At 39.2% G+C, this 144,179-nt stretch overlaps 3 protein-coding genes across 15 annotated transcripts in view; 2 read left to right on the top strand and 1 right to left on the bottom strand.

The window, feature by feature from the left end:
• The window catches only part of LOC104602749 (leucine--tRNA ligase, cytoplasmic-like), a 14,525-nt gene extending 3,018 nt beyond the window's left edge, over positions 1-11,507 (top strand). The window contains exons 3-7 of one of the 7 annotated variants that reach the window (XM_019198672.2): positions 1,540-1,670; positions 5,214-5,918; positions 6,104-8,695; positions 10,299-10,353; positions 10,752-11,507. In XM_019198672.2, coding sequence (XP_019054217.1) covers positions 5,248-5,918; positions 6,104-8,695; positions 10,299-10,320 — 3,285 coding nt within the window. In that variant the 5' untranslated portion in view covers positions 1,540-1,670; positions 5,214-5,247 and the 3' untranslated portion in view covers positions 10,321-10,353; positions 10,752-11,507. Of the gene's footprint in view, positions 1-1,539; positions 1,671-5,213; positions 5,919-6,103; positions 8,696-10,298; positions 10,490-10,751 lie in introns of those variants that run through there. The other 6 variants (XR_016080464.1, XM_088894816.1, XM_088894817.1 and 3 more) reach the window with 6 other exon arrangements.
• A 3,677-nt stretch (positions 11,508-15,184) lies between these two features.
• LOC104602747 (Thioredoxin family protein) lies at positions 15,185-43,908 on the top strand. Of its 3 annotated transcripts, none has more exons than XM_010266538.3 (10): positions 15,189-15,576; positions 16,319-16,357; positions 16,715-16,832; positions 17,667-17,728; positions 21,103-21,170; positions 23,163-23,224; positions 25,386-25,455; positions 40,956-41,079; positions 42,910-43,026; positions 43,679-43,908. In XM_010266538.3, exons 1-10 carry the CDS (start codon positions 15,259-15,261, stop codon positions 43,772-43,774), a joined length of 1,074 nt encoding a protein of 357 aa, XP_010264840.1. In that variant the 5' UTR covers positions 15,189-15,258; the 3' UTR covers positions 43,775-43,908. The 3 variants fall into 3 exon arrangements, with proteins under 3 accessions (XP_088750941.1, XP_010264840.1, XP_010264841.1); XM_010266539.3 differs by having other exon boundaries at positions 15,191-15,576; positions 23,175-23,224; XM_088894815.1 differs by lacking the exon at positions 42,910-43,026 and having other exon boundaries at positions 15,185-15,576.
• A 16,124-nt stretch (positions 43,909-60,032) lies between these two features.
• LOC104602746 (uncharacterized) lies at positions 60,033-134,792 on the bottom strand. 5 transcript variants are annotated; one of them, XM_088894813.1, is made up of 11 exons: positions 134,456-134,621; positions 133,908-134,250; positions 122,473-122,647; positions 122,242-122,400; positions 104,664-104,760; positions 69,475-69,545; positions 67,360-67,411; positions 61,471-61,519; positions 61,202-61,339; positions 60,890-61,009; positions 60,033-60,401 (listed from the first exon to the last, which is right to left on the bottom strand). In XM_088894813.1, the coding sequence occupies exons 2-11, from the start codon at positions 133,934-133,936 to the stop codon at positions 60,242-60,244; spliced, it is 1,050 nt and encodes a 349-aa protein (XP_088750939.1). In that variant the 5' UTR covers positions 133,937-134,250; positions 134,456-134,621; the 3' UTR covers positions 60,033-60,241. The 5 variants fall into 5 exon arrangements, with proteins under 5 accessions (XP_088750939.1, XP_088750940.1, XP_010264839.1 ...); XM_088894814.1 differs by having other exon boundaries at positions 133,916-134,250; positions 134,456-134,596; XM_010266537.2 differs by having other exon boundaries at positions 60,033-60,377; positions 133,916-134,250; positions 134,456-134,596.
• Positions 134,793-144,179: the final 9,387 nt, after the last annotated feature.

Below are 144,179 nucleotides of genomic sequence, written 5' to 3'. Positions count from 1 at the left end.
CATTTACTAATTCCATCAACTTGAAATTGTTATATGATAAATTGATGCTCATTTCTTAACCTTGTCTTGTTTTAAACTGCCACATCTTATGATTCATTGCTGTAAGTGTTCATATTGTTCTTCTGTTCAGTTCATGAAAGGATGAATTTTTGGAGTTATTTATGCTTGTCAATTGAATTGGAAAGAAGCTTGACATTTTTAAGCTTGAAGAAGAAAAAGATGGAAGTGTTTATTTCTTTCTGTCTTTTATTTTATTTTATGGATGAATAAATAGATATTAGAAAGTGTAAATAAGCTATATTCGTTATTATTGGCTGAATTTGAAAGAGGTTGGTTATTCGGTTGCAAAGAAATTGAATTAAGGAAATATTTATTTTATAGTTTTTGCGTCATATTTATGGTTTAAATGGATGAATTGTGGAAGATGGTTTTACTTAACTAATTATTCTTGTAGGCTGAATTTGAAAGAAGCTAGGTTATTTGGTTATGAAGTAATGAATTTATGGAAGCGGTTATGTTTAGACCTGTTCATGGGCCGGGCTTTTGCTCTTCATTAACAAGATTTTTTCAGGCCCGAGCACGAGCCCGGCCCGACCAACGGGCCTACAACTCCCGGCCCAACCTAACAGAGGCTGAAATGCAGGGCGACTGAGTTCATTGGTGGTGCGGCTGGCGCCGGTGCTTGAGTTCGCCATCGCCGATGCTTGAGTTCACTGGTTCCTGAGAATATGCAACAATGCATGAGAATGAGAACTGTGAGAGAGACAAGAGAGAGAGGAATGGTGGAGAGAGAGAAGATTCACCGTCGGAAAGGTTGGTTGGATTTGCGCTGGTTATTGAGAGTGAGAATGAGGAGAGAAAGATAAAAGATGAAAAGAGGGAATAGGAAAGGTTAATCGGCTAGGGTTTACAATAAAATACAAAATGTCGGGTTGGGCCGGGCTTGGGCCGGGCTTTTGTGACAAATCCCGAGCCTGGCCCGTAAAATAGTTGGGCTCGGGCTTTTAGGCCCGAGGTCAAGCCTGCGGGCTAAAGGTCATGCGCAAGCCCGTCCGGGGGCCGGGTCGGTCTGTCGGGCTACCCGACCCATGAACAGGTCTAGTTATGTTGCATCTTTTTTTTCTTTTATGGTTTAAATAGATTAAATTTGAAGAAATGCTATGTGGATTTATTTAACTAAATATTTCTGCTGGCATAATGTGAAAGAATTTGGGTCATTTGGTTGGAATTGTGAAAGTGCTTATATATTATTGATAAAAAAGTGATTATATATTAATTTTTTCTTCCTTTCTCATCTTATGCATGGATTGATGTCAGACAAATATATTTTGGTTGTCTTTAGTTATTTATGCTTGTTGGCCAAATGCAAAGAAGTTGAATTGTGAAAAAGGGAATTATGGGTTGGTCCATTGGTCTTTTCTTCATGTTACAATATAGATTAGGTATCTTTTCCTTTTTGTTTTTTCATTTTTCCTTTAAGTTTTGCACAAAGACTTAATGGGTGATGGATTAATTATTGTTGAGAATTTCTTCTTTAAGGTAATTTTTGTGCGGGAATGCTATCTGGCCCTATTCATAAAGAATTCCTCACTGGCTTCTCTTATCTCCAGACAACATCTGCAATCTAGGGTCTCAAGAAATGTTCTATACAGATTAGTGTTTAAGTCAAGGTAACTGCAAAGACATTCTTTGGTTTATGGTGTTATGTTAAATATTGTGAAATTAAGGTTCCAGAACTGTTGTAGAATCTGATGCTTGTTTGTTTTTCTACCTTTTGTGGGCATGCCATGATTTATTGGGCTATGTTCAATTCTTCATTTGGATTTTAGGTCAATGGCTAGTATAGATTAAAGGTGGAAAGGTTTCTTCTTTTTGTTAATTGATTTGTATATTATCTTCAAATTTAATTTATCTTTTAGATAAGGGTGAAACTTGGAGAAAAAGGACAACTTTTTTTCTTCTAGATCCTTCTTATCTTTTTCTTGTTGAATTGATTTGAAACTTGAGGGGGAAGTAGAATCTTCACTGATTTGAAAAGTCTATGTTGACTAGAAGAAACTCTTATAAGAGAAAACTAGGATATTTTCTATTCTCAAAAAAAAAAAAACTAGGATATTTTGTGTATATGTCAGCTTTACATAATAAATTCTTTTTATGTTGTCAGCATAAAGTTATCAAGTTCTTAACTGTTATGTATTTATGTTTGTTAGATAGGATACTGGAATAGGATAAAAGCAATTTTTAGAGAACCAGAGGGCATAGAACCGGAAAAGGGAGAGGTTCACAGGTCAGAGGTTCAACCATGGTCAAACCAGAGGTTGAACTGTGATGACGTGGCATATGTGTGTGTATGGGTTCAAGTGCTGTTATCAACATTTTGAAGTTTCTATTCATGTTATGACCCGGATGGTTTCATAAAACCAGGATGGGTTCACCAGTTTTCCGGTTAAACCAGCCAGTCAGTCGGTTTTGACCAATTTTTTATGAATTACGGTTTTCAGTGTATAACCAAACCGGCCAAAGGGCCGCGTCACGGTTTAACTGGTTTGACTGGCTGGTCTGGTCCGGTTTTCTAAACAATGGACAAAAGGGAGGCTCCATGATGCTATATATATTTGTCAGATAAGATACTGAAATAGGATAATGTAAAGTAAGTTGGACAAAATAGAGGGAAAGGAGATTCAGATCAGAGAAAGGGGAAAGGAGGTGAGTTCAGGAAGAGTTTTCAGATCTAAGAATTAGAACAGCTCTTCAGAATTAAATAAATCACAACAGAAGAATTCAGATAGCAACTGGAGAAGAAAGATAATTTAAAGAGTAGAAATTAGAGGATATTTCAGAGCATAGTTGCAGCGACTAAGAGGAGTAGCAACAACATACAATAGAATAAGAAAGAGAAACACAGAGGAAAATAAAGAGAGAAGTGATTTATGTTACTCAGTTATAGCGAGGACGGATCTGGACATGGAGTTGCATATGAAATTTACACTGAAAGTTGAAGTATCTAGTACAATACGACACCCTTGTACATGTATCTGGGTATCTTGGGAAGAGATCACACCTTAAGGTTCTACAAACAAAAACTTTGCCCCTATTCCATATAGAGCCGTAAATGTAGGATCCATCTATATCCGCATCTGATCAGATTACAAAAACATCTGTATCTGAATCCTATCTGAAATTCGATATGTTGGACTCAGATCGGATTAGAATTTAATCTGCATCCGACTTATTGTGTTTAAAATAACAAAAAAAGTTTAAAAGTCTTAAAAAGTACTTATTTTTAACTTATACATGTATACAAAATGTGTGTGTATTCAGATATTGGACTTTCGGAGTCCGTCGACAGCCCCTATTTGATATTCAAAATCCTCCACCAGCTGATTACAAGTAAAACTTATTTATAGATGTAGGAAGGGGGGTCTTCCATCTCACCTTCTTGACTAAACAACAGTAGAACACTCTCAGAAGAGTAGAAACTTTAGGACGTTATTTTTTTGGTAATATATTAAGAAGTAAACTTTATTAGAAGAAGAGGAAAAATAGTACAAAGGAGGGGTGGTGACTGATGAGAAGTCACCAAAACACAGGTAGAAAATACACCAGTAAAAAACTTACATCATCATTCATCAACCCCCCAAGTCCAATTCTAAATGTTGACCAAAACCCAGAACTGAACGAATCCTTACCATCCTCTGCAAATTCTGGAAGAATTAAAACCTAAAGCAAGATTCTTTTTCCAGTAATTGAAGCAAGGTGATTGTGGCCTTTGTATTTATCTTAAAAAATTCTTTTATTTCTTTCCTTCCAAAGCTCCCGGTTTGTGGAAGCTGGGACATGATCACATAATTACTTTATGACATTATTACTTTAAAGAACTTTAGGACATAATTACTTCAGGTCCAAGACAACTCTGTGGCCCCACTAGATAGCTAACCAACAATTCCTAAAACTTTTAAAGACTCTGGGCACCTAAACAAAGAGAGTAAGACCTACTAGAAACTAGAAAGGTTAAACTTAAAAAAAAGTGACTCAAATCTGAAAGTCACTAGAAATTATGATGCTGCTCCTAGAGCCCAGACATTTGGGAGAATTCCATTTATCTTTTGCACGGGTGAAAATTTTTAGGTGCTAATTGCATCAGACCTCCATAAAGTTGCCTTAGGGGTGGCTTGGTAAGTGGGCCTTGGGGTGAAGGTCTGTGGGCTCAACAGTAAAAAATAGCCGATTTCTTCCAGGATCTGTCCCATACTACTACTACTCTCTCTCTCTCTCTCTTGTGTTTACACCCAAGTTTGAATGAGTAAATTAATGTGATGTGAATTGCAAATAGATTCCTAATGCCTACACTCCACAACCACACAACTAATACATATAAAAAATACTTTTACTGCATGAAAAATACAGGAAAAAGAAAAAAAAACAAAATAAAAACAGGAACCCCTTGTTTTGACTGTTTACATTCCCTCATTACAATGTCTATCAAATAAAAGTAATGATGGTTCTCCACCTTTTCCTGCACTTTCTTATAAGTGGGCCCTTGTCAGCCTGTGATCATCATTACTTGATCCTCCTATTGATTATAACTGAAAATTCTGAAATTTGAAGGGAAGAGTTATGCTTTATTCTTATGTTTACACTCCTCCATCTCAAGGTTTGACATTTCATGATTGGATAAATAAAGATCCTGACTGTCCTCACTGCCCATGAATCTCTATGTCCAAGAATTGGCAATTGTTGGTTTTATTGTCTTCTGCTACTTTGTCAAAATTCTATGGAAATGTTGGTATATATTTGATGAAAGGATTCATGTACCCAAATAAAATATCTTGTTCTTTAGGAACAAATTATTTGAAGTAACTAGTCTCTAATCGTTAAATCTTCTTACCCTCTTGTCCATTTGTCATCTTTGCTTGGCATTTTAACAGAGAAGCATTTTTGTCCCTGTTTTTTCTTCTTCCAAATTTCTATATAGTATTTGTTTGTTACTGAAGTTATAAAGAAGCCCTGATTTGTTTGACCATTTTCTTACAATATGGCTTCTCTATCCTGTAATTCTCTTTAAAGTCAGGTTCCAATTTGCCTGTTTCCCAGCCGACGCCATATTGTTGGGACAAGGCTTAGATGATGATGATGACCTATTTACCTGTTTCGTATTTTTGCTGTCTCAGATTAATCACTTATCTGTTTACTTAAATGGGTTATTTTTACAGTTTCTGTCAACCTAGAACAGACATAGCACTGAACATGGATGGTGGCAAGAGTTTTGCAAGGAGGGATCGGCTGCTTGAGATTGAGTCTAAGGTTCGAACATGGTGGGAGGAAAAAGATGTATTTAGAGCTGAATCCCATGAAAGAGCCCCTGAACCTGGTGAAAAATTTTTTGGAAACTTTCCATACCCATATATGAATGGGTATCTGCATCTAGGACATGCATTCTCACTGTCTAAGCTTGAGTTTTCTGCAGCCTATCATAGGCTTAGAGGTGCCAATGTGCTACTGCCTTTTGCTTTCCATTGCACTGGGATGCCCATTAAGGCCTCAGCTGATAAACTTGCCAGAGAGATCCAAAAATTTGGGGACCCACCTGCATTTCCTACTGCTATAGAGGAGCTCAGTATTAACACAGAACCAGAAGCAGAGGAGCCAAATGGAAGTGGGCAGACTTTTCCTGATAAGTTCAAGAGCAAGAAATCCAAAGCAGCTTCAAAATCAGGTGGTGACAAGTTTCAATGGGAGATCATGAGGAGCTATGGCCTCTCCGACAGTGAGATTTCCAAGTTCCAAGACCCATATCACTGGCTAACCTATTTCCCACCCTTAGCCAAGGAGGATCTCAAGGCTTTTGGGTTGGGATGTGACTGGAGACGTTCTTTTATCACAACTGATATGAACCCATTCTATGATTCTTTTGTCAGGTGAGCAAACTGCCTCCTGGTCATGATTTGATTGGGTAGGAAGAGCAAACTGCCTCCCATTTCTTCTTTCTACCCACCTCTTATTGGTTGGGCTTTCTTTGTTGCTTTACCTTTTGCACTATTTCCTGTATATTCAATCTTTTAGTGAGCTTCTTGTTACTGATAAGAAAATTTTCTTTTGGCAGGTGGCAGATGAGGAAGTTGAAGGAGATGGGAAAGATTGTCAAGGATAAGAGGTACACAATCTATTCTCCCTTAGATGGTCAGCCATGTGCAGATCATGACAGAGCATCAGGTGAAGGGGTTCAGCCACAAGACTACACTCTGATTAAAATGGAGGTGGCGCCACCTTTTCCCTCAAAGTTGAGAGCATTGGAAGGAAGGAGAGTGTTCCTAGCTGCTGCCACATTGAGACCTGAGACCATGTATGGACAAACAAACTCATGGGTGTTGCCTGATGGGAAGTATGGTGCTTATGAAATAAACGAGACCGATGTATTTATTGTTACTGAGAGAGCAGCTCTTAACCTTGCCTATCAGAATTTATCTAGGATTCCAGAGAAGCCAACATGTTTGGTCGAGCTATCTGGTCATGATTTGATTGGGTTGCCCTTGAAATCCCCTCTTTCTATTAATGAGATTATATACTCCCTTCCCATGCTGACAATTCTAACGGACAAGGGTACAGGAATTGTGACAAGTGTGCCCAGTGATTCTCCTGATGATTATATGGCTTTACATGATTTGAAGTCCAAACCAGCTCTCAGGGCCAAGTTCAATGTGAAGGATGAGTGGGTTATGCCCTTTGAGGTTATTCCTATCATCAACATCCCAGAGTTTGGGGATAAATCTGCTGAGAAGGTGTGCATTGATCTGAAGATCAAAAGCCAAAACGAGAAAGATAAGCTCGCTGAAGCAAAGAGGTTGACCTACTTGAGAGGATTCACAGAGGGAACAATGTTGGTTGGAGAATATGCTGGGATGAAAGTACAGGAAGCAAAGCCATTGATCAGGAACAAGCTTCTAGAGATTGACCAAGCGGTTATGTATAGTGAGCCTGAGAAGAAGGTTATATCAAGATCTGGAGATGAATGTGTTGTGGCTTTGACAGATCAGTGGTACATAACATATGGAGAACCGGAATGGAAGAAAAAGGCTGAGGAGTGCCTTTCTAACATGAAGCTCTACTCTGATGAGACTCGGCATGGTTTTGAGCACACCTTGAGTTGGCTGAATCAATGGGCTTGTTCCCGTTCTTTTGGGCTAGGGACTCGTCTTCCTTGGGATGATCAGTTCCTTGTTGAGTCCTTATCTGATTCCACGCTTTACATGGCATATTATACCATTGCTCATCTGTTACAGAATGGGGACATGTATGGTTCAGATACTTTGTTAGTAAAGCCAGAGCAGATGACAGATGAAGTCTGGAATTTTGTGTTCTGTGGTGGGCCATATCCGAATTCATCTGATATCCCTACTTCTCTTCTTACCAAGATGAAGCAGGAGTTTGAGTACTGGTATCCATTTGATCTTCGTGTTTCTGGCAAAGATCTCATCCAGAACCATCTTACATTTTGCATCTATAACCACACAGCTCTTTTGGCCAAAGATTTCTGGCCGTGTGGTTTCAGATGCAATGGGCACATCATGCTCAACTCTGAGAAGATGTCTAAGTCCACAGGGAATTTTAGGACCTTACGCCAAGCTATTGAGGATTTTTCTGCTGATGCCACAAGATTCTCTTTGGCTGATGCTGGGGATGGAATGGATGATGCTAACTTTGTCTTTGAGACAGCAAATGCTGCAATCCTGCGACTCACAAAAGAGATATCTTGGATGGAGGAGGTTCTGTCTGTAGAGAGTTCTTTAAGAAGAGGACCTCCATCTACTTATGCAGATCGTGTGTTTGCTAATGAAATAAACATTGCTGTCAAAATGACAGAGCAACATTACAGTGACTACATGTTCCGAGAAGCTCTCAAGACAGGCTTCTATGATCTTCAGGCTGCCAGGGATGAATACAGGTTCTCGTGTGGTGTTGGTGGCATGAACAATGAGTTGTTGTTACGATTCATGGATGTCCAGACAAGGCTTATAACTCCAATTTGTCCACACTACGCAGAATATGTCTGGAAGGAGATCTTGAAGAAGGATGGGTTTGTTGTAAATGCAGGTTGGCCCGCAGGTGATTTACCTGATCTCACGCTTAAGAGTGCCAATAAGTATCTGCAAGACTCCATAGTGTTGATGAGGAAGTTGCTCCAGAAACAAGTATCAGGATCAAAGAAAGCTAACAAAAAGGGAACTGCAGTTCCTCTTCCCACTGAAGAAAACAAGCCAACAGTAGGCCTGATCTATGTGAATGAGCAATATGATGGTTGGAAAAGGGTATGTCTGGAGATACTCCAAAGCAAGTTTGATAGGGAGACCCGCTCCTTTGCACCTGACCAAGAGATATTGGAGGCACTGCAAAGGAGTGAAATTGGGAGGGAGGCAAATTTTAAGCAGATTCAGAAACTATGTATGCCATTTTTAAGATTCAAGAAGGATGAAGTGCTCTCTGTTGGGGTTCATGCCTTGGATCTTAGGCTACCTTTTGGTGAAATCGATGTACTTGCTGAGAATTTGGACTTAATCAAGAGGCAGTTGGGCCTTGATCATGTAGAAATTTTGTCTGCTACAGACCCTGATGCTGTCAGAAAATCTGGATCGCATGTAACATTGTTAAATCAGAATCCACCTTCCCCTGGGAACCCAACAGCAGTATTTCTAAGTAGGTAGGACTTCCATTGTTAAAAACTTATTCATATTTAGTAGCATCAATATTTATCAGGTTCATCATTTTTAGCATTTGATTTATTTTGATGTTGAATAATCTCTTTCTTCCTAGTTTGTTGGATTTTTGATGTTTTGTTTTTGTTATTATTCTTCTGCTTTAGTGGATGTATGGATCTTGTTTTTGACAATGTCGCTGGCATTCATTTCTTACTACGACTGTTCTAATATGACAAGTGTTCTTTCTAACTATGTTCATTGGGTTATTGGAAACCTATCTATGCTTTAGATCAACTTGTGGAAGCCATAGGTATGAATTGGTTCTTTATGCCTTAATTTAATTGATTGATATTCTAGTAATCTTATCACCTTGGTTATTGGGATTTTTTTGTGGTTATTCTTTTGTGAGCTCTATTTTCCTTCTGAGGTCTATAGACTGGTGCATTCAATTTTTAAAAGGGAAAAAAAATCTTGGAGTTGGGTGAGGTAGCTCTTTGTGGCTTGTATTGATAAATGGGACTGAATTGTTTAGAGAAACAGAAAAAGGGTGTTGGGTTATTTTTTCTTTCTTTATTGTAATGCAGTTTGTGTATGCATAATTGTAAAGATTAAAGGGGTATAACTCTATGGGTCCATGGGTGCATCAGCATTATATTTGAGAAGCAAAATCTTTGGCTCATTGCACGGAGGCTTGGTTTTACTGGTTACAAGGATTTATGAATGCTTTGGCGGACTCTTTAGCTAGAGGGGGTGTCCAAAAACAGGACTTGTATAGGGGTCTAAAATTCAGTGCAGGTCTGTTCATCCTCATGAGATTTTTTGGATGGCCATTTCTTGGGGGTAGCATGAAAACAAAATTTCTTTCAGAGCATTATTCCTTTTGTTTTTTGCTTGATATTCCTTTTGTGGTTTTGGTCGCTGGTTTCTGGTTCTGACAGTCCAACTGTCTGTCTGATTTCTGAGTCTGATAATACTGCTATTTGTATGATGTAATCCTTTTCTTAATTGATGTTTTCCCCTATTTGCTACATCTTTCCATATTTTCTATGAAAGTAATCTCTCAATCTAGTAAAATAGAATATAATCATAAAAGATAGTTGAGTTTTCTGCTCTTCAACAATAAAGAATGGAAGAAATAAGAGGAATTGACAGTCAACATTTAGTCCTCATAAAGTTACTTATCATACATACTGATTGTGGGAAGTCAGTGGTAATGTTTTCATTTTTATCATTCTCAGGTAGGGTGCTATTTTTGTCATTCATCAAGATGTATAAATATAGAATACAGAAAGAAATCTCCAAAACTGATAGGCGGCATAAATAAGAAATGTAATTATGTAGAACATACTTTTTCTAAAGGTTCGAGGATATTTAGTAACAAATTAACAGTAGGTGGAAGGATCTTTTTACTGTTTTTTTTCCCATCATATGACTTGTGCACTTGAATTGCACAAAACTGATGCACCTCTCAGGACATAAGTGCATCTAAAAAGGTTGAATTGATTGTGTTAATTATACCACTGTAATTGTGAAATTGCTTGTTAAATTGATTGAGTTATTTTGTGAAGCTAATGTGGAAAATTGTTTCTTTTTGGTGAATTACAGGTTAAATGCTGATATGCAATGATGTTAAAATCCATTCTGCTATGTATTTTTTGAGGTACTTGTTTCACTTAATTAAGTATTCTTAAGCTTTTTATTTCAAAATTACCCATCTGGGAAACGAGTTTTGGTTCAGAAACTTTATATTTATTTTGCTTTATGGTTTTAGTGGCAAGTGCAATTTCATCTTTCAATACTCACTCAGTTTAATTCCTTGTCTTGAGAAGAAAGTGTCCAATTTCTTCACTCTCCTGTCTTGCAAAATGAATAAAATAGCAGAAAAGGCACACATGTTGCACAGACTAGGCTTTCAATGGTTTTTTCCAGTATGTGCACAAGATATTCATTGAAAAGGAGGACAAAAAACGATTGATTATTTTAGCAAGATTTATTATCAGTTTTATTTGTCTCTTAGTGATTGTTCTCATTAATTTTTCTGATTATTTACATATCAAGAGTATCTATATTAAGAGTAAAGATGGTATAAGACTAAGAAGAGGGGTCGGCTAATGTGGAGATGTGTAAGGGCTGCAGTAATTTGGACCATATGGGAAGAAAGGAACTCAAGGCTATTTTCAGATAAGGAGAGAAGCAGAGAAGCTGTCATTGAGGTTGGCTTTTAACAGAGCAGTGCACTAGTTGAAGTCAGTGGAACTTTTTTAAGATGTTCCAATGGAAGCCTTTTCAAGTAACTGGAATGAAATTGCTTCCTCAGCTCCAGTTGAGGAGGCCTGCTGGAAACCTAGGTCAATCAGGAATTGGTGGAGTTTTTAGGGATGAGGAAGGAAATACAATTGCTCTATTCTCAGGTCCAATTGGGGTGGGCAATTCCTTAAGGGCTGAGATTTTTGGTGGCTGTGGAAGGGGCAATGAGGGCAAAGAACTTGAACATTAGAAAGTTGATTATTGAGGGAGGCTCTTAAGTTAGTGGTGGACTGGTTAAAGGGAGAAGAGCATTTTTTGGAACTACAGCAATGAAAGGAAGCAACTCAAATGGCTAACAAAAGATATTAAGCCAAGGTGTCTTGAGTCAGAGGAAGTGCCAACTTCTTTGCAGATGGGCTAGCAAAGCAAGGGATGAATAGAGCCTCTGTTTTCTGGGCTCAATTTACGATGTGTCAGCTTTGCTTTTTAGAGGTTATCCTTCCTTTTCCTTATAATTGTCTTAGTTTTTCTAATAAAGCTTACTCGTTATTGATAAAAAAAAAGATGGTATGAGACTTACAGGATAAAAAGAAAAGAATGCCTCTAGTATCTTCCATTTAGTTACAAGTAGCTTCCTTGCTAACTCAATCTGCTCCCTACACCAATCTCACAGAATACTGCAGAACATCTCCTGTACTCTGTATATTGTCATTCATGGGGAGATGTTTCCAATGCATGGCTGCAATGTGCGAGGTTGGTGTGGGGAGCGCTTTGTGGGCAGAAGATTCAATTTCCTTTCTTGTTCCCTCATTGCAAACTCAAGGGACTCAAAATACAACATTAATGCGTACCCTTGATTGGCAGGTCCTAAAGACAGTTTTACATACTACTTCCCTTACATATTTATCATACTAACATTCATCTGAGTTTTCTCACTAATTATAAGTGTTCTTTTGTTTTACTTGATTTGGAACTGTGGAGATAGAAAGAGAAATCAGGGCAGATTTTACTATGGGGTTTCTTTCTGGTCTTTCCGTGTGATAATTAAATAGTCTCTAAACATGTTTTTAATAGACCGGGTCACTTACCAAACAGTCTGTCTTTAAAGTCAAGGGCCCAAACAGCACCAAAATACAAGGAGTAAAGGACCAATTAAATCGAACACAACCGGTGAATGTTCGTATTCTGGTTGGTGGGTGAAAGTAAGGTTTCCTAACAAGCCAAATTTCAATGAGTGTTGCAAATTTGGTTCCAAAGAAGTGCTAACTGCTAAGCTCAGTTTTCACGGTAAGTTTCAAGCTTTTATATTTAGCGTAGCGTATCCGCTCGCTGACGAAGTGATGATCCAGTAGTTGAAATGCTCACTCGGCATCCCAGGCTTTGCGTGGCATGAGAGGTTCTCTTGTATTTCAATTTCGATACTTGCCCCATGATTTGTCACCTAGGCTGGTGGTAGTTGCTTAATGTATCTGGTGAATCCCGATCATCTTCAGACGCTATCATACAGCTTTCAACACGATCACCAATATTAGGGCTGTAAGTCCGGCCAAGTTAGGTCGGGTTGAGGTCAATCTTAATCCAATTCTAAGTTTTAAACCCCCAACCCTAACCCTAACCCTAACCCAACCCGGCCTTCAAACCAGCCTACCCAACCTTAACAACACTAACCTTAATTAAATTCTTTCACCCCTAACCCAATTCAATTCAACTCAAAGTCAACTTCGGGTTGGGCCCAACCCAACCTTCTTCCCATTCCTTAAATTTCGTGGAACTTCTTAATTTTAGATCTTAAATCAACTTTCATTACATATATTAATCCTATGTTTTATTAGTATTTGTTTATTGGTTCTTTTAGTACAAAATTCAGAAAAAAAAAGTGTTTTAAATGACTATAGTTTATTTTGATGACTTATAATAGATCTTTTATGGGCAGCAAATATGGGTGTCCAACAACAGAGATGAGATAAAGAATAAAATATTCAGAAAACATAAAATATGTTATCAAGGTTTTAATATTTTCAATTAGAATTAAGTGAAGTGATTATTTTAAATGAAATAAATGATAGTGTGCGGTGGTGGCTATACAACTATCATGCATCTAAACAAATCAATTTTGATATAATCATATATATTTATATATGATATGTACTATAGAGTCAGGTTTGGGTTGGGTCGGGAAGGGGTCAACCCTAGCTCAACCCGAAATAAAGTCGGGTTCATAAATTTTAATCCTAACCCTAATCCGAGAATCAATCCAGCTTTACCTAATATAAACTCGGATTGGGTGCAACTTGGGTGGACTCAATCCGTGGGCCTGGGCCAAAAAATTTGGACCTAATCTAAACTCGGATTGGGCTTGGGTTGTGGCCCTGGCCCCTGGGTAAGTAGGCCTGTATCTAATTTGAGCCCGATTTGATCCAACCTGAATCTGCATTTTTGTATGTGTTATGCGTTTATAATATATATTACGTATGCTGTATGCATATTACATATTTATACTACTATATACACTAAAAAATATATTTACATTTACATCATGTATATTATTAGTTTACATTCACATGGGTGCACAAATATATACATTATGTAAATGCATACATGTTATGCATTTTATTACTATAAAAGCATTTCTTAAAAATTATGTACATTTGCATTCATTAATGACATTTGTGCGTGTTATCAATCTATTCTACCTGAAAATTGAATTAAGTGACAGATGAATTATATTAAAAGAAACCTTCAAAGATGATTAACCCAGCCTGAGTTGGGTTGAACTCGGGTTGGGCCTACTTAGATTTGTGAACTCAGACTTGACCTCGAGTTGGGCTAGGCCTGGACCTGAGGAGACCTGGGATTGGGCCTGGGTTGACCCTTAACCTGACCAATCCGCCCAAGTTGTACCTCTAATCCCCATTTAGTGTTCTGTATATGTAAAAACCACGTGGGTCAACAGAATTGTATTAAACATACTTGAGATGTGCAGGTCTAGAATCTAGATCACCTTGGAAGCTGTGTTTGTTTATAGCAGCATCTTATTGGTGGCAGATCCATACTCCTTTTTTTATACAAGTCGAGACATTTGACAACTTTCCTTGACACTTGACAATAGACCTGTTCATGGGCCGGGCTTGGGTCGGGCTTTTACTGTGTATTAACAAATTTTTTTAAGGCCCGAGCCCGAGCCCGGCCCGACCATCGGGCCTACAATTTGGGCCCGAGCCCGGCCCTCATAAAAAGCCCGAAGCCTGAGCTTGGGCCCGGGCCCGAAATTTAGCCTATATTATTATTATTATTAATGTTGAAGCAGCTGAATAAAGAGAGAGATAGATTGAAATTATAAAGAAAAGAATAAAAAAAATATATATATATTTTAATAAATATTATATTATTTATATATTTTATATAATATATAAAATACATATTATATATTTTATAAAATATATAATACTGAGTTGGGCCGGGCCGGGCTCGGGCCGGGCTTTTTTGACAAATCCCGAGCCCGGCCCGAAACACAGTCGGGCTTACTGTGTTAAGCCCGAGGTCAGTCCCGCGGGCCTAATTATATGACCAAGCCCGGCCGGGGTGTGGGCCGGGCCGTCGGGCTACCCGGCCCATTAACAGGTCTACTTGACAACTATCTTTCAACGGCTCATCTCACCTGAGATCTAAGAAGGGGCTTACATCAAATATCTTCATGCTCTTATGTTTTTAGATCATTTTACTCATTCACCATTATTTCTCCAGGCTTTTAAAGTTGAAATGGAACTTTTTGAGCACTGTCCATACTCCAAACATTTGCTTCAAATAACTACATTTCAGATGAAGATAATCTATTTGTCTATCAAAAAACAACAAAACAGAAAAGAAAAGATGAAGATCAACTTTGGTTCAATTATATTCAGTCTTGATCATCCCAATGTAGGATAAATAGCAAGTTACAGGCTCCTAAACTGGTTAAAGATGTGATTGTTAAAAACAATATGATTATTCTGGATTCTGTCGTATATAATCTTGGCTTAAAGAATTTCAAATACATTGGATTCGGGTTAGTGCTCGGGCACATTGAAAACTTAACAACTTCCCAACCTAATCCGACCCAAACTGTACCCATCTGAATCTATTATATCGATCCCAAGCTGGATTAGGGTCGGGGTTGGTGTTCAACCCGAAGTCTTCCGGATTGGGTTTTCGTTCGTTACCGTTAACTTCTGTAATTGTAATTTTGTAATATTGGCCTCTTGGGTCGGTTTGGACGGACCTCGAGATATTTGAAGCTGAGAGATGCTGTAACGTCTAGCCACAGCACAGGTTCCGAATCATGTTAGCTGTGACGTTCTGTGAACGTCCCCCTCCCTCACAACCAACTTGTAATTTCGCCGACAGCAAGAGAATTTCATTCCGAAACGCTCATGCCTCAGTGCCTAAGCACAATTTCTCGACTGGGTCTCCATTATTTTCTAGAAATGTGAGGTGGATTGCCTGCCGACGCAAATTCAATGCAAAACCGACCAACTCGGAGATTGGTACTGACCAAGCTACCCAACTCCCTCAGGAGGAAATCACAGTCTCTCGAAATGGCAACAACCCATCAACCAGTTTTTTGTCTCTTCTTTGTCCTCTGCTAAGGCTTTTCAATGTAAGTTTCTCCGCTCCTTTCTTTTTTCTCTCCTGTTATATACTTTAACAGATTCTAGCATATCTTGCTGGCTTCCCTTTCTTATTTCTCCTTCTTTATTTCATTTTGGGATTGCTGCAGTTGTTTGAACTTCATACTTTAACAGATTCTTTTTTCTCCTTCTTTATGTGCCTGTACCTGTGCATTCACATGTAGCAAAACTTATCTGAATTTAATCCGTGTTGAAAATATTCTAGTCGAGCCAGTTTGGTCACGACCATCTAGGGTACCGGTGAGAAGAAGTGATCTGTTGCAAGTTTAAGGTCTAGAAGAGCTAAGGGCAGACCAAATGGACATGGGTTTGAAGTAGTGAGAAATGATTCAAGGGCCCAGAATTTGAATATGACCCTGAACACAGCGCAATGGCAGAAGAAGATTCATATAGCCGACTCCATATAGCTGGGACAAGGCTTAGTTGAGTCGAGTATTAGAGTTGGAGTTGTTCATTGGCATCATGAAATTTTTCTTAATTTACCATCGTCATCTTTTAATACACAGTTGCATTTCAACACTTGGAGCTCATAAGCATTTAGCTTTAATCTTTTGAGTAAATGGAATAAAGAATCCAAATATGATGTGTTATTGCTAAATTTTTTCTTTTAAAAATTCTATCTTGTATATGTATTTACACAGTAAAGGAGCCAAGGGTTTGCTTGTCATCTTGCATCTGTATTCTCTTATGATTCTTATATTTTGCTCACAGGGAAGTGATCCATCTAAGAATCGCAACAATGTTTTAGAGGTAATCTCCTGGCCAAACATCTTGTAGTTCTTTTCTGTAGGAGTATGTTTTGTAAAGCTTTGTTATATATTGCTTATCCAGGCATATCATTGTAAACCTTAGGTTATATTATTGTGGACATATAAACAAAATAAACCAATAAAAGTGGTAGTAATGAGTTTCTTACTTTGAATTGTATAAAGTCCTATTAAGGGTTTTTAAAGATTTGGGGGCCCTGCTGGATAGAGGAGTGTCAGGATTTTTTTCTTTTTTGTTATCATCTGTATTTCATTCACTACTTGGAGCTTTCTATTTTCTAAAAGATATCTACTACTTTAAATTGATCCTGATATTTGCATTCCTTTTGTTCAATAATAGGTAGCAACATCTTCATTATCTACATTGGCAAGATATCCATGGGGTTCAAGATCTCTACCTAATGACCAAGAGCTTGCTAAAGAAGAACCTCCTATGTGTTTGCAACTCTTTGAATTTGGTAATGATTTTCTTTTTTTTTTTTTTTTAATTTCCACACAATTTTCACAGAGCTCTGGATATTGATAATAACAGATTACTGAGTATTAACTTACATAGATCTGGTTCCAAGATGCATATTCTTCCACTAATCATTAGCTCACCTGGATTTGCAAAACAAAGAAGGTTAGAGATATTATAAATATGATTTACTTTTTGGTGTGCAATTTATTTCTTAGATAATGTAAATATGTCATGACTCATGAGGCACTCGGGATGTCTTTTAGTTCAGGTGAAACTCTGAAGGCAAACAAACCACTGTTTTAACAGATATTATTTTGTAGCCAGCATTTTAATCTTTTTGATCAGTAACACATTAATGTGAATTTTATTAGAAAAAGGGAAAATAGAAGTAAGATATGTGCTAGGCTAGATCATCCAGCACACCCAACAAGCAATATTATCCATATGCACAACCTGTCCTACCCTCTCAGGCACAACTCCAATACAATTAATCCCTATTGGCCCTCTCTCTAGCCAACGAGTCTGTCAACATGTTCAACCTTTGAACCCACCTGAATGAGGTGTTCATCATGATGAATGCCAAACCATGGATTTCTCTATAGAGTAAAGGTACAACTATGGACTAGAGATATCTTCTTTCATCCATCTAATACCTACTAGGGAGTCTCCTATCTCCAGCCAGCATTTTAATCAATATGTGACAGTTCACTCCATCTCCTCAGACTTACTTTTTTACTACATTCACTAACTTTATTTAACTTTTTATTTGTTATATTTTTAGTTTAGGATTTTAATGATGCATAAGTTATGTGTTAATATTATTTGTCAACAGAGGCATGCCCTTTCTGCAGGAGAGTTCGAGAGGCCATGACTGAGCTGGATCTTTCTGTAGAGGTGACTTAGTGAATACTTATATAATGATTTCCAATTTACATTTTTATTTCATTTTTTCAAAGTTTCTTATGTTGTTGCTACAGTTGATTATTCTTTCTTTTTTTTTTCTTAGATTTTTATGAGGTGGTTATGGGATGGTTCTCTTGCAGTGGATGCTTTCTATGGGCATTCTCTAGGATTATTTGCTTTTTATTATCATGAGACTCAAGAAAGTGTCTGGAGCTGGGTTTGATCCTAAATAATGTTAAATGAACCTAAACCTTGACATTGTGGATTGTTCCCAACTTATTCATAAAAAAGAAATAAATAAATAAAGAAAAGCTTCCATAGTTGACTTTCCTAATGAATAAAATAGTAAAATTCCATAGTCAATCTGTAACCTACTTTTTCCGTAATCTAGCAGTCACAAAAAACATAGTTTCCTTCATCTATAAGTTGAGTTAAAATTCACTTTTACCTTCTTAGAATTGATTATAGAAAAACACTACTATGTGCTCCAGATTGGTTGCTTTATTTTTTTTCTGTCAGTGTCCACCTGTGAAAGGAAGTTCTATAAACACCTATAGAATGAGAGAAAAATGAAAGATATCAAGTAGTGAGATATTTTAACAAGTAACTCATAAGGGACACCATGAGGACAATAAACCTTTTTAGACATGATAGGTTATCCAAATGAATGAACACACTACAAATTTCCTAAGATAATTACTCAACTTTTTTTTTTTTGATAAATAAGATAATTACTCAACTTAACTTTTTATCATTTAGTTACAAAATTGTAATAAAATTGGGCAGGGACATGGAAAGCCTTCAAGCTTTCAAAAATATAACCTGAGGCATGTTGAGGGCTCCACGGACAGAAAAAGGAGGTCATTGTAATCTTATACACAAAAACAATCAAAAACTGTAATTTAATGTACAAAATCATCCAAATTGTTAACCAACAGGATGGATCCCCAATACAAATCGCCCCTTATCACTCCCTCTATGTGAGATTAACCATTATCTGTTAAACTGATATCGAAGCCTGGTGAAATGAGGGTTTTAGCCAGGACATGAAAGACCTTGCCTTTCTAAGGGACTGGCTAAACTTCCATGGACCTGAAAGAAGCATCTTTCTTTCATTCAATAATGATATCCAATCTAGGAATTCCTCTTAATAATATTCCTTCCAAAATCTAGTAAGAAAGAATCACTGATTCCGCAGGGCATGCATAAGCTAAGAGCATCTCACTTCCACTTCCTCTAGAACCTCCTAAAATTTTAGGAGGTTAGAGGAATCTCTGTCTTATCATTTAGCAATTGAATGTGTTTGTGTGTGCGTGTGTTTGACTCCAACTTAGAGATTAGGATTAAGCCAGGTGAAGGAGGTCATTTTTATGGTAGAAGAAATGCATTAAATACTATACAAGGGGTCCTCCTTGCAAAAGAATTGGGTGTGGAGCAGTTTCTGATTGAAGGGGATTCTAAGGTAGTGGTGGAGTAGTTAAATAATCTGGAGGACGTTGTGTGGGGCTACAAGAATGAGCTAAAGAAATACAAATGGTTGATAAGGAATATGTCTGTTACTGTACAGTGGGTGGGGAGATCAGCTAATGCCTTTGCTGATAGCTTGGCAAAACAAGGGACAAATAGGGAAACACTTTTTTGGGCTCAACTGTAATTTTGTATTAGTACTCATGTACTTTTTACTTTAGATTATGTGCTTTATGTGTTTTATGTGTTTTATGTGTTTTATGTGTTTCATGTTTGGAGAGGCATTATCTTGGGCTTTCCCAAGGGACTGTTCTTGTAATTTCTTTTTGTTTTAATGGAAATGTGATATCCTATCTATAAAAAAATGCATTAAATACACCATTTCGTCCCCAATCATTGAATTGTTTTTTTCTTTTTTCCAGTAATATCTTAATTTCCACATAATAAAATTGGAAAAACAAGGGAAAGGAGGTAGTGTAGAAAGAAAATAGTTATACCATGTGTTATAGAATTAAATGAAAGAGAACACTCATACATGCCCAATAATACATTAATACCATTATGCAATTTCCAGTAATGGTAAAAATTTCCAGAGTTGATAACATGGAGCAAGTGATTAAGTCATTGATGTGACAAATGACTTGAGAATAATGTTTTGAAAATTGTAGTCGTATTGTACATTGCAGAGAAAGTTGAATCGAATCAAAATCAAATTGTGAATCATATTGTAAATCATAAGATTATTTCTATTTTTTACAAACTTATCAAAAAAATTAAATATAGATATATTAAAAGGCTAAATATATATAGGAAAGTGATTTTATCCTATTTTTAATCTATATCTACCATATATGTACCTAAAACAATAAAATTTACCACTTATACAATAGAAGCCTAAGAAGATATAATCATGTTTGACTTGAAAGTCAAGCAAATCCACATACAATGGCTTTTTAACCTACATATGATGGAAAATAAACTCAATTTCTAGTCTTAAATAACGCAAATAAATCATTTTCTAGTAAGGGCTTTGGAAAAAGACTCCCTTGGCAAAACAAAATATAAACAAAAAAAAAGACAAAGTAGAGAACTAATTCTTAATTGAATTTATTTGAACCATAGTGAATTGTAGAAATAGTATAAATCGATGGAAATATTTAGGAAACTTCAGGAAATGTTAAAAGACGTAATAATTAAATTACTCAACCTAGAAAAATTAACAATTCACTGCATGCAACAAATAATAGAAGGTTAAAAATCCTAAATAGGCATCAATAGGAAAATCTAATTATTATCATGCAAAGTGAATATCCTTGAGAATCAAATATAACTTTTACATCTTAACTCCTTTACCTTGAAGTTCTTTTAAATAATCTCTATCATAAGTAATTCTTTAGTTATAACTATGATTATTATTAAAAATTAATTATTATCAAAATAATTATTCAACTTAAAATTTAAAAGGTCTTTATGTTCTGAAAGCATAATTAAATTTGTTGATTCAAATGTCTAGAATCAATAAATCCAAATACCCTTTTCAATTAATTTATGCAGAAAAGTCATTTTAGCATTTTTCTGTTCCTCTTAATTGTTTCCAATTGTCTTTGGCAAAATAGTGAAATTTCCTCAATATTTTTCTAAAATTATAATTTTTTCACATAACAAATTGAAAATTTCACACACACACAGAAACACATATTGAAATATTGCAGAAATAACAAGAGCTTTTGGAAGTTCTTTTTTATTACAGGAGGTTTAAATTTCACCCTCAGGTAAATGTATCATGAGAAATTAATTTAGGGAGGTGGAAGGGTGAAATGCTTGTATTATTTCTTATTATCTACTTTTCTTATATTACCTTGGTTCTGATTAGACATGTCACTTTGGTGATTATGCAGGTCTATCCTTGCCCAAAAGGTTCTTTAAGACATAGGGAGATGGTTAAAAGCTATGGTGGCAAGGAACAGTACGTAATATCTTATTGAAGTTTGTCTAGTGAAACATTTATGAGTTATTTTGATGTATAAATAAATCATCAGAGATTGGCCTGAGGCATATTGAATCCCATATACTTGAGCCAGCCACTGCTTTGTCATTTCTGATTCATCATCCAGGATAAAGGTGGTACCTATTATTTCAAGGCAGTTTTATCACCTTGGAAACTTCAATATTGGCCTTTAGGATGGATAGAATGTATATTTCATCTAAACCAGTGTTGCATGGAGACAGACATGGGTTGGAATGCAACATGTTTCCAAGAGTCTCATTGATGAGAAAACATGGACTTGTGGGCACCTATATGGAAAAGTATATACTATTAAAACTATTCATGTTTTTTTGTTGCTAAGTGACGTTTGATCAGTAATTTAAAAGGCACACCTACGCGTGTGCCTTTTGAAAAGTTGACGTTTTTTTTGCTTTTTTTGAACTTAGCGGCTGGGCACCGAAGCTCTGAGAACCCCCTATTTGGTAATGTTGTTCATTCATTCATCCTAATAAAATATCTTCTTCAAGAGCAATCAAAATTATAAAATCATTATTTTTTGTGTGAGAATTAAGAATTTAAGACCCTAACATGGACTTGTTTGGGCTTGCCTCGAGGGGTGTGGCACAAAGACAGCTCGTAGAATCAAGAATGTAATATGCTTTACATCACATTGGCTACTTGAAGTAATGCAATTGAAGAAGAAAAGAGATTATGGGTTTTACACGCTCGAAAATGTTTTATATGTTTGATTATATTTTTAAATTCTCATTTGAATATGCTTTACATGTTATGTGTATGTATTTTAATTTTAGATAATTGGTTTTTTTACTTTTTTAAAATATTTATTTTAAAATTTAAGTATATATTTTTTATTAATGTTATGTTTAATATTTTTTTATTTTTGATTTTTTTTTTATTTTTTAGCATTTTGTTTTAATTTTTGTGTCTTGCTTCAAAAAGGTGCGCGCCTTGGGGGCGCAAATTGACCCCTACGCCTTTTTTTGTGCCTTGCACTTTTAAAACACTACGTTTGATATAAAAAATGGATTCATCTTGTAGATTAGCTGTTCATTTGTGTCAAATAAGCTAGGAGATAATAGAAAATATCACCTTCAAAGTAGCAAATTGGGATAAAACAAGTGAGCTGTTTAAGGAGTTTCTCGTGACGGACATACTTGCGGGATGGAATGAAGTAGTAATGATTTCAACTATCAAGGCTACAACTCAGGAGGTTTGGGTCCCTCCAACATCTCAAAGAATAAAACTTAACTTTGATGGAAGCTTAATGGGCAACCTGGGACCTTTTGGTATTGGAGGAATTTTTAGAGATGGGGAAGGAAATGTAGTGGCTCTGGTTCAATAGGATGGGAACCTCACTTAGAGCAGAAATTTTGGCCCCCCTTCAAGGCTTAAGATTGGCTAAACAGTTGGGTGTCCAACATTTAGAAGTGGAAGACAACCCGAAGTTAGTGATAGGGTGGATGCAAACAAGGAATCTGGGGGCATGGACCCACAGGCAGGTTGTGATGGAGATATTTTGTCTTTCAAGGGAGAGTGATGTCAGTTTCAAATGGATTAGAAGATCAGCCAATGAGATGGTTGACAGCTTAGCTAAACAAGGAACAAGTAGGGGAAGCTCTTTTGTACTGCTTTGTAATCTGTCTTTCAGCTTTTGTAATACTTCAATTGAAAGTTACCACTTCCAATCAAAAAAAGATAGGAGATAAAAAAAGGAAATGTATGTAGAAGTGCCCTCAAGAATCTGTGGAGTGTTGGACTTGGACATGTGTCCAGCACATGTTATCCATTTAGGGGAGTCCATGCAACACTGAGCTCAACGTGCTTTCCTTGTGTTCTTATTTTATTCAAAAATGTTTTCCTTTTCATTAAAGATTCAATTTATAGATCTCCAATTTCATGTGAAGGTTGCTCTGATTTCTTATTTCTTGAATTTAGTTTGTAGCTGCTAAGAATTTTTTGCAGGTTCCCTTTCCTCATTGATCCAAATACCGGTGTTTCAATGTATGAAAGTGGTGAGCAACTAATCTATATTTCTAAAGTATAATCCTGGAATCTCATGTCTAATTATTAGGGCCTAGGTTATTGGTTTGGGTAAATTACAGGGAACTCCTGTACTTCGGGGGTTGTGACACTTAGCCCCTTGTATTATTTTTACTATACTTAGCCCTTTGTATTTTCATATTATTACAATTAACCCCTTCCATTGCCATTCCATCAAAGGAGTTGATAGTATATACCCATGTGTATATCATGTGCATAGTTAGACATTTCTAAAACCTTAAAATGCTTGTTTTACTTTATATGAAAAATTTTCTATTTACACAATCATATTTCTAACTAAAAGATATAGACCATTGAACTCATGACTAAAGATCAGTCTTGGAAATATAAGTGATATACAATGTTTTCATGTAATCAAGCCATGGAAATGGTATAGCAAATGATGTACCAAATTACTCAAATTTCCAAAAAAAAAAAAAATCCATGTAAATGATGTAACATATTAATCCAAGGATCTGGGCTATAACAGTGGTCTCTTAAGATCAGTGCATTAATCTCAACTATCCAAATGATTTACCAAGATTCAACTAATCTAGGTCATCAAAAAAATGTACCAAATCAACACAAGTCTAGCTATCAAAATCTTCTCCTAAGAGTGAAGAATTAATTTTGACCATCCAAGAAACGTACAGAATTTCAAGTAATCTTGGCCATTCAAGTAAAGCACCAAAAATCTAAAAAAATCTTACCCAAATATGTACCAAAAATCTGGACCATGAAAATGGCCTCCTAAGATCAGTCAATTAATCTTATCCATCCAAAATATTTGCAAAAATATTTCAACTTATTTAGCCCATCCAAATGAGGTACCAGATCAATAGACCTAAGCCACTAAAGTGGTTTCCTAGTCCTAAGATCACTGGATTAGTCTCAAACATCCAAGCGATACCAAGCTTTCAACTAATTAAGGCCATCCAAATAATATACGAAATCAACCCCAAAGTCAAGGTCATCAAAGTGTCTCCTAGAGCAATGGATTAATCTTGCCCATCCAAGTGATGTGCCTTGAACCAATGTTCTGGTTTGTCAAAGCGTATTCATAAATTAAACAATGGGTCTAAACCGTCTAAGTAATTTTCCATAGTTTTGATATGGTAGAATATATGACCTCTTCCATTAACCAAAATCAGATATCACCTAGTCCCGATTTTTTCTTTAAAGGCATAAAAATGATATTACATTATATGAAAGTAGAAGGAGCTAAGTTTGCAAAAAATAGTACAGGGGGCTAAGTGTAACACCCCCAAAAGGAAGAAGTGCAGGGAGTCCCTGCAATTTACCCTGTTGGTTTTAGTATTGATGTTATTGGTAATTGATATAGGAAATCAGAAAGGTGGCTAAGAATAAGATATTATGCTTAGATCCAGATCTTCACTCTAAAATGATTTACGAGGAAATGACTTAAGTAGAAGATGATGGAAGTCACATCTACCTCCTTGCACTGTTTTATTAAATGTTTTACATCCATTCTGACTTCATGGGTAATGAAATCTGGAGACAAGGATTTTGTGCGAATAATTAGAAAAGGCCTTTCTATCCTAAGTTATGAACCACCACAGCTTCCACGTAGGTTTCCTGATAAATCCTGGAGTTTCCAAATGTGCGAAGATCTTACTTTTTCATACAGATGATAATATTCAGAACCATTCCAGAGTTTGTTAGGCACTTAAACTAATTTCAAGCTTCATGCTCATACTTTATTTCCAATTTGCTACTAACCATAAACAGAAGTAGCAATGACTTTTAGAGTCAACTATTACATGTGATTGCTCTCATTGTAATACAGATCTTCGTTTTTTCATCCAAGCCAAGTCCTAACATCTGGCAGGAATAGGCTTTGGACCATTTGGATGTTAACTGGCATATGGAACAGTTAAGTCTGGTACTAAATTTTGGCATCCATCAAAAACTGGACTACCCAGTTCCCACCCCTTGAACAGATTGGCCTCCATTTGGTTTTCAAAACATTGATCTGAACATCATGTTTAATGTCTCATATTATTTACACTTTTTGAATTACTACCAATGTTCATTGTTCTATAAACTGTAATTTTTTTTGGTAAGAAGAATTCTATAAACTGTAATTCATTTTATCTTATTCTATGCATGAAGGTGACATTGTGAAATACTTATTCCAACAGTATGGTGGAGGAAGAAGTCCTTCTTTTGGGCTATTGGAAAGGTAATGCCTCCCTTAATTACCTTATTGATTGTGTGAACTACTTCTTTGATGAATTGAAAATGAAATTGTCAAGTAAAAACACTTAGATGACACAAACATTTCCAGTTATGGATTCCATCAGTTTATCACCACCTCCACCATCTTACACCATTTATTACTTTTCTTGTCTTCTAAAACAGAGAATTTGAAATATCTGATTTTGATTGCCCTAGTCATGAAAATAATTGTTTAATAAAAGCATATCTTTTGAAAATGATCATACCGATCCTTTTTTTAAAAGTCATGATCCCAGTTTGCAAATGTAGCCAATTCCTCTCTCCTTTGTATATATCCATGCATGTTTCTTATTTATTATAAGTGCAGCATTTGTGCAAGGTTTTCATATTTTTGTTATTGATAATATATATTCCCTAAAGAAAGGAAAAGATACAGAAATGCTGTCTATCTAAAAACTGAAGAGTCGGGAAATAACCACAAGTGATGCTCTAGGAGGTGCTAAAGCAAGCCAATCAAATAGAAAATAAAAGAAAAGGTATAGATCTCAAGAAGAAAAATGGTAGAAAAACAACGTATCTTTTAATTGAAGATTTTTTCCTATCATCAGTCATCATCATCATCATCCATGCCTTATCCCAACTATATGGGGTTGGCTACATAAATCCTGTTTCACCAATTCATTCTATTTAAAACCATATCCACTGTTAAAATTATTAGTGCTTAAATCATTTCTAACTACTTCTACCCATGTCCTTTTTGGTACATCCCTAGCTCTTCTAGCCCCTTCCACTTGTAACAAATCACTTCTTCTAACTGGAGCTGTTGGTGGTCTTCTATGCACGTGACCAAACCATCTTAGCTTACTCCTAGGTTTCTATGGATGGCTTCATTCCTGATCCTATCCTTTCTTGTTTTTCCACTCATCCATCTTAGCATTCACATTTCTGCCATACTCATCTTCTGAACATGTTTCTTGACTGCCTAACACTCTAAATTTTTTCTCTCTGTTTCCTTATTAAAAAGAAAAACAACCATAATACAAAGCATAGTTGCATAATTCATAAAAGTATAAATAGACTGAGGGTAATTAAAATGTTGAAGAAAATTTATAATAAGATACATTTAGGTTTGTCTTAATTTTCTTAAAAAAAAAGAATGCGCACAATTATAAGCCTGTGCAATCCAATAATTTAAAGCCTGTTTGGAACCCAATTGAGTGAGTTGGGACCATGTCTTTGAAAGGAGGCAAATGAGCCAACTAAAGCCCATTTAGGCCATTAAAGGAGTGTTAGACACCTGGCTTTCCCTCTCTTTAAGTGGAGGGCCAGGTATTGTTCACACATAGGGAGGAGTGGCTATATAACCACCCCAATCCCTGCTTAATCTCCTTGGAAGAAGGCTCCGGGCTCCCCTTCTGAAGAAAGATTTCTAAATAATCCAAACAATTTTAACAGTCTTAAGGAGTTTGATCTATAAATAGTGAAGAGGGGAAGAAAAAGAAAAGGTTTGTAAAAGAATAAGAAATAAGAAGCAATGAGAAAAAGAGAAAACACCCAGGATATCTATTTTGGGGGTTATCTAATAAGAGAAGAGGAAACCATCATTTTATGTACCTATAGGTAGGAAGGTGGAAGGTTTCTCTGCAAATATCCTCTTCAAATATGTCTTCTCTCAAAAAAAATGGCATCCAGTGCACAAGGCTCTTGCCAATGCAAGGTCTTGGGAGGGACAGATGTACGCGCCTCCCCCCTGAAGATACACAGAGAGGCTATTTCCAAGATTTGAACCCTGGTCACCCAGGTTGCAATGGAGCAACCCAACAGTTGTGCCAAGGCTCACCCTTGAATATGTCTTCTCTCTCATGTTACAATTTTCTTATCATTTTGTCCTCTCTTCCACTCAGTCTCTAAATTTCATCTATGAAAAGAAGAAATTGCAGATGTAGAGGGACACATAGCATTTATAGCCAAGTACTTTTATTTGGATGGTTATGGTTTCTCTACTAAAGATAGTAACTTTGAAAAACATAAAGGAATCAATCATCTGCAGCCTTGTTCTTTAACTTTGCTGACTACCCTAAAAATGCAGAGTTGAAGGCTTAAGGGACAAAAAAAACCATCTAAAGTCCAATTGTTTAATCTGATTGACTAAGGTTCCCTCCAAATGCAAGATTCAGAAGAATAACACTGTCTATAACCAGATTACTTAAATTGGATGACTATGTGGTACAAGAATGTTGTCAAATTTTCATACAGCAGGAAAAGGAGATTGTCAAAAGGAGCTATGGTGAGACTGCTTCTAAAGTATAATAAGGAGAAGCTTAAGATCATAATGCTAAGGAGAAATGGGTACTGAATATAATGATTTGCTGGTTCCTTTACCTGATACTCAATGCTATGTATTTCCTACATTGCTCTAATTGCTATCCTTGTTTTATTTTGTTGTTTTTCTTTGGTCTACTTAGAAATTTCCAAGCACGTTATAGGGCCAGATAAAAACATATCAAAGTATTATTATCGGAGAACTTATTTAAAATAGAGAAATAAAGAACTAGGGAGAAAAAAAGCTATGAGGAGAAAAATGGAGAACTAAGAGCCAGCCCTTACATTCTGCTATCCCGCCATCATAATAATAATTCCAAATAGAGAGTGTTGTGAGGATTATTTAATTGTTATTTTATAGTTGCTGTAAGTGGGTTGTCAGCTTAAGATGTTGTTAGTTAGTTTTTTTCTTTCTTTCTTATTAGTTTGTTTCTAGGGAGTGTCGCCAGGGGCATACTTGTAATCTCTCATTCCTTTTATATTAAGTTAATATAAATAACTAAACTGGCGGCAGCCAGAGGAGGTTCTTTTGTCTTTCAATCATATCTTCCTCTTCTTCTCTTTCTCTCTCTCGTCTCTCTCTCTCTCCATGAATGATTACAGAGAGCTAGTCCATGAAACTTTCTGAAAACTGAACAACACCATAACCCAAAAATGCAATGGTAAAACTCTTAGTCCTGTGGGGTAGGGCCCCAGTAAAACTTATGTCTCTGTGCCCTGTATCAAGCAAGATAATGTGGTGAGAAGTTAGCACCTCATAATATTATGGACATATAAGAATATATTTATGATACAATAAAGATCATAGACAAAAAGGAAAACGGTAACTGAAACTAAATTAAATATGTTTCAATCGACATAATATTATTGTGTTGCTAGCCCATAAATTTATGTTTTTAAGTGTGTGTGTGTGTGTTTGTATCGTCATCATCATCATCTAAGCCTTATCCTGACTATATGGGACCAGCTACATGAATCCAAAGTGTGTGTGTATCCATTCTACAGTTCGTTTTACATCTGAGTTTTCAACACTGTGCACAAGAGCTCAATGAATGATTACATGGTATCAAAGCTAGGTTCTGGGCTATAAAAGAATTTCGGTCTCTCCCATTTGAACCTGCTTTGTCCTCTTTTTCTTCTTTGATTTCTTGGACGTGGAAGACAGAGAAACCCTAGTAGACTACTTGCGGCTCTTCCTTTGGGTTCTTCCTTGGTCGTAATATCAAGGAAACCCTAGTCGAAGAAGGGCGATGTAGAAAAAGACTCCCTTTCTTATCTGTTCGATGCTGTGAAGTTAGTTTCTGGTTGGCACCTTCGTACAGGTGCTGGACAGGGTATGTGTTCTTGTTTTTTTTATGACCAATGGTGTGAAGGCCTTATTTCTTGGTTCTATACATTCGTTTGGATGCTGGATTGTTAGATTGTATGGGTTGTAGTCGGACTGATAGTATACTATTCTAACGGCTGGTATTGGACTGATTACTGGGCTGTTTTAATGACTGAACCATCACTGAGTTGATTCAGCAGTCTTTTTGTTTCTTTTCCACATTCCAGAAGTAAATTTCTTGGGGGTTGGTATTCTGATTGTAGCTGTTGTGTAGTTGTGTGGGATTTGGTCTGATTCAGCAGTACTCTACGGAAAACTATGATTCAACTTCATCGGGGGTTACACCGACCCGCAACACAGCTGGTATGGGAGGTGAAAACCTGATGTTTCCCATGCCCATTACCCCTTTAAATGGTCTAAACTACCTGGAGTGGGCTAAAAGTGTAAAACTTTATGTAACGGCAAGGGGAAAAGCTGGTTACATAAATGGAAGGGTGAAAGAACCCAAGAGTGAGACAGATGAACATGATAGGTGGGACCAAGAAAACAGTATGGTGATGTCTTGGCTCCTTGCAGCCATGAAACCTGATGTGAAGAAGAACTTTATGTGGGCAGACACCGCTAGTGAGATCTGGGAACAGGCCAAAACTACCTATTCTGAGCAAAGGCATTATGCCAAGGTTTACTAGTTGCAAGCTGAATCCTCAACCTGTAAACAGGGAAATCGTAGTTTGTCTTCCTATTATTCAGCCCTTACTTTCGTATGGAAAGAATTGGATCATTATCAGGCTATGTGTGTTTGCTTTCTTGTTGGGACTGAACCCTGCCTATGAACCCTTGAGAGTTCAGATTTTAGGAAGCCAAGAGTTGCTGTCGGTTCACGAGGTATATGCCCTTGTTCAATCGGAAGAAAGTAGGCGGAGTGTGATGGTTACAACCGAGGGGGAGCAACAAGTTGCTTTGGCTGCAATGAGTAATAACAACATGGGGAAGAAAAGTGACACCAAGAAGGCTGATGATAAAGACAAGTTATTTTGTACCCACTGTCGGCGCTCACGGCATACACGTGACACATGTTGGGACATTCACGGGAAACCCAAGTGGGCAGTGAAGAACCAAGAATAGGGTAAAGGGCAAGGTTAGAAGAAGATGAACACGACACATAATGCAGCACATGTGGTAACCCAAGATACTCAGGTTGCCGGTACTACCCGAGACCACCTTAATAATTCTGACCCCAAGGAAGATATAATGAATTCCTTAAGAGACCACTTGGAGTCATATGGTAGGGCTTTGCGACAGATGGATAGCTTAGTCACTAGTACTCCTACTTCATTTGCATCTACGTCAGGTAATACGGCTTCTGCATTCCATGTCACTCCCACTGGTTCCCCTTGGATCATTGACCCAGGGGCCTCTAACCACATGACCGGTAAGCCGAACTTGTTTCAGACTTATAGTCTTTTGTTAGGAAGGGATAAAGTGAGGCTTGCAGATGGCTCATTCCCCTCCATTGCAGGCCAATGATCAATATCTCTTCCCCATGGCCTTAACCTGAATTGTGTATTGCATGTCCCTCAACTTCCTATAAATTTGCTTTCAATTAGTAGTATCACAAGCTCTTTAAACTGTAGTGTAACCTTTTGTGGAAAAATAAAGAGGAAGAGAAGAAGAAACACTTTTGTATTGATAATGTATTGATAAAACATGTTGAGCATACAACTTAAATAAGAAAAGATAGGAGAGACAAACTCCTAGGATCTCTCTCAATTACTCCTAGAATCTCTTTCAATTAGGGATTGATTAAATCTTTCCCTTAATCCTAGGATATGACTTTCCTAATTTTATTCAAATCTAATATTTCCTAAATTTATTCAAATCTGTAATCAATCAAATCAAATCTTTCTAAATTTGCAGCAAATCATATCTTTCTTAATTTTCCGCAAATCATATCTTGTCGACACTCCCCCTCAAGTTGGTGCAAAGATATCTATCATGCCCAACTTGCTAACTTGAAGTTCAAATGGCTGTCTCAACAAGCCCTTAGTCAAAACATCTGCAACTTGATGTGTGGTTGGTACAAATGGAGTGCAAATTATTCCTTCTTCAAGTTTCTCCTTTATAAAGTGTCTGTCAATCTCAACATGTTTAGTCCTGTCATGTATAACCGGATTATGAGCAATGTTGATAGCTGCCTTGTTATCACAATACAGTTTCATAGGAAAACTCACTGGTCTCTTAAGATCTGCTAGCACCCTCTTTAGCCAAAGAACCTCACACACTCCTTGAGCCATTGATCTGAATTCAGCCTCAGCACTGCTTCTACCCACTACACTTTGCTTCTTGCTTCTCCAAGTAACTAAATTTCCCCAAAGAAATGTGCAGTACCCCAAAGTTGACCTTCTATCAGTGATTGAGCCTGCCCAATCCACATCTGTATACACTTCAACCCCTCTCTTCTCATTTTTCTTGAAGAAGAGTCCTTTTCCTGGTGTGCCTTTTAGCTACTTAAGAATTCGATACACAATTTCAAGATGTTCTTCGTACGGGGAGTGCATAAATTGACTCACCATGCTCACAGCGAAGGCAATGTCAGGACATGCATGTGACAAGTAAATCAATCTTCCTACCAGCCTTTGTTATCTACCTGCATCTACTGGAACCCCATCTTTAACTTCTCCGAGTTTAGCCTTAACTTCTATCGAAGTGTTTGAAGGTTTGCATTCCACTCATTCCAGTTTCTTTCAAGAGGTCTAGAATATATTTTCGTTGCAAAACCACAATGCCCTTCTTTGATCTAGCCACTTCCATTCCAAGAAAGTACCTTAGCTGGCCTAAGTCTTTAATCTCGAATTCCTTGGCTAAGTTCTGCTTTAGTCTGCTCATCTCTTCAATATCATCTCCAGTCAAGATTATGTCATCAACATAGACAATCAGAACCGATACCTTGTCTTCGGTGGATCTTTTTGTGAAAAGAGTATGATCAGATTGTCCTTGACTATATCCTTGACTTTTAACGAACCTTGTGAATCTTTCAAACCAGGCTCTGGGAGACTGTTTAAGTCCATATAGAGATTTTTTTTAGCTTGCATACCTTAGTTCCAAACTTCTCAGTGAAACCAGGTGGAGGCTTCATATATACTTCTTATTCCAAGTCTCCATTCAAAAAGGCATTCTTCACATCCAGCTGATTCATTGTCTAGTCAGGGTTAGCTGCAACAGATAAGAGTACTCGAACTGTATTTAGTTTCGCCACTGGAGAAAAGGTCTCAGAGTAGTCCACTCCATACGTCTAAGTAAAGCCTTTAGCTACTAGGCGAGCCTTATATCTTTCCAATGATCCATCTGAGTTGTACTTCAGAGTGAACACTCATTTACAACCAACAACTGTCTTTCCATCCGGCAGATCCACTTTCTCCCAAGTAGCATTTTTTTCCAAAGCTCTTATCTCCTCAAAAACAGCTTCTTTCCACTCAGGAACATTTAGAGCCTCCTGGATATTGTTAGGAATGGAAACACTAGACACTTGTGAAATAAATGTACAATATGAAGGTGAAATATTTTTGTAAAATACAAAATTTGACAGAGGATGTTTTGTACAAGACCTAACACTTTTCCTAAGAGCAATGGGAAGATCAAGTTGACTGGAAGAATTAGAATTACCTGGAGGAATATTTTTAGGTATTTTTGGAGAATTATCATGAATTTCATGATCCACCCTCAGATCAGATTCTTGTTGATGCTGCGGAATAGTGCCTTTCCTTTTCAGTGCTACATGTTCCCTTGAATATACAAGGCCTTTATACTGTTTCGCACACATTTCTATTGTTTCAGCTTTTTTATTTTGAGATGGCATCACCGAAGGTTGTTCATTTTTAATATTTAATTTATGTGTTTCCACTGCTTTTGTATTTTCTGCCTTACTTTCTTTCGGTGACTGGTTGTGAGGAACATCATTATGGACAAATTCAAACATTAAATCAGAACCAACTTAAGGACCATCTTGTTGCTCTCCCCCTGAAGATGGGAGTGTCTGTAGTAGGAGGTTCCTTCAAAGAATGTGACATCCATAGTCACAAACATCCTTTTCAAAACTGGATCAAAGCATTTGTAACCTCTCTGATTAGTGGGATAGCCTACAAAAATACATTTATGTGCTTTTGGATCAAGTTTTGAACGTTTAGGATCATGGTTATGAACAAAGGCCACACTTCCAAAAATTTTTAAGGGAATGTTTGTCACTAGCCGAGAGTTTGGAAAACAGTCAATGAAAACCTGTATGTGTGTTTTAAAATCCAAAATTCGTGTAGGCAGTCTGTTAATCAAATAAGTGGATGTTAAAACGGCTTCTCCCCAAAGATACTTAGGAACCTTAGTTTGATAACCTAGGGCTCTAGCAACTTCAAGGAGATGTTTGTTTTTCCTTTCAACCTCCCCATTTTGTTGAGGTGTGTTATTACACGAACTTTGGTGTACAATTCCTTTCTCAGCCAAAAAATTCCCTAACACATTGTTAAAAAATTCCTTTCCATTATCACTTCGAAAAATTTTAATCCGAGTCTGAAATTGTGTTTGAACCATGTTATAGAAAGTTTTAAACACAGTTTCAGCATCTGATTTCTCTTTTAAAAGAATAACCCAAGTGACCCTAGTATGATCATCAATAAAAGTAATGAACTAACACTTTCCAGAAAGAATTGTTACTCTAGAAGGACCCCAAACATCACTGTGAATCATGGTAAATGGTTTTGATTTTTTATATGGTTGGGACGGAAAAACAGCACGATGATGTTTTGCTAATTCACAAGATTCACACTTAAAACACGAAAGATTTTTATTCATGAATAACTTAGGAAATAAATGCTTTAAATATTGAAAGCTAGGATGTCCTAACCAATAATTCCATAACAAAACTCCACTGTCACTAGAAACCGAGATAGAGCTGAAACATGTTTGTCGGTCTTGCCTTCCAAAGGTTGATCCTTTATTAAAGAGGTAGAGGCCACCATCCAGTTTAGCACCCCCAATCATCTTCCCCGAGGTTAAATCCTGAAATTCACAACAAGAAGACCAAAAATTAACCCGACAATTATGATCAAGGGTTAGTTTGCTGACAGATAAGAGATTGTATGATAGGTTAGGAACATGTAGAACATCTTTAAGGTTTAGAGAAGGAGAAATAGACATAGTTCCTTTCCCAACAACAATAGCAAAGGAACCATCTGCAATTTTAACCTTTTGATTCCCTGCACAGGGTGTATATGAAGAGAAGAATTGTGAAGTGCCGGTCATATGATCAGTGGCACCTGAATCTAATATTCACTACAAGCAATGGCTGTAGTGAAAAAATTACCTGACTGGGCTAGAGAGCAGGATGGGTTAGAGTTTCTTAACGATTGAGATTGAAACATTTTATATAAGTGCTCTATTTGTTCTTTTGTGAAAGGAAGAGACTCTAAGGATGATTGCTGCCCTGGATCCGAATTGCTTACTTAAAGCACGTGGACATCTCCCCTTGACTTGTTGTCACTGTCTGATTTTTTCTTCCAACCTACTGGTTTCCCGTGCAGCTTCCAGCAGGTTTCCCGAGTATGCCATGGCTTTTTACAATGATCACACCAAGGCCTTTGCTTTCCTCCTCGTTTATCTCCGTCTACGTCTGCACCTCGGGCCACAAGAGCGGACCCTTCATTCTCAGTTTTTGTTTCATTAACATTCTTCAACATCACTTGCCATCGTGCTTCTTCTCTATGCACTTATGAAAAAACTTCTCTTATAGTAGGTAAGGGCTTTCGCCCTAAGATACGTCCCCGAACCTCATCGAGTTCTTTATTCAAACCAGCCAAGAAGACAAAGACCCGACCTCTTTCTATCTTCTTTTTGTACCGAGCACTGTCACTCGGACTTTCCCATTCTTCTTCAAATAAATCCAGCTCCTGCCAAACAGCCATCATCTCATTATAATAAGCAGTTACTTCACGCTTACCTTGCTGCATCTTCCACATTCGGGTATTCAGTTCGAACAGTTGTGAATGATTGTCCAGATCTGAATAGGTTTCCCTAACAGTTTCCCACACATCACAAGCAGTCGGGAGGAACATGAATGGTTTTCCAACCACAGGATCCATAGAGTTGATCAACCAGGCGATAACCATAGAATTTTCAAAGCGCCACTGCCTGTACTTTGGATCATCAGTGGCTGGCGGTTTTACTTCGCCATTCAAATAGCCGAGTTTCCCTTTGCTGTCGATCACCAACCGCACGGACTGAGACCACTCAAGATAATTCTTTCCATTCAATTTGTGAATGGTAATCTGAAGAGAATTCTTAGAGAGAGAGATGGGCGCTGACTGAATACCTCCCTCCAAAGATGTCACACCACTGGTAGCATCCGGAGAGGTTGAACCAGAGCCAACCATGACGGCCTTAAAATTCATGATCGGACCCTAAAGCTCTGATACCATGTGGAAAAATAAAGAGGTAGAGAAGAAGAAACACTTTTGTATTGATAATGTGTTGATAAAACATGTTGAGCATACAACTTAAATAAGAAAAGATAGGAGAGACAAACTCCTAGGATCTCTCTCAATTACTCCTAGAATCTCTCTCAATTAGGGATTGATTAAATCTTTCCCTTAATCCTAGGATATGATTTCCTAATTTTATTCAAATCTAATCTTTCCTAAATTTATTCAAATCTGTAATCAATCAAATCAAATCTTTCTAAATTTGCAGCAAATCATATCTTTCTTAATTTGCCGCAAATCGTATCTTGTCGACACCTTTTTTCTTGGTTCATGTGTTTTTCAGGACCTAACTTCTGGGAGGACGATTGGTAGAGGGAGCCTAGTGGATGGTCTCTACATTCTCGACAACAAAGCTGGTCTCTCAGTGTCATCATCAGAGTCACATAGTCAGTCAAATAAGAGTCAAATTTTTTTGTGGAATAGTCGGTTAGGTCATGTTTTTTTTGAAATAGTAAAGTCTTTGTTTCCGGTTTTATTTAAGTCATGTTCAGTGTCAGAGTTCCAGTGTCAAACGTGTCTGTTGAGCAAACAATGTAGAACTTTTCACTCAAATAATAAAAGATCAAGTGTTCATTTTCATGTTGTGTATTCTGATATATGGGGGCCTACTACTGTAATCTCTGAGGGCGGATATAAGTACTTTATCACATTGATCGATGACTACTCTCGCTATACATGGGTATTCCCTATGCGTAGTAGAGACGAAGTTCCAATAATTGTGAAAGACTTCCAGAGGATGGTATTTACGCAATTCCACGTTGAAATACAGATCTTCCAATTCAACAATGTAAAAGAATATTTCCATGGTGAGCTCAATGAGTTCTTTGCCTCCCACGGATCTATTCATAGGAGTTCATGCGCCAGAACACCACAACAAAATGGTGTTGCAGAAAGAAAAAACAGACACCTCCTTGAGGTAGCTCGCGGGATGATGTTACACATGAATGTTCCAAAAAGGTTTTGGATGGATGCTATTACTTGCAATTGCTTATGTCATCAATCGCATGCCCTTCAGAGTGCTGAACTACATGGCTCCTCATCAGTTGTTGTTCCCTCAGTCCCCTTTATTTTCCATTCCCATGAGAGTTTTTGGTTGTCGTGCCTTTGTCCATGATTTGTCTCCGTCTCGAGGTAAGTTAGACCCTCGGTCCATTCCTTGTATCTTTCTGGGGTATCCCTCCTCTCAAAAAGGGTATCGATGCTTTGATCCCGTTAGTCATAAGTTTTTTGTGTCTATGGATGTGTCCTTCTTTGAGTCTGAGCCATTCTTCCCTGCTTCTCCTAGGGGGAGAGTAGTAGTGTGGAAGAGGAGAAGCAGGTTCAGGTCCGCCAAGTCTCTCTTCCTTCTATTCCGGACCTTGCTCCCTTTTGTGTCTTCCAACGTACACGCCGTAGAGATCAGCAATGTTATAGAGATGTGAAGCAGCCAAACATTGAGCAACCGACACCGTTAGACTCCCAGGAAGTAAGTCCAATCCCTGTTGCACCTACTGATACCCCTACTCCTACTGTGGATGATCTTGACATTCCTATTGCTCAAAGAAAGGGAGTCAGGTCATGCACTACCAAACACCCCATTACCCAGTATGTCTCCTATGATCACATTTCTCCCTCGTACTGAGCCTTTCTATCTATAGTTGATTGCATCCCTGTTCCCAGAAATGTTGCAGAAGCCTTAAAATGCCCCGAATGGACAGATGCCATGAAGGAGGAGATTAATGCTCTTCATAAAAATCAAACTTGGGAATTGGTGGATCTTCTAAAGGGGAAAGACCCCGTGGGGTGTAAGTGGGTGTTTACAGTTAAACACAAGGCAGACGGGACAGTTGAAAGGTACAAAGCAAGATTAGTAGCCAAAGGGTACACTCAAGTGTATGGGGTTGACTATGATGGGACTTTTGCTCCAGTAGCTAAGATGAACTCAATTAGGGTTCTCCTGTCATTAGCTGCTAACCTTGACTGGGAATTGCATCAACTGGACATAAAGAATGCCTTTTTAAATGGTGACCTAGAGGAGGAAGTATACATGGTTTAACCCCCTGGATTCTGTGCCAAGGGAAGTGAAAATAAGGTGTGCAAGCTGAGAAAGTCTCTTTGTGGTTTAAAACAATATCCCAGAGCTTGGTTCAGTAAGTTTCACATGGCAGTTCAGTAGGTAGGCTTCAAACAATGTCAGTCTGATCGTACACTCTTTGTGAAGAGATGTCAGGAACAGGTTGTTGTATTGATAGTGTATGTGGATGATATCATCATTACAGGAAATTGGAGTTCAGAAATACAAAAATTGAAACAATCCCTTGCATCTGAATTTGAAGTGAAAGATTTAGGTCCCCTGAAGTATTTCCTTGGAATTGAAGTCGCCCGCTCAGAATGGGGTATCTTCATTTCTCAAAGGAAATACACCCTTGATTTATTACAAGACATAGAAAAATTAGGTGCACGGCCAGTAGATACTCCCATGGATGTTGACCACAAGTTGGGTGGCTGTGATGGTGAACCTCTGAAAGATGTGAAATAGTTCCAAAGGTTAGTGGGAAAGCTGATTTATTTGTCCATGACCCGTCCAGACATTGCCTATTCAATTGGGGTTCTAAGCCAATTCATGCACTCTCCTAAGAAACCACACATGGAGGCAGCAGAGAGAGTTCTTAGATACTTGAAAAAGTATCCCGGAACAGGTCTACTATTCAGTAAACATAATCACCTAAAGGTGGAAGTCTTTACAGATGCTGATTGGGCAGGTGCTGTGGATGATAGAAAGTCCACGAGTGGGTATTGCACATTTGTGGGAGGATATAGAGCTATGGCACATTTGTGGGTATTGCAAGAAACAAAGTGTGGTAGCAAGGTCAAGTGCTGAAGCTGAATATAGAGCTATGGCACATGGGGTGGCTGAAGTCCTTTGGCTAAAAAATCTTCTAGGGGAGCTTGGAGTTGTTGTTCATAATCCTATGTCTCTTTACTGTGACAACAAGGCAGCCATAAACATCGCCAACAACTCTGTCCTACATGAGAAGACCAAGCACATTGACGTGGACAAACACTTTATAAGGGAAAAATTGGAAAAAAGGGAAATTTGCATCCCTTTATGTCAACTCCAAGGAACAACTCGCTGATGTCCTCACAAAAGGGCTTCAATACTCGCGGCACAATGAGTTATGTGACAAGCTGGGCATGATAGACATATTCAGACCAACTTGAGGGGGAGTGTTGTGAGGATTATTTAATTGTTATTTTATAGTTGCTGTTAGTGGGTTGTCAGCTTAAGATGCTGTCAGTTAGTTATTTTCTTTCTTTCTTATTAGTTTGTTTCTAGGGAGTGCCGCCAGGGGCATACTTGTAATCTCCCATTCCTTTTATATTAAGTTAATATAAATAACTAAACTGGCGGCAGCCAGAGGAGGTTCTTTTGTCTCTCAATCATATCTTCCTCTTCTTCTCTTTCTCTCTCTCGTCTCTCTCTCTCCATGAATGATTACAGAGAGCTAGTCCATGAAACTCTCTGAAAACTGAACAACACCATAACCCAAAAATGCAATGGTAAAACTCTTAGTCCTGTGGGGTAGGGCCCCAGTAAAACTTATGTCTCTATGCCCTGTATCAAGCAAGATAATGTGGTGAGAAGTTAGCACCTCATAATATTATGGACATATAAGAATATATTTATGATACAATAAAGATCATAGACAAAAAGGAAAACGGTAACTGAAACTAAATTAAATATGTTTCAATCGACATAATATTATTGTGTTGCTAGCCCATAAATTTATGTTTTTAAGTGTGTGTGTGTTTGTATCGTCATCATCATCATCTAAGCCTTATCCTGACTATATGGGACCAGCTACATGAATCCAAAGTGTGTGTGTATCCATTCTACAGTTCATTTTACATCTGAGTTTTCAACACTGCACAAGAGCTCAATCATATACTTGTCTTAAACCTTGAATGGCCAACTAGTGATCTGCTTAAAAAAACACAAACAGGAATAAAAAAAGAGAAGAAACAACATTTCAGCATCATACTAGAGAGGCTAGAGCCTTGCAGAATGAACATGCGTATAGGTGGATCCTGAGATATGTCAACCTAGTGGCTTGTATTGCTTGGGTTTCGGGGGTGGGGTGGGGGTGTGGTTCAGGAGGAGCGCATTGTATTTACAGTGGGCCAGGATAGGATTATATCTGTATTATTAGAACACTTCTATACTTTTGCTTGCCTCTTTTGAGGTTCTTTTGGGTCTTATCCCCTCCCTGGGTTGTAGAGGATTATTATAATTTCCTTATTTTTTTTCTAACCTAATAAATTTTAATTATTCATTGATCTGTTTCCCTCTCCCCTCAACACACACTCAAAAAAAAAAAAAAGGAAAAGAAAAAGAATGGGCTATTGATCAAATACACTTTAACAATAGTGACATCAATTGTTTTTAGTGGTTTTTTCCTGAATGCATAGGCTATTGATCAAATATTTAAATGCACTTTAATAAGCAACCATGAACCAATTAATTTGGTGCCTTTTCTTCTGAATGCTAACAAAGCATTTGCATTACATGTAATATCAGAACGGCACAGTCATGCATATAGATGGGGAAAGGATTGTATTGGTGCAATTCAAGGACAAATGGATCCATAGATAAAAAGAGCAAGCAATTTGTGGTTCTTACTTGGGTTCTACTTTTAAGATCAAATCAATTTTCACTGGTTCCTGACTGGCAAATGAAAGAGAAGAGATAAAATGGTTTTCAGTGTTAACAAACAAAGGAAAATGTTACAATGATATGAGCATGATCAGCATCAAGTATAGGTTTACTTTTTTATTTTAAAGTAATAACATAAGGGCTTGACCAAAGACATTGAAATTACAAGAGATACATATGCATTTGCACATGCACATAGTTCCGTTCTTCATGTTGTTGACTCCTATGGCTTTGAATGAGAATGTACAAGGTTTTGGATGACAGACCTTTCATTAAAAGGCCATTACCGATGCTGGTCTGAGCTATCAAGGGTCTTGAGATGGGTGGACTGGGTACAGACCCAACTTCCAGTATTATGGATTATACACCTTCCTGATGTTTGCCAGCCCGAAATTTTACCATCGCAGCAAGAAATAGCCCCCTACACACTGCCAAGCTGTGTTTTAATGTAATATGGAACAGCAGAAAAAAAATGTGATTTGATTCTTCGAGACTAGAAATTCATTATTCTTTTCGTAACTCTATTATATTTTTATAAAATGCTGCATGTTTCCATGAGAAATATTTATTCAATCATAATGCTTTTTTCTATATGGTGTTCAGAATACTAATAGTGTTTCTTTTGTAATATATAGCACACTGTTGACTGGATGGATGCCCACAATTCTCCGAGCTGGTAGAGGGATGATGCTCTGGGACAAAGCCAGATTGGAGCCACCACCTAAAAAGTTGGAACTTTTCTCATTTGAAAATAATCCAGTAAGATAATGTTCCTGCTTTCCACGTAGTCATGTACATTTGTAATAACCTTCTTATATTAAGTGAAGAAAAAATCTTCACATCATTGTGAGACGGAAAAAGCAAAAAAAAAAAAAAAGAGAGGGAGAGAGAGTTTTCCTGCATCTTTCATCACAGGAAAAGGTTTAGCATCTTTGTCATTGCAATTGTGCAACAGAATAAATAATTTCAATAACCTAGGACAAGGAGAAATGCTTTTAATTATATGGGGAAGTTTTCTAGAAGCAGATGGAGATGGAGGGGTGGCTGGAGATGGCGTGGATGTTTTCAAGAAGCAGGAAGATTTATCTGAGGGATGGTGGTTTCAGATAGGGGAGTCAGGAAAAAGCTGTGAAAACATTTAATACAGTTAGGAGATTCAGAGCTCAAAAGAATAGAAAAAAGTCAGCAGCAAGTTCCAGTTTCAAAAGTCTTTGCCCGGATAAGTTCGTCAAAAAACACAAAAGATCAGAAAGAAGGCGACTAGAAGATTGTTCTCAAAAATCTGACAAGAAGAGTTTTTGAGTGGGAGTCCTAGTGGGTTTGGGTAGTTGGCGTAGGTTTCCGGTGGGTGTCTATATTGGATTGTAGGGTCTAGGTTTTGTCTTAGTGTAGCAGTTTGGTTTTTTTCTTGTTTAGCTGGTTTGCAAGGATTTCTATTTTTGGGTTGGGTTTCTTTTTGGGATTTGGGTTTTTTTACTTGGTTATATATATATATATATATGAGGAAGTTAGTATTTTGTCCTTTCTGTGTCCAAAAACAAAAAAACAAAGGGACATTCATAGAATTAGGATATTGTAATCAACATTATCCATCCTGTGCAATAGCTTCTGTTTCCATGCAAGTTTTTATTGATTTCTAGCCTTTTCATTTGTCATTTTGTAATATGTACTTTGGCATTTTACTGTTAAAAGAATCAATAGATTAGTCATTAATTACTGTTCTTGATGTGATTGATTGATGTGGGTCAATGTAGCTTAGTGATTAAAATGGGTTATGTTCTGCTAATTGTTAAGAAAATGCACATCTATATTTAAGCATATATGAATATGAGAGACGAGGACAGTGAGATGGATGAGTCATATTGTTTAAGTTGAAGGTACTGAAAAGAAGAGAAAGTCAAACAGCATGTGAATCAAGTTACATTGGCATAGTAGTTTCTTCTACTGGATGAGTGTTTCCTTTTCTTCCCCCCTCCTTTTTCCCCAATGCATGCACATTCCATCTCAGTTTAACTATCAAAGGAAAAATAGAATGCACCAACCAAACATTTCATAGAATGAATGAAAAGATTCTCCCTGTAGCACTTCTTAGGCAATTCCTAGGTTCATTGCACCATCTAAGGCACCACAGCATGGTGCCCTAACCTTTGCCAGGTCATGAGTGAACCTATAGAAAGCCTTCATTAGTCACTCGTAACCATGTAATCAATCCTAACCCTTTTTCTGAGGCTTTGAATGATGTTAGTGATTACACGGTTCTGTGTGTGTGTGTGTATTCACTAAAACAACACACAACAAATACAAAAAAAAAACCCTAGTGCATGCACACATATTTAGTCAAGACCCCCCATATTTGGCAATGAAACTTTTCTTATGATTGAAGATGCTAAAATGACTTTTCTGCACACACTATACAATAGCTTACTATTAGGGGAGAAGTAAAACGAATCAGCATCTTGGTTAACTCTATGCCTTGTGTCGTGTTAGCAAAAAAGTAGTATCTCATCATCATTATAAAAGGTAGTATCTCACCATTATTGCCAGATACCACAAAAGTGTAAGTGGCCAACATCTCTTTATTGTTTTCAGTATGCACGGATTGTGCGTGAGGCACTTTGTGAGTTGGAACTTCCTTACATCCTTCAAAACGTGGGAGAAGGATCCTCAAAGTCCAAATTACTTCTTGAGATATCTGGTTCCAAAGAGGTAATTGGTGAATTCCAAAAGTACAGATCAAGCACGCACGTAAATTACTCCTATTGTTTCAATGTCTTTGCAATTAACACATACATGCATGTAATTGTATTACAGGTACATGAATTATGCTCTAGTCTTGGGCATCGTGATTAATTTATGAATAGGATATTTCTGCATATATATCTGAAAAAGCAAAAGAGAAAAAAGAAAAATATCTACTGATAAAAAAAAAAGAAAAATATCTTAACTATTTTTTTAATTCATTTCATATTCGATTAAAATTTCTCTTAGGTTCTGTTAGATGGCAGCCTTCTCAGCCTTGAAATTCATACAATCCTTTAGCCTTGTTCTGCCTCCTAGTGCACATGCATGCACTTGACCAGCATCATTTGCTGACTAATGATGTATCTGCATGTTCATTGTTTTTAATTCAATTTCATAAAATGTTCTTCACCTCACTAACCGTGTACTGCCCCAAGTGCAAAGATTCCATTGCACGAAATGACCTATCTACATGTATGTGATGAACCCATCAGTCATTAGCTTCTAGATGGCATATTTGTAATTTCTGTAATTATATTTTACAAACTGAATTGGACACTTGTATGCGCAAACATCGTGGTCTTGGGAGCATTTATCCAGAGCTGACTACTTCTTGCAGGTACCTTACCTTGTTGATCCCAATACTGGAACTCAAGCGAGTGACTACAAGAAAATCTTATCATATTTGTTTGAGACATATTCATCAGAAAAATAGTTTGCCTTCTCTCTTATCACAGTATGATTATCAGATGTGCTATTAATCCCCTCACTGTTCTATGACATTGTTAAATATTGTAAAGAGCACAGGAATAGGGATTGGAATTGGAAATCTGTTTCTTTCATGTGTCATTTTTTCATTGTTCATTGGAGTCTGAGTACTTCATATAGCGCCATAGCTTTAATACTTGTTGTTTTGGGTTATAAAACTTGGTTTAGAATTTACCCATAAATTTCAGTCATCAAAACAGAACTTGGCTTCACAGTTCCGTTTACAGGGCCATCTACATTCAGATGGACAGAACTTACCTGTTAACTTGGTGAATTTCATAACCATGTTTTGTTTACAGGGCCATCAGTTGACGATAAACATCACCTAATGTCTAAAATTTCTTGTCTACTGCTCCTACACAATTAAAATAAGTATAGGACTCCTGGACTCCTGTCGCCTAAGATGTAAATCAGTCCTCAAAAATTAGGTGTAAATTTGAAAATTAGAGAGAAAAAGGAAGAAAAGTAAGAGCAACAGTACAAAAAAAGAGGATGGCGAAAAGAGGAGGAAGTAGAAGAAAGGTTCAATTTATTCTTCCCTTTCTTCTCTAATCCCTTTTATTAAGAATTAATGTTAATGTAATTACAAGTATGCCCTTAAGTGGGCGGCCAGATAGGCAGTAACATAAAGAGATCAAACAAAAAGAAATAACAGGCCCATTAAGAGAGACCCATTAGCTAACAGGAAAAAGAAAAGATATTACAAGATAAGATACTAGGACCCATTCGGCCCAGTCTCTTTACATCCTACAAGTCAAGAAACTTTGCACTCTTAGTGGTCTATTGGCCTTATTAAACATTACTTCATATATCCTAAAATTTTCTAGCAAAACCCTTTGACAATAAGGTAATCAATGTTTGCAGAAGAAATTTCCTAGAAGTTTTGTTTCCTTTGCATAGCCACCCAGACCAGGAAACTTATCCAAGGGTAGCTCAACCCCTTGCTGGACAACTGTAATCAAACTAAAGTCCTGAAAACCTAACCCGTTTGGGAGGGCTTAAGCACAATGGCTTTTGCTTTCTGAGGTTGGCCCCACTCAAACGCTTATAAGCTATTTTAGTGAAAAATCCAGAAAGCCCAAATTGGTTGTTAATCAGTCATTTGAAGGGCCTTGTTTCAGCGTCTTTGAATAGCTTATCCGGATTGCTTCAAAGCAGCTGGACCAGCTTAGCTGAATCTTCAGCTTAGCCCTCTGTTGCATTGGGCTGTTGGCGATGGCGTGTTTTAGACAAATCCCAAGCAGCACTTTGGCTACATCAGATAAGTTTATAGGCATTTATACTGTACATATTTTCCATACTGTACATATTATTTTATATGCATTTATATGCACTAGAAAATGTGCTGCAAAGCTTGGAATTAGTTTAATGGGTAAATTGCTGAAGCGCTGAAACCTCCCCTGAACTTTTTTACCGTTGCTGAAACCTCCCTAAAGTTTGGTACTTGTAATTACCTCCCGCAAACTTTGTGACAGGCTCAGTTTGGAAGGAGTACAAGTACAAATATGTAGAATGTATTTGTACTCCTTCCAAACTGAGCTATAGCTGCAAGTAGACTCTTTTTGTTAAAATCTTTTAATAAGGGGCATGAAAATGTCCAAAATACCTATACAGTTACTTTTCAAAATGTTAATTTTTTCATTTTTTTTCATATGAATCACTAGCTCAAACCCTTTCACTCTCTTTTCTGAAATTGATTTATTTTCAAATTTATCAATCACTCAAAGGTTAAGTTGCAACTTTAAATTCTCTTTTTCTATTGTTGCTATTTTTTTTTTGTAGAAATCAGCCTCAATAGTAATTGTATGGGTATTTTGGACATTTTCGTGCCTTTTGTTAGATTCTAATAGAGGGGTCTACTTCATCTATGTCAGAAAATTCAAGGGGAGGTTTCAGCAATTCTACTACATTGTAATCTAATATGTAAACAATCTAGAGGGTAACATCATCCTAAAAATCAAGGGCATTTTAGGATTTTAGAAATATCTTATAGGGCACTTAGGCATAATCCATCCATTTCTTTAATAGAATGGTAATGGTGTGTATTATGTAATTAACTGATTATTGGGTGAAATTTTGGGGAGGGGGAATCCGACTCAAAAATAGAATAGAGGGTTAAGTTATACAGCCCCAAAAATTATGCCAGGTCCTTTGGCTCAGTTTAGAAGGAGTACAAATACAAATATGTAGAGTGCAAAATCTTGTATTTTATACTATTTTGTATGTATTTGCAATGTACATATTTGTATTCGTACTCCTTCCAAACTGAGCCTTAATGTTTACCTTTATTGATGTATGTTGAGTTTATGCCTTGAATTCTTGTTTTGGACCTGCTACATGACCAACCCGACTTATGTGATGAAAACCCGAAAGGAAAAGATCATTGAGGTTTGTGGTGGATGAGGAGGTTGGTATGGACCCGACCTGTAATCTATTTATGGATCCGACTGAATATGATAAGTTGCTTTCAGATTGGGGGTGGGGGTGGAGATGGGATATCTATATCTATCTATCAATCAATCTCTCTCTCTCTCTCTCTCTCTCTCTCTCTCTCTCTCTCTCTATATATATATATATATATATATATATATATCTTGGGCACAAAAAGAGAGAGCTGAATGTATTGGGGTTTAGAGAGAGGGGGAGAGGTTTAGATTTGCTCTTGACTGAGTTCCTCTAGCCTATAAGTTAAAGTGTTCAAAAATAAAAGTTGTTTTTGTCAAGAGTCAATGGTATGTTACTGTTCACACCCTGAAATCTTTTATTTAACATATTGAAGAAAATTACAAATGGGCCCTTAAATAGGCGCCCAAATGCCAAGAAAAAAAAACATGAGAGGACATGAATGCCTTTACAATCTCAACACTCTCCCTCAAGTTGAGACTAGATATTTGTCATGCTCAGCTTGTTCAAATTAGCCAATTGATCTTCAAACCTCACAAAAGGTAAACAAATCTCTTTATTGGCAACTCTTTCTCTAACGAAATGTCAATCGACCTCTATATGCTTTGTATGATCATGTTGAACAGGATTGTGGGCTATGTTTATGGTAGCATAATTGTCACAGTATAATATCATTGGAATATCAATCTACACTCCCATTTCTGTCAACAAGTTCTTTAGCTATAACAATTCGAAAACTCCATGATTCATAGCTCTGTACTAGATCAAGCCACGACTAATTATTTCTTACTTCTTTAAGAAATAACACTATCACCCACCAATGTACAATAGCTAGAAGCAAACCGCCTATCATCAATAGAACCTACCCAATTAGCATCAGAATAAGCCTCTATTTTTAGATGTCCATGATTAGAATACAACATCCCTTCAAATAGGCAAGTATTCTATTCACTACTTGCATATGATATGATCTAGGCTTGTGCATATATTGACCGGACGCACTTACAACATATGATATATTTGGTCTAGTCAAACACAAGTAGAGAAGGCGACCGACAAGTCTTTGATACACAGCTTTGTTAGGAAGGACATCTCCATCATCAACTCTCAACTTATGATTGAGATCAATTGGAGTTTCAGTTGGTTTACAATCCAATTTCCCGATTTCCTGAAGTAGATTAAGGACATATTTCCTCTAAAAAATATAAATGTGAAGGGATGGGAGATCCATCATATGGATGGCTGAACCATGCAGGGTGGCTGAGTGAAATTTCAAAAATTTCTTTCTCCCATCCGGGAATCCTATTCCCTAATTTAGAAAAATTGCATTTTTCAAGGTTTGTTCTTGAAACAAACCGGACCAGATCTGAAACCAAAAGGAAGCAAGTAGGGATATACCTAATACGGAATTACAGTAACTCCCAACATAGGTGTTCACGCCCAAAGAGGTTACCAAATCTGCCTCCACTAAAGATGACACAATGAATGTTGAGGCAGGATTATCAAGAAGGGTTCTTTAGCAAGAACTTGTGCTTCTTCAGCAAGAATCGTGTAGGGTTGTGTGAGCACGACTTCAAATTGTTTCTCCACCAAGAAACAATATCAAGAACAGTTCTTGATCTCTTTGGAAATCTTTCTGTAGAAAAAGATCGAACTAGGCAGGGCAACAAGAGTAGAGGGAGAAAAAGATTGCAGAAAAATAGGTAATCTTTTTATAGAATTCGCCCCCTTATTTATAACCTTCCCTGGATCAGCTTCCTAATCCAATTAGGAATGAATTTCTTGATCCAAATCTAATATTTGGATCTGGACTATCAAGTGTATAAGACTTATCTTACCCAACTGCTAATCCTAATTAGATTATAAACCTAAATTCGCCCATTTAATTAAATCACTTAAGCCTAGTTCGAAATGGGCCTTAGGCCCATTAAGTCACATGGCTCACTTCACCCTTTAAATGCTGGTTAGTTTGGATGTCTTTGTATGGCGTGGGACCCTAGCATTGATCTACACATCAGCCACATGAGTTCAGCCTAGCCTTTGTTACAAGATCTGGCTGAATTCGCTGCAGAACATAGTGAACCCATGAGTCCATTAGTATGGGCTCTCAATGGGCCCAACATTTACACTAAATGGTCATTGGGTCTAGCCATCTTGTGAAGGCCCATCAGGTATAACTCTCAATGGTCTTACACTTAACCTCTCAGCCCATAATGATCAAACACTACCCGGCAAGAGAGGACCTCTTCCTCAGCTACAAGGAACAGTATTGCACTCTTTACTCACATGGATCCCGAGAATTAAAACATTTTGCAAACATTTTGTAAAACCATAATATATATGCATATCTCTATATAAATATATTTTGAAAAACAAATCTCAACACTTTGAAATCAACTGCTGGCAGTTTAGGTTTCCATTAGAGAGAGTGCATTCCTCGATCATTCACTTTGTCCGACAAAGGGGCCAATCCTGTCACAATGATCACCCACTCAGGTGAATTCTCAGACTGTCCCATACCCAGGTTTTGACCCCCTCTAAGGATCTCACTGATTGGCATATCAAAGACAGCCCAATCCAACACCTAGTGTAGTACCATAATTGAGTTTAGGGGTCAGGTGTAACATTCCAGTTTTGCCCATCTGTCTCCAATGTCCAGGGCAATATTGGAATTTGGTCCGGTTTAGGGTTTCAAGAAAACTCACTCTATATGTACCTCAAGTCTCACGCTGGTAGTTGAGACAAGCCACCCCAACCCACTTGGCAGCACATCAATGTCAGCCTTGGCAGGATAAACCTCCCCAGGTCTATCCAACAGCTATGAAGATTCTAAACTAGCACGAGTCTCATTAGTGTCCAGTTTAAGGGTATTACACTGAAACACACCATATAACATGAATCAAATATGTAGTTTTATTCATTTACAATAAATGTCATAATGTACATCAAACTGATTGGAGCTAAGGGCATACACTGTCTAACAAAATGCCCCTCTTTGACCTTGTGACCTCAATCCCTAGGAAACACCGGAGATTTCCAAGATCCTTAATTTCAAATCAATAGCAAGAAAAGACTTTAGCAATTCCAGAGATATCATCCCCTGTGATAACAATATCACCCATATATACTATCAGCATAATCACTTTTCTATTTGCTCTCTTGATAAACAAGGTATGGTCAGCTTGAGATTGAGAGAAGCTAATTTTTAAGATAGATTTTCTAAATCTATCAAATCAAGCTCTAAAAAATTGTTTAAGGCCATAAAGGGATCTCTTCAAACAACTAACCTTTCCTTCACTCCCAGGGATGTTCACTTCAAGAGGAAATTCCATTTAAACTTCTTCCTAAAGGTTGCCATTAAAGAAGGTATTCTTAACATTACTGATAAAAAAAAGGTATTCTTAACATATATTTGATACAAGGGCTAAGAATAATGGGCAACAAAAGACATAATAATTCGAATTGAATTCATCTTGGCTATTAGAGCAAAGATTTCTTGATAATCAATGTCGTAAGACTAAGTGTACCCTTTTGCCACAAGCCGAGCTTTAAATCTTTCAATTGAGCGATTAGCTTTATGCTTCATTGTGTAAACCCACTTACATCCAACAATAACTTTGCCCATTGAAAGAGAAACAATTTCCCATGTCTGATTTTTCTCAAGAACCTCCATTTCTTAGTTTATAACATCCTTCCAATGAGGGAACTACATTGCCTCAATAACACTAAGGGATAAAAATAGAAGCAATGGAAGAGATCTAAGCACAATAAGAGAGAGATAAGGTATTATAAGAGACATAATTTGATATAGGATATTTAGCACATGTCCTTTTTGCTTTATGAACCGCAATAGGAAGGTTAATGTTAGAAACCACACGAGGAGGCTCAGTAACAGGTTCAACACAAGCATCAAAAATAGGAAGAGGTTCATAATCCAAATTACCTTAGTTTGGAAAGTCAATATTGTAATGGACATTAATATTTGGAGTCATCCTATTTTTCCATTTGATAAACCACTGGTGCCAAGACCGAGGAATAGGAAGAGGTAGAAGAGGCACAGGAATAGTACTACTACCACCACAGGGGGGAGGAGGAGGAGGAGAAGGTGAAGGATTGACAACACTAGTTACAGCTGGAGAATGAATCAACATACAAAAATGATCCAATCTTCACTAATGTTGAAAGCTATTATTTTACCTAAGTATAGTACCATAGGGGTACTATTGTACTTTTACTTTTTTTATTTTTTTAGTTGCTGTCGCCCTAGTATATATAACAAATAGCTGGCGCTGCCAGCATGTTTTTGACTCTCAAATATTTCTTCTCTCTTTTGTTCTCTCTCCTCTTTCTTCCTCTCTTCATTTCTCCTTCATCACTGCACTGATAACATGGTATCAGAGCGGGACCATTAGATCTGAAAAGGAGAGATCACCTAGACTTCCAGATCTACTGCCACCATCTATAGTTCGAGTGATTGATGATCTACCGCCATCATCTACAGTTCTCACGCCTGAAGTAATCTCTATTCTTCCCTTTTTTTCTAGCCATGCACCAAGGCAGAACCTGTATTAGGTCTGCTAATTGAATGTGAGGTGACCAGCACCTCTGTATTTCCTTTTTTGTGGGGTTGACTGACCCCTGGAAAATTTTGTAGGTTGATAAAGACCTTTATGAGCTGCGATAGCAACTTTTATGCTGAACCGTAAGGTCAAGGTGACCTATACTTGCTGTAACAACATCCTTGTTTGATGCATAAATCCAGAATTGATCTGTTAGCCCTGTAACTACACTGGTGTTTATCAAAAAGGGGGCCTGTTAGTGTTGTAGTGCTCTAACAACACCTGTGTTTTTTCAAAGAAAAATGGGGGGGGGGGGGGGGCTCCCTTGGTATTAGCCTTTTTTTCAAGGTTTTGTCCCACTCTTAAGAGTTTTTTTAATATGTTACCATGAACAGTGAAGATTCTTCTATACGTCCAGTGCTTCCTCAATGCAGAATGGAATGAGTGGGGGTGTGGACCTATCTTTTTCAATGGTTGTTATTCCTCTCAACGGTTTAAATTATTTGGAATGGTCAAGAGGGATTAAGTTGTACATTACTGCAAGGGGAAAGATAGGTTATATAAATGAGAGAATCAAAGAACCTAATTCTGGGAGTGCTGAATATGGCAAATGGAACCAGGAAAACAGCATGGTCATGTCCTAGCTTTTAGTGTCTATGCAACCTCAAATAAGAAGGAACTTTATGTGGGCTAAAACGGCAAATGAAATATTGGAACAGGAAAAATCAACCTATTCTGAGCTGCGTCACTATGCAAAGATTTATCAGTTACAGGCAGAATTGTCCACTTGTAAATAAGGGGAGAGGTGTCTTTTTGTATACTACTCAGACTTGACCTCTGTCTAGAAGGAGTTAGATCATTATTAGAGTGTGGACTGGAAGTGTGATGAAGATGCAAAATTATACAAGAAAAGAGAGTGCTTGCTTTTCTACATGGCTTGAATCCGGCATATGAATCCATCAGAGTTCAGATCCTAGGTAGCAAAGATCTTTCCTCCGTCTAGGAAGTTTATGCTCTTGTACAATCAGAAGAAAGTAGAAGGAGCTTGATGAACAGTTCTTGAGGGGATGCAGTTGGGTTGGCAGCAAAAGGAAGTGTGATTACAGGTGGTGGGAATACCTTTAAGAGAGGGGACTCTAAAAAGGGGACGGATGACAAAGATAAAGTGTGGTGTACTCATTTCCAGAAACCCCAACACACCCGAGATACATGCTAAGATCTTCATGGGAAGCCAAAATGGGCTCAAGATTTGAATAAGAAGCAAGGTTCAGATCTGAATATAAAGTCAAGACAACAAAGTACAAGAAAGAACATTGTGGCAAACATGGCCTCTCAGGAAAATCACTCCCCCATTACTACTGTGACACCAACTCATGTCTCTGGATCTGACCCAAGGGAGGAAATTATTAATTCCTTCCGTGACCATTTAGAGCTCTATGGTAGAGCAATTCGTCAGATGGATGCCCCTCCCTCAACTTCATTTACGTTTACATCAGGTAACTCTGCCACAACTTTCCATGTTGCATCTCATACCCTTGACACTCCCTGGATCATTGATTCTGGAGCGTCTAAACACATGACCGGTACGTCCTCTTACTTTCAAACCTATCGCCTCCTTTCTGGAAGAGACAACGTGAGACTAGCTGATGTATCATACACTACCATATCTGGTCAAGTAACCATTTCTCTTCCTTTTGGCCTTACCCTCTCTGATGTTTTACATGTCTCGAAATTTTCCATTAATTTGTTCTCTGTTAGTAGTATTCTTAATTCCTTAAATTGCTCAGTAACCTTTTTTCCTTCTTATTGTGTGATCCAGGATCTAGCCTCAGGGAAGACGATTGGTAGAGGATGTATGGTGGATGGACTTTACATGCTGGAGAATAAGGCTAGACTTCAGGTCACAGAGTCTAAGAGTCTGTCCTGTAAGAGTCAAGTCTATTTATGGCATTGTTGTCTTGGTCATTTATCTTTTGAGTCTTTAAAAGTGGTGTTTCCAGAATTTTGTAAGTCAATGTCAATTTCAGATTTTTCTTGTCAAACTTACCAATTGAGTAAGCAATGTAGAACTCATTTTCCTTCAAAAATTAATAAATCTAAATTTCCTTTTCACATTGTTCATTCTGATGTGTGGGGCCCTATTACTTTACCGTCTGAGAGTGGCTACAAGTATTTTATTACCATTATTGATTATTCTAGATATACATGCGTATATTCCATGCGGACCAGGGATGAAGTACCAAAAATTATCCAAGATTTTCAACGGATGATCTTCACCCAATTTCAAACTGAAATCCAAAATTTTCAATTAGATAATGCCAAAGAGTATTTTCATAATGATCTCACGAAATTTTTTGCTTCACGTGGTTCACTTCACTATAGCTCTTGTGCCCGAACACCACAACAAAATGGTGTTGCCGAAAGAAAGAACCGGCACCTCTTTGAAGTGGCCCGGGGTTTACTAATCCATATGAATGTCCCAAAATGATTTTGGCTTGAGGCTGTCCTTTGTGCTACCTATCTCATCAACTGTATGCCCTCTCGTTGGTTAGAGTGCAAAACCCCACATCAGCTTCATTTTCCTAAGGCTCCCCTTATTTCCATTCCTCCTCGTGTGTTTGGTTGTCATTGTTTTGTCCAAAATCTGTCACCTACTCGTGGAAAATTAAACCCTCGTACTATTCCTTGCATCTTCCTAGGGTAGTCTTTCACTCAGAAGGGATATGCTGTTTTGATCCTGTTTCTCGGAAGTTTTATGTTTCCATGGACGTCTCTTTCTTTGAGAGTGAGCCTTTTTTCCTCGTTTCTCTTTAGGGGGAGTGTAGGAATGAGGAGAAACTGGTTCAACTCCCTCCTATTCCTGATCCTCCTCCTTTTCATGTATTCTTTTGTCATCACAAAGGCCATCCAAGTTCAAGAGCTATGGAGAACCTAGAAGTTGTACCTCCAATGCCATCAAACTCTCTAGGGGCGGATCATACTCACTCAGGTATCTTGGTCCCTATCGATGTCCCTGACCCTATTGCTATTGATACCTCCAATGCTAATGACCTTGACTTTCCTATTGCTCACAGGAAAGGTGTTAGATCTTACACCACTAAACACCCATTGCCCCAAGAATGTGGCATAAGCTCTTTCAGTACCTGAATGGACAAATGCTATGAAGGAAGAAATTAATGCTTTACATAAGAATGACACATGGGAACTAATAGATCTTCCTAAGGGAAAGGATCCAGTTGGATGTAAATGGGTGTTAACAGTCAAACATAGGGTTGATGGCACGGTGGAGCGGTATAAAGCTCGTTTAGTGGCAAAGGGGTTTACACAAGTGTATGGAGTTGATTATGCAGAGACTTTTGCACCCTTTGCCAAGATGAACTCCATTAGACTCCTTTTCTCCATTGCTATTAATCTTTACTGGGATCTACATCAGCTTGATATCAAGAATGCATTCCTGAATGGTGACCTTGAAGAGGAAGTTTACATGGTACAACCCCCTGGTTTTCAGGTTCAAGGTAATGAACAGAAAGTGTGCAGGTTGAAACAACAGACATTGCTTATGCAGTCGGTGTTCTTAGCTAGTTCATGCATGCTCCCAAGACCACTCACCTTGAAACAACAGAAAAGAGTTCTCAGATATCTTAAGAAGTTTCCAAGTACTAGCTTGTTGTTTCAAAAGCACAAACATTTGAAAGTTGAAGTGTACATTGATGCAAATTGGGCAGGATCCCTGAATGACAGAAAGTCAACTAGTAGCTACTATACCTTTATAGGAGGAAATCTAGTTACCTGGAGAAGCAAAAAGCAGAATGTGGTAGCTAGATCCATTGCTGAAGCTGAATATCGGGCAATGGCTCATGGAGTGGCTGAAATTATGTGGCTAAAGAATCTGTTGAGTGAGTTGGGTTTTCCAGTGGACAGACCTATGACCCTATTCTATGATAACAAATTATCCATAAACATTGTTGCTAATCCAGTGCTACATGATAAAATTAAACACATCGAAGTCGACAAACACTTTATCAAAGAGAAGGTTATCATAGGGGAAGTGTGCACTCCTTATGTCAGCTTTGATGATAAACTTGCAGGCATCTTTACAAAAGGGCTACACCACTCAAGGCATCATGATTTATGTGAAAAGTTGGGCATAATTGACATCTATCTTAAGGGGCATAATTGACATCTATCAACACTCCCAACTTGAGGGGGAGTGTTGAAAGCTGTTATTTATCTTAAGTATAGTACCGCATGGGTACTATTGTACTTTTACCTTTTTATTTTTTTAGTTGCTATTGCCCTAGTATATATAATAAATAGCTGGCACCACCAGCATGCTTTTGACTCTCAAATATTTCTTCTCTCTTCTGCTCTCTCTCCTCTTTCTTCCTCTATTCTTTTCTCCTTCATCACTGCACTGATAACAACTAACATTTTCCCCCTGAAGAAAAGGACGAGAGTAGGAGAAGAAGGGAGTAGACTCAAAGAATGTGATATCTTTGGACACGTACCTTTTTCCAGAGCAAGGGTCATAACAACGGTACCCTTTTTGAATTGAAGAATATCCCAAGAAGACACACTTGATAGACTTTAGGTCAAATTTCAACTTAGGACTCATGTCATGGACGAAGCAAACACACCCAAAGACCTTAGGAGGAAGGTGGAAGGTATCCTCATCAGGAAAAAGAAGCTAATGAGGAAACTAGAGATGAAGGACCCGTGAAGGAAATCTGTTAATAAGATGTATAGTTCCAAAACCGAGTTGGAACATGCATTTGGAATAACAATCCCCTAGCAACTTCAATCACATGTCTTGTTTTCCTCTTTGATACCTTATTTTGTTGGGGGTATGAGAACAAGAGCTTTGGTGAATTGCTCCTTTATCTTCAAGGAAATCTTGTAAGTGCTTTTGAAAGTATTCTTTGGCATTGTCAGATCTGATAATCTTAGTCTTCTTTTCAAATTGTGTCTCCACCATACTGAAAAAGCCTTTTATAATCAAAGGAACTTCATCTTGGCTCTTCATCAAATACAACTAGTTATACTGCGAGTAGTCATCAACAAAGAGAATGAAATATTTATAACCACCCATACATGGAATAGAATAAGGTCCCCAAACATCAGTATGTATTAAATGAAAAGCAATATTACTTCTCTTGTTACTTACAAAATATGTGGTTCTGCATTGCTTTGAGTTGAAGACTTCATACTATAGGCCAGAATTAGACAAGGACTTAAATAGACTAGGAAACAAAAACTTCAATGAACCAAAAGACACATACCCAAGATAGTAATTCCATAATTTCAATTAACCTCTTTTCTCGTCACGATAGGACTCAAATTGACACATTAACCCTAACTTTGGAGATAGATTAAGAAGATAAATTCCATCGGCATCATGTCCACTGCCAATCGTCTTCCTTATACTCAAATCTTGAAAGGCACAATAAGATGAAAAGAAGGTTATAGAACAATTATGAGACTTTGTAAGTGAGCTAACAAATAAGAGATTTATATGCAGTTGTGGGATATGGAGAATAGATTTTAGAGAAAGGTTTAGTAAGTTTAACTTCACCTAAACCCTAGATTGGGGTCTGAGATCCATTGGCAACCAGGGATGGAAATTTTGCAGGAATTTTCGGGTATCTGACCCGTCCCGACCCTAACAGGACCCGTTTATCAAAACCCTATAGGGTTTGGGACGGGTTTGGGACGGGTTTGGGTTTTGACTTTAGGGTATCCGATACCCGATACTTGAGATGCATAAATATAAACCTATTATATTATATATCATGCACAAACTTATAAATTTTAAGTACTAAGATAATTATTCTATTATTAGTATTTTATTTGTATAAATTTCTTGGGATTAAATCATCATTTGATGTAAATTTTGATTTGATAGATTGTTTATTTCATTTAGTTATAAAATGCTAATTTTAAATAGTATTTCTTTTAATTTTTTAGTTGGAATTTTTAATCATATATATGTATTGATTGTTTTAATGAACACAAACGTTAATAACATCTATTTTATTTCATTAAATAACACAAAAGGTGAGATGGCTTAGTGGCTTAAATTAGTGCTAAGAGATTTGGTGCTATCATTAAGTGATCTAGGTTCAAGTCACACTATAAGCATTAAAAACTTTTCTTAGTAGAAAATAATTGGTCAAGGGATTTAACGGGTGGGGCGGGTCAGGACGGGTTTGGGAAATTGAGAGGAAAAGTTAGACGGGTTTGAAACCAGGGATACATAAGCGGGTTTAGGAATAAGTAGGGCAATCTGCACGGGTACCCTACCTGTTGCCATTCCTATGAGCAACGGTAATTTTACCTTTCCTTGGAAAAAGTTTATAAGTGGTAAAGTAGGAAGGCAAACTGGTCATATGATCATTGGCTCCTGTGTTAATTATCCAAGAGCTAAATGATGAGGCATGCCATGCAAGTGCAGTACCTGATTTTACAAAGGCACTAGAAGGTCTATGTGAACCAATAGATGTAGGCAACCCGTTCTTTTCAAAATGGAGTAAGATGCCTCTCAATTTTTCCATCACATCAGAGGTGTCATGAATAGATGCTTGAGTAGAAGAATTTACCTCAAGCATGTGAGTATGAGAATCATGACTAGTTGTAGCAACATGAGTATTTACCTTCTTTCTAGTTTTAAACTTTTCAGGTTTTAGGCGGGGATTTAGTTTCCAACACCTATCCTTGGTGCGCTTTGGCTTCTTGCAATATTTACAAACTACCTCTTCAGGTTTTACCAGAACTCTGTTTGGTTTTTGTGGACACAAGAGTTGTGTGCACATTGACAGGAACTTGCATTATAGCAGTCCTCTTACTCTCTTCATTTTGCACCAGAGAATATACTATGGAGAGTGACAAAATATCAACACTAATGATGTGTCACCTAGTGAAGTCATAATCAGCATTCAGTCTAGCAAGAAAATCAAAAACTCAGTTTTTCTCAATGCACTTCTTATATTGTTCAACATCAAAAGGATCCTTCCACTCCAAAGCTTCTAAATGATCCGTTTCTTCCTAAACTAATTGTAAGGAAGAGAAATACATGGCCACTGATTTCTACCCCTATTCTTCACTTGAGAATAAGTTGAAGTTAACCTATCCCAAAGGTCCTTAGCTGTTGGAATGAACAGGCGATGTGAGGCTACATAGAACATATAAGCCATGACATAACCAACAAATTATCCTGGTCCTATTTGGAATAATTTGGATTTTCAGGCTTTTGCTTAGCTTCCTTGCTAGTAATAAACCCAACCTTACCTCTTCCTTTGATTGTAAGCTTAGCTAATTGAGACCATTCAAGAAAATTTGTTCCATCAAGTTTTACAATAGTAGTCTACCTTCCAACATTGTTGTTACTTCCCAGGAAGACATAGGTAGGTATGTGCACAACACTAGCTAAACACCCAAACACCTTTCCCTTAAGGTTAAACATGGGCTACAACAATAAAACAAGGGAAAAAGGTGCGGGTAGCAAAATAAGGGAAGAAAAAATTCCCAAAAAAGTTTTAGGGCTCCAAAAAATCTGAGACTACTTCCTGTAGTCTCAAAAATTTACCACAATTCAAACACAAGTTGATTTAACAGAAACCAACTCACCATGCGAGCATGCAAGCCCTAAACTCCAAATCTGGATTTTTCGCCAATTTTCATCTAAAAAATCCAAGAAAAATGTAAAACAACTTCAAACCTCCATGAAAGCTATATTAAAATTCCTATAAAAACGAGGCGTGTCAATATCAAAAACACAAATGGACGCTGCTGACTGTACGGGCTACTGACGTTAACAAGTTTGTCTATGAGTCATGACCAACAATTGATGCTCTCATTGATCTTTCGATGCTCTAATACCAAGTTAAAGTATTCAGAAAGAAGAAGAAGAAGAAGAAAATTACAAATGGGCCCTTGAATAGGCACCCTTGAATTACAAATTGGCCCTTGAATAGGTGCCCAAATAAAAAATACATGAAAGGACATAAATGCCCTTACACTTTCAGCACTATCAATGTATATCATGATCATTCCACTTTATACCATTATTAGGATGTCTCCCTAAAATCAAAATATAAAGTCATACATGGCAATTTCTACCCTAACTAGTGGGTACCCACTCTACCTTTCCCGGTAGTGTGTTTTTTTTTTTTTTTGGCTTGAATGATAGATTTTGGGCTACAATGGGTCTTGGGATTCTACAACCCGTGTAAGTATGGAGTGGGATTCTAAACCCAACCCTCCCCGACCTACATATTGTTGGAAAGCATATAAACTTTATGTATTAGGTTTTGAATTTTATGTGAAGGATAATTAAAATAATTGAGAAATTTGTTGATTGTTTGTGTTATTTTACTTATTTATTGCTTATATATAACAATAAATAATAAGACATTAGATGTGAATTCTAACCCAACCTGCCCCCTATCCTTGAATGTGGAGAGGGTAAAGTCAGAGAGGGTTTTGCATTTTGATGTGCCAGAAGGGTTTGGGTTATCAAAATGTTTTCATGGATCAAATAACTAGTAAATTATACCAAATTACTTGCACTCTTGTGATTACAACCCAATATAACCTTTTTTTTTTCAGCAAAGCTCAGTTTGGAATGAGTACAAATACAAATATGTAGAGCACAAAACCTTATATTTTGTATTATTTTGTATGTATTTGCATAGTACATATTTGTATTTGTACTCCTTCCAAATGGAGCCTAAAAAACAAAGCCCCAACCTGAGTAGAATGACCGCTTACACCTTGACATTAACAAATGCATGCGGTATATACTCAGTTATGGATAGGAAAGGCCACAACTCCCATAGTCTTCAGCAATCAGCAGTAACGGTAGTTGACTTCACAGTTCACACCACACACAAAAAAAAAAAAGGAAAAAAACAAACTAGAATGATAATAGTAATATGCAAACAATTACTAGAGAAATTCTTTCCAAACTAGATCTGGTAAAGGATCAACCATTTAAACAAAGGTGAAAACACAATGGAAGTGCAGAACCTATCTATCTATAAAAGACCATGCGCAGCACGCCAGAACTCAAAAAATGATCTATTGCAAATTTTAGGGGCTAAAATAGCTAGGGATAAATCAAAAAAGACATCGGTTTAAGTAATAAAAAATTACTTAAACACAATTTAACGATGGGTATGGCATTTAAACAGAATGGAATCGCCAACCAAAATTCATGTAGCACCCATTAAGGAAAGAGCTACCTCGTATGTCTAACTATCCGATCTATCACATTTGATTATATAAAATTTGATACAATGAATCATCTAATGAATTGTTTGTGTACATTGGAGAACCCCAAGTTAGACCATCCATTAGCAGGCACATGCATCACATATGCATCGCAATATCACTATGGTAAAATAAATGAAAGTTTGCACCAACATTTTGTCTTCTGACAACTGGGTTAATTTTAATCAGGCACATACAGCAGCTTCCACTAAATGTCCCCTCCTAGTTTGGATAAATTTTTGACAGAACAGCTCAAACTTGCCTTCCTTGATGGCTTCTCTTATCAACCGGAAGAAGCCCAGATAATGGTGAGTGTTGTGACTGCAACAAATAAAGCTTGTATCTCTGAGAGACACCAAAGAGTAGGGGTGCAGGGGGTGCTCAACAAAAACCGGAAAAAAAAAAAACAAATCAAACCGAGGAAACCAAACCGAAAAATCCAGTTAACTGAACTGATTAGTTCAATTTCGGTTAGCCTAAAAGAAAAATCAACAAATGTATATGCATTATATATAAATATATATTATATTTATAATACTTATATATATTTGCAGTATTTGTAATATAATATACATATTTATAATATATTATATGTTTATAATATATTATATATTTACAATATATATTTATATTGTAAATATAAAAAACCGAGAAACCAAAGAACTGAACCAGTCAAAAACCAAACAATCAACCAGTTAATCGATTGGTTTCGGTTCACGATTATCCAAAAACTGATGATACCGGTTCAGTTTCAAAAAAGAGCCCATGGAGCACCCTATCAAAGAGTACAGATAAAGAAATTAAAAAGAAGAAAATGGCAATAGAACCATTACATCTCTAGAAGAATTTGTGCAAGCATTTCATGAACATTCAGCAGGTGATTGATGTATGCTCTTGTGTGATTTTGGCATGTGTAACAGCTACAGCCATCGACAATGGGAGATGTATCCTTCCTGAGTAATAAAGGGAAAAAAACAAAAGGTTTAGATTGAAAAATTATAATCATCATGATAACAAATTAACAATGGCTTGCAATCTTGAAACAACTTCCCTTCGGGTGGTCATCACTAAACCTATGCCAAAATAGCCCTACCAGAATTTTACAACTGCTTAGGAAGTAAACAGAAGTAGATACAATCAATCACCTGTAAATTGTTGCTCGCAAGTTTATCTTTGCATTGTCACTACCTATTTTGCTTAGCTGGTAACTGGGGACATGTTCCTTACTTCTATCCATTTGGAATGTCAATGCAAAACCACCAAGCGTAAGATGGTAAATATACCTGTGATATTCACAATGATGTCAAGGCTAGTTAAAATCATGGTGAAGACAGAGAAAGTTTGACTACCAAAAAACAAAAAAAAAAAAAAGACCAGAAAGTTAAATCATAATATGGTGAACTGGGAAACATACGTAGAGTCAAAGAGATCAATACCAGCAGCAACACCCTGCAGGACCTCCTCTGTGAAATAAAATGTAATTTCATTTGCTGATGAAATATATCAAGCAAAATATAAATTAAATTTCCAGGAACAAATCATCCATGTGTAGATTATTTTATTTGTTAGAGGAGCTAAAGATTAAGGATTAATCTCTACAATTTTTTTTTTGTGATAATTAACAAGGTATGATTTCATTAATATAAACAAAAATGTACAATGTGGATTCAAAGGGGTAAAATCACCTCAAGAGTACGGATATTAAATTGAGTCCAATACATCTGCTCCCTATCAACCCCTTGCCTAGATAAAGCCCATTAACTTCCCTTGGAACCCATAGAAATGTTACTGTCATTTCCCACAATAACCATTTGATCTTCTTAACACCTTCTCAGTGGATCCAAACTGCCATTCCCCTTAATAAACAAGGTATCATTTTACAAGATTAATCTGTATAGAATTCAGGAGCATTATATGAAAATTCAGGCTTCCAATGGATACTAACTGATTACATAGTTTTCCATGCTTTATTTTTATTTTTATTTTTTGATCAATAACCACAGAATTCATTAATTAATGGAAGAAAGTTACAGGGAAGAGGAGCTAAAGATTCTTAACTCCCCAGAATAGAGATACATCTGATTTAAACACTCAGAACCCTACAATTGATCTCAAAACCCAGAATTTCCAAGAACTCCTTGCCTAGCCAATCCATAAGGAATTAGCACTTCTTTTAACCCAAGTACATAGGACTTCCATATCCTTAATCAACCACTTGAATTTTCTTTTCTCATTGCTGTAGCTCCACATCTTGGAAGTGTCTTCTTTCAGCCAATCCACAACAACCGCAGAGTCTCCTTCTATAATCAGTTTCTTAACTTTAACTTCTTTGGCCCTTTGCACCCCTTCCAACATTGCTAACACCTCAGCCCTCAAGGAGTCTCCCACTCCAATTAGACTAGAGAACAAAGCTATTACATTACCTCTCTCATCCCTTAGGACTCCCCCAATACCCGAAGGCCCTGGATTCCCCATGCTACTGCCATCAAAATTTAGTTTGTTAAAACCAGGAGGTGGAGGGTTCCACATGAAAATCAAAGTCTTCTTCCTTGAAACTGAGCTAGCAACATCTTTCCACTTTCTTAGCAAATCGTTTGTTGAAAAATCTGTAAACTCCTTCATAGTCTTCAGCCAGTGTATTACTCATATGAATCAACTCTACCATATTTTCCAAGCCTCTCTCCTTTTTCCGAGAAGATCCTTGCATTTCTTTCCTCCCATAATGTCCAACAAACAGCAGCTCTCACGCATCTCCACATAATTCTTGATCTTTTCGTTGAACATTCAAAAGGTGAAGAGGAAAACAAGCTTTGTAGACTAGTTGGAGGTGTCCACCTGCACCCAAAAAAAGAAGCAAACCAATCCCAAATATTTTTTGCCAAAACACAAGATATTAGTAAGTGGTACCCAGACTCACCAGCAGCTTTGCATAAAACACACTAGTGTGGAGATAAACATCTATTGCGTATTTTTCTTTGAAGTAGGTCACCTGTGTTGATGCCTTCAAGGAAAACTTCCCAACAAAAGCTCCCAACCCTCGGAGGTATAGGTTTACACTACACTTCCTTGATAGGGAATGACAGTCCAATAGGAATTTCTGGTTGTATCAGGGCTTTAAAGAAGGATGCACAAGTAAAGGATCCAGAGGGAGACAAAGACCAAATCCTACTATCTGTCTTTGTGGGTTCCAAGAAAATCCCATCAAGAATGGACAAAAGAGATGAAACATTATCCAGTTCTGTGTCCCTGAGTGCTTTTCTCAAACCCAAGTTCCAAGCAAACCCGGAATTTGAGTTTGAGGAAACGAGGAAATTGGAAATTAGTTCATTTTTTAGGGAGGTGATTGCAAATAGAGCCGGAAATTGTTCTTCCAAAGGGGTCTCCCCAACCCAAACATGTTCCCAGAATTTTATGAGATTACCCGAGTGTAAATCATACCTGATCCAAGGAGAGAAGAGAGGCAAAATATCTTGGATGGATTTCCATGGTGATGCTCTTGTAGCCATAACCAGAATCCCAGAATCCCAACCATTCTCTACAAGCCTGTGAATACTACAAATTATCTTTGTCCACAGGTTCTCCCTCTCCAAAGAAAACCTCCACAGCCATTTCCCTAGCAAAGCCAAATTCCTCTTCCTAATATTCCCAATGCCTAGCCCTCCATCCTGCTTATTCCTACACACCATTTCCCATCTCACCCTATGATCCTTTTTTTCCTCCCCTGGCTCCCAGAAAAAGTCCCTCATTAATTTTTCCAACTTGCTAGCCACCCCTGCAGGTACCTTAAAGGCTGAAAGGTAATAGATGGGCAGATTAGCTAGGGTAGACCTGATTAAAGTAATTCTTCCCCCAAGAGAGATGTAGTGTTTCTTCCAAGAAGCAAGTCTCTTTTCAAACCTCCACTACAGGAGTCCAAAAACTTCCTTTTTGAGGATTATCTCCTAGAGGAAGACCAAGGTAAATCAAAGGCTAGTTCGATACTCCACACCCCAAAATATTTGCACACTCAAGGATCTCACTTTCCCCCATATTCACACCTACAACACAACTTTTATCAAAATTAACTTTCAGATTGGACATTTGCTCAAATAGTTGTACTGTAAGTTTCACATTCCTAATCCAATTCATGTCCCCCCCTTACACAAAACAAAATTGTATCATCTGCAAACTACAAGTGTGTTGGTGGTATACTCTCCCTGCCAACTCTCCATCCCTTAATTAGCCCTCTAGAATCTGCCTTAGAGATTAAACTCCCTAAGACTTCAGCAATCAAGGTGAACAAAAAAGGAGAAAGTGGGTCTCCTTGTCTTATTCCCCTCAATGTTGGGAAGAAGTCTACCACCGTTCCATTCACCAAAATAGAGTAGTGGCAGGACCTCACACATCCCAACACCCATCTACACCATCTATCTCTGAACCCAAAATTAGTCATCACCTCCAACAAAAAGGACCAGTCTACCAAGTCATAAGCTTTTTCCAAATTTAGCTTACAGACCACCCCCTTCTTCTTAGATCTCTTGAAGTCCTCCACACTCTCATTTGCTATAGGAATTTGATCAGTGATTTGCCTGTCCCTCACAAAAGCTCCTTGATTATTTGAGATGATGGTATTGAGCACCTGTCTAATCCTAATGGACAACACCTTCGCAATGATCTTATATAGACTGTTCACTAGGTTACTAGGACTATAATCCCTTGGATGTATTGCCTCTCTCTTCTTGGGAACTAAAGCAATAAAAGTGGAGTTTAACCCCGGGTTAATCACTCATCTTCTGTGGAACTCTTCAAAGACCACCATTAGCTCTTCCCTCAAAACCATCTGGGCCAGGAGCCTTTGATCTATCCATAGAGAATACTGCCTCCTTAACCTTCTCCACCTCAAATTTTCTCTCCAACCTCTCCCTATCTTCTGATCTCATCCTTGGCCATTCCATCCCCTCAATCCATACCCTATTACTTAAGGGTTTCCTGTATATAGACCTAAAGTGGTTAGTAAACTCCATAGCAATCTCCCCCTGATCAAATAAGGTTATCCCCTCTATTTCCAAGTTTGAAATAAAATTCTTCCTTCTTCTCCCACTTGCCAAACAATGAAAAAATTTTGTATTCCTATCTCCCTCCTTCAACCACCTACACCTTGACTTTTGTTTCCAACTGATTTCCTCCTTAAACAATTCATCCTCCAGTTGTTTCTGCAGATTCCACCTTTGTTCTTTGTCCTCCAGTGTTAAATCACCCCTCCCCTCCTTCCCATCCAATCCAATTGATCAATTACCATTTGCTTTTTTTTTCTTCCAACCTCCCAAATTCTAATTTGTTCCATTCCTTGATTTTACCCTTCAATAGTTGTAATTTCTTATGGAAACCTCATTCCTTTCCATTCTACTACCAGGTCACTCTCTAACCACCACTCCTTGATTTTATTAATAAAACCTAGGTGAAGTAGCCACATATTCTCAAATCTAAATAGGGCAGGCCCTGTGCTTCCCATCTCTTCTGCACCAATCATGATGGGCCAATGGTCTGAAGTTACTCTTGGAAGTGCTCTAGAAGCCAAGCTACCCCAATGTTCCTCCCAATCCACTAAAAGAAGAAACATATCCAACTTAGAGCAAATGGGATTCACTTGTAAATTGGACCAAGTGTAACTACTGCGGGCCAATGGAATCTCTTTAAGTTCAAAGCTTTCCACAAAAAGATTAAATTTCCTCATGCTCGTGGTCACCCTCTGTCTAGGCTTATTTGTTTCTTCCGAAAACCTAATTACATTGAAATCGCTTCCTAAGCACCATGGTCCATCCCACAATCCCCTTACATCCCCCAATTCTTCCCATAGATTCCTCCTCTCTCTATAATCATTAGGTCCATAGACATTTGTTAACACCCATTCAAAGCCATCCTCCACCTGCTTAAATTTCAACAAAACTGAGAATTGGCCTATTAATTCCTCCATTGCTATACACACCTCACTCTTTCATAAAGTTATTATTCCCCCAGCAGATCCCCATGAAGGTGCAGTAGCCTAACTAACCCCCCCAGCTCTCCAAATACTCCTTGCCCACCTAGCATCAATTCTACTCTCTTGGACTCCTGAATCATAATTATATCCGGTTTAGCCTTTTTTATTGCCTCTTTAATTACTGCCCTCTTCCTAGCACTACCCAACCCTCTAACATTCCAGCTGACAGTGTTCATTTTACTAACTTATTCTTTTCCCTTCAAACCCATAGCCCCATTACTTTAACCCCTTCCTTCTATCCCCCTTGATACCAGCATTCTTATCCCCTCCAAAATGTCTCATCAATCTTTCAACCTCATTCAGTTTTCTCTTCCTCACCTTACCCCCCTCCTTCTTTTGCAGAAAAAATTTGAGATCATTTGGGTCTTTTAATTTGCACCCCAGTTTCCCCACAAAGGCTGTCATTTGAGATCATTTGGGTCTTTAGTTTTCCATGCTTTAGAAGATGAGATAAAAAGAAGACAAATCAACACTTGAAGATCAAAACAACTATAATCAAGAAGCATGTACTTATAAGTTTGGCAGATTTATGGGGAAATAATCATGATGCACGGTATGGCATGAAGCAAAGGTGAAACACTTGAAGAACTTTATTAATTGAATCCAATTCTTATGATTTGAGGAGGTGATGAAAACTAACGTTTCATGGGTCTTCTTGGAGAGGTAAAACGGAATATGTACATATAACACAAGCATCCCCTGGAGACTGGAGAGGTAAAACTACTACCTCTCTAATCAAATATGCATCAAAGTACAGTTGAGCCCAATACAATTGACTCTTATTGACCCCCTGTTTGGTTAACGTATCAGTCAATCCATTTTCCGACCTTTGCTCCCATTGACATTTATACCTTTATAAGCATATTTCTCATTAGTCACTTGAACTTCTTTATTTCATCATTATAAGACCATATTACATTCAATAATGGCCTTTAATACCATACTACTGTCTCAATTTCCTTAACCAAATCAATCACTGCTCTAGAGACACCTTCAATAATCAGTTTGTCCAAATTCATGTCTTTTGCCTGTTTCAGTCCTTGTAGAATAGAATAGATCTACTTTTGAGACACTTGATGCCAATTAAGGAATGCCTTTTAAATTAAGACAAATAATGGAAAGAAGTTAACAAAGTCTTGGTTTTTAATTATCAAAAAAAAGTCTTGGTTTTTAGCTCAATGAGAAATTTCATGCACAACACCTGTCTCTGTAGCATTCAAAATGTAGCACTCAAAGAAGGATTTAATATTTAGTTAAAAAGAGAATAGGAAACAACATTGCTACCTGGAAGTCCAATCCCACAAATTTGGCGAGGCTTTTCCTCTGGCAAGACATCCTAAATATTGGAGGCAGAATTAGCCTTCTGAATCATCAATTGAAGTATATACCAAAAAAAAAACATATCATCAATCGAAGTAACCATTTTCCTATTAAAAGTATAGAAAGAATCATGCATAGATGAACAACCAGATGCATTTTGAATTTGACTTCTTTCCAGTATCACCATGTCACCATTTTTTCGGTTCAATACTTGTATCTAGTTAGATTTAAATTTGACTTCTTTCCAATATAATGGAATTGGAATCTATTTATACATTAATCCCAGAGACTGCAGTTAAACGTAGCTCTACACCATTTGGGTTACACATGTTCTGATGTCTATTCACCATTTACTAGGTCATTTTTTATTTGTTTTTGATTCTTACAGAATATAACTACTGCCTACATATTTTTATGAACAACAAGCATATGCGTGTGTGTTAAATTGAATCTTAGAGAGAAAAAGTTAAGTGTGTATATGCATGTTGGGGGGGTGGGGGAGAGGAAAGAAGATATATTGTTAAAATCAGCATGTGGTTTATTTTTCATGTATGAACTGCCTGTGTACATTCATAAAGCATGGTTATGAAGTAATTTACATTCTGTAAATGTTTAATGCAATGATTCGGGTTTGGTTCCTGTTTGGACATGTCTTCTTCAGCATGTACTTTCCAAAAGGGAAAATAGGGTATGTTAAAAGGACCATCCTTGTACAGTAATTATTGTTGTTAGTATTGAATAATTAATATATAGGTAAATTACTTATACCTCCCCTACTTTTGGTCAATTACTTGTATACCAATCCTTGTGTTTACCTAACTTGTAAATAGGTATATTACCAAACTGTCCTTAATAATAAAATATTAATTCTGCCTCCAAAATATATATTTTAAAATTAACAAAAGTATCCTTTTATAAACACTAAATATAATATTTTATATTACATAAATTTTATACAAATATTATTTGTTATGTATTATATATTTTATATTTAAAATTATAGGCCCAGAACCAGGCGCAGCCAGGCCCTGACCCAGGCTCTAGCCCTTATAATAGGTGCTAAGCCAGGCTTGGCCTAGCCCATGATCACCCCTAGAAGAAAGGGAGAACAAGGACACACAGGTACAAGATTGGTTTGGGAATTGAAAACCATAGAGAATCATATGTTGTTCTCTATTCTTTTTCATGGTAAAAAATGGACTTATCTTTTTTTTTTGGATCAATAACAGAAATTTTATTAAAAGAGATATAGAGATTACAACCAGAAGGGAGGGGTAAAAAGTCTTAACCCTCCCTAACAAAACTGAAAACACATGTTACAATATAGCCCAAAAAAGATTTGTTCTTCCCCCCTAAAAAATGGACTTATCTTATGGGCCATAGGCTAAAGGCTGAACCACATAAATACTTGTCTTCTCCTGTGCTCTTCTTTTTTTCTTTTTCTTTTCTTTTTTGGCTATAGTTCTTTGTGGTTCTTTGTAGGGATAACATTTGAAGCCAACAGATCCCCAATGGTTCCATGACAAGATACAATCTGTTACTAAGAAGAAGCTAGGACATCCTATACCGTAGATAAGGATATTTTTTTACCAATGAAATAGTGTTTCAACCATCACACTCCTAAAGAAGTTGGAACGGCAGAATTAGTTGAAAGGTTCCCATTTTTTGTGAAATATTTAAGCATCAGAAACTAGCTTTGACTCTTCATAAAAGGGTTCTCAGTAGCATTGAGGTTGTGGATAAGTCTTGGAACAATAAGATGGCTGGTGGATCAGAGCTTTGCTTTCAGGTTTTATTGATCAAGTTATTATCCACTGGAGCCTTGTTGGATTTTCATCAAGTTTTCTTCTAGGAACCTCCTCAATCCTCTTGATTACAAAAGACTCTTGAGACTGCTATTGTCTTTGAATCCCTTTGTGGGATTTACAAGATCGGTTTCAAATGTATCCTTAGGTTGCATTACTTCCTAATTTCCCCCTATTATTACTCAAGGAAAGTAATATATAAGAATTATTTTTTTAGAATAAGATAACACAATTAATATCAGAATGTTCCCAAGTTTTGAGGGTAGTTTCTTACAGTAACTGCATTAAGGAGAGCAGGCCGCTCATCCATACTCTCTCCAAGCCCAAAGCCACCAATCCAGTATCCTGCATCAAACATTTCCCCAACAATATCATCAAACCTAGAAACCAAAATGCATTGCGAACTTGAATTCAGTAACCCATGCATACAAAACCTTAGTGCTTTTCAGGAAGGTGCTTATCTAACAATTTTACTTCAGTGAGCTGGAAGGTGACATGTTGCTCAATAAAAGAAGGGTTAAAACTGAAACTTAAGAAAGCCTGCATGAATGGAATTTCCTTCATGCTTAAGCAAATGTTCAGTTGCAATTGACCAAAGTAGATTATGGATGAAATGGAAATGGTAAGAACACCATTTAGATGGATGCAAGACATCCAACTAAGGCTCTTTCTAATTACTTGATAATCTTGTACATTGTAATGCTGAATTCAATAACCTTGCTATGTTGGACAGGTTTATCCATGGAGACAGATGGTCCGTTGTTCCAGTTAGCCCCAGCTTACTCAAGACTGGGAGTAGGTGGTGCTGATAAGAAGTGATGTGAAAAACCAGGTAATGGACACTTTACTTCCCATTATTGTATTTATATTCTTCAATATGTAAGGGAATTAATGTCAAACAACAAGTAATATTATTATTATGATTATTATGATAATGATAATAATCTTTCATAGCTATGAGGTTGTCTTCCTTCTTTAAATCTTTCTCTTTATTTTATCCTCTGCAAAACCTCAAATAAACTTCTATTGATGCTTTCCCCAATGAATGAGTTCAACATAATGTCTGCCTAGGTGTAGTCTAAGGATAAGGATCTTACTTGAGTCCAGATAGTCTAATTTTTAGGAAATTCTACAAGGGCACAACAAACTTCTTGTTAGAGTCGACAGTCCAGGGGTGTTTGAGTCATTTCATAGTGCTTTACTTAAAGGTGTTTTGTCTATTATGTCTGAAGTTAAGTAGAGTGTCCCCTACATAAAAAGGGGCACAAAGGTCATTGTACTTAATGTTACAAACCTATATATATATTAGTTCTGGTTGACTGAGAGAGTGACTTTTCTCTTAGAGACCATCCAAACCATCTCTTCTTCTTCCCTTCTTCTCTTTTTCCTTTTATTCCAGGAAGGAAATCAGGTCTGATTGATCTTCTATCATGGTATCAGAACCCTGATTTTTTTTTTGGAGAAAGTAAGGTAAATAATTTTATTGAAGAGGGATAAAAAAGATACAACAATTTCCGGGCATCTCACACCCAAAAAGAAGACATGTTACAGACTCCAGATGGACTGAGTGCAAAGCAAATGAAAAAGATTCCGAGACTAACTCAGAGTTAACTGACAGCCTAGAAGCAAGCTTAGACACTGCAGCCTGAATTAATTCCTCCAGACTTCTCACTTTGATGTAAAAAATCCTGTTGTTTCTTTCAGTCCATAAAGTTACTAAAACAGCCACAGGAATGTTTCTCCAGATCAGAATACCCTTTTTCTACAGATCTGGCAAATTCCAGCAGCACAAGAGATCCTTAATTGAACCATGCATAACCCAGAAAACCCCAGCTGCTATAAGAAAGTGCTCCCAAACTCTTACGGAGATCGAACAGTGGATGCCAGGTGATCAACTGTCTCTGGCAAGAGTCCACATAAGCCACAGCTAAGGTCTGAAAGCTGAACTCCTCTCCTAACCAAGTTAGCTATCGACAGGCACATATTTAGAGCCATCACCCAAACCAAAAAACTATGCTTAGGTGGACTGACAGAATTCCACACCTGCTTGCTTGGAAAATCAGAATTATTTGCTCTACTCAACTTTGAAGCCAAAGATTTAACAGTAAAAACACCATCTCCACCTCCACTCATCCTCCATATTAGCAGAGATAGATTGCCTCTGTAACAGTTGCAGAAGGGCCAACAGCTGATCCATCTCCCAGTCAAAAAAATTTCGTCTAAAAAGGGGTCACCAGGAGATTGATTCCCCAGTCACATCAAAAGAATCAGCCACTGAAGCCTCAGGGCTCAGGGCACACTGAAAAAGCAGCGGAAAGGCTTCATCCAAGGGTGTGTCAATCACCCAAACCAAAAAACTATGCTTAGGTGGACTGACAGAATTCCACACCTGCTTGCTTGGAAAATCAGAATTATTTGCTCTACTCAACTTTGAAGCCAAAGATTTAACAGTAAAAACACCATCTCCACCTCCACTCATCCTCCATATTAGCAGAGATAGATTGCCTCTGTAACAGTTGCAGAAGGGCCAACAGCTGATCCATCTCCCAGTCAAAAAAATTTCGTCTAAAAAGGGGACACCAGGAGATTGATTCCCCAGTCACATCAAAAGAATCAGCCACTGAAGCCTCAGGGCTCAGGGCACACTGAAAAAGCAGCGGAAAGGCTTCATCCAAGGGTGTGTCTAAACACCAGGAATCCTTCCAAAACTTCAACCTGTCTCCCCTACCAATCTTGAGAGCTAGGCCATCAGAAAAAGTCAGGAAAGATTTGAAAATTTCTTTCCAGAGTGATTACCCCCAGTCCACCCCATGTTTAGAAACAATTAGGGTCCCACCTAGCATTCCTTTCAACACCAAACCTCCAAAGCCATTTACTGAGGAGAGAAGAGTTGAAAACCTTCAACTTCCTAATTCCCAACCCACCATCCTCCACAGGGAAGCAGACCTGATCCCACTTAACAAGATGTATTTTTCTTTCTTCCTTCCAACCTCTCCACAGAAAATTTCTTTGAAGGGACTCCATCTTTTTTGCTACTTTTGAAGGGATGGGAAAGAGGGATAAGAAGTAGGTAGGTAGGTTAGAAAGAGTACTTTTAAGGAGAGTAACTCTGCCCCCAGATGAAAGATACTTGGCTTTCCATGAAGCCAGTTTCCTTTCCATCCTTTCTACCACAGGATCGCAAATAGCACTCAAGGTACACTTGGCACCTAGAGGGAGCCCTAGGTATTTTCCAGGGAGATGATCCACTTTACATGCAAGGACTTCAGCCAACTCTTCTAAGCAGTCCATTTGGCCCACTGGAAAAAGAACACTCTTTCCCAAATTTACTTTGAGAGCCCTGAAACGACTTCAAACCAGCACAGAATCCCCAACATACTCTCCAACTGATCTCGAGAAATGCCAATAAAACATAAAGTATCATCTGCAAACTGTAACATGTTCACCTTCTCCCCCCCCCCCGAGCAGATTTCAAAACCCCTCCCACTAACCATCAGAGACGACCACCTTACTAAATTGGAAGAGCACCTCCATAAGACAAATAAAGAGCAAAGGGGAAAGAGGGTCCCCTTGCCTAATACCCCTTGAGCTTTCAAAGAAACCTGTAACTTGACCATTGATCAAAACTGAAAACTTAAGGGAAGTAACACAAACTTTCATCTAGTTCCTCCATTTTTGCCCAAAATTCATTTGTGCAAGCACAAAGTCCAAACATCTCCAATTCACATGGTCATAAACTTTCTCAATATCCAATTTACAAACCAGGCCTGGCGTCCTATATCTTCTCCTAGAGTCAATGAGTTTATTAGCAATAAGAACACTGTCCAGCATCTATCTCCCCAGAATAAAAGCACTTTGACTTTCAGATATTACACTAGATAAAACCCTTTTCATCCTCTCAGCCAAGATTCTTGCCAGAATTTTATAAAAACTATTGAGAAGACTAATAGGTCTAAAGTCTTTGATGTTAACAGCCCCGGCCACTTTAGGAATGAGAAATAAAAGTGGCACTTAGACTTCTCTGCAAGGAGGCACTACTATGAAAATTCAGGAACACAATCAACACATCTTGTTTAATTAACTCCCAACACTTCACATAAAACAGGTTTGTCAAGCCATTTGAGCCAGGAGATTTCTCTATTTCTATCTTATCAATTGCTTCTTTAACTTCCAATTCAGTGAAAGGTCTTTCCAGAAAAGCTTTTTGTTCATTAGAGAGCCTTTTGAAATGGGTGTGAGCAGGAAAGAGGTCTAACCGGCCAGGGTTCTTTGTATAGCTGTTTATAAAAAGAAGCCAAAGCTTTGATCTTAGCAATCGATTCACCTATTCTGCCCTCACTCTCTAACTTACTGATCTCCTTAGCTCTATTTCGAGCATTGGCCATTTTGTGAAAGAAGCCACTATTCTTGTCCCCCACCTTAAGCCAAGTAGATTTAGCTCTCTGTCTCCACCTGATTTCATCCTTAACAGTTAGTTTATCAAAAGACACCTTGGCTTGACTCCTTTTCAGTTGATCATGAGAAATTTGACCAGCTTCTTCACCTCTATCCACCTCTTAAATCACACTAATACCTTTTTTCCAGTTTCCAAGGACAGACTATTCTCCAGCTTCCAAATTCTGATTTTTTCTTTAATTAGCCCAATTTTCAGAATCAGAGCCCTGATTTTCCTTCCCAGTTTTTTCTTTTTCAGCGCCTTCTAGCACACTTGCTCGGACATTTCTTGGTGATTACCTGGAGGATTAAAGAAAGAACAAAAAGAAGGGATCGCTTTTTATCTAGGATGTATTCATGCCTCCAGTTGCTGTAGTAAGTGTTGTTTCAGTGGAGTTTTAGAGAAACCCTCTAATCGATGTACCGAAGAGGGACCGTCAGTGATCAGTTGATGTGCAACAGTTCGTGTGGGGTGTTTCAGTGATCTGAAAGGGCACAGTCGTGGATTTCTTGATTTATTATGGACAGCCTATTAGCAGGTATGCACAAGAAGTGAGTTTTTGTGTGTTTCTTGTTAATGGAAGTGAGTCAAAGGTGTGAGAACAGTGCTGAAATCTGTTACAACACATGTTTCTGAGTTTCTCTGTGTTTATAAGTGGGTGATAGGTGTGAGGACAGTGCTGAAATCAGTTACAGCACATGTTTCTGTTGTAGTTGATTGATAGTGGTGTAGTGTGGTGCCATGAAGTGAAGTTTCCTTCTTTTTTTATACCCATGGCAACCCTAGGAGTAGGAGAGAATAGTGATAAAAAATCCAGTGTTATGATCCCCCCCTGATTTTCTGAATGTACAAATGACATCTATCAAGTTGAATGGCGAGAATTATGTGCTATGGGCCAAGTTGGTGGAGGTCTTTCTTAGTGATTGGGAACAAGAAGATGCACAGGTTATCATGTGGTTGTGAAATAGTATGGAACCCAAAATCAATGTGAATTTTATGTTTCTTGATACAGCTAAGGAGATATGTGATCATGCCAAGAAGCTTTATTCTGGATAGGATAATACTACAAGAGTATATAAGCTCTATCAAGAATATTTTAATCTACAACAAGGAAATTAAAATATTTAGGAGTATTATGCTAATATGAGGAACCTTTGGAATGAGCTCAATATCTATCATCCTTTGACATTGGATGTTAAAATTCAGCAATAAAAAGGGAGCAACTGGATGTGACCAAATTTTTAGTGGGTTTGAAGGCTGAGTATGAACTAGTAAGAGCTCAGATTCTAGGAGGCTCTGCTCTTCCCTCTCTTGAGGAGGTGTTTACATGACTCTGTTGGATTATTATTGGTTCCTCAGAGAGTTCCACCATTTCAGATAGATCAGCCTTTGTAATGATGATAAGGGGAGGCCTTGGAAATAGAGGGGGTCATGGAGTTCAGGGAGGCCATAGTGGACCTATGTTGAATCGTGGTGGTGGATATAGTGGAAGGTCAAGACTTAGGGGGAAGTCGTGGTAGAGGTTGTAGTTATGGGCCTAGGAAGTGTACACATTGTGGCAAGGAAAGGCACACTATTAATTTTTGCTATGATCTACATGGGCCAATCATGCAGAAATAGGAAGTGGTGGTGAAGCAGTTGATGCCCAACAAATTGACCAAGAACCCTCTACATCTACTAGTGTCTCTGGGAAGGAGATGATGAGTATTCCACGTGATGAGTATGAAAGGTTTCTTCAAGCTACCTCCCAGCAGAATACAACCACTCTTGCCCACTCAAGTATGACTTGTTTGGCTTCCAAACCTTCACCCTAGATTATCGATTCTGGAGCTTCCGATCATATGATTAGGACTCCACTCTCTAGGTTTGTTTTCCTCCCTTTCTCCATCTTTTACATCACAAATACTTGTATTAGCTAATGGTTCGACCTCTCCCATTTGTGGTGTTGGCAATGTAGACACCACATCATTGTCTTTATCTTCAGTTCTGTTTGTGCCCAAATTCCCTTTTAATTTTATGTTTGTTTATTAACCAAATCTCTCAATTATTCTATAACTTTCTTTCTTGGCTCTTGTGTTTTTCAGGATCTCAAGACGGGGATGAAGATTGGTGCAGGGCATGAAGCCGGTGGATTGTATCATCTTGATGGTGGTGGTTTGATAGTACCTCTTCAGGCCTCCCTTACACCTCTCCAATGGCAGTGCAGGCTTGGTCATCCATCTCTTAAGACACTTCGTTACTTGTTCCATCATTCCATTGTCTTTCTTCATTAGAATGTGAGTCGTGTTAGCATGGGAAACACCATTGGGTTTCCTTCAATCCTAGACTCAATAGTCGTAGTTTGAGTCCTTTTGCTTTAGTCCATTATGATATTTATGAAGGGATGGGATATCCATCACATGGACGCCTAAGTCTTGCGGAATGGACTGGGCGAACTTCAAAAATTTCTCCCATCTTTGCAGGGAATCGAATTCCCTATTTTAGAAAAACATATTTTTCAAGGATCAATCTTGAACCATGAACCAAAAGGAGTAGGAGGGAGGATGTACCTGATACGGAGAATTAGTATCTCCCAATGGAGGTGTTCACGCCCAAGGAATGATCCAAAGACTGCTCCCACTGAAGATGGCGTAGTGCAGGATGGAGCAGAATCAGCAATGTTCTTCAAAAGAACTTGACCCTTCGCAAGAATCAACTGGATGGCTTGTGAGTACAACTCCAATCAATCTTTTCCCAAAAGATTGGTATCAAGATCAAATCTTGATTTCTCCCAAGAACTGAAGATCGAACTGAAGGTAATGGCGACAGCAGGAAGGAGGCGGCAAGAGAGATTTTGCAGAGGTTGCAGAAATCTCTCTTCTGTGATTTCAGCTCTGAAGACAACAGTCTTAGGTTGCATGTCTAAAGGCTGTCGCCCCCTCCTCTTATAGATTTAAAGGGATCAGCTCCTAATCCTATTAGGAGCTGCTGATCCAAATTATATTTGGATTAGAAGCCCCTTTAAGTGATAAGGGAGAACCCTTATCTTATCTGCAGATCAAATCAGCCATCTCCTAATCCAATTAGGAGGCTTCCAGATCTAAATCTTATTTAGATCTTGGACTCTCTAAGTGGATAGGGTTTAGGCCCAATCCTATCAGCTGATCCATCTCAGAATTCGCCTCCTTTAATTGACTAATCAAATCAGCCCAGTTCGAAATGGGCTTAAGGCCCATTTAAGGTTATGTACTCACTTAGCCTTCCAAACTGCTGCCCAGTTGGGCTTCCTTGTATGGCGTGGGACTCAAACATTGATCTACACATCAGCCACATGGGTTCAGCCCAACCTTTGTTACAAGGCCTGGCCGAATACATTGTTATGGACAGTGCACCCCATGAAACCCATCTTATGGGCTCTATGGGCCCAACACTTATCCTAAGTGGCCCCTGGGCCAAGCCACCTTGTAACACCCAGGGACTGTGGGCAGATGCAAGATTAGCCCATCAGGTATTATCCTCAATGGTCTTACACTTAACCTCTCAGCCCATAATGATCAAACACTGCCCGACAAAGGAGGACCTCTCCCTCGACTGCAAGGAACAGTGTTGCACTCTCTGCTTACATGGATCCCGGGAATTAAAACATTTTGCAAATCATTTCGAAACCATAACATATATATATCTTTATATAAATATATTTTGCAAAACAAAATCTCAACAATTGAAATCGGCTGCCGGCAGTCTTGGTTTCCATCAGAGAGAGTGCATCCCCGATCATTACCTTTGTCCGACAAAGGGGCTGATCCTGTCATTATGATCACCCACTCAAATGAATTCTCGGACTGTCCCAACATACTCAGGTTTTGACCCCCGCTAAGGATCTCACTGATAGGTACATCAAAGGCAGCCCAATCCGACACCTAGTGTAGTATCATAATCAAGTCTAGGGGTCAGGTGTAACTTTCCAGTTTTGCCCATCTATCTCCAAGGTCTAGGGCAATACTGGAAATCTGGTCCGGTTCAAAGGTTCTATTAATCCTACACTGCATGTGCTTCGGGTCTCACCCTGGTAGCTGAGACAAGCCACCCCAACAGTTGGCAGCACACCAGTGTCAGCCTTGGCAGGATAAATCTCCCCAGACTTACCCAATGGCCGTGAACATTCTAAACTAACACAAGTCTCATTAAGTGTCCAGTTTAAGGGTATTACACAGAAACACACCATCGGAACATGAATCAAATGTGTACTTTATTCATTTACAATAAATTCATAATGTACATATTTCTGATTGAAGCTAAGGGCATACAATTGTCTAACAATTTAGGGTTCAAATAAAGTTATGTTGTACAATAGTTATAAGTACTTTATAGTTTTTTTTGATGATTATTCAAGGATGGCATGGTTTTATCTTATGAAAGAAGAGTGAATTGTTCTCCATTTTTCAAAAATTTTATGCTGAAATATGCACTCAATTTGGTGTTCACATAAAGATTCTTCATTCTGATAATGGGAAATAATATTTCTATACACCGTTTCAATAATACTTAGAACAACATGGGACCATTTACCAAACCTCTTGCACTTATACACCTCAACAAAATGGGGTATCCAAATGCAAGAACCACCATCTACTTGAGACTGCCCAGTCCCTTTTGCATCATATGAGTGTTCCTAAACATTTTTGGAGTGATGTTTTTCTTCACAGCTTGTTTCTTTATTAACTGGATACATTGTCTATCCTTGAAGGTCAACCTTCCTTCTTAGTTTTGTTTCCTACATGTCTCCCTTTCCTCCTATTCCTAGGGTTTTTGGGTGTGTATGCTTTGTTCATAATCTATGGCTTGGGATGGACAAGTTAGACGCACGCTCTACAAAGTGAATTTTTCTTGGCTACTCTCGGACACAGAAGGGTGACAAGTGTTATAATCCTACTTCTCAGCATTCCTTTATATGCCCTGATGTCACCTTCTTTGAGTTTGTTCTGTTCTTTACAAGTAATGATGTTTCTTCTTCATCTACTATGCTCCCACTTCCAATTCCTATTGATGACCCCATTCCCCTTATTGTAGTTTCCTATTGAGTGACCACTGATCAAGCAAGTGTATACGCATCAACAGGTATCAGCTCCTCCTCCAGTTTCTTCTCTATCAGCAGATCCGACAGTCATTCCTAACCTTGTGATGCACTTCAGTCTAACGTTGATCTTCCCATTGCTTTGCGCAAAGGTGAACGTCGTTGTACTTTGTATCCTACTTCTAACTATGTTTCTGTTTCTCATCTTTCCGCATCCCATTGCCAGCTTATTTCCCTTTTGTCTATTGTTTCTATTCATAAGAATGTCCAGGAAGCTATTACCTACCTAGAGTGGCGCCACACAATAGAAGAAAAACTCCCTGCACTTGCTCATAATCACACATGGGAGCTCACCACCCTTCCTCTCGGTAAGCATGTTGTAGGTTGTAAGTGGGTGTATACCATCAAGTACTTACCAGACGAAAGAATATACCAAGGGGTACTCTCAACTGTATGGAGTGGAATATATAGAGACATTCTCTCCTGTAGCCAAGATTGGCAAAGATCGTGCATGATATCCTTAGTAGCTATGTATGACTGGCCCTTGTTTCAGCTTGACATTCCGGTGTTTGAGGAGTTTGAAAGAAGAAAAAAGGAAGAGAAAGAAAAAAAACAAGGATCATTCACAATGGAGAGAGGAATGGGATGAGGATTTCTCAACCCAAGAAGATATGCTCACAGATGAAGACTAATGCAGGCTTTAGGATAGGGATCTTTGCTTTTGTTTAGTGTCAAGCCAGTAGCCCTTGTTTTATGGGAATATGTGTTGGGTCTGTGTTTTCGTTTTTAATTTGGGTGTGTGGGCAGTGTTCATAATTGTAAATTGCGGTTGTATTGGGCCTTATTGGGTCTTCTGAGTTGGCTCTCATGCTTTTGGTGATATCTTATCACCTTCTGTTGTACTTCTCCTTTTTATTTTAATGAATTTTATCTCTAGCCTTCAAAAAAAAAAAAAAAAGAATGTCTTCCTGCATGGTGATCTTAGTGAAGAAGTGTATATGGAACAACCACCAGGGTTTGTTGCTCAGGGGGAGGATGGTAAGGTGTGTAGACTGACCTTTTTTTTTATCAATAACACCAGCTTCACTAAATTAAAAGAAAAGAGGGAATATGGATACAAAAGGGGAGATAAAATATCTTAGCTCCCCAAAAACAGAAAACAAAGGGAGTGCAAAGAGAAAAGATTAAAAACTAGCCCAAAAAACAAACTCCCTATTCACTCCTTGCTTGGCCAACCCATCCGCATATGAGTGGGCACTCACTCCTCTTCACCCAGCTGTACTGAATCTCAATGTCCCTACCCAGCCATAAGAACTATTTTTTTTCATTGTTAAAGTTCCACAAACCACTGTCCTCTGTCTTCAACCAACTAACCACCACCTTCGAATCACCTTCTAGGATCAAACGGTTGATATTTAATTCCTTTGCTCTTCAAATTCCTTCAAGCGCTGCAAGGATCTCAGCCCTAAGAGAGTCACCTTCTCCAATAGGGCCAGAGAATAAAGCAATAACAATCCCTTCCTCATTCCTGAAGACTCCTCCAATCCCAGAAGGCCTTGGGTTCCTTACACTGCTGCCATCAAAATTCAGCTTTATAAAGCCCGAGGGGGGAGGGGACCAAAACGGACAAAGAGTCCTCTTGCATCTAAAATTAGAAGCAATCTCTTTCCAGTTTCTTAGCAAGTCATCCACAGGAAAATCTGAAAACAACTCCAAAGATTTTAGCCAATGGACAGCCCTTAAAAGGATTTCGATCTAACAATTCTTCCAATGTTCTTTCCTTGTCGGAAAAAATGTGTGAGTTTCTTTCTTCCCACAATGACCAGCACACTGCTGCCCTAATACACCTCCACATAGTCTTCCCTCGCTTCCTAGGCCAACTGAAAAAAGGAGAAAACAAACCTTGGACAGTCTCCGGAGGATACCAAGAACACCCAAAACGGGAGAAAACCCACTCCCAAACTGTTTTAGCAGCCTTACAAGAGACCATGAGGTGGTAGCCAGATTCCCCATCAGCTTTACAAAGAGCATATCTATTAGGAAGTAGACAAATAGTTGGGTCTCTTTCTCTGAAGTAAGTCTAAAGTGTTGATTCTTTCCAGGAAAAATTCCCAACAAAAAAAAAACAACCCGAGGAAGAATAGGCCTGCTCCAAATTTCCTTAACTGGAAAGGACAATCCAAAGGGGATAGGAGGCTGAGTTATGGTTTCAAAGAATGAAACACAAGAAAAGGTACCAGACCTAAAAGGGGTCCAAAATCTGGTGTCTTCCTTAGCAGGGTTTAGGAAGACAATCTCAAGGGAGGCTAGCAAAGTTACCAAGCTATCCATGTTTGTATCCCTAATTGCCCTACGCAGGCCTAGGTTCCATCCAAAGCCAGAAGTGGAGGCTGAAGGGACCAAGAAAGAAGATATGGGTTCATTTTTCAAGTCTGATAGAGCATACAAGGAAGGAAACTGGTCCTTCAGAGCAGAATCCCCGACCCAAAGTTGTTCCCAAAATTTTATTCGGTTACCAGAGTTTAGACCATACCTGATCCAAAGGGGCAAAACTGGAAGCAGATTGTGAATGGATTTCCAAGGAGAAGCAGATGAAGCCCTTGCCAAGATTCCAAGATCCCAGCCATTGTCTTCCAGCCCATGAATGCTAGCCACAATCTTAGTCCACAATTTATCCCTTTCCAATGAAAACCTCCACAACCACTTCCCCAGTAGAGCCATATTCCTTTTCTTGAAATTACCAATCCCAAGATCTAGTTTTTTACACCTAGTGACCACCTCCCAACTCACCCTATGATCTCTCTTCTCCTCTCTAGGCTCCCACAAAAAGTTCCTTATTAATTTTTCCAAAAGATTGGAAACCTTTGAGGGGATCTTAAACACTGACAGATAGTAGACAGGTAGGTTAGCTAGGGTAGACCTAATGAGAGTGATTCTCCCACCTAAAGAAAGATAATTTCTCTTCCAGGCCGCCAGCCTCTTCTCAAACCTCTCCACTACCGGAGCCCAAAAGCTAACACTCTTAGGATTATCTCCTAAAGGGAGAACCAAGTATGTCAGGGGCCAGTCCAAAATTGCACAACCTAGCTCACCTGCAAATTCCCTTAGGTCCCTTTCGTTCACATTCACTCCCGCCACACAACTCTTATCAAAGTTCACCTTGAGGTTAGATATCTGCTCAAAGAGTTGTATTGTTAACTTTAGATTCCGGATCCAATTGAAGTTCCCTCCTTTACAGAATAGGATAGTATCATCTGCAAACTGTAGAAGTGTTAAGGGAACCTCCTCCCTTCCTACTCTCCACCCTCTTATCAAATTCCTCGAGTCTGCTCTATGGATCAATCTCCCAAGCACATCAACAATCAGGGTGAAAAGAAATGGGGAAAGAAGATCTCCCTGTCTTAGACCTCTCAACGCGGGAAAGAAGTGAACCATAGTCCCATTCACCAGGATAGAATAATGACAAGTCCTAACACAGCCCCAAACCCACTTACACCACCTGTCTCCAAAACCAAAACTCCTCAACACCTCCATCAAGAAAGACCAATCAACCAAGTCATAAGCCTTCTCCAAATCCAAATTGCAAACCACTCCCTTCTTCTTTGACTTCCTAAAGCTCTCCAAGCTCTCATTTGCAATGAGAATCTGATCGGTGATCTATCTTCCATCCACAAAAGCACCTTGGTTGGGTGCAATAATAGAGGGAAGCACCTTCTTTGTCCTGAGAGACAACACCATTGCAATGATTTTGTACAAGCTAGTCACCAGACTAATAGGTCTAAAATCCTTTGGTTGAGAAGCATCTTTCTTCTTTGGGACTAAAGCAATGAAAGTTGAGTTCAAGCCCGGATTTATTACACCCCTCCTGTGGAACTCCTCAAAAACTGATCTAAGATCATTCTCCAAAATACCCCAACAATCCTGGTAAAAGGCCATTGTGAACCCATCTGGACCCGAAGCTTTTGTCCTATCCATTGAGAATACTGCTTCCTTTACCTCCTCCATATCAAAACTTTTTTCTAACCACTCTCTCTTCTCTGCACTTAGTGTCGGCCAATCCAATCCCTCCAACCACACTCTACCATTCATAGGCCTTCTAAAAATAGATTTGAAGTGGTTTACTAGAGCCTTTGCAATTTCTATCGGGTGGGACAACACTGCTCCATTAACTTCCAAATTAGAGATGAAGTTCTTCTTTCTCCCCCCATTTTCCACTGAATGGAAAAACCTTGTGTTTCTGTCTCCCTCCTTTAGCCACTTACACCTGGATTTTTGCCTCCAACTGATTTCCTCCTTAACCAAGATGTCCTCCATCTGCCTCCTCAAAACCCATCTCAACTTCCTTTCTTCCTCTCCAAAGGAACCTCTCTCTTCCTTCAGGTCCAAATCCTCGAATTGCTCCACCAGAACTTGTTTTCTCTCTTCTAATCTTCCAAACTCCAGCCTATTCCACTCCTTTAATTGTGATTTTAAGTATTAGAGTTTCTTGTGGAACCTCACTCCCTCCCAATCAACTACCGGATTCGCTTGCTCCCACCACTCTCTAATCTTCTCAATGAAACCCAGATGAGTCAACCACATGTTTTCAAACTTGAAAGGGGTAGGCCCAACTCCTCTTATTTCCTCCTTGACCAACACTATAGGCCAGTGGTCTAAAGTAAGTCATGGGAGAGCCCTAGAAGTAATATTGCCCCAATGTTCCTCCCAATCTGTTGAGAACAAAAATCTGTCCAACATAGAGCAAATTGGCCTTGATTGAAGGTTGGACCAAGTGAAGTTATTATTTAGGAAAGGAATTTCTTTAAGTTCAAAAGAGTCCACAAATTGGTTGAACTTCCTCATACTTGTTGTCACTCTTTGTCTGGGGTTGTTGGTTTCCTCTGTAAATCTCACTACATTAAAATCCCCTCCCACACACCAAGGTCCATCCTAGAGGCCTCTAATGTCACTCAATTCTTCCCATAATTTCTCCCTCTGCCTATAGTCATTGGGGCCATACACATTTGTTAGTACCCATTCATACCCATCGTCCACCTGTCTGAACTTTAGGGAGACAGAATGATCTCCAATTAGCTCCTCCACACCTATGAGTAAATCTTCTTTCCACAGGGTCACAATCCCTCCTGAGGAACCCCACGAGGGAGTAGCCACCCACTTTATACCCCTAGAACTCCACACACTCCTTGCCCATCTGCAATCAAAATCCATTCTTTTGGACTCCTGAAGCATTACCACATCCAGATTAAACTTCTTAATTACCTCTTTCATTGTCGCTCTCTTCCTAATGCTGCCCAACCCCCTCACATTCCAACTTAGGATTCTCATTGAAAACTCTTAGCCTTAACCCTAACTACTCCAAGATCTATTTAGACCCTTTTCTTCTATCCCCTTTCACTTCAAACTTCTTGTCCCCCTCAATATCTCTTTTTAATCTCTCCACTTCACTCAGCTTTCTATTCTTCATCTTGCTGTCCTCTTTTTTTTGCATGTAGGCTTTTAGATCATTCGGGTTCTTCAGCTTGCACCCCAACTTTTTCACAAACTCTAAAACTGACTCTTCCCCACTAGTTTCCTCTTTTTCTAAAGTTGCACTCTCCTCATTCCTAGGAAACTTCTTGTTCCTTCTCACATTACCTCCAACTACAGCCCTTTCTGTCCCCTCCATGCTCCTTCTCTACAATTCCTTCCTCTCCACTTCACCCAAAAGGCTCTCTAAGATTTCCCATATTTTTGTCTCTCTGCAAGTTTTCTCACCCACTTCCCCCCTTGTAGACGCATTGTGGCTTTCAGACCAAGGGCTTCCAACTCTTGGTTGGGAAGAGAATCTGGAACAAGGGACACAGAGTGCTCATCAGTAGCCAAAACTGAATTGACAGAGTTGAGGGATTTACCTAAGGCAGAGAAGTGAGGAGAGAGCATAGGCAAAGGAGTGGTAGTCACTGTATTTTTTGAGAAATTAGAGCACTCTGTCTCCCCGAGTTGGGGGAAGAAAATCCCTGCCGTTGTATCAACACAAAGACCCCTTTCTGTACCCAAGTACCTCTCTGTGAGGTACCCTTGTTCAGCTCTGAGAAGACCCAAGCTACCTCCTTTTCGGCCTCTTGCAAAGCACTAGAACTAGGGAAGGGCTCAGCCAAATTTGGGTTAAGATCATTCACCGCTCTTCCCCCTCCTCCTTTCCCTCCCCCACCGAATCCCCTATGAACAAACAATCCAGGCTGAAAGAATCCTTGTTCTGTTCTTCAGATAGAGCTTCGTCTGCCGCACTGCCTAAACTCCCACAGGCTTCCGATCTTTCATCATAGTCAAAATCTGAGCCGCAGCTTATCCAACCTTGGTCAGCCTCTTCCTTCTCTTATGTTCTAACTCTCAAATAGCGCGGGTTCGGGCGATCAAGAACGTTGTGCTTTTGCGCGTTGCCAACTGTCCGTCGGACCCAGCACAGAGGATGGCGTCCTTCTGCCTTGCTCGCCATCTGAGACCCTCCACAGTCGAGAGGGCGAGACCTAGACGATGATAGATGAATGTTGCTATCTATCATCGCCCCATGCCTGCCCCGCCCCACGTGATGACTTAAGTTGTCACGTGGGCTTTTAAAAAAACCACCCAATGCCTGCCCCGCTCCAAGTGAAGGCTCACCCATTGACCTGTCCGGCCCAGCCTTCCTTAAAGCCAGTTCAGACAATGACTTTGAGCACAACCGAACCTAACCCATTTTATCCACGTCAGCATAGGACGAGCCACCCTCTTTAAACAACCCAACTTGAAAAAAATTCGAATTAGAAGCCTTAATAGGAAAGCTTCGAGACTTGGGGCACCCCTGCGACTGTTCCCCTTCCTTTGTAGTTCGCCCACATGCACAAGGCTTTCCCGCCAGCCCCTGAAGGCCACGTGTACACCAATCTGCAGACTCGTCAGCTCCTTCAACCTTTGTTCGCCTTCCCTAGAGCGAGGCTTCATCTTCTGAAGCTAACCAGACCTTGTACCAGGCATCTTCTGAGAGAACTTCGAAGGCGCGTGGCAAGTACTCCGGCTTGATCCCAGCAACCTTAAGTTCCACAACTCTCAAGTTTCTTAAGTTAACCTCCAACAGAACTCCACCCCACGCTCTGAAGGTTGAAAGGAAGACCGAGAAGTTTGATCAAGAAGCTGCCAACTCTAGATTCAACTTCGTTGCAAACTGAAGCCCTGTTCTGGACCTGAATCAAACTTCCCTCTACATGGAATGTACTGAAATTCAGTTTCTTATCACCAATATCTAATAAAGCTTTCTTTTCAACAAAAGGCAACAACACTACATCTTCATCTAAGCCCAACCTCTCTGCAACTACTTCTAAAATCTTCGTTCAATCTTCTATCACCCTGTCTGCCACTAGGACCATCCTCTTCTCCCAGCTCCCACTCCCTTCTTCCAAAGCTACTTGTCGGAGGACAGTCGAGCTAGACACCAAAACTTCAGGGTAATGCTTAAAGCAGGGCACCTAATTACACAGGACAGAAGGATTACAATCCTTCAAGCCAAGGACTTCTTCCACTCTCCCTTCGACCTCCAGAAGAAAAGCCTGAAGATTAAAAGCGAAGGAAGCCCACCCTCTCCGCTTCTGGCCTTCTGGAATACACAACACTTGCCTTTTGTTATTACCAAAGAGTTCGATAACCATTATAAACCACCCGTTTCCATTCCTCTTTAGCACAGATTTGAACCTCTTACTCTCACAGGTCAACGAGTTTCTCCAACCTTCTTCCCGTAAAGAATTAACAGTTCCATCTACAAAACCTTTCAACCACACACATGCCTCCTCCGGTAGGAGAATCGTCGCCCTGCTCCCTTCTCTGATTTTCAAGTGAACCTTCCCCTTTGTCCTTCCCTGCTCGAACAGGGAAGATTTGGCTTCAATGATCAACTCCAGTCTCCATTTCCCCGCCATCTTGAACTTCCTCTCCTCTCCCATGGAATTTTTTGGAGGATTTTATGCAGATGTTCAAGGAGTTTCAGCAAGAGGGAAACTATTAAGATCGATTAATTAAATTCCACAACTCTAACAAGCACATACATGTTGTCTTTCAATGTGGGATCTCCTCGACTTGTTGTTAGTTTCTATTCCAAACTTTTTTACAGGTGTTGCACCCCATGACTTTTTCTTATTACTTTCCACCCAAGTCCTTTATGGTATGCCTGATATTTTTCTATAAGGACAATATTTCCATGTGTAGCTGGATGCCATGCTCTCCGAGTTTTGCTTTCAGGAGATCCAGGCCTGGTGTGTAAACTGACTTAAGAAGGCAACTTACGGATTGAAACAATCTCTACATGCCTGATTTGGTAGGTTCAGTGAGGTAGTTAGGGATTTCAGTATGAAGCAATGTCAGGTTGATCATTCGGTGTTTAGCTATGATTTGAAAGCTAGGAAGGTTCTATTGGTGGTTTATGTAGATGACATTATCATTACAGGTAGTGACAAGTTGGGGATTGATAAAGGTTTTTCTACATGATCACTTTCAAACAAAAGATCTTGGTAAACTGAAATACTTTCTAGAAATAGAAGTTGCAAAGTCAAAGCATGGCATCAATTTATTTTAGAGGAAGTATGCACTTGACTTGTTAGAGATGACAATAATTGTTGGGTTCTAAACCACTTGAAACACCAATGGAGCCCAACATCAAACTAAGCACTGATGCAGGTTAAGAATTTGATAATCCTGGGAGGCACAAGAGGTTAGTGGGTAAGTTAAATTATTTGACTATTATCAGGCCTGACATTTTCTTTGCAGTGAGTGTCGTCAACCAATTTATACAGAAGCCTCGAGTTCCCCATTGGGATGCAATTCTGAGATATGTACAGTATTTGAAAGGAGCTCCAAGTCGTGGATTATTATACAAATCAGGAGGGAGTCTTGAAATAGGGGGTTATACAGATGCAGATTGGGCAGGCTCAGTGTCCGATAGAAGGTCCACTACAGGGTACTGTAATTTTCTTGGAGGTAATCTAGTAACATGGAAGAGAAAGAAACAAACAGTTGTTGCCAAAAGCAATGTTGAAGCTGAATAGAGCCATGGCACACATAGCTTGTGAATTAGTGTGGTTAAAGAACCTCCTCCAGGAGAATGGGTATACACTCAACAATCCTATGAAGTTGTACTGTGACAACCAAGTTGCAGTTCACATCACATCTAATCCAGTCTTCCACGAGAGGACAAAACACATAAGTTGACTGTCACTTTATAAGAGAAAATGCTCAATGGAGTGATAATTACAGTACATGTGAACACAGGGAGTCAATGGGATTATACTCACCAGCTTGAAGGGGAGTGTTGGAGTCAACAGTCTAGGGGTATTTAAGTCATTTCATAGTGCTTTACTTAAAGGTGTTTTGTCTTTTACGTTTTAAGTTAAGTAGAGTGCCCCCCACATAAAGAGGGGCACAAAGGTCATTGTACATAATGTTACAAACCTATATATTAGTTATTGTCAGCTGAGATGGTGACTTTTCTCTCTTAGAGACCATTCGAACCATCCCTTCTTCTTCTCTCTTCTTCCTTTTATTCTATGAAGGACATCAGATCTTATCGGTCTTCTATCACTTCTACTGACCTTTTACCCAAAGAATGAGTTCATCATAACACCAGGCTAAGGCTAAAAAATCATATACTTTTTGGACCCAGCTTTTTCTTTTTTTTTTTTTTTTTTGGGGGGGGAGGGGTATTTTACAACAGCTCAGCTTCATTGAATGCAAAGTTCTTAATGTCGTTTAGATGAGAATTCAAAACAGAGAATGGAATAGGGAGAGAGAGAAGAGAAAAGTCAAAGAGAAAGATTTCAGAGAAGAGAGTGAATAGGCTTGCCGCCCCACTCAGTTATATATATAATAACTTAAAAAATGTACACTTACAATATTGCCCCTACTAACATAACATGTCAGCAACTTAAAATAATAACAGAAATAACTAACTTAACTTACTCATTCCAATCCCACTAAAGTTGCAAAATTTACAATGGTGCCCAAAACAACCGTTGCCTATATACCCCTTGCTTTGCTAGAGTGTCAGCCATCCCATTTGTTGTCCTTCTAACCCATTTGAAAGTTATATTCAGCTCCTGTGTGATGCTCTCTATTTCCCTAAACTTGTGCCTATAGATCCATGGCACAAGTTGCTTACTCCTGGCCCAAGAAATGATCAGCTTTGAATCTTCCTCTGCTTCTAAGTGCTGAAATCTTGATTGCTTAGCAATTCTTAACCCTTGTAGTAGTGCCATTAGTTTAACCTTTAGCATATCTCCCAACCCTAAAACTTTTCCTATGCAATCTCTAAATACTCCTAATACTTTTCATTCCCATGCTTCCCATGGAACTCCCATCAAAATTTAGCTTTATTTTATTAGCCATTGGGGGGTAACCACTCCATAAATACCTTTTCCTTTAGAAGAAGATGCCACATCAGTCCATGCCCTTAGGATATCCATTCACTGAGAATTTGTGAACATATCAAGTGTCTTTATCCAATGTGCAGTTCTGATTATTATGGCTTCAAACAATTCATCTTTCGATCTACTTTTCTCATTGAATATTCTCCCATTCCTTTCCTCCCAAACCATCCACACTACTACAGCCCAAATTGCTTTCCACATAATTCTTCCTCTCTTTCTTGGTTGCCTTAGGAAACTTGGGTTGAAAAGGCTTACTACATCCTGCGGAGAAGTCCACCTGCAACCAAAAAGAGAAGAAGTCTCAAACACAAAGCACAGAGGGGCAAGAAAGCAATAAATGAGATAGGATTCACCACTTGCAAGGCAAAGGAAGCACATGTTAGGCGATAAGCATTTGTTTGGTCTTCTTGAAGCATACCACTAGTGTTTACCTTTCCAAGAAAGACTTCACAACACAGCCTGAATTTTATGTGGGATAGGCTTGCTCCAAGTCTCTTTCATAGGGAAATTCTCACCCACATTGCTGGCCTACGAGAGAATATTAATGAAGGAAGCACACCCCATTAGGTATACCAGACCACACTCTGGTGTCCTTCACTAACTAATCTAGAAAGGTTAGTTGAAGTTTGTTCAACAGTAGAATAAGTGCCTCACCCTCGTTATCCCTTACGCCTCACACACGTTATCCCTTAGACCCCTTCTAAAACCAAAATCCTAATTTAGCCCTGAAGAAGAGAAGGTAACAAATCTTGATATAGGCTCTTGTTTGTAGTTAGACAATGAGAAAAGGCTTGGAAAAGCAAATTGAAGGGGGGTTTCAGCCAGCCAGAGGTCTTCCCAGAATAGTACTTGGGCCCCACATCCACATCATATCTAATGAAATTAATGAAAGTTGGGTATACCTTCTGTATTGATTTCTAGGGAGACAGTGTCGTTGAGGAAAAAGCTACTTTTGCATCCCATCCATTATTCAATGTCCCATGAATGCTTGCAATTACCTTATGCCAAAGCCTATCGCTCTCCAAAGGAAACCTCCATAACCATTTCCCATAGAGTTTTGTATTACTACAATTTAGGTTCCCTATTCCCAGTCCTCCTTGCTCCTTAGGTTTCCACCAATCTAACCCCTGCTGCTACACAACTCTTTCCCAAGTTCACCCTCAGATTGGATACAGACTCAACAGTAGCTATGAGTTCCTTTAAATTCATCAGGTCATTTTGATTAACTCCTTCGCATAGTAAGATTTTATCATTTGCAAACTGCAAGTAGGAGACTGTCACCTCATATCTTCATCTATCTTTGATCAGCCTTGACAATCATCTTTCTTAAGACATCTACTACGAAAGTGAAGAGGAAAGGGGATAAAGGATCTCCCTGTCTCAACCCTTGTTTGGCTAGAAAAAAAGGCCCCTAGACACTCCATTTATCAAAAGTGAATAGTGCACTAAATTTAAACACCCTTTAACCCACATCCTCCACTTGTCCCTTAACCCAATCCTTTCTAAGATTTTGTTAAGTCCTTAATTTTGCTGGACTGGGAGCAGGTTATTAAAGTATAGCTTTGAAAAAAAAAAGAAAGAGACAAAGCAAAGGGCCTTTCTTTCCAGGTTGGTCTTCAAAGCCCAGTCCTATGGGTGGGCTGAAATAATTTGTTTAGGAAAGAAAGGCTGAAAGGGGTCTGCGGTACATTTTAGTGAACAACACGCCCTAAGTTAATTGGACCTTATTTATAATGCAGTAAGCATTTAATGGGCCTGCAGTAAAGCCCATTTAATGGGAATGCAGACCTAACAGAATTATATTTATATTAATTAATAATCTAGTGAGGTCAGGTGTCCCCAGTGTTTTAAAAGCGCAAGGCGCAAAAAAAGACACAGGGGTCAATTTGCGCCTAAGGCGCAAGGCGCAAAGTTATTAAAAAAAAAAGCTAAAAAATAAATAAAATGTCAGAAAATTCAAAAAAAAAATAAAACATATAAAACATTTTCAAGCATTTAAAACTTCTAATCTCTTTTTTCACTCAATTGCATTACTTCACGTAGCTAATGTAATGTAAAACATATAATATTCCTGATTCTACTAGCCGCCTTTGTGCCACGCCTAGGCGCACTAGGCGTGTGCCTTTTAAAAGGACTGCGCCTAGGACCTAGGCAAGGTGCATACCCTGAAATGCGCCTCGCCTGTGTGCCTAGGCGCGCCTTTTAAATCACTGGGTGCCCCATTTATTTATAAAGGGGATGCCACTTGTCCTATCATAACAAGGGGGCTATTCTCCCTCCTCTAGCTACTTTAAGTGGGGTAACACATGTCACCCTAGGGAGAGAAGATTCTTTTTTTAAGATAAATAAAAAAGAATATTTTATTGCTAAAAGGAAAATAGTACATCATATCTAGGTGACAAGATGTCACCCCCACCAGATTACAGTAATGAAATGCCACAACAAACAAAAAAGAACACCATTTCAGAAACAATACAAATCTCAGCATTCCTCTTAAGAATTCAGAGAAATCCAAAAGTCAGCACCAAAGTCCTTTTTTCACAATCCTTGAAACTCTGGAAGCAAGAGCACCCAGCCAATAACTGTCAAGCTAATCACAGCTACCAGCTCTTCCATACTTTTCTCTTTCTCCTCAAAGATCCTTCTATTTCTTTCCTTCCATATTTCCTAGCACACAGCAAAAGGAATACATGTCCAAAGGATCTTGACTTTAACTCCACCTTGAAGTTTTGGCCAGCAGCTAAAAATTTCAGCCGGATCAGCCAAAGGGCACCTGACCACCTTGAATAACCTGAAGAAATAGGACCAAACTGGGTATGTAAAGCTGCAGTGAAGCAAAATATGAGACACATCTTCCTCACCGGCACGACACAGCACGCATCTACTTGGAAACTGCAGACCTCTAAGTTTCAAGTTATCCTGTGTTAGAATGCAACCTCTCACAATCAACCAAGCAAATGCTTTTTTTCTCTCCTCTAACCACTTTAAGTGGAGTGACACATGTCACCCTAGGGAGAGAAGATTTTTTCCCTCCTATAACCACTTTTAAGTGGGGTGGCACATGTCACCCTAGGAAGAGGGAGTTAGTTTCCCTCTAGCCAGTAGCCACTTTAATTGGGGTGACACATGTCACTCTAAGAAGAGTGAGTTATTTATGCTCCTCTAACCAATTTAAGTGGGGTGCCACTTGGTACCCTAAGAAGAGAAGGATGGGAAGTTACCTAACCACCTCCCTTGTCTATATAAACCTATCTCCTTGTAGGAGAGGGGGTTAATGCCACTTTGCTGGCTAATACTAATTTATCTGAAGGATTTCTAGTACTAAGAAGTAAGTGATAAGAGAAAAGAGAAAAAGATTGTTGTGAAGAGCATAAAAAAAGGAATAGGAAGGTCGGGAATCTTGTTTTCTTCTTACACTTCTTCACTATGATATTCTTTGTGCCTCCCACATGAGATAGAGGACCATATTCTTTCTATTCTGCTCACTCCTTTCTTTCTTCCCTTATTTTTTCTTTCTTTTCTTCTTTGTTTCATATTGAAATACATGCAAGGAGATAACCATCTACAGCCTTGTCTATGAAACTTGGCAAATTACGGTTCCTTACTCCATCTTAACCCATAAAATCACTATTTTACATGTAAGGAGACAATTATCTACAGCCTTGTCCATGAAACTTGGCTGATTATGGTTTCTTACTTCATTTTAACTCCAAAAATCACTACTTTGTGTGAGGGAAGAAATCATCTACAGCCTATTCTAGAAAATTTGGCCGATTGTGGTTCATCACACCATGATAATACACATAATCATTATTTAAAGGCCATCTACAACCTTATTCATCAAATATGATTATTTATGATCCCTGTTTGCTTGTTATGCATGGAAGAAAACATCGTTTATTTATATTTGCTGGTTTTCTCTCTAATAAAGAGGGAATATAAACCAGAAAATTTTGTAGGAAAATTCTACTTAGTTACTTGTTAGCCAGAATCAAGAGGTTTTCTCTCCCCCAAGCAGAGATTTAATTAAAGAACATCCATGTGGTTTCCTAAATGGGGCTTACTCAAATATCGAAAAGCCAAACTATTAGTTTAATTGGGTGAATTATGTTATATGAGAAGTTATACTAAAAATTTTTCCACTAGCATAACTTTTAGCACACTCGGTGGATGTGAATCCCCTGTCTGCTGCCACCATGTCTTCGGTTCCTAAGACTGAGTAGAAGATCAAGAAGGAAAAAAATATAAAGGTGGAAATTTCCATTCCAAGCCCCTTGATCAGTGCTTGGGAAGAGAGAAATGGAGTTCGTGCAGGCAGGTCAGTGGAGGAGATCCTTGAAGATAGAAGCAAAAAATTTCCTGTTCGAAGAGATGAGAATCAGGGGGAAGGTAAGCCTGAAGGTAAGGGAAGCGAAAAAGGGTACAATATTACTGGAAGGATTAGAAGTGATCGAGTGGCTAAGAGAGTTCATAGCTGGAGCCTGTTCAAAAGGTAAGCAGATAAACTGGCAGGATTTTAGTACATTAGAAGGGAGAAGATATGTTGTTGAATGTAAGAGGAATAGAAAAGGCTTCTTCATAGTTTTGGCTGAATTTTTTTGTAAGGGACGAAGGCAACTGGTGTGTCTACCAGCAGGAAAACAGAACCAAGGTTGGGGGGAAGTTGACTGGTTGTTCAAAGAGTTTTTAGCTCAAAGAGCTTTTAGCTCAAACAGAACCAAGGTTGGGGGGAAGTTGACTGGTTGTTCAAAGAGTTTTTAGCTCAAAGAGTAGCAAATGATAAAAAAGCCTCCATAAGGGAGGAGAAGGCATATCTCAGCAACAGCAGGGTAGAACAAGGGCCAGTGGTCATGGCAAAAACAAAAGGCCATTGCAGAATGGTGGGAGGTCTAGAGAGAGAAGAGTGGGATAGTAAGTTTGTGATACAAGCCAAGGAAAAGGTTAATGATTGGAGGAGGGTAGCTGACTTATTGGCAACCAGGTTGAAGCTGAAGAGTGTCTTCATAGTAACCCCCTTCGATAACTGTAAAGCCCTCCTAGATCCAATAGAGAATGAATTGGAAATATCAGCTATCAATGTTCAGGCTGATTTCGGATCATTCACAGTCTTTAAATGGAATCCAACATCTAACTCCAAGGATTTTTTTGTCGAAGATGGTGTGGTGGTGCGTGTAATAGGCTTGCCATTTCATCTATGGAAACAAGAAATAGCAGTCTATAGCTGTATTGTGTGCAGGAATCTTGAAAGGAGCTTTCTGGGGTGATCTTTATTCAGTAGCAATCCTGCTAAGTGGTGTGAAGCCAGAAGACATTCCACGAAAGGTAGAGGTACGAACAGAGGGGAGTTTTGTCTCTGTGTGGCTAGCTTCCTCCATTGAAGTAGGGCTGTGGAAGGAGGCTCGTATGGTAGGAGGGGAGAAGGAGGAAGAAGAAGCATTACGTGGACTTGTGAGATTGGTTAATTCAAATGGGAAGGAATGTTTCACTAAAGAGGGCCAACAAATTCTGGGAAGCCAAAAAGCTTTGGGGAAGATGGAAGGTCAAACCTGTAGAAAGCAAGAAAAGGATTTGACAAATGGCAGATCTTTTGCGCAGGTGGTGTCAGGGGAAACAGACAAAATTTTACTAGTGTCGAAAGGGAGAGGGCTGAACCAGCAACCTCATACAGGGAGGGTTGCTGGCTCGACCATTAAAACAGGGGGGCGTGATTTTTTAAGAGGTCATGTGGGACGAAAAGACTTAGAAATTGGGCCCAGTCGAGTGGATCCCTTTTCTGGTGGGCCGGAGAAGGCAACTCAAGTAAAGACTTTAAAGCTGGGTTCTTATATTACAAGTCTTGAGCCCAAGGCCCATTACAAGACAGATGGGCCAAGGGACCCTTTAAGTAAGCACGTGACTGGGAGGAGGGATGAGCTGATAGACGAGATTAAGCGTCTATCTTCTTCTACCCCGAATCCCTCCTTTCATTCGAACAGTTCAGGCGCAAAATCTCAAGACTCTCAGTCTCGAGGCTCTCTACAGTGGGTCCCATCCAACCTGGCGAACCGTCTCTCACCAGATAGGCGCAACCCGAGATACCTGAAGCCTAGTGATTTGAACAGAACAGGGTTTGAAGATTAATTGAGTGAACAAAACAGCAATGACGATTCTGATAGAGACAAAACGTTTAGTTTGGGAAGTCTATCTCCGAAAAGCAACAATGATTTACTTGAAATAGAAAGTTTGCATACAGAGTTGTTGTTTTTAGAGGAAGAGACTGAAGAGGCAGGTGGCGGGAAGACTAGAAATGGTGAAGAAAATGGTTCTAAAGCTGTGAAAACTCCTCTTCCCTTCGTCGAGGGAGCTGACTCTGAGTCTAATGAATTACAGGATGTTGGTGGAGAGGGACACGAATCGGCCGTGAGGATGGATGTGGGTATTCCAGTGTCGGAAACAGAGAAAGGTTTTCCAAGTGGGTAGGTCGTCAGGAAGTGATTCTTTCACTATGTCTACTTCACAACCTTGTCCAAAAAGGGGAAAGGCCTTAAAACCATTTGTCGCCTGTCAGCAATTCAATTCCAGTGATTCTAGTCCTACCCCCGTCCTACCAGGTATGGGTGTCAATTCTTTTTTAGGTACTGACTTATTTGCTATGCCTGTAACAGATATTCCAGCTTCCCATCCAGGAGGTTCTGATGCAAGAGAGAGGGTGATAGTGGAAGGAGGAGAGAGGGTGTTGGAAGGAAGTAGTAAGGGGGAGGCGGACAGAATTTGGGAGTTGATCTGTACAATGGAGGAACTAAAAATAAAGGAAGGATTCTTAGAAAGATGTTGTAGCCAAAATAAGTGTGAGCAGGGTAAAATTCTTCCTCAAACATTGGTTGAAAAGGATGGAGAAAAGAAAAAGGATGATTGTTGTATTAGGAAGGGGGGAAAGGAACAAAGAAGAAAAAAAGATCTGAAGTGCAAAGGCTAATTTCAGACATTGAGGAGGATTTAGAATTCAGTGGTAGAGGGGATAGAAGGAAAGGCCTAAAATGAGGAGATTATGGCCTTTTCATGGGTTTTTTGCTATTTTGTCTCGATGAAAATTATTAGCTGGAATGTAAGAGGGTTAGGGAGTGCAAGAAAGACAAGGGTGATCAAAGACCTACTCCGAAGGGAAAAACCCGATATTGTGTTGTTACAAGAATCCAAAATGATGGAATTAGATGGGAGATGGGTGAGGAGTTTTTGGAGGTCTAGAGGTTTAGGTTGGAGCTCGTCTCCTTCTTGGGGAGCCTCGGGGGGGATCGTAACACTGTGGAGGGAGGATGTGGTGGAAGTAGTGGAAGAATTGATAGGCAGATTCTCAGTTTCCATTAAGTGTAAGAATGTAGAGAATGGGTGTGTATGGGTCTTAACCAATGTTTATGGCCCTAATTCCTATAGAGAGAGGAATGAGATGTGGGAGGAACTATATGCAATCAAGGGGCTATGAGATGGCCCCTGGTGCCTGGGCGGGGATTTTAATGTCATTAGATTCTCTGATGAAACCAGTAATCCCCAACAGGTAATTACAACAAGCATGAGGAAATTTAATGGTTTTATTGAAGAATGTGAATTGAAGGAAATACCTCTGTTGCAATCCAATTACACTTGGTCCAACCTTCAGGAAACCCCTTTGTGTTCGAAGTTGGACAGGTTCTTATTTAACCTTGCCTGGGAGAATAGTTTGGAAAACTTGGTTGCTAGAGCGTTACCCAGGGTCACCTCCGATCACTGTCCTATCCAGATAGGTACTGAGGTTTTTCCTATAGGACCCAAACCTTTTAGATTCGAAAATATGTGGCTTACCCATCCAGATTTTGTGAAAAAAGTGAAGGAATGGTGGGGTGAGGAGGAGAGGGGGGTAAGATGGAAGGGGATCAAGTTTCATAAGAAATTAAAAAGGTTGAGAGCCAAAATAAAAGAGTGGAATAGAGATCATTTTGGTAGAATTGATGAGCAAAAATTGTGCCTAATCTCTCGAATAGAGAACTTGGATGTAAAGGAATCTCAAAATGGGTTGACCGAGGAGGACAGAGTGTTAACGAGACAATTGAAAAAGGATTTGGAAGAGGTGTTACTGAGGGAAAAAATCAGTTGGAGACAAAAATCTAGACACAAGTGGATTACGGAAGGCGATGGGAATACTAGATTCTTCCATGATTTGGCAAATGGGAGACGAAAAAAGAATCTTGTGACCAAGCTAGAGATAGGAGAGGAGGTGATTACCAACCAGGATGACATAGCCAGAAAATTTGTGGACCACTTCAAATCGATTTATAGAAGACATTTGAGTGAGATTAAGAAAGTTGTCTTTCTAAAGGGATTTCGAGGTGGCAAGATGGCTGGAAAGGGATTTCGAGGAAGAAGAGATTAAGAAAGTTGTCTTTCTAATGGATAGATCCAAAGCTCCAGGTCCAGATGGCTTTACAATGGGTTTTTATCAAGACTGTTGGGAAGTGTTGAAAGAGGATTTAGTTGAAGTCTTTAAGGAATTTGCAGACAATCACACTATAAGCCCTGGAACTAATGCCACCTTTTTGGCCTTGATACCTAAGAAGAATGATGCCAACCACCCAAAAGATTATAGGCCTATTAGTCTAGTGACAAGCATCTATAAAATTCTGGCTAAAGTGCTCTCGTTGAGGATCAAAACAATCCTCCCTTCTATCATTAGTGAAACCCAGGGGGTTTTCATTCAAGGGCGACAAATAACAGATCAGATATTAATTGCGAATGAGTGTGTGGAGGAAATGAAAAGGTCTAGTAAGAGAGGTTTCATTTGTAAATTGGATCTTGAAAAGGCCTATAATTTGGTGAACTGGAAGTTTCTATTAGAGGTTATGCAAAACTATGGATTTGGGGACAAGTGGTGTAATTGGATTTTTGGGTGTATCAGTAATTTGTAAATTGGATCTTGAAAAGGCCTATGATTTGGTGGATTGGAAGTTTCTATTAGAGGTTATGCAAAACTGTGGATTTGGGGACAAGTGGTGTAGTTGGATTTTTGGGTGTATCAGTACTTGTCACTACTCTATTCTGGTAAATGGTATGGTGAGGGACTTTTTTCCAGCTTGCAGGGGTGTTAGGCAAGGGGATCCACTCTCACCCTTCCTTTTTACCTTAGTAGCTGATGTGATTAGTAGGATCATTACTAAGGCTGACAGTGAAGATGCCATTAGGGGTTGGAGAATAGGGAGACACCAAGTCCCCGTCACCCACCTTCAGTTTGCAGATGACCTAATGATTTTTTGTGAAGGAGGTTTTAGCTAAGTGTCTTGAGTGTTCCACCTCTACTTGGCCTATGTCATATTTAGGGCTTCCTTTAGGGGCAAATCCTAGGGAGAGTAGATTTTGGACCCCAGTAATAGAAAAGTTTGAGAAGAGATTCGCCTCATGGAAGAGGAATTATATCTCTTTAGGAGGGAGAATTACCCTAATAAGAGCTACCTTGGCTAACTTACCTACCTATTTTTTGTCTGTTTTTAGGATACCAGTTAGGGAAGCTAGGAAACTGGAGAAGTTGATGAGAGATTTCTTATGGGAGCCGAGACAAGAAAAAAAGGATCACTTGGTTAATTGGGAAATTGTGTGCAGAAGTAAAGAAGAGGGGGGTTTGGGACTTGGGACGGTAACTAGAAAAAATCAAGCTCTGTTAGGAAAATGGTTGTAGCGATGGCCATTGGAAAGAGAGAGATTGTGGCATGAGGTGGTGGGAAGCATTCATGGGAGGTCAGAGAATGGATGGGATGCTAGTGTATCAAGGCAAGCTAACCTAGCAGCACCTTGGAAGGCTATTCACAACACCCTTCCTCAATTCCTCAATTTTATCAGGTATGAAGTTTGTTCTGGCAACTCTATCCTTTTTTGGGAGGATATTTGGGTAGGAGACACACCTTTAAAGGATTTGTTCCCTTCGCTATTTTCTGTTTCTTTGTACAAAAAAGAGGTGGTCTCAAAATTTGTCTCACCTTTTGGAACACCCTTAGATCCTACTTGGGATTTTGGGTTTCGCAGAGGACTTAGGGATGATGGAATTGATCCTCTTTCTGTTTTGCTTGGTTGTCTTAATCAGGTTTGTTTGGATCCCTCCAAGCCCGATAAGAGGGTTTGGACTCCTAGACCCAATGGAACATTCACTTGTGCTTCTTTCTTCAAGTCCATCTCTCAACCTTCTACTCACCAACCCTTTCCGTCAAAAGAAATTTGGTGTAAGCCAATTCCCCCAAAAATTATGGCGTTTTGTTGGGAAGTATTCCTTGGGAAAGTAAACACTCTAGATAACCTACAAAAGAGAAGACCTTTCTGTTGTATTTCTCCTAATTGGTGTATCCTCTATAGAGCTCACGATGAGGATTGTTACCACCTATTAATATCTTGTCCCTTTTCTACAGACCTTTGGGCTTGGCTACTTTCGTTGTTTGGGGGTATTTGGAGTTTACCAGCAGAAGTTCACATGCTCTTCAACCATTCTACCTTTTATTGGCCTACAACAATAGGGAGAATTATGTGGAGATGTGCTTGTGCTGCCTTGATTTGGACTCTTTGGGAAGAAAGGAATATCAGAATTTTTCAAGAAAAGGAAAGGAGCAGTCAGGATTTGAAAGACTGTGTGTTAAATAGGGCAATACCTTGGCTGAAGACCTTGGAAATCTTTCATCAATTCTCCTTTAATGACCTTTGGAGAAATTGGTCAGCAGTAGCGAGGTGCTCATCTCTAAAGGACAAATCAATTACAAGCTGGTCTCCTCCATCCGAAGGCTCACTAAAGTTGAACTTTGATGGAAGTAGCATGGGTAATCCAGGATTATCCGGAATGGGGGGTGCTTTGAGAAATGAGAAGGGAGAGATTTTGTTGCTCTAGTCAGGTCCCTTGGGAATTGGGGACTCCATCAGGGCAGAACTTTTAGCTGTTGTACAAGGGGTGCAATTTGCAAACCAGTTGGGGGTACAACACCTAATAATCGAGGGGGATTCCAAAGTGGTGGTGGATTGGTTGAAAAATCCTGAAGAGGCTATGTGGCGTTACAAGAATGAAATGAAGAAATTTAGTTGGTTGACAAGGAATATGTTGGTCACTGTACAGTGGGTGGGGAGATCAGCAAATACTTTGTCAGATGTGTTAGCTAAGCAAGGGGTAAATAGGGAAGAATTATTTTGGGCTCAGTTGTGATTCTTGCTTTTCTTTCCTAGTTTACTTGTAAGGTTCAAGGAGGGGCTGCAGCTCGCGCCTCTCGCCGGGATGTTGTATGAACTCACTCTAAATTTGCTTCTGAATTAATAAATTTATTATCATTCATCAAAAAAAAAATATAAAGGTCACTAAGACTTATCTTGTGAGAAGAAGGCTTCGTGTACAAGCTATGCTTAACTCTACCAAAAGAGGCGGGTTTTAAGCCTCCAAAGGCAAAGACAACCAAGAAGGTTGCCTCATCAACCTTGATACAAAATCAAAGGTGGTTTCCCCAGTAAAGGCTTCCAAACCAAGGGCTAAGGTCATTGCCCCAACTCAAATTATGATAGGAACCCATTCCTATGAATTTGCCAGCTCCTCCTGCAACACCAATCATGATGGTGACTATTTTTTAGGAAGAATCTCTCCCCAAGCCTCTACCAAGGCTACAGAAGAGAAGGCAATAGATGCTCCATCTACACAATTGAAGCCCGGGTAATTGAACTCGGAAGTTCAAGTGGAAAAGGTTCTTCCTCTTAGAGGAAGAAAGTTATTTTTAATCAGAAACCTCCTACTACAATTAGAGGATCTTCAAAACAATCTTTAGCTTCCATCCGTAAGCCTAGGTCCAAGAGACCTCCAAAGGCTAGAAAGCCACAAAGTAGTGCTCCTATTTCCCTTGCTGATTTTGTTGCAGAAAGATCAAAGAAAGCAAAATCGGACATGGAAGCTAAAAATGGGTTTTTATTTCGGGATACATGTTTGCCAAATAAGTTGGTTTCTACTTTGAACCAAGGGGATATATAGATACTATGCCTAATGAAGAGTTCAAGCCTTATAAGGGCCCTATCACTCGAGTGAGTGCTCGATTGTTGCAAAGTTTTGAAGCCAGTTCAAGTTCAAGTTTGACTAGTGTTCTGTCACTTCAAAAGCCAATCTAATCCATTAAGATATTGAATCTTCAATTTAAGAAAATGAATTTGTAAATGAAATAACATCCCATTTACAAAAAAAAAAAAATGTCATGCCTTCAGAAGAAGGTCAGGAGTCAAATTTCATGCCAGACATGGTGACTAGCACCTCAAGTTTAGAAGAACAAATTCAAGAGATGCAACAAAAGATGGAAAATAAATTATGCAGAAATTTCATCTCTTGCTGCTCAGTTGGCAACTCAAGCAAGTACATTTACTAGGGAGTCGTCTCAACAAGCAACATCAACTTTTGCTCCCACTCCTCAACTTTGGGTGTTAGTCAACACATGCATGCACCCAAAGTTGCTCACTTTATTACTACAAAGAGTTCTTGTTTACTTAAAAAAAGCATCCCAATAGGGGGTTGTTGTTCACTAAGCATGATCATATGAGAGTAAAGGTGTACATCGATGCTAACTAGGCAAGGTCAAATATCAAGCTAAATGCAATAGCTAACTAGGCAAGGTCAAATATTAATGAGGTACACTAGTGGTTCCTGCACATTTATTGGTGGAAATCTTGTTACATGGAGGAGCAAGAAACAAAATGCAATAGCTAATTTGAATGTTGAGGCCAAATACCAAGCTGTAACTCATGGGGTTACAGAAGTTTTGTGGATTGAGAATCCCATGCAAGAAATTGCTTTGATTGTGGAGAACCAAATGTCCCTCTATTGTGGTAACAAAGTTGCTATCAACATTGCAACTAATCCTATTCTCCATGATCAAACCAAGCATATCAAAGTTGATAAGCATTTTATTCGTGAGAAGGGTAGAATGGTGAGGTTGCACTCCCTATGTTCCTACTAAGGAGTAAGGACCATTTGGCGGATGTACTTACAAAGAGTTTGAATTCCAAGAGGCATGATGAATTATATAGCAAGTTGGGCATGTTTGATTTTTATGACCCAATCTGAGGGGCAATGTTGTCACATGAGAGTTTTTAATTATTTCTATGTATAAGGGCATTTATGTCCTTTCCTATGTAATGTCAGTCACCTTATTATAGATAAAGTTGCACACCACAAGCCCAATTTTTGGCTTCTATTCTTCTTTTCTCTCTCCTTTAGCTTTCTCTCTTCTTCTTCTTCTTCTTTGATTCTTGACATAACAATAGTACTGAATAAAGTGGAAAATGGAACATGATTCATGGAGCCAACCATATAGTTGGTTCAGTCTTTACTGTTATTGTTAGACAGTTGTATGCCCTTAGCTTCAATCAGAATTATGTACATTATGAATTTATTGTAAATGAATAAAGTACTCATTTGATTCATGTTCTTGTGGTGTGTTTCTGTGTAATACCCTTAAACTGGACACTTAATGAGACTTGTGTTAGTTTAGAATGTTCACAGCCATTGGGTAAGTCTAGGGAGATTTATCCTGCCAAGGCTAACGCTGATGTGCGGCCAACTGTTGGAGTGGCTTGTCTCAGCTACCAGGGTAAGACCCGAAGCACATGCACTGTAGGATTAATAGAACCTCTGAACCGGACCAGATTTCCAGTATTGCCCTGGACCTTGGAGATAGATGGGCAAAACTGGAAAGTTACACCTGACCCCTAGACTCGATTATGATACTGCACTAGGTGTTGGATTGGGCTGTCTTTGATGTACCAATCAGTGAGATCCTTAGCGGGGGTCAAAACCTGGGTATGTTGGGACAGTCCGAGAATTCATCTGAGTGGGTGATCATAATGACAGGATCAGCCCCTTTGTCGGACAAAGGTAATGATCGGGGATGCACTCTCTCTGATGGAAACCAAGACTGCCGGCAGCCGATTTCAATTGTTGAGATTTTGTTTTGCAAAATATATTTATATATAAAGATATATATATGTTATGGTTTCGAAATGATTTGCAAAATGTTTTAATTCCCGGGATCCATGTAAGCAGAGAGTGCAACACTGTTCCTTGCAGTCGAGGGAGAGGTCCTCCTTTGTCGGGCAGTGTTTGATCATTATGGGCTGAGAGGTTAAGTGTAAGACCATTGAGGATAATACCTGATAGGCTAATCTTGCATCTGCCCACAGTCCCTGGGTGTTACAAGGTGGCTTGGCCCAGGGACCACTTAGGGTAAGTGTTGGGCCCATAGAGCCCACAAGATGGGTTTCAGGGGGTGCACTGTCCATAACAGTGTATTCGGCTAGGCCTTGTAACAAAGGCTCGGCTGAACCCATGTGGCTGATGTGTAGATCAATGTTTGGGTCCCACGCCATACAAGGAAGCCCAATTGGGCAGTAGTTTGGAAGGCTAAGTGAGTACATAACCTTAAATGGGCCTTAAGCCCATTTCGAACTGGGCTGATTTGATCAGTCACTTAAAGGGGCGAATTCTGAGATGGATCAGCTGATAGGATTGGGCCTAGACCCTATCCACTTAGAGAGTCCAAGATCTAAATGAGATTTAGATCTGGAAGCATCCTAATTAGATTAGGAGATGGCTGATCTGATCTGCAGATAAGATAAGGGTTATCCCTTATCACTTAAAGGGACTTCTAATCCAAATATGATTTGGATTAGCAACTCCTAATGGGATTAGGAGCTGATCCCTTTAAGATTATGAAAGAAAGAAAGGGGCGATACACAGTTAGTGATTGATGTCCAATTCTCTTCAGAGCTGAAGATCACAAGAAGAGAGATTTCTACACCCTGCGAATTCTCTCTTGCCGCCTCCTTCCTGCCGCCGCCATCACCTTCAGTTCGATCTCCAGTTCTTGGGAGAAATCAAGATCTGATCTTGATTCCAATCTTTTGGGAAAAGATTGGTTGGAGTTGTACTCACATGTCGTCCAGTTGATTCTTGTGAAGGGTCAAGTTCTTTTGGAAGAACATTGTTGATTCTGCTCCATCCTGCACTGCGCCATCTTCAGTGGGAGCAAGTTTTGGATCCTTCCTTGGGCGTGAACACCTCCATTGGGAGATATTGCTTCTCTGTATCAGGTACATCCTCCTTCCTACTCCTTTTGGTTCAGATCTGGTTTGGTTCTTGATTCAAGATTGATCCTTGAAAAACATGTTTTTTCAAATATAGGGAATTCGATTCCCTGCAAAGATGGGAGAAATTTTTGAAATTCGCCCTATCCATTCCGCAAGACTTGGGCGTCCATGTGATGGATATCCCATCCCTTCAGTTATTACTAAATTCAAATTACTATTTATGGAAAATTTTGGACCTAGTAGTTATAATAACTCTCATAATTACTATTTTAGTATTTACCAATTTTGTCATTGTCTCTTACTACAAAGCCCATGTAAAATATCAATATATTAGGGCGATATTAACCAATTTCCATCTTTTGTTATTTTCTATTTACTGCTCAAAGTAATCAATAATCAGATGGTAATAGCATGAATTCCATATACAAATTCAATAAACAGACAAGGGATCAAGTACTAACCTGATACATTCCGCCTTGATACTTCTTGAGCACAACGGCTGCGTTCTCCTACACTAGAACCCCCAACAATGGCACCGAAAACAGCTCCTCCATCTGCCTAAAGTTCATAAAGTAGACTAATTTTAAGTTCTAAAGGATAAGTAGTGCGCACAAGAAGAAAGCAAGACAGTACACAAGGTATGAGATTTATCATGCTATGTACTTCAAGATTCCCTGTCCTTATTTATAGTTTTTGTCCTTATATTTGTTTTTAAAATTCTACTGTTGTTGGGGGAAAACACTAATGAGTTTATACCTAATTAATCAAATATCAAGAAACAGCTGGAACCAAGGTATGGAGGTTGAAGAGAGAGGTTTCGTGGAGAAAACAAAATGGAGGTCATCTCTGAGGGTAGAGGCTAAAGATCTCCTCTTTGAAGAAATATGGATTAAAGTTAGACTTAGTCTGAAAATAAGAGAACAGAAGATGGCCACAGTTCTTGTGGAAGGCTCAGAGATGATCGACTGGTTGAAAGAGTTTGTTTCTGATGCAGCAGCTAAAGGGAAGCAGCATAGTTGTCAATGCGACGCCTAGGCGACAAGGCGCCCTTTGAGGCTCACCTCGCCTAATCGCCTAGCAGTTTTCTACTTCCTACTATAAAATACTATTTTATTCATTCTTTTCTGAGATTATAATTATAAAATAGACATTATTAAAATAAAATAATCATTTTGTGTGTTTATATACTAATTTCTTTTTATTATTTTCTTATTTATTAGGGTTTAATCAACACAAACATTGCTAAATGCTGTATTGAACCCTCAAAGACTTAAAAACCTGAATCAAATAAGGAAGAACTTAAAATTTTATCTAATCAGCACGTTTTCCTCTTCTTCTTCTTCCTCTTCTTCTTCTACCAATACTTTTTATTTTCTTCTTTTCCTATAACAAAAATAAGGATTCAGCCCCTATATTTTTTGAATTTTACTTTCCTTCTTCCTTTTGTTCTCATGAATATGTTGATTTTCTATACTTTAATATGAAATTTATACGTTTCTTATGAAAATCTTGAATAATTATTAAAGAAATATGGTTAAGGTACCTAGGGAACTACCCTAGGATCTATGTTTTTAACATAAAAAATCCATCGCCTAGGCGCCCCCCAGTCGCCTAGCCTCGCCTTGGCACCTTGAAAACTATGGGAAACAGATAAAATTAGAAAGAAAATTTCTTGGAGACAAGTAGGAGGTATGTGATGGAAAACAAGAGGAATGCAAAAGGTGCATTCATCTCTTACTGAATATTCCTCTAAAAGAAGGAAGCAAATGGTTTGTTTCCCTCAAGGGGAAAATAATCAAGGATGGATAGGGATAGCTGGTATACTAACAAATTTCCTAAATAGAAGGGAGATGGAGAAAAAAGAGTTGATGGAAATTGATGAAAGTGAACAAAGCCCGGTAGTTACTAGTTAGTAGCAAGATCCTGTGTAAGGAAGAGGAACCAAAAAAGAAATTCTTGGCCATGGCAAACAATAGTAGGAATCCTTCCTTGGTAGCAGATGGGACAACAGGAAAATGAGGAAGAATGCTAGTGATTGATGCTGGAGAGTTGGTAACAAATTGGTGGAAAGTTGCAGAACTGTTGAAGTTCAAACTGGGGCTAAGGAGCACCTTTATTTTAACTCCATTTGATCTTGCTAAGGCAGTGCTGGACCCTCTTGAAAACCAGGTAAATGTTAAAGCTTTATGTATTTAAGATGCTCTGGGGACCTTCTCAATCTTTAAATGGTCTTCATCTTCCAATTCAAAGATCTTCTCAGTGGAAGATAATGTTACTTTCAAGTGATTGGTTTGCCATTCCATCTCTGGAATCGAGAACTCAATTGCTTTGTTGTGTGGTGCTCGCCTTGATGGTGTATTTTAGGGAGACTTGCGAAGTGCAGCCCTTCTACTGGGTGGAGTAAAACCATAAGATATATCGAGGAAGGTGACCGTTGCTATGGATGGATTTCTTTTACCAATCTGGTTAGTGTCTTCCATTGAAGCTACCCTTTGGAGGGAGGCCAGACAGGAGGAAGATGAAAAGGTCGAGGAAATGGAGCTACGTGGCAGATTGGAGCTGGTTAAACAGAAGAAACTGGGAAATTTCACCAAAATGGAAACACAACCTTTAAGCAACCCAAAAGATTTGGGTTAGGAGATTTGTAGAAAACGTGAGATACAAGGTAAGGGTATGATAACCAACAGGACATTTGCTCAGGTAGTAGCTTCTGGTGCCAAGCAAGATAATTTGAACGGCTTAAGTGAGGGGAAGGGCCCGCTGGTAGTACAAACTGAACCACAAATTGGGGGAGGTAAACCATCAGGTCAGGCTGGAATCTTGTTAGAATCAAGAAACCTTATGGTGGCTGACCCAGAAGGCCCCAGTTCAAATTCAAATTCTACTCCTGGGCCCAGTAGACCCAAATCTAAGTTAAGTAGGCCAAAATTAATTGACCCAGGGCTTAAGTTGGCATGTGAGGACATAAAGGAGAACATGACAGGGGAGCATCTCAGGTAGACAGTAAACAAGGTCTACCATCATCTTCCTCGAGCTCTTCCTTTCAATCGAACAACTCTGCAAAAGTCTTCAGCTCCTTACAGTGGATCCCATCGAAGAAGTTGGCTTGATCTTCACAGGATCGCCGTAATCCGAGTTGTGTGAAGCGCAGTGAGCTACACGACTTAGATTTGGAAATGTCGACAGATGACGAAGAGTTTTCTGATTCGGATTCAAAATCTGGAAAAACCTTCAGTCTAGGAAGTATTGACCTCCAAAAACCAAAAGATATCATGGAGGAGGGAAGCGTAAACACTAAACTTTTATTTCTAGAGGAGGAAATGGATCTGCAAGATTTTGGCAATGGCAAACAGCCGAGGAATTTGAGTCTCAATGGCGGCGAACAGATATCTTCCCTTCTAGGAATTCTATACAAAAAAACAAATGGTGTTGGAAACACTTGTAGAGGTCTGGCAGATTACATCTCCGCCAATAAACGAGTCTACTCCATTTGCACAGCCTATTCAGGATATCAGGCTAGAGAGATAGAAATAAAATCTTACGCCTCACCTAAGGATTCACATAAAGGGAAAGACTAGTGAGGTACCTTTGACTGCAAAGGGTGAAAAAGTCATGGTTGAACCTAGTTTACTTCCACAACTGAGTCAGGAACAAGGAATGGGTCTGGTCTTGACTTCAACAGTTGATACCCAACATTTGGTCCCATTGCAATCACCTTTGTTACCTTGTCCATTTGCTTTTAGATACTAATATGGGTTCTATGTCTGTAACGGATATCCTGGAATCTCAACCAAAACAACCAAGTGGCAGCAGGGAAGTGATGAATGAGAGTGCTGGAAGTTGAACTGAGAAAGGGGATTGTTTAGTAGAAAGGAAACAGGAGGAACTGGAACGGATTTTGGAGCAGATTTGTACACTGTTGGAGGAATATAAACAGAAAGAGGAAATGATAGAGGAGGCCCCAAAAAAATTTGAATCAGATGCAAGCCCCAACGGACTGGGGCAGGAAACAGGAAATAAAGGGCCACCTAGGAAGTCCATGGGCAACAAGGGTAGGAAAAAGAAGAAGAAATCTGAAGTAGAGAGACTAATTTTGGACATTGAAGGGGATATTGAATTCAATGGAAGAGCGGAAAGGAAAAAGGCTTCTAAATAAGGGGAAGATAGTGTCTTGGAGGGCTTAAATCAAGAAGGTTAGTGAAGATAATCAATTGGAATGTGAGGGGTTTGGGCAGTACTAGAAAAAGGAGACTGATTAAGGAGTTACTTCGGAGAGAAAGACCTGATATTGTGATTCTATACGAGACCAAACTAGCTGAACTGGATAGGAGGTGGAGCAAAGGAGATTTGGAAAGTAAGAACTGGATAGATGGTGTTCAAACCCATATTCTTGATTGTATCCTTGGGCAACTAACCAAACCTTATATCGATCAAGGGAACCATCCAATTTTAGTTTGATCGTGTAGACCAAACAACTCCCAACAATGAAAACATCTGGAGGAGCAGGCACAAGATCCCAAGTATCATTCTCATGGAAGGATTGAATCTCGGCATCCATGGCTTCTTTCCAATGAGAACTCCTAATGGCTTGTTGATAAGAACGAGGAATATCTGTGGAATAAAGTACAACAGAAAATGAGCTATGGCTTGAAGGAAAACCATAGTGGTCAGGAGGCTGAGAAATACAAGTAGAACAACAAAGTGGAATAGGAGAACTACCATCTGGAACAGAAGGATCTTGGGGTGAAATGTCACTTACAGGGGGTGCTGGAGGAGGATGCTTTGGACCGGGTGGAAGGGGGGTTGTAGGCACAGGATTTGGAACACATGGCCGCTTGCGAGTGAAGACAAGAAGATCTTTCTCAGTACAGAAAGTAAGAGTGTTATTTGAATCAAAGTCCTGCAAAACAGAGATAAAAGGAGCAGACAATCTAGCAATTCCAACAAAGAAGGAAATATATTCAAGAAACACAACATTCTGTGAAATCCGAATACAACGAATAACAGGGCCATAACACAAGAATCCTTTGTGGCCAGGACTAAATCCCACAAAGGCACACATAGCAGACTGAGCAGTTAATTTGGAACGTTCATGAACAAGATGTACAAAACAAAGACAACCAAAAACATGAAGACTAGAGAAGTCTAGGAACGACCAAAAAGTTTTTGAAAGGGAGAAGTGTTGCCAAGAACAAAAGAAGGAAGGTAGTTGATCAAATACACAATTGTACTGGCTGCTTCTACCCAAAATGAAGTCGGAGCATGAGATTCCTATAGTAATGTCCGCACAAGACTAAGGATATATCCATTATTACGTTCAGCTACACCATTCTATTGAGGAGTGTCTGGACAATTGCACTGAGATTGAATTCCATAACTCCTCAAGTAGGCCTAAAAGTCTCTGTATCTATATTCTCCCCCTAAATCTGAACGGAAGATGCTCACATTACACTTTAAGCGAGTTCACACCATAGTATGGAATAATTTAAATGTCGCAAAGACCTCTGATTTGTGTCGTAAAAAATAAATCCAAGTGTATCTGGTACAATCATCTATAAACAATACAAAGTATTTGTATCCCAATCGTGAAGTAATAGAAGCAGACTAAACATCACTATGTATTATTTCAAGAGGTGTAATGGCATGCTCAAAAGTGTGAAAAAAAGGTAAAACATGACTTTTACTAAAGCAACAAGCAATGCAAGAAACATTAAAAGTATGAACATGAGGAATTTATTCTTAATCAAACCAGAATCAAACAAAAACTTCAATTTTTGAGAATATGGATGACCCAATCATTTGTGCCAATCCCAAACATTATTTCTATGACTCAATAGAGAATCAGACATAAAGGAGCAAAGATAAGTCGAGGATGCTCCTAATTGAGACTTCTCGAACTCCAGTGCAAACAAACGACCCAACCTACGCCCCTTCCCTTTCACCTTCCTAGTGTACTGATCCTGTATCAAGCAACCATCATGAGAAAAGGTGAGAACATTTCCTTCATCAACAAATTAACCAACAGAAATCAGTTTAGTAGTAAGGTTGGGCACTAAGAGGATTTTTGAAAGAGGGAAGGACATAGTGGATGACAGTTTAAGGGATAAGTCATTACTACCAATAATGTCTAACTTTTCACCATTGGTAGTAACAATGTGTTTATGGTGAGTTTCAATAGACTGATTTGGTTGATTGAGATAGGCTCCTATAATATGATTGGTGGCACAGAATCTATAATCCAAGCATGTGAAAGAGAAGAACAATATCCAAAGAACTTACCAGACAAGTCAATAGCAGAAAAAGCAGAGGATACCAATTGTCAAATCTTCCCCTCATCCATAGATCCAATAAAATCACTTTTCACCGAAGAATCACCCTTAGTGGACATAATGCCAGTTGCCTATCCATCTGTTACCTAATAAGCCTGAGGTTGAGTCTTTTTCTGAGAACCCTTAGTTGGTCGGACTAGACAATCGGGAATGATGTGACCATGTTGCTTGAAATAGGTTCACACATTCTTCTTCTTACAGTGAGAAGCAATATGCCCAAAACTCTTACACTCAAAACACTAGGTTTTGGATAAGTCCTTGGAGGTTGACTTCTTACCTCCATGAGCAACAAAGGTTGTTTCAGCCCCAATTTCAGTCATCTTTCCATCAAATCCAGCAGTAGTGAGAAGACTAGTCTCTTCCCTTAGTAACTCCCCCAAAACAGAATCCAAATCTAGAAGTGTTCCTCTGCTCCGAATATTGGACCTGAATATCTCATATTCAGGTCTAAGCCTCATCAAAAACTAATTTACTTTCCTATTCTCAAAATGTTTCTGGAGATATCTCACACATTCTGCCAAGTCTGAATGATCAATATGGATAAGTTCATATTCAGCCCACAAATCAAGAAAGCATACATAGTATTCCGGTATCCTTCTATCTCCTTGACAATAAGCAAATATCTCTTCTATTTGATACTGTCTAGACATATTGGACTGTTGATAAACTTTCTTCAAATATGAATACATTTCATGGGTTGTTCTCATTCTCCTCATGCGTACAGCAATATGAGAATCAATTGAGCTGAGAATCCAGGAAACAATCCTGTCGTTATCTAGTTTCCATTGTTGCAAGGCTTTGGCCTCAGTCTCAGTTGGTCTAATGACAGTCCCATTCAAGTGTCCTTCTAAACCTTTCCCTTCAACATAAAAATCAAAGTGGAACTTCCACATCCCATAATTTTGTCCATTCAGTTTCACAGGAATAATATCCACTCTATCTGAAGCCATTACAGCATAAAACAATAAAGCACACACAGAAAGCCAAAAACAGGTTCGGCAATAGTCCAAATACCAGTCTGAACAGCAATCATTTCTGCCCAAGAGAAGGAAAGGGGAACCAGTACTACAGCAATCCAGAGAAGTCCAGAGAAGGGTCCAAACAGCTTCAACAAACAAAAAAAGGGGTTAACAGTCTAAATAAGGTAAGTTTCAGGACTGTCGAACCAAAGGCAAGAGGGGCCTAGTATGACACCAGATCTAGAGTTATAGGCTGATTGGATCAGCCGAAAGAGAGAAATGTGTGAAAAACCAACCTGTCATACATCTTTTTCAGAAAAAAAAAATGAGGGTTTTTGTGCTGATCGAAACAGCCCTTAAGAAGATCCAGATCAGAATCCAGACAGTACTGATGGAAGCCTTGAAAAACACTCTTCAATCTTGTGTAGAAACCAAAACTCTCAGGCTGATACAGATGACCTGCTCTAATACCATGTGAACAGAACTGAGAGCAAAAGAGAGCAGATTCAGCGGTGTCTAGAATAGCTGACCCCCACCCCAAAGAGCCCCTTTTATTAAAAGATATGTACAGTTACAAGAATGCCCTTATAGGGCTGAAAGATATATCTCCACATTCCTATCCCCCTCTTTCACCCACTTGTGCCTAGATTTTTGCCTCCATATTACCTCTTCCTAATACAGAATATCTTCTAATTGTTTCCTGAGCTCCCACCTTTCTAGCTTGTCCCTCTCCTCGAAAGTACCTCCCAATTCTTTAGCATCCAACTCTTCAATTTTGTTGATCACTCCTTGTTTTCTTTCCTCAATTCTACCAAACTGGAGGGCGTTCCACTCCTTAATCTTTCCTTTCATATCCTCAAGTTTCCAATAAAATTTCATGCCCTCCCAAATTGCATTTGGATTACTACCATTCCACCATGACTTGACCAACTCAACAAAACCCGGGTGGGAAAGCCACATATTCTCAAACTTGAAAGGTGATGGTCCTCTACTTCCCTCCTCCTCTCTCATTAGAGTGATAGGCCAGTGGTCTGAAGTAATTATGGGCAACACCCTAGAGGTAACCACTCCCTAGTGCTCCTCCCAATCTGTAGTGAACAAAAATCCATCCAACTCCGAGAAAATCGGATTTGACTGTAGATTGGACCAAGTGAAACAACCATGCAAGAGAGGAACCTCTTTTAACTCAAAGCCATTAATGAAACTATTGAAATTCCTCATACTAGTTATCCTTTCTCTCCTCATATTATTAGTCTCCTACGGGAATCTGATGACATTAAAATCTCCACCTAGGCACCAAGGGCCCTCCCACAGTCCTCTGATATCTCCCAATTCCTCCCAAAGTTCACCTCTTTCCCTATACACAGTTGAACCATAGACATTTGATAGGACCCATGCAAAACCATCTGCTAACTGCTTAAATTTGATAGATACAATAAACCTCCCAATTAGCTCTTCCACTCCCTCCAAGACCTCATCCATCCACAGAGTAATTAATCCCCTTGAACTCCCCCACGAAGGACTCACTGCCCACTTAACACCCCTTGCCTTCCAAATAGATCTGGCCCATCTACCATCAAACTCCATCAGTTTTGATTCTTGAATGAGAACTACATCCGGATTTGCTCTTCTTATTACTTCCTTGATCATAGCTTTGTTCCTTCCTCCCCCAAGCCCCCAACATTCCAGCTCAGAATCTTCATTTTCACTTCCTTACAAACCCTTGTCTCTACCCCTTACTTATTCCCCCTTCCTCTCCATTTACTCTCACTAAATCTCTTATCCTCCTCAACGTCTCTCCTTAATCTTTCAGCCTCATTGAGCTTTCTCTTTCTAGCCTTAGACACTTCCTTCCTTTTTCTTAAGAAAACTTTGAGATCCTTCGGGTCCTTTATTTTATAACCTAGCTGATCAGCAAACTCGGCCATTGAGCCTTCCTTGTCGTTCCCCTTGCCCTCAAACTCTTTCTTGGATCCTCAATTTTGTTAAAGCCTAGCTCCTCTATCTGTTGGCTTCCACTCGCTTCCTTCACTTCCTTACTTTTAAACTCTTCCAAAACATTTTCTATTAATTTCCAAATTCTTCCCCCCTCTTCCTCCTCTCTTTCCCTTAAGCTTCTCTTCTCCCTACTCACCTCCCCATTCTCCTTTTGAGCTTGCTGCAAGATGGAAACCTGGGATTCTGCAATAGAGCAACAGACAAGGATAGATTAGTATCAAACTAGAAATTCACAGCCATACCTTGAGTGGATTACAACACTAGTTCGACACAAAAACAAAGATTTCCTGCTCCAACTTGAAAGTCAGGAACTTGGGGTTCACAACTCTCCTTAGAAGGAACATTTTGAATAGGGAGTCTTCCTGGCATCGGTTTACCCTGTGATATACTCCTTAGGCTCTATTGCTCACCCCAGATTTGGTCATCGGAGCTTGGTTGCATGCAATCACCACATACCAACCCATCAGTTAACTGCACCTTGTTCGGAACTTGGGCATTTTCTTCCTTATTCAAATCCAGAGTGGAGTTGACTTCAACCAAGCCATACTCGGTATCATTCCTATCTGTCATCTTATTCGGCAGCTTCAGAGTGGAGTTGACTTCCTCCAAGCCCACATCAACATCAAAGAGAAGGCTAGTGTCAATAAAATCTTCTTCCAGCAAAACCACTTCCGTCACCTCTTCAAGTGATTCAATATCTGACCTAGGCAAAGAAGAAGATTCATCTTCATTAGACAATCCACAGTCAATCCACCCTCCATCTTCCCCATCCATCTCCTCTATACATGTCCTAACATATCTGGGGCTTGGGCGATCCGAACATGTCCTAACATATCTGGGGTTTGAACCCATTTAAAATTCTTCTTTGGGGAAGAAGATAGACCCAGAAATCCGTCTATAAACTCTCCCCCCTTACTTGCACTCACGTGACTTTTAAGTGAGTCACATAATAATTCCGCCTGGTTCAACCCCTTGGCTTGACTGGCCTGATTCTAGTTCGGTTCAGGTTTCTTACCCTCCATAACTCGCCCCTGGTCTGACCCCCTTTTGACTACATCAGCAAAGGATGGCCCCACCTCCTGAAAAGTTAAACTTAAATTTTTTGAATTAATTTCCTTAATTAGACTGCCACCCAAAATTAACCCGCTACTTGACTGTTCCTTCCCCCCAAGTAGCTCTCCCCTTCTAACTTTATTACCACCCTCTCTCCGCATGCCACGTGGGTTTATAGATTCCATGTCATCATCGCAAACCTCCTTTGAACAATGGCTCCACAGAGTTGCTTCAGCTTCCATCAGAATCCAAGTTTTTCTCCATAAACCATTAGAGAAGATAGCCACCACCTGAGGAACCTCTTCCAGCTTCATCGCACACAGCTTTACCTCCACAACTCGCAAATTACTAAAGTTGCAATCCACCATTAAACCCCCCCCCCCATTGCAGAAATTATCTTCTCCACAATCGTCTTCCTCCAGAGACTAACTTTAAGTTAAAGCTTCCCACAGATACATCCTACTCATTGCAAGACATATGCCACTCTTCAATGGTAACCAACCCTGCCTGTGATTGAAAAGAAGATAACTCAATCTTCTCGCCCCCTGCATCTAGAACCGCTCTACTGTCACTGAAAGGCACTACCAATGAAAACAAAGGAAGCCTAATCTTCTTTGCAATATCTGCTAAAATAGGCTGTCAGTCTGCAACCTTCGTACCAGCAGTTAGTACATATCTGTTCTCCCAAACCCCTTTCTCCACTTCCAACTCCAGCTTTTTTGTCTTCACTGAGCAGATCATAGGTTGTTCTGCCAATACTGATTGTCTTCCCTTTACTTCATTGTTCACCGCTTCACCCCCCACTTCACCCTCGATTTCTTTTTCCTGTAATTCCTTTTGCACCCCACTCTTCACCTCCTCAATCAGAACTAAATACTCTTGTAGCCTTCCAGCAAAGAGTCTCCACCCCTGTTGTTTATTTCCTTCTGGAATACAAACTATCTTCCTCTTCCCTTCCCCAAAACACTCTGATAAGATTATGTACCAGCCCTTCTTGTTAATCCTCAGTTTGACTTCAAAACTCTTCCCTTCCAACCATTCTCTTTCTTCGTGTAAATTGCTCCATCCACGAAACCTTTAACCCACACCACAGCATCCCTGAACAAAAAAAAAAACAACGGTTTTTTTCTCTTCTCTAATCTTCAGACAAGCTTGACTGTTGTTTCAGCAATCCTCGAAAACAAATTTCTTAGCTTCAAACACCATTTCTTCTCCATCTCATAACCGGCTTGAAACCTTCGCTCCCCATAATATTGTTTTTAGTTCAGTTGTTTAGTAGTTTTGAGTCATGTTAATATCTAATTTCAAGTTAAATATAAACCCTGGTTAAAATTAAAAAGAAAAAAGAATTGGGACTTTATGGTGCAGTTCTTTCATGCAATATGATTAACTGAATAGTTTTGTGGAAGTGACAGGGCTGAGGATAAATTGGATTAAAAGTGGTATTGTAGGGGTCAATTTGGAGGAAGGAGAACTACTAAGATTTGCTAAGATCTTGGTGTGTGAGACTAGAAGCTGGCCAATAAGTTACCTTTAGGAGGAAACCCTAGGTCTGTTGGGTTTTGGAAACCACTCAAAGAAAGGTTTGATAGGAAACTAGCCTTGTGGAAGAGGAATTATATCTCTTTGGGTGGAAGAATAACCTTGATTAGAGCCACACTGGCAACCCTCCCCACCTATTTCCTATCAACCTTTAGAATCCTTGCTAGGGTAGCAAGGTGGCTAGAGAAATACATGAGAGATTTCCTTTGGGATCTAGGAGAGGAGAGAAAGGACCATTTGATCAAGTGGGAGCTGGTTAGCAAACCTAAGGAACAAGGGGGTTTAGGAATTGGGAACCTCTTGGTAAGGAACACAGCCCTACTAGGTGCTTTGGAGAAATACATGAGAGATTTCCTTTGGGATCTAGGAGAGGAGAGAAAGGACCATTTGATCAAGTGGGAGCTGGTTAGCAAACCAAAGGAACAAGGGGGTTTAGGAATTGGGAACCTCTTGGTAAGGAACACAGCCCTACTAGGTGCTTTGGAGATTTCCCTTCAAGAATGATAGACTGTGGTACAAAGTGATTGAGAGCATTCATGGGGTGGATGGAAATGGTTGGGATGCAACAAAAGTCACCCCTCATAGTACTATAGCTTCTACGTGGAAAGCAATTCATGAAATCTACCCTATTTTCCTCAATTCCACCCGATTCGATGTGGGTCAAGGTACTAAAGTTCGTTTTTGGGAAGATCTTTGGGTAGGGGAAACCCCGCTTAAAGACTAATTTCCTGATCTATTTGTGCTCTCAAACCTCAAGGACGAAGTTGTTTCCAATTTGGGAACACCATGTCCAAATGGTGTGAACTGGAACTTGGGCTTTAGAAGGGGACTAAGGGAAAACATGTGTGAGTCTTTAATCTGTTTGTTGGACCCTTTAGGGAAAATCCACTTGGACCCGTTGCTGAAAGATTCTAGAATTTGGATAGGCTCTTCAGATGGCCTCTTCTCTGGCTCTTCTTCAAAGTACTTGCATCCCCCAACCCTCTATCTGGGGATTTCCCCGTTAAGAAATCAGGTACAAGCCTATCCCCCCAAAAATTCAAGCCTTTTGTTGGGAATTTTTTCTTGGAAAGGTAAGCACTTATGATATGCTATTGAGAAGAAGGCCATACACTTGCCTTTCTCCTCATGTGTGTTCTTTGTGTAAGGAAAGTGGTGAGACTATCTCATTTAATGATATCTTGTTCTTTTGTGCTTCAAATTTGGGATTTCTTTTGTACTCTCTTTGGCTACAGGTGGGTTCCCCCTCAAGATGTGGCAATACTTTTCAACCGTGACTTCTTAAGGCAACGGAATAAAAGAGGGATGGTAATGTGGAAAGAAACAAAGGCAGCACTATGTTGGGTGGTATGGGAAGAAACATGGTTTCAAATGTCACAAAATGTTGCTAATGTCACCCGACATATGTCGATGTCGAGGCTCACCGACATGAAAATGGATGGTAATATAAAAATTGCATTATTTTGGTCGATACTTCCTATATTTCGGAAATGTCAACCAAATCGGTCCAAATAACCAAAAAAATACAGTTTTTCCTATTATGTCGACAGGATGTCGACTAATATACATTAATAATATAATACAATATATTAATATAAATTATTCCATTAATAATTTCTATTTAATATTTAAAATTAAATAGTTATAAAAAAGAATTAACAAAATATAAAAACAAAAGAATAAATTAATTACTTTATAATATAAAACATAAAATATTTTTCAAGTAATAAAATATTAACTAGTTAGTATTTTTTAAAATATTTATTAAAATCAGAAAATGTTTATTAAATTTTATAGTAAATCATATTCTACATTTAATATAAAAAATCAGAATAATTTTATTAAATTTTATACTAAATCATAATTTATTATAAGTCTAGTATTAAAAATCATAATAAATTCAATGTTTTATAAGAAATCAGAATTTATCATAATCTTAATACTACAAAAAGGAGAATCAGTTTATTAAATTTATAATAAAACATAATGTATTATAACTTTAATATTTAAAAAATCAGAATAAATGTATTTCTATTTACTTGTGTTAAATAAATATATTAGAATTTATAATAAATCAGAATTAAAACAAGAAAAGAAAATATCAGATAACCTTGTAAAAACATCAAAATACATAATAAATCAGTAAATCGTCATTTACTAATTTGTTATTGATCTTAGTTTCTTAGCTTTATATAATGGTTGGGAATAAGATAATAGTCTAGAAATATGTATTAATGCTTCTTTTATCATTTTACAAAATATCATTGCGTATTTCCACAATGTCTCTAATTTTTACAATATTTCCCCTCGACATTTCCGACATATGTCCTATATTTTGGTAAGCGACATTTCCATCGACATCGACATTTTAAACCTTGGGAAGAAAGGAATAGTAGGATCTTCTTGGAAAAAAAAAAAAAAAACAGAACAGTAGAAGTGATTGACAGCATCAAGGTGAAAGTAGCTCATTGGGTAAAATCCTTGGACAGCTTTCAAGTCTTCTTAGTGACAAACATTCTAAAAACCTAGTCTAAAGTAGCACAATCCTCGAGAGTGAGAGATAAAGTAAGGCAATAAAGTGAAACTGAACTTCAATGGGAGCTCCCTTGGAAATCCGGGAATTTCAGGTATAGGAGGAGTAATAAGAAATTCTGAAAGGAGGATACTAGCTAATTCTCAGGACCTATTGGCATGGGGAATTCACTGAAGGCTGAACTTTTGGCATTACTACAAGGTCTGAAGCTGGCTAAACAGATGGGATACAGGCATATTGAAGTGGAAGGGGACTCAAAAGTGATCATTTCCTGGGCTGCAAACAGTAGCCATACCCGTGGACATTTAAACATGCAAGGAGGTTGGGGCTGAATTTAAGTGGGTCCGAAGGAGTGCAAATGGGCTAGCTGATTATCAAGCAAAACAAGGGGCATTGAGACGACAACTATTTTGGGCTGCTTTGTAATGAGGGACAGAAAAAAGAGTGATTAAATGGGATCATCAATCCCATCACCAAGTTGTATAAACTATTCCCAATCTGAAATTTAAATAAAATTCATGCTTACTGATCAAAAAAAAAAAAATGATTAACTGAACAAATGGAACTGATGCAGCAGAATGCACTTGTTTAGATCAGTTTGAGCCTTTTTGGAGGCTCAAAAAGAAGCTAACAGATCTGAAGAGAACGAAAAAATGGTACGAGAAAGACTTTTGTCCTCATTCTTGTCTTGAAGGAAATTTACGGGAGAACTAGCAAAAACTGAACGTGGAGTCTACTTAGTTTCTGTTATTTTGAGATTGCTATTTATGGTAACTTTTGGAATTACAATTTATAGTAATTCTCATAATTACTATTTCTTAAACTACCCTTATGGTTTAGCTAATTGACTAAGTATACCCCTACTGTTTGACTATTGTCTAACACTACCCCTACTGTTTCTGACAATTGACTAGCTCTACCCTTATCGTTAACATCTGTTAATATTTCGTCAAAACCCATACACACGTGACACCTAAAATTTTTTTAAAACCCAATATTTCCCACGTCCCCTTCCTCTCGACTGGCACCCCCTTCCTCCTTCGACCTCTCTCTCTCACTCCCCTCCTTCATTCTCTTTCTTCCTTTTCTCCTTCCTCTCTTTCTAAAACAAGACACCCTCCTCCAACCTCTCTTCCCTCTGTCTATTTGTGTAGGATAAAAGAATAACAACAGCTCTCACAACCATCGGTAGCTGTGGAGATCTGCAAATTCAATCGTCGTCAGTTGCTATAAAACGCTCAGCCGCAGCGAAATACTGTTAAATACTGGATCAACAAAAGCCATCGGCAGTCATTCATAGTCATCATTCACCGAGCTCAACCCCACCTTCGTTCAAACTGGATCAGCTATGGTCACCATCTTCAATTGATGGTTCGTCTCTGTCCCATCTTCAATTGTGGAGGTCACATGGCTATCAGATCTGCAAGAATAAACCACAGCAGATGGAGCCACCAGAGAGATCGACGGCAAAGGAGAAGAGATCGTGAAGACCATGTCCGAGCTGGAAAAATCCTCTCCTGCTGAGATATTCTCTCAGCACTCTTTCCTTTTCTTCATCTCTACAAGCCCTAGATGAGATCACTTCTCTTCTCAGAGGAGAGAACTGTTTTCAAAGGGATTTAACGGAAGAGTAAAATTGAGATTTCAGCCCTTCTGTCAATATTTAACGGCAATGGTAATTTTTTAAAACAGTAGGGGTAGCGTTAGACAATAGTCAAACAGTAGGGGTATACATAGTCAATTAGCTAAACCATAAGGGTAGTTTAAGAAATAAGCCCTTACTATTTTTAGTAAGTTCGCGGATTACTATTTTTAGTAATTTCTGATGTCTTTAAATTGGAGTAGCTTTAGTGGGATAAAAAAAGTGTTATTAGAGTTGTTTAGAAGTTGGAGTCCTTGTTTGAGTGTCCTTATGGGTTACTTATGGATTTGTCATAGTATTGAAACAATAAGGAGTCGTTTTGGGTTAATTTACTAGTCCAAATTGGAGTCTGAAAGGGGACATTCGAGTTAATAAGTTTGAGTCTATAAATAGAGTCATTGCAATTGAAGTTCAAGAAGAATGATTTGATGAAATAAAGAATGGTTAGTGAACTCTGGTTGTTGCCAGAAACTTTTCTCTTTTTCTCCCTTCTCTCTCTCTCTCTTATTTCTTCTTCTAGGCAATCTATCTCCTTGCCGTTTACCCTGATAGCAAGCATTCTACTTGCTTCACCATCCATATCCTTCATCTCTAATCACCCACAGCCCCTCATTCACCATATAAAGCCCACCACCAGATCCCAAATTAGTAGAACCCCTAGCCCATCCTACATCCGGAACTGAAGAAGAGATGTGGAGAATGTTTTGTATAATAACATAGATCTCATCTCTTATACTCCCCAAGTTTTTCTTGGGTAATAGATTTACAAACAAGGAGATTTATATCTTAAAAGTAGCAAAAAAGAGTTTCTATGTTTAGTGTGGTGCCAGTTTAATGGGTGTTTGTCTTCTCTTTTTTTATCTGGGTTGATCAATCTTCTGTGTTCCCCTTTTCCCCTTTTCTCTTTTTTTTTTAATCAACTCTAACACATTACCTAAATATGATCAAATTTTCTAGCATGTCTAAATTCTGGTTAGGGTTTTTGGTGTAGAACGGGGTCTTGGTGTAAATCCTTTTTGACTCTATCTTGAGTGTATATCTCTATACTCTATTGTAAAGTGGGGTCTTCTGCCCTTTTGCCATACAGATCATTAGTTCATTACATATTAATACAATTACATCATTTATCAAAAAAATGGTTCATTTTTCTACCCATGTCCAAATCAAGGTCAACTTTTCAAACCCCATCCAAATTTATCCCAACCCAGTCATCAGTTAAATCCACACATTAACAAACTCACTCATGATGAACTCCTTCCTGCTTCTACTCCATTTCCACTCCCAATCTTCTTGGTTAATCGCCTTCCTGGTATATCTATCAAATTTAAATAAATAAAGTATATCCAAACAAATTGATGAGAGTTATCCCAAGGTTTAATATGTTTAGTTTCCAAAAAAAAAGTGGGATACAAATGCTTGTCCCTTTAGAGATATAGAAACAATAAATTGTTGCTGGTTTGAAATTAAAAAAGGGAGAAGAAGCAAAGAGAAGAGATAGAAAGGAGAATGAGATTTTGGAAGAAAAGCAAAATGCCAGGCATGTTCCCCTTTTTCACACGCACAATAATACCCCTGACCACCACCCATAATAAGAAAAGCAAAAAACAGCAATAAGAATAAACTATAAAGTTATAACAGCAGCAGTAAAACAACAATGAAAAATATAAATCTAAAGAGATCTCTCAACACAAAGGAACACAAGGATTTATATAGCCAATTAATTAATAAGAAAATATGAATGCTAAATTTAAAACAGATTATATTGGAATAATCAAGTACCACACCCAACAGTAGCAACATCCTCAAACAAGAGAATGAATATGCAGAACAAAGAAAAATACAATAACTCAAAATCTATCACATTGGCCTCAGCTCTGACATGTATTGACACAAAAATAGGAAAAACATTTAATGTGGTAGCTTGCAAGTTACTAGAATTGACATCAAATTAAAAAGGGGGGGGACCACATGTATGCCACAAACCGGATCTAAGGCAATGCAGTCATCAAGCCATTGCACAGTCCGATCCACTGAAGTCCTATTTCTCTTTTCAGAAGTCCATGCAGGCACTTCATCTGCCAAACTAGCCCATATATTTGGCTTCAATGATGAAATCATCTTCATATACTCCGCAGATTTTATCTGCAGAGAAAATTTTAGTTGAGAAAGAATCTAGATGATTTATCATATTCAGAAGCAGCCAGAAAGCATTACCAACATTCGACCACAAGGTGTCTCAAAGGAAGCTCCAATTTTGTTGGTGCCATCACAATTGGGAAGGCAAAGAAGAGAATCTCTAGGAACAGCTGCAAAGCTATACCCATGCAATCCTAGCATCTGGTGCAAACCTCCAATTTTTGAAATAGCTTTTAGAGAAGGACAGTCCAAACTGCAGATCCATGGTTGCAAACAAATTAGTAGGCTTTAACTAAATATATAAATTTTGAGAGATGGTAGTAAAAAATGAGTATATGCAACTCTTAAATACCTCACCTACAGACATTGTAGGACCCATTACCCATGAAACCCATGACTAACTTTGTTTTGTAGTGTCTTTTCATAGGTCCCACTATGCATGTAGGACAAGGTATCCAATAGTAACATTAACTCGTTCTTTTCCTCAAAAAAAAAATTTCCTTACAGGGAAATTGTTTAAAGACTTCATTTTGATATTATGAAATAGCTTATTTTGATTAACAATTAAAGGGCCCAAGATTGGAAAACTCAAGTACGCACTCAATAGGTTGTGCTGTTGTGAAAATGGTATTAATAGAATACAATTTCATGGCAAAATTGCTATAATGGCTTCAAATAGAAGGTCATGTTTTCTATAAGTTTCTTTAGTTTCCAGTTTAAAAGCATCTTTCTCTAATTCTCAGTATAAAAGTGTCAACTAGTTGACTGACTGGTCAATAGAGAGCTAGATCAACTGTATCACGAACTCATTGGTTTCCACTCATGATTCTACCTACTCAAACAACCGACAGCAACTAGATCAACTAGTTGACCACAAAGTTATTTTAAAGCTTTTTGTATTTGTATTTATCTCTAGTTATTTAATGTTTTAATTTGTTATATGCACACTGTTGCTTTAACCTTTAAGTATTTCTGATGGAATGTGGTATGTTGATTGTATATAAAATAAAAAATAAGGGATAAAGATGAAAGTGGAGAGGTTCTTTTTTCTTTGAACCAATAGTGAGGTACAGAGTTGCCAGAAACAAGGAGTACATCAAATGATCAAAGGTTGCACCATTCTTTGAAAAAACAATGGATAAACTCCATATCCTAGCCCATCCAGCTTAACTTTCTTTATTTTGGGAAAAATAAATGTTTAGTTTCATCATTCTAGTACATACTTGCAACCTAATGTTAACTTAACTATGGGATTTCTTAAATTTGAAAAATATATTTCTTTCTGCTCAACTAGTCAAAACCTAAGAACCAACTAGTCATCACTCCACTGCAATTATAAAACTACAAATCTGCAATTAACCAGTTTTACTTTAGTGTTTGTTTATAAAAAGACCTTAATAGGCTATCAGATAGTAAGCCTTTCCAATTCTAATGCTCCTAGGGTTAAAATTTAAAAAGTGTAATAGGGATCTGCTGCTTAGCTCATCCAAATAGTTAGCAGGCCCTATGTACTATTTAAACACCCTAGCTGTTCTTTAAAAGTGTGACTTTCCTTATTTGATGGTGTGGTACTATCAACAGTCATGCTTGATCTTCATAACTCCACTCTTCTATGTCAATAGAAATTGTGATACCCTACCTTAACATGTCTTCTTTAATTGTTAGTATTTCTTTAAACTAACATGCAATATTTCATTTGTTCCAGACGATACCAGCTTGCAATATCCTACCATATATCATCATACAAACTCAAGTTCCATCTACCGTTTACAGAAACCCATTCAACAGACCTCTTTAGTATTTCTATGATGGCTGGTCTTTTGAGCTGAAGGTGGCTCGGATTCTAGAATATGGGGTCCTAATTCTGTGGGGGATTTCTCTTGCAAGTCCTTTCATTCTTTGGTTGCCACCTCTTCTTCCTATTCTTTCCCAGTAAAGGAAGTCTGGTGTTCTCCCATTCCCCCTAAAATTAGCGCCTTCTGCTGGGAAGTGCTTCATGGAAGCATTAATACCTTTGATTTACTTCAAGGAAGAGACCAAACTGGTGTTTGTCCCCCAACAGGTGTGTTCTTTGCAAGTTGAATGGTGAGACTGCGATTCATCTTCTTATCTCTTGCCTGTTTATTAGCTTTCTTTGTGATTGGTTTACTTCTCTCTTTGGATGTAGGTGATCTTCTCCTGATAGGTTGGAGGGTTTGTTTAGCCCTACTAGCATTAGCTGTACAAAAAAGAGGGGTAGGACCTTGTGGAGATGCACTAGAGCAGCACTAATTTGGATTGTGTGGGAGGAAAGAAATGCAAGAATATTTGAAGAGAAGGAATGAAGCAAGGAAGCTTTGGTTGAAACTATAACATTGAGGGTAGCTCATTGGGAAAAAAGTTTGAAGCTGTTCTCGGATTTCAAGATTGAAGATTTCTTCAGAGCTTGGGGTACCATCGCTGCATCCTCAACTACAAGACAAAGATCTGTTGAGGTTTGGTCTCCTCCAATAAATGGTTGGAAGAAACTGAATTTTGATGGGAGCTGTTTGGGTAACCCAGGGCCCTCAGGTATTGTGGGAATCATTAGGGATGAAGAGGGGAACATAATTGCTTTATACTCTGGCCCTGTGGAGCAGGGTGATGTGGCAAGATCAGAGTTTTTGGCTGCAGTTTTTGGGGTTGAGAAGGCAAAAGAACTTGGTATTAGAAGGCTGATTATTGAGGGAGATTCTAAAACTGTGATTAAGTGGCTGGTTAAAGAGGAAGGGGTGGCATGGCATTTGAGGAATGTATTCAGAAAACTCAAATGGCTGTCACAGGACATGTTAATCCAAGTGAAATGGGTGAGGAGGACTGCAAATAGCTTGGCAGATATAGCCAAGCAAGGGGTACATAGAACACACATGTTTTGGGCTCAAATGTAGTACTGAATTGGGACAGTTTCTATAGCTGGTTCCTTTCACAACTTCTTGTTGTAATCATGTTTCTCACATAATTAATGAAATTGTTTATGTTGCTGATAAAAAAAAGACCTCTTTAGCCAATTTGAGGTTGTTAAAAGATACTGAAAATCTTTGCTTCCATTCTTATGAGCCTATTTGGATAAACTGATTTGTAGTCATATATATTAAATATAAATAGGCTATGTTCATCCCTCCCTATGGCTGCAAATGGATCAGATGAGAATTGGATGTACCTAGATCCAAATTTTGATCCATAAGTATTCATATTTGATTTGAATCTTCTCCATCAGATTCAGATTGAAATAGAAATTGCATACCCTTAATAGGGATGAACATTCCTAGCCCAGGCTGGACACACACACACACACAGATATATATATATATATATATATTCAAATAGGTTCAATGCCCCTTATCAGTAATATAGGACCTTTGACCAGTGTTCTCAGGCTCGGACCAGACCAGACAATTGAACCAACGAGCCAATGAATCAGTGATCTTTCTGGGTTCCAATTAAATGACAATCTGAACAGGCTAACCAACCAGTTTACTGGTAAAACTGTGACCCAGTCAGCACTCCAGTTTTATCTGGTCCAATCCGGATAACATTGCCCCTAACCCTAATAAATTAACTAAAAAATGATCAAAATATTAATATATTATTAATAGAAGGAATTAGAAATAACTCTGCTATGATATACAATGAATAAAATGACTTAAAAATAACTTCTGTGAGACTTTAACATGTCAAAGGATTGAATTCAGATCCCCCTTCGAATGGATGGGAGTTTATTTCAGATTTGGACGGTGGACACCGTTTATTAGCCCTATCCAGCTATCCCCCACCCACCCCACCTCAACTCAAGTACACACTTAAGGAGTGACAGGAACCAATAACTTCTGTGAGACTTGAACGTACCAAAGGATTGAATTCTGATTGGATGGGATTTTAATTCGGATCCTTAAGTACACTCTTAAGGAGTGACGGGAACCAATAACTTCTATGAGAGTTGAACATAGGATTGAATTCTCATCCCTTTGATTGGATGGGACTGTCATGGACCTCTTCTCATTGCTGAGAAGAGAGGCCTAGGTTTCCCCAAGATATAGTATTGACACCGCTCGAAGGGGATACGTCGGAGAGCCAAAAGAAGGTTACAAGGAAATTTTGATTCAAAAGGGCGAGCTATCTTTACTTCATTTCGCTATTTATAAGTAAAGTCGGTCACAAATGATTGACACATCAGCACAGTCATAACCAAAATGATTGGAAATGGTAACCACCTAATCATTGGCTTTTTAACCGTTAGCTTGCAGGGTGATAGGGGGAATATTCCTCGATGCTAGGTGATGGATGTGTGACATTCCTCCTCCTTAAGAGGCATCTCATCCTCAAGACGGAATTCAGGAAATTGCTACATGATTTAAGGCAAGAGCTCCCACGTGGCATCCGCTCTCAAGATACCTTCCCATTGGACAAAATCTCTATAACTGCCTAGTTCCTCTGTCTCGTCATTCGCCAATCCAAAATTGCCTTCAGGTTGGGAAGAAAGGATCCATCGGGTGCTAGTAGAGAAAGTGTGGTGTTGATCTGAGTCGAGTCTCCCACTGCCTTCTGAAGGGATGGGAGATTCATCATATGGATGGCCGAACCATGCAGGGTGGTTGGGCGAAATATCAAAAATTTCTTTCTCCCATCCGGGAATCCTATTCCCTGATTTAGAAACTGCATTTTTCGATGTTCATTCATGAAACAAACCGGACCAAATCTGAAACCAAAATTAGAGAGAAGAATACCTAATACGGAATCCACGCAAAAAGCTCCTCCCAACGTAGGTGTTCACGCCCAAAGAGGTTACCAAATCTGCTTCCACTGAAGATGACACAGCAAATGTTGAGGCAAGATCAGCAAGAAGGGTTCTTCAACAAGAATCATGTAGGGTTGTGTGAGCACAACTTCAGATTGTTTCTTCACCAAGAAACAATATAAAGAACAGTTCTTGATCACTCCAAGAGGTGGAGGTTGAACTGGGTAGGGCGGCAAGAGCAGAGAGAGAACAGGATTGCAGAAAAGATGTGTTCTTTCTGTAGAATTCACCCCCTATTTATAACCTTCTCTAGATCAGCTTCCTAATCCAATTAGGAATAAATTTCTTGATCCAAATCTAATATTTGGATCTGGACTCTCAAGTGGATAAAACTTATCTTATCCAACTGCTAATCCTAATCAGATCATAAACTCAAATTCACCCATTTAATTAAAACACTTAAGCCCAGTTTGAAATGGACCTTAGGCCCATTAAGTCACACTGCTCACTTTACCCTTTAAATGCTGGCTAGTTTGGCTTTCTTTGTATAGCGTGTGACCCTAGCATTGATATACACATCAGCCACATGGGTTTAGCCCAGCCTTTGTTACAAGGCCTAGCAGAATTCACTACAGAACACAGTGAACCCCTGAGCCTATCAGTATGGGCTCTTAATGGGCCCAACATTTACACTAAATAGTCATTGGGTCCAACCACCTTATGAAGGCCCAAGGACTGTGGGCAGATGCAAGATTAACCCATCAGGTATAACCCTCAATGGTCTTACACTTAACTTCTCAGCCCATAATGATTAAACACTGCCCGACAAGAGAGGACCTCTCCCTCGGCTGCAAGGTACAGCGTTGCACTCTCTACTCACATGGATCCCAAGAATTAAAACCTTTTGCAAATATTTTGTGAAACCGTAATATATATGTATATCTCTATATAAATATGTTTTGCAAAACAAATCTCAACAATTTGAAATCAACTGCCGGTAGTTTAGGTTTCCATTAGAGAGAATGCATTCCTCGATCATTCACTTTGTCCAACAAAGGGGCTGATCCTGTCACTATGATCACCCACTCAGGTGAATTCTCGAACTGCCCCAACATACCTAGGTTTTGACCCGGTTAAGGATCTCACTGATTGGCGTATCAAAGACAGCCCAATCCGACACCTAGTGCAGTACCATAATTGAGCCTAGGGGTCAGGTGTAACATTGCAGTTTTGCCCATCTATCTCCAAGGTCCAGGGTAATACTGGAATTTGGTCCGGTTCAGGGTTTCAAGAAAACCCACACTGCATGTGCTTTGGGTCTTACGCTGGCAACTGAGACAAGCCACCGCAACCTTCTTGGCAGCACATTAGTGTTAGCCTTGGCAGGATAAATCTCCCTAGATCTATCCAACGGCTATGAAGATTCTAAACTAGCACGAGTCTCATAAGTGTCCAGTTTAAGGGTATTACACAGAAACACACCAAAACAACATGAATCAATTATGCACTTTATTCATTTACAATAAATGTCAATAAGTACATCAATCTGATTGGAGCTAAGGGCATAACTGTCTAACACCTTCAATCATGAGATATGAACGACAAGGATCTTGACCCGTGCAAGGATCTTGAATGGCCTGTAATAACACGTCGCAAGTTTCTATGACCGCCAAATAGCTACCAAGGTCTGTCGATATGGTTGTAGTCTGAGGAAAATTGAATCCCCAACCTGGAATCCCCTCTCTATTCATTTGCAGTTGGCAAATCTCTTCATTATTTCCTTGGCCCAGGTCATGTTCTCTCTTAATAGTTGCAATGTCTTCTCCCTCTCTTCCAGGGACAAAGGTTAGAAGTGTGGGCAAGCCATACCCATAAACTACTTCGAAAGGGTGCCATCTTCATGGAAGAGTGAACTGAGGTATTATAACACCACTCCACTAATGGCAGCCAATGGGTCCAATGCTACGGTTGGGTCCTAACGTAGCATCATAGGTACGTCTCCAACATTTTGTTCACTATCTCAGTCTACCCGTCAGACTGCGGATGCTATTTCGTCTACAAGGCTGAGTTGGGTGCCTTGCAAACGAAATAGCTCCTACCAGAAGAGTCCTGTAGCTATAAAGACCAAGCCGCAACGCTGACGATATTGGTAGGCATCCCATGCAATCTGAAGACTTTTGCGAGAAAAACATGAGCTACATCCAGTGTTTTAAAAGCGCAAGGCACAAGGTGAGGTGCACGCCTTTTTGAATCAAGGTGCAAAAATACAAAAAAAAAAATGCTAAAAATAAAAATGTCGACAAAAATAAAAAAAATGCCAAATTTTCAAAACAATGCAAAAAAAACCAAAAATATTGAACATAATATTAATAAGAAATATAAACTTAAATTTTAAATTAATGGTTTAAAAAAAACTATTATCTAAAATTAAAATGCATAAATATAACATGTAAAGCATATTCAAATGAAAATTTAAAAATAAAATCAAACATATAAAACATTTTCAAGCATGTAAAGCCCACAATCTCTTTTTTTCCTCAATTGCATTACTTCAAGTAGCTAATGTGATGTAAAGCATATTACATTCCTGATTCTACGAGTTGCCTTTGTGCCATGCCCCTCGAGGCAAGCCTAAACAAGTCCATGTTAGGGTCTTAAATTCTTAATTCTCACACAAAACATAATGATTTTATAATTTTATTTGCCTTTTATGAAGATATTTTATTAAGATGAGTGAATGAACAATATTAGCAAAAACGCATACAATTTTCAAAAGGCGCACGCCTGGGCACACCAAGCATCCAAGCATGCGCCTTTTGAAAGTGTTGCGCCTAGGACCTAAGTGAGGCGCCTACCCTAAAATGTGCCTCACTTGTGCACCTAGGTGCACCTTTTAAATCACTAGCTACATCTTGTGTTGTAAAAGGATGTTGCAAAGTGATGAAATGGTTACCTCGATAGTCGATCCACCACGACTATGATCATTTTTTCTGTTCGAAGGTGGGAGCCATTCAATAAAATCCATGGAAATTCCTGTCCAGTTCCTGTTTGGAATAGGTAAAGGCTGCAAGAGACCTAGCACGGGTAAATTCTCACCTTTGTTCCTCTCGCAGGCATCGCACTGTCTGATCCATTCCTTGATCTATTTCTTGTACCCTTTCTAGTGACATGCTCATTTGAGTCGATGCATAGTCTTGTGGAATCCCTCATGTCCCCCGAGAGACGAGGAGTGAAGTTCATCAAACAATCTCTAACACAACGATGAATTTTCTCCCAGAACTACCCAACCATTGCGCCATAGCAAACTGTCCTTCACTTGATATTTCCCTTTTGTTCCTCCTTTCCTCTGTAGTTCATCCACCGAGGCCATGAGTGCAGGATCTGTTTTCATTTCTTCCCTCAATTGTTCGCCCAATCAGGCACTAGCTCGATGATGGCTAGCAATTCGCTCCCTATTGCCCGAGACAGGGCATCCGCGGCTGCATTATCCTTCCCTTTCTAATACTTGATCTCAAAATTGTAGCCCAATACTTTACTAAGTAACTTCTGCTGATAAGGGGTGTTAGCCTTCTGGTTCAGAAGAGTCTCAAGCTTTGGTGGTCTTAGCGCACTACAAACTTGTGCCCAAGCATGTATTGTCGCCATTTCTGAATAGCAAAGATAATGGCTAACAGTTCTTTGTCATAAGTGGACATGGCTAAGTTTCTAGGGATGAATGCTTTGCTAAAATAAGCAATTGGCCTCCCTCCTTGTGAAAGTATCACACCAATCCCGACACCGCTTGCTTCGCAATCCGAGGTGATGGTTGGGAGCAGGCATTGCCAAAACAGGGATGGTGGTCAATGCGATTTTGAGAACTTGAAAAGCCTCCTCTGCTATCGAGTTCCATCTCCATGTTCCCTTCTTCAGTAAATCTGTCAAGGGCTTGGCTATCTTGTCGTAGTTCTTGACAAATTTGCAATAATACCCTATTAAACCTAGAAATCCCCTGAGCTTAATGGCATTCTAAGGTAACGACCATGACTGCATACATTCTACTTTGGACGAACCAACCTCTACTCATTTGCAAGAAATGATGTAGCCTAAATAGCTCACCTGGTCAACCCCAAAGAGAGCATACAGTCGATGCTCTTTGAAAGGGATAAGCACCTCCCGAAGGTAGGTTAGGTGTTCTACTTCGGTCTTACTATATATAAGGATGTCATCCAAGAAAATCAGCACTATCCGTCAGAGGAGGTCTCAAAAATCCTCATTCATTAACACCTAAAAAGTGGAACGGGCATTGGTTAATCCAAACAGCATCACCAAGAACTCATAATGCCCCTCATGGGTTCTAAAAACAGTTTTGGGACTGTTCCTCCCTGACCAAAATCTGATGATAGCCTGATTGGAAATCTAGCTTGGAAAAAATCACCGAACCATGTAGCTCATCCAACAAATCATCAATAATTGGCAAGGGATACTTATCTTTAACACACCATGTTAAGCTGTCTATAATCTATACAGAGCCTCCATCCACCGTCCTTCACAAGGACTAGGGAAGCATATGGATTGTTGCTTGGCCGAATGACTCCTCATCCCAACATCTCCTTAACTACCTTCTCAATTTCCCCTTTTTGATAGTGGGGATATCGATAAGGTCACTGAAATGCTGGTCTGGCCCCTGCTATTAAAGGAATGGCATGATTAGTTTTTCTTAGAGGAGGCAAGCCTATTGGATCTTCGAAGACATCAGCATAATCATCTAATACTTGTTATGTCTGAGGACTGGCAATACGCTATTCCCCCATGCTCTCCTTGGTTACCACTTGGAGTATATAGATATATCCAACCTTCAGTAAATCTCATTGCACCTTCTTCCCTTCCACTACTTCCAACTCCTTTTGCCTCAACCCCTACAATAGCTTTACCCCCTGACCATCGCAAAAGCTCAGGGTAAGGTTAAAGAAGTTCCAGGTGACATCTCCTAAGGTCTGTAACCAATGAGCCCTAAGACTGCGTCAAAGCCCAACAGAGTCAGCAAATAGAAATTCACTTGTAGCAGCACTCCTTGGGTCCACAGCTACTTGATCGCACCTCTTAAAACCTTTCATCCACTCCCCACTAGCTATTATTACTATAAATTTTTCACACGCCGCCGAAGGCACCTTCACCTGTTTTGCTATCTTGGGATCCAAAAAATTGTGGGAGGACCCACTATCAATTAATATGATAATATGAGAAGCACTAACAGTACTTCAAATTTGCATGGTTTAGGGATTTTCCATCCCATTAATGGCATGAAAGGATATCTCAGGGCCGGGCTCAGCTTCTTCAACAACCTCCCCATCCTCTAGGTTGGCTATAATCCAGAATAGATTCTGATTCTTGCAACGGTGGTCGGGTACATAGCATAAATCACAGTTGAAACATAACCCCTTTTCCCTCCTCTCTTTTTCTTTCATCGGTGTCATCTTCCTAATCTCAGGTGAGACCAACTTCCGAGTCCTAGCGATGGGCTTGGTAGGAAAGGTTCTCATGGTTAAAGGGGGTTTTCCACGGGGAAGATCTGCTCGAACTGCTCTCTTCCGTGTGTTCCACTCTTCCTCAAGAAGGGCCAAGTGGAAAGCTCGTGCCAGAGTTTGAGGTTCTAGCTTTTCCATACCAGCTCGGATCTTCGTCTTTAACCATGAGACAAAACACCCAACTTCGGACAGCCCTTTAACCCAACTCAAGAGGCTCTAGAATTCTTCCATGTAGTCCTACACCGTTGTCCCTTGGCTTAATTTGGAGATACGACCAGCGTAGTTGCTTCCCAGTGGTCTGATGGACCTTATCTCCAAAGTTGTAAAGAGTTGCGACTAGGTGGGGTTTGGTTGGTACTCCTTGAACCAGTTGTACCATTCCACCTTACCTTTGAACCCCAAACTGTCCATCATAACCTAACGCTCCTTCGATATCTCCTGAATCTCCAGATATTGTCCAACCAAAAGCAACCAATCCTCCAGGCCAGTGTTGTTGAACTTGGGTAGGTCCACCTTCCAGAACATCAATGGGGTGCATGTGCCGCTACCTGACTACATGGAGCCTTCCTCATTCATTCCTGGTCCACCAAAAGCTGCCCTTGCATTAGATTCTTCTAATATCTCTATTCGCGTCCCCTACCGATTCAGGCAGTCGGTGATCTCCGCCAATTGCTTCAGGATAGCTTCCTAGGTCCTTTGCAGAGCTTCTTGCGACCTTTCCATGCTGTTGAGTCGCTCCTAGAGACCAGCCTCTTGGAAATCCCATGAGACCACCTGCTCTGATACCACAATGTCATGGACCTCTTCTCGTTGTCGGGAAGAGAGGCTTGGGTTTCCCCAAGCTATAGTGGCGACACCGCTCAAAGGGGAGACACCGGAGAGCCAAAAGAAGGTTGCAAGGAAATTTTAATTCAAAAAGGCAAGCTATCTTTACTTCATTTCACTATTTATAAGTAAAGTTGGTTACAAATGATTGACACATCAGCAAAATCATAACTGAAATGATTGGAAATGGTAACCGCCCAATCATTGGCTTTTCGACGTTAGCTCACAGGGTGATTGGGGGAATATTTCCCAATGCCAGGTGACGGATGCATGACAGGGACTCTGATTGGGATTTGGAGAATGGATACTGTTTTTTATCCCTATCCCCCACCCACCCCACTACGACTTAATTACAGTCTTATGATTTGATGCGCGCGTACAAGAAACTGGTGCAAAATAATTTCGTTCTATTAAAGACAAAATGTACTTACAGACTTACAGCATAAAGGATTTGCTTCATCGCTATTAGAATTTGAACCAAAAGCAGGGGTAGCAACTTTAGTGTCCAGTTCAGGCTAAACTTAAAGGAACAATTCTATCCATAACGATTTCATGGTAATACGGTGCCACCATCACTGTCATTCTGTGCAGATGCCCAGATGGTAATGGTGTTGCCTAATGCCTGTGACCTTGAGAGCCCGCATTTACAACATTGCTTGCAAAACCAATCAAACCCATAACACAGGAGAAACAGTTGTCATGCAGGTTTTCGAGACGATTCGGGTCCATAAACTTTGCCCTCTTCTTGTCGGAGTATGAAAACTGATCACAGTTCTGAAATCAAGCCATTAAAGGTTCCCACCAAAAAGTAAATGGTCAACAAAGAAAAATACAAAGATGGGATTGTTGTGGATCATAGAGTGAATACAACTACTGAAACCCCAGAAACCAAAGCACAAGCATCATATGTGCATTGTTTTAGACACCCGGTCCCTGCAAAGCACGAAAAAAAGCAAGGAAGAGTTCAGTGTAGACTTACAAGTGAAGAGGACTCGTTTGAAGGAGATGAGAATCGGGTGAAGGAAGAGATGGAAGGATATCAGGAGAGATGAAAACGGGCAGTCCCTTTCTGGTGGAGAGAAGAAGACAGGGCGTCTCTATTGCAGTGGGGCAGCCGCCCGCATGAAGAACTCCTACCCGTGCTCTTCCATTGCTCCATGCTTTCACCGTAAAATTCATTTCCCTTTCTTTTTCTGCTCGTTACTTGCAAGCAACGTTTTGCAATAAACCCTTCCACTCCACCGTTCTATTTTTTCAAGCAACGTCGTCAGACTCGGAGCCACTCGGAGCCGGACCGTCATAGATTTGATGCTTGGTTGCGTTGTGAGGATCTTCGATTCGGTACCATGTTCACACCGTCCTCACAGACACTTGCAGCTGTGCGTTGGGAATATGTTATATGTGAATACTGAATCCGATCTCCGTTGTGAGCGTGGCCATTGCATGGTTTTCAAAATCGGGAACCGGTCAGGTAACGATTTCGTTTTACTCCAAAACCATTGATTTGGTCAGCAAATCACTGTCGAGGCGATTAGACCGTTAAAACTGTTCAACAGTTTGGTTTTTTTTTTATTTTTTGTCAGAAGTCAGAACAGGGCGTTTATTCGACTCGAACAATTGGATCATTCGACCCGGGAACCTTGAACCTTGGGCGCATCACAGTGACCTCACATGCACATCCCACCATGCATTGAAAACATCTCCCGTAAATAATAACACATAATTATGGGAAATGTTCCTAATACACTGTAGAATGTACCTGTGAGGTCTTTGTGAGGCGCCATGTATGATAAGAAGATCTGATCTCCATTGCATTTTGTGTCTTACTTGAAATTAAAAGAAGGGATTGGGATTTGCTCCTCACAAAGTGCACCTCACATCTATCTCATTGCATATCTATATCTTCTTATCTTTTATATATTAAAATGTAATGTGCATGCCAAGCTGGCACTATTTTGCATGGTTTTCAAAACCGGATCAGACCGGATAGCTGGACCGGAAAAATCGGGAACTGGTCAGGTGATCGGTTTCGTTTTCCCCCCAAAAAACCAAATTTTCTCAAAAAAATGTTGATTTTGGTCAACAAACCGCTGAACTGGGCGGTTTTTTACCTTTTTTTTGTCAGAATAGGTCGGTAACCAGACCCCTAACTGGTTCGATCTCTGGGTCGGTTTTAAAAACCATGCTATTTTGCTTTGTCACTTATCTTTTTTTTTCTTTTAAATTTTTTAGGCCTTGTTTGGTTTTGTATGAATAGTGGTCTGGAATCGGAATTAAATTGTGTTATTCCGATTCCAATTGTTTGGTTGGACGGAATTGGAATCCTATTCCTATTCCTACTTGAATGGCATTCCCCTGTTTTGAGGGAATGGCCATTCCCCACCCCTCCCTTGGGAATGAAATCCCTCTCCTGCTAATTCCAATTTCCATTCACGTTCCTACCTGAACCAAACAAACTATATGAATATACCATTACGATTCCAATTGCAAACCAAACAGACTCTTAATTTTAAATTGAACAAAATAACTAGGTGATTGACTTTTAACACTTCTTATTAATATACCATTAACTCTCACCTTCTCGTTATCCTCTTTCCCATTAACTATTTTAATAAACTCTCGTCATTAATTATGTCTTTAACTCACTTCTTTAATAACTCATTCCATTAATTCTCCCTCACCTCCATTATTCAATTAAATTGTATAAAATAATTAACTATATATAGTTAAATTGAACTATATATATTACATATATTTGCATTAAACTGTAATTATTAGTAAATATTAATTATATTGAAATCGAGATATTCAATGATATATTATTGTGCTAAATAATCTATTTCCATTTAATATTCTCCTCAATGTTTTGGGGATAATATAATTTTAATTTGATAATAAAAATTAGTTTTAAAACTAATAATTGTTAACAACCCCCCCCCCCTCCCTATCAACTGCAATTACTAGTAAAGAGTTCAGTTTTTTTACCTTAACAGAAACCTTCCCTATTGTTTTGAAAAAAAAAATGTGAAATACATTCATTTCGTTAGCATTACAAATAAAAATGTTGATGCAATGCATTAATTTCACTTCACTTCATCCTTTTTACCTTACTTTGTTCAAGAAGAACTAGTAAGGAGATTTATTCTTTGAAAGTTGTCTAACAAAATAAATTAGTAGAGAATACTCTCACTAAAGATGGACACCATTAACATACCAAAAAAAAAAATACAAATCTATATAGACAATAGGAAATTAGCCATTGTCACTAAAGCATAACTTTGATTGTGACTGGATAAACTATACATAACCCAAAAAAATAATACTTGAATTGAACTTAGATGGACACCATTTAATTGGAAGTGTCATAAAGCCTCATCTTCAATGTTGCTTATAAATAAAGCCCGTGTATCGCACGAGTAATGACTAGTTACACTATATACTGGAAACATCTCCCCACAAATAACAACACATAAGTGCATGAGATGTTCTTGACATACAACTGGGACGTGTTGTGAGGTTGGTGTGAGGACCCCTTCTTGAGGAGCATATCTAGATTCCTAGACAAGGTGATAATGTGGACTCCAAACTGGGAGTTCAAAGTGATTTGGCATGTTATTATATTATATTTATAATGACAATTGTATGACATATCAAAAAGAAGTGAGATTTTTTAAATTCTTATGTGCGACATCACCTTAGTGATTCAAGATCACCAAGGCGATTCAAGAAAAATCAAATTGATGTTTCGAGAAACCCCTCCTTTTCTTGAATCCTAGAGCTAATAATTGCAAAAATGAATTTTTTTTTTTTTGGAAAAGCATACTGCCAAAATGTGACTTTCTTACCGATTCCATTTATTTTGCTGATGTTGTGTGAATGATACATCAACATTAGCGGAACGCTTGTAAAATGCTCTAGTATCAAACACCCACATGGCTTATGTCATTTTATGTAGCTGAACCAAAGTTTTATCTTCAGTTCGGCTCCCCCAACAGAGCCCTTTTTAAAACTAACCTACTTTCAACATAACTTGAGCTAATTTAAATCTTCTTGTTTTGTGGTCTATATTAGCGTTTTCAACTTGCTGTTGAATTGGAAAATAAAATTGATTGACATGTCACTCAAAAAAAAGAAAAAAAAGAAAACCATTGACTTGGTGAACAACTCTAATTAAACGGTTAACCTATTTGACTTGGTCAATACTCAATAGAACATGTATAAGATATTTATTCTCTTCCTTTTTTTATTTTTTATTTTTTGCCATTTCTATCATTAATGGCAACTATTCTTATCCTCATACATACTTTTTGTCTAATATGACAAATATGTAACATTAATGACATGCTCAAATATTCCATAAATTTTATAAAAGTTTTCTATATTTATATTGTTATTATTTACTTTATGTATATCAAGTTTTTATTTATTCAAACTTCAAAGTGCTAAGAATATCAAATTAATTCGTTAGAGTATGAAGGAAAATATGGCTCCAATTGATCTTTAAAATATCAGTCAACCCTTTACCTAATAACTAGAATTATGAGACTGAATGTAGGAAACAAAGATTTATAAGAAATAAATGATAGAATTTAATACCATATATTTTTTTATGCTAAAACAGTTCATATCTTTAAACTAGTAGTCCCCCTTTTTTGGTTGTCAATCAGGATACCATTGAGGTGGTTTTGACCTTGGATTAAGATATTCAAGTGGAAAGGATTCAAAATCCATGCAATTGAAATTACATTTAAGTTGTATTTGGATTAGAGTAGATTTGTAACCGATGAAGGGTGATTTGGCCCGACCTAGTGAAAAGAGGGCACGTGGACACAACTTGACTAAAGGATGACAGCTCAGCCCAATAAGCCTAGTTCGCAACGTTTGAGCTCGGGTACTCGGTCACCTCGGCACAAAATCACCTCAGTGTCGGGGCACCTTAGCATTTAATCTAACTCGGAACTAAAGAACCGAAGTATCAGCTCGGGGCTACCGACCCGAACCGCCACGTAACGACTCTGGAAGTTTCCCCAGTAGACTCCGAACCTTACGGGATCACGCCGCGTAACGGCATGCCTAATCTTCTCCCTGTCCGGATCGAGCGGAATTGATAAACTTTATTAATTGATACATTACTCCCCAATTAAAGTGGAAACGGATCCCCTCATGACGAAGATCCCGGAACCAATCCGCGGGAGCTCAACTATATAAGAGCAACAACCCCTCCAGGGCCCAAGTACGCGAGATTTCACTACTCTCTAGCTCTCCAGCTCTCGAATTCTCAAAGCATTCAGCTTTCACCACAATACACTAACTTAAGCATCGGAGCGACCTCGCCGGGTTAGCCACCCCGGGTTCTCTGATCCGTTGTCTTGCAAATTCACCTAGCTTGCTGCTCGATTGGAAGCCAAATCATCATCCAACAGGGAGTAGTCAGATCACGCTACATCAATTGGTGTCATCTGTGGGAACCGACCGAAAAGTCATCTCCTTTTTTACAATCATCAACCTTCTACGTCAATGACATCTTCTAGTCACGCTGGACAAAGCAGCGAGATAAACATCTCCGGAGGACAACCCCAACTCCCTTCGGTGTGCATCGGCCAGTTCACCATCCCGCTTACTGCGACTAGGGTTCCAACACTAACCGTGCCACCGAACACTACACAGGTGAACGCCCTACTTCCCTCAGTGGTAGGCGCAACCTTTTATGAGCCTTCTATGGTTCCCCCCGGAGTTAGACCATCCTAGTTCAATGACCTGGTGCAGTGCGTCCGGACAATCCAGATCTAGATGCAACAGGTTTAGCAATTCCAATAGTATTTCTTCTACCAGCAATTCCCTCCACTGCCACAAAACCAACAGCTGGTTCCACCTCGGCACCCAGGAGCCCAGCAGAATTAGAACCGACCTTGCGTCAACCAGGATGTCATCCGATCCCCCCACCGAGGCGAAGAGACTTCCCAAGTCCCAGTTCCTCCCAGGAGTCAGGTCTCACCCTGTGGGAGGAGAGACAGTTAGATTACCCCACCTGCCTCACTAGGGAACCTCGAAAACAAGTCCGGGGATACCCAGCCTAATCTTCCTCAGCATTCACAGCAGGAAAACGACGGTTTGCTAGCAAGTATCCAGTTCGGGGTTCGAGGTGCGAACTCAAGACAGGGCCTCTCTGTTCGTGATAGCCAGCCCCAGAATCCCACAAGGAACCAGGAGCTACCTTGTGGCAGAGCGATATTGGAGCACACTAAAATCAGCAGCACCAATGCCGAGCCGGTAAAGAGACAACAGCGGAGACGTCGCAAGGCACACCGTACCTCGGCTCAGAACAACCAGCTAGCAAGGCCGAACCAGCAAGAAGGGCAAGCTAAAGGTAAGGAAGAAGCGAGCTCGGTAACTACAAAGGTCGCTCCTCCCCTACTTTCCAAGTTGTCTCCCCTGTCTCCCGAGCTCTTAGCGACCCCGATGCCTAAGGACTTCAAGATGCCTCCCTTAGACAAGTACGACGAGTCCTTCGATCCTAATGACCATGTGGACTCTTTCCAGTCCCAGATGCACCTGGCCGGGGATGATGAGTCTTGTATGTGTGTGGCCTTCTCCACTACCTTTAAAGGGGTAGTTCAGACCTGGTATCGGAACCTCGCGCTGGGATCGATCAAGAGCTAGTCGCAGTTCACAGATTTGTTTACCTCGCACTTCATCACCAGCAAGAAGTGCCCAAGGTCGCAGGAAAGTCTCCTCAACATGGTTCAGAGAGAAGGAGAGTCGATTAGAAGCTACATTAAGTGCTTTAACGATACCTGCCTGCAAATCCCATACTTAGACCTGGCGGTAAGACTCATGGCAGCTAAGAAAGGAATAACTCACAGGGAGTTTAAATGGCATGTGGTGGCCAATAAACCAAAAGACATCACCGAATTCCTCAAGCTAGCCAATCAATTCATCGGCACCGAAGAGGAAATCAACCAAAAGACTGACAACCCGACAGAAAAAAGGAAAAGAGACAATGACGACACAGGTAATAGCGGACACAAAAGAAGAAAGAGCAAGTCCCTGAGTAGGGGAAGAAACAAATCCAGAAGTCGATCTCCCTCGCGAGCTCGCAAATCAGGTCAGCGCTCCAAGACCCCACTTGTTGAAAGAACGAACTACACACCGTTAAACGCCAAGCGAGGAGAAATTCTAATGGCCATTAAGAACTCCTCCTTCGTCAAATGGCCTCCCAGGTTGAGGGGAGATCCTGCAACAAGAAACCGGAACGTCTACCGTCATTTCCATAGAGACCACGGGCATAACATGAAGAACTGCAGGAACCTCCGCGATGAGATTGAGGAGCTCATCTGCCGCGGATACTTAAAAAACTTTATACAGTGAGAAGAGAGAGGCCAGACAGATCGGCAAGCAGACCGGCAGGGGGACCAGAGAAGGAATGCCCCCAAGACCAGCAGGCAAAACGAGCAGCTGCCATGACAACTACCCGAAGAAAGACCGGTCTGCGGGGTAATCAACATGATTACTGGCGGGTCCATCATCGCGGGGTGTACATCGACAGCTGGACGGACCTCAGTCCACGAGCTAGAAAATGAAGAGGAGAACCTGCCAAAGCGACCTCGGCTTGAAGAACCAATATACTTTACAGATGACGATGCATGCAGGATTCAGTATCCCCATGATGATGCTCTAGTGATAAAACTGAGGCTCAACGACTTCGAAGTCAAGTGCATCCTGGTGGGCTCGGGTAGCTCGGCGGATATACTGCTCAAGGACACTTTCGACAAGCTGCAACTACAGCAAAGCGACCTAAAGCCGGCAGACACTCCCCTAGTAGGCTTCAGCGGCGAGGAGGTCAGACCTCTCGGATGAGTGACAGTACCCGTAGAGGTCGGCACATGGCCAAATATTGCGAGGTTTGAGCACATGTTTCTGGTGGTCGTGACTCCCTCTCCCTATAACGCCATAGTAGGACGATTCATTACGCACGTCCTACGTGCGGTAGTATCCACCTACTATATGGCGATGAAGTTCCCAACGAACTATGGGGTAGGAGTTGTGCGAGGTGACCAGCTCGAATCTCGCAAGTGCTACGTAGTTGCCCTCAAGGGGAAGGCAAAGCTAGTGGCAGATCTCGAGCTCGAGTGACCAACGGAGTATGCCGACGAGCGAGCTGCCCCAACAGAGGAGATGGTCCACATCTCAATCTCAACTGATGACCCGACCAAGACTCTCCAGATCGGTGCTTCGATCGACGAGCCACTTCACTCCCAGCTAGTAAGCTTCTTACTCAAAAACTTAGATATATTTGCTTGGTCCGCAGCAGAGATTCCCGAAATAGACTCCAAAATTCTAACTCATAAATTGAATACCGATCCCTTAGTCAGGCCAGTTAGAAAGAAGAAGCGCAACCTCGCCCTAGAATGCTAGAGGGTAGTCGATGAAGAGGTCAGGAAGCTTCTAGCGGCAGACTTCATCAGGGAAGTCCATTACCCGAGCTAGGTAGCTAACCCAGTTCTGGTAAAAAAGGCCAACGGCAAGTGGCGCATGTGCGTCGATTACACCGACCAGAATAGAGCCTACCCAAAAGACTGCTTCCTGCTGCCCAAGATCGACCGCCTAGTGGACGCGACCTCAGGGCATGAGTTACTGAGCTTCCTGGATGCCTATTCCAGTTACAACCATATTAGGATGGACCCCGCCGATGAAGAAAAAACTACCTTTATAACTGAGCTCGGGTTGTATTGCTACAAGGTTATGCCCTTCGGACTAAAAAATGTCGGGCAACCTTTCAACACCTTGTCAATAAAATTTGTGAGCCGTTAATCGGAAATAATATCGAATGTTATGTTGATGACATGGACATGATTTACAAAGTGTTTTTCAAATCTTGCGAAAATACAATATGAATTTAAATCCAAACAAATGTGTCTTCGGAGTCACCTCGGGTAAATTTTTATGCTACATAGTCAACCGACGTGGCATCGAGGCCAACCCAAAAGAAATAAAGGCCATTCTAGATATGCGACCACCCCACAAAATAAAAGAGGTTTAGAGGCTAACTAGCCAGATAGCCGCCTTGAACTGCTTCATGTCCAAGTCGGCAAATCGGTGCCTACCATTTTTTAAAGCTATAAAAAAGAGTAAGGACTTTGAATGGACCGCAGAATGTCAGGTCGCCTTCGACGAGCTGAAGAGATACCTAAGCACTACCCCAGTTCTGACCCGACCCGAGGAAGGGGATGTATTAAAGTTGTACCTCTTCGCGAGTGACGAGGTGGTAAGCTCGATACTAATCAAAGAAGTAGATCGGGTCCAATGACCCATCTACTATGTTAGCAAAGTTTTGTAGGATGCGGAGACCAGGTACCCCGAGATCGAAAAATTAGCGTACGCACTAATCATAGCAGCTCACAAGCTTCGCCCATACTTCCAAGCTCACACTATCGTCATCCTCACCAACAAGCCTCTGAGACAGATTCTATTCAAGCCCGAGGTGTCCGGCAGATCGACAAAGTGGGCTATCGAACTGAGTGAGTACGACATCCGATATGAACCTCAGACGTCAATCAAAGCCCAAGCCTTGGCCGATTTTTGTGGCGGAATGCACATTCAGTACCGCAACTCCCGAGTTGATAGAGCTCGAACACACGATGGAAGCTTCAACTAGTGCAACGCCGGTCCTGGTCAGAGCAGGACCGATCTGGGATGAGGAGCCCTGGATTCTCTACGTTGACGGCTCGTCCAACCAGCAAGGAAGCAGTGCAGGAATGATTCTGTACGGCCTAAGCGAGGTGAAGCTGGAATACGCGCTCCGATTTGAGTTCGTGGCATCAAACAATGAAGCAGAGTATGAAGCTTTGGTCGCCGAGCTAACCCCAGCAAGGGAAATGAAGGCAAAGCACCTCATCATATGCAGTGATTCACTGCTCGTGGTCAACCAAGTCACCAGTGAGTATGAAGCCTGCGACCCCACTATGGCTACTTACTTGGCCAAAGTTAGAGAGATCCTGTGTGGCTTCATTTTCTACTTCATCAAACAAATTCCGAGGTGACCAATTACCTAAGCTCAAATGTTGCGAACTAGGATTGTCGGGCTAAGCTATCATCCTTTAGTCAGGTCGTGTCCACGTGTCCCCTTTTCGCTAGGTCGGGCCAAATCACCCTTCATCAGTAACTAAAACCCATTTTTGATTTTTCAATAGATTTAAATTTAAATACATCCCAAAACACTATCCATTTCATTGTTGCATCAATTGATACTCTAGCAACCGAAACACAACCTCAGAGCATTGAGGGTGGAACTGAATTTGCAGCCTTACTCTGTTACTCAAGGAATTGAAAACCATATTGTGCATCTTTATGCATCACTCTATGTTCTCTTTCTCTATGGACTAGAATTGGTACTTCTAATATTTATATTATAAATTTCAAGATTCCACAAAGTCATCATTTTGGAGCCAAACCATGGAATAAGAAAACTTATGGAATTAGGGGACACAAATACATTTCGATTCATGAACCCCCATGGCACAACATCTTGAAGCCAACCAAGTGGAATTCACCCTCTTTTAGGACTATTTGAAAGCCTCATACATTGTTACACCAATGGTAGGATTATCAGTACAGAAAGCCATAAGTTTTAAAACCAATATTCTTATAGAGGAGGACAACTCAATGAAAAACTTTCACAATGAAACAATTATGGTTCATACCCA

The sequence above is a fragment of the Nelumbo nucifera genome, chromosome 1, assembly GCF_055504915.1.
Source record: "Nelumbo nucifera cultivar China Antique chromosome 1, China Antique-T2T, whole genome shotgun sequence".
NCBI classification, from domain to species: Eukaryota; Viridiplantae; Streptophyta; class Magnoliopsida; order Proteales; family Nelumbonaceae; genus Nelumbo; species Nelumbo nucifera.
The sequence above is the reverse complement of the archived record's forward strand: the minus strand, read 5'-3'. Positions and strand labels throughout refer to the sequence as shown.

What these genes read in the sequence shown, in the direction of transcription:
- LOC104602746 (XM_088894811.1), bottom strand. Translation starts at nt 134,655, where the DNA reads ATGAATTTTACGGTGAAAGCATGGAGCAATGGAAGAGCACGGGTAGGA. An exon ending in TTGTGGGATTGGACTTCCAG is followed by an intron (nt 61,520 to 67,359) that starts GTAGCAATGTTG and finishes TTTATTTCACAG; the next exon opens with AGGAGGTCCTGCAGGGTGTT. An exon ending in ATTGATCTCTTTGACTCTAC is followed by an intron (nt 61,340 to 61,470) that starts GTATGTTTCCCA and finishes TGAATATCACAG; the next exon opens with GTATATTTACCATCTTACGC.
- LOC104602747 (XM_010266538.3), top strand. Translation starts at nt 15,259, where the DNA reads ATGTTAGCTGTGACGTTCTGTGAACGTCCCCCTCCCTCACAACCAACT. An exon ending in AGCTGGATCTTTCTGTAGAG is followed by an intron (nt 17,729 to 21,102) that starts GTGACTTAGTGA and finishes GTGATTATGCAG; the next exon opens with GTCTATCCTTGCCCAAAAGG. An exon ending in TCTTTTGGGCTATTGGAAAG is followed by an intron (nt 25,456 to 40,955) that starts GTAATGCCTCCC and finishes TGTAATATATAG; the next exon opens with CACACTGTTGACTGGATGGA.